The 130437-nt window shown below is 45.5% G+C and overlaps 7 protein-coding genes across 7 annotated transcripts; 1 reads left to right on the top strand and 6 right to left on the bottom strand.

Annotated features, from left to right (window-relative positions):
- The first annotated feature begins 4367 nt into the window (after positions 1-4367).
- Positions 4368-10580, top strand: LOC115077449 (extracellular calcium-sensing receptor-like). Its single transcript, XM_029579741.1, has 5 exons — positions 4368-4667; positions 5841-6671; positions 7492-7719; positions 9442-9565; positions 9661-10580. The coding sequence occupies exons 1-5, from the start codon at positions 4368-4370 to the stop codon at positions 10578-10580; spliced, it is 2403 nt and encodes an 800-aa protein (XP_029435601.1).
- A 5542-nt stretch (positions 10581-16122) lies between these two features.
- On the bottom strand, positions 16123-25551 carry LOC115078731. Its single transcript, XM_029581722.1, has 7 exons — positions 25469-25551; positions 24309-24692; positions 22941-23315; positions 22005-22400; positions 21364-21438; positions 19368-19500; positions 16123-18807 (listed from the first exon to the last, which is right to left on the bottom strand). The coding sequence occupies exons 1-7, from the start codon at positions 25509-25511 to the stop codon at positions 18795-18797; spliced, it is 1419 nt and encodes a 472-aa protein (XP_029437582.1). The 5' UTR covers positions 25512-25551; the 3' UTR covers positions 16123-18794.
- A 4462-nt stretch (positions 25552-30013) lies between these two features.
- LOC115077448 (extracellular calcium-sensing receptor-like) lies at positions 30014-40702 on the bottom strand. The gene is made up of 6 exons (XM_029579740.1): positions 40479-40702; positions 39351-39642; positions 35198-36034; positions 34622-34849; positions 32002-32125; positions 30014-30942 (listed from the first exon to the last, which is right to left on the bottom strand). Exons 1-6 carry the CDS (start codon positions 40700-40702, stop codon positions 30014-30016), a joined length of 2634 nt encoding a protein of 877 aa, XP_029435600.1.
- Positions 40703-46090: 5388 nt separating this feature from the next.
- On the bottom strand, positions 46091-56990 carry LOC115077447 (extracellular calcium-sensing receptor-like). Its single transcript, XM_029579739.1, has 6 exons — positions 56776-56990; positions 52392-53034; positions 50105-50941; positions 49607-49747; positions 47401-47524; positions 46091-47016 (listed from the first exon to the last, which is right to left on the bottom strand). The coding sequence occupies exons 1-6, from the start codon at positions 56988-56990 to the stop codon at positions 46091-46093; spliced, it is 2886 nt and encodes a 961-aa protein (XP_029435599.1).
- Positions 56991-57091: 101 nt separating this feature from the next.
- Positions 57092-69835, bottom strand: LOC115077446 (extracellular calcium-sensing receptor-like). Its single transcript, XM_029579738.1, has 7 exons — positions 69627-69835; positions 68429-68720; positions 66408-67235; positions 65819-66046; positions 61707-61830; positions 60429-61339; positions 57092-57181 (listed from the first exon to the last, which is right to left on the bottom strand). The coding sequence occupies exons 1-7, from the start codon at positions 69833-69835 to the stop codon at positions 57092-57094; spliced, it is 2682 nt and encodes an 893-aa protein (XP_029435598.1).
- An 8030-nt stretch (positions 69836-77865) lies between these two features.
- Positions 77866-90319, bottom strand: LOC115077445 (extracellular calcium-sensing receptor-like). The gene is made up of 6 exons (XM_029579737.1): positions 90096-90319; positions 84597-84888; positions 82942-83778; positions 82052-82192; positions 79109-79232; positions 77866-78791 (listed from the first exon to the last, which is right to left on the bottom strand). The coding sequence occupies exons 1-6, from the start codon at positions 90317-90319 to the stop codon at positions 77866-77868; spliced, it is 2544 nt and encodes an 847-aa protein (XP_029435597.1).
- Positions 90320-95440: 5121 nt separating this feature from the next.
- LOC115077444 (extracellular calcium-sensing receptor-like) lies at positions 95441-101697 on the bottom strand. Its single transcript, XM_029579735.1, has 6 exons — positions 101495-101697; positions 100104-100395; positions 99022-99864; positions 97923-98150; positions 96887-97010; positions 95441-96366 (listed from the first exon to the last, which is right to left on the bottom strand). The coding sequence occupies exons 1-6, from the start codon at positions 101695-101697 to the stop codon at positions 95441-95443; spliced, it is 2616 nt and encodes an 871-aa protein (XP_029435595.1).
- Positions 101698-130437: the final 28740 nt, after the last annotated feature.

The following is a 130437-nucleotide window of genomic DNA, read 5'->3' as shown; positions in this document are numbered from 1 at the left end:
TGGCCACTGACTCGGGGGAAGAAGAGCTCAGGAGGAAAGAGGGAACCAGAACCTCTGGCTTTCAGTCCCCTGGATGCTCCTGGCTGAGGCGCATCAGAGGTTCCCAACACCCCGCTCGTCCGGCTCTATCTGAGGGATGGCCCACGAAGGTGCCTAACACCTCGGGGAGCGTCTCATCAAATTTGTGCCTTCCTTCTTTCTCTTCTCCTATTTCTTTCTTTCTATCTTTATTTATTTATTTATTTATTTTGTCATTCTGCAGGTTTGCACCTCTGCTGTCTACTGGAGACAGAGAAATACTAAGGGAGGGACCGCAGGTGGCGCTCTTGCTTAGGTAGCAGCGCCTCAAAGTTTTTGTTCTCTGTCTCCATCTACTGGCAGGGATGCAAAACCCACTGTTTTGGACTGATCTAGGGATGTGAAGGGGAACCTACAGACATGTTGCCTCTCCCAGCTTCTCTCCGTGAGTCCCTCTCGCGGCTCACAAAGTCACCTTTATAATTTCGAAGGAAGTGACCCTCCCAGCAGGGATGGGCCATGCCAGTCACTCTCCACTAATTCCACTGCCACTGCTATGCTCTGGTAAATATTTTGCGGGCTGTACTTACATTTTACCATTTTTAATTTTTATGTGTATTTATCTTATTTATTTATCAGCCCAGAGCAAGTTACAATAAAATACATCTCTATCACATTAAGGTTATTACAAATAAAGGATTAAACTCTTTGTCAAGCTTATATTTTCAGTTCTGGGGCCACCAGCTGTTGTTGGGCCGATTACGTTTTGCATCTGGACCCTATCAGTGCAATCCATTGCTCAAATCTGTAGAAATACCTTAAATAATGGACTTTGAATGAGGTGCTTGGGATGAAATATGTATTGCACATGACTCCCAATAAAAGTATTTCTAGAGATCGCTAGAGACCCTTACGGAGCACTCAGTCCTTCAACAGAGTCAGTGCTGTTCCATGATATGTTCAGGAAAACTGAATACTTCTGCAAAAAAAAAACATATGAAAATTTCATAAGGATCAATATTCAAACTGGTAACTCTTCCCATTTTAAAATTTGGTTCATTGAACCGGCTTAATCTGTGCAGTTAAAAATCTCAAGCCATGCAAAATTTAGCTGAGTGAAAAAAGGGTATGGGTTGGATGTGCTGCTGGGGCAGACTTTCAGATTTAGACCTAGATCCATCAAAATGCTATAAATATCGCGGAAGTAGCATCCGTGATAAAAAAAAAAAAAAAGGGGGGGGGGGGCGTGGTTAGGGTAATTTTCCTGGTACTGCATCGCATCTTCGTTTACCTTTCACCACTCCAAATCACATAAATCTTCACCGATGGCAACGGGTGCTGTTTGTACCTATGACTGTGCATGTAAAACAGCCCCCCAAAACCTACCCCACCCCCCCAAATCTCACCCCAAGTTCATAATGCCCCCTCTTCCAGTGATATAAAACGTTGACTTGGATGTGAGCTTCCACAGAGGTTCTTTCCCTATCCCTCTCTCCCCCTCCCTCTCCCCTCCTGAACCGGTTTAACCACAGAAAAAAGGTGTAGTTATTTCCTGCCTAGCTGAGTGTTACTCTATCCAAGCGACCCTCATTTCCATTTACTCCTCCCACTCGAATACTAATTTTAAATTTGCATGCGCATTTGGCCATATGGTATTTATTGCGCGCGTTACGGCGTTATTGTAGGCTTTAAGGCCCTAACGCAATTTGATAAATGACCCCCTTAGATGGCTAGCGTGATGCTCACTGCTGATTGGCTTAATTTAGCTGGATAACCCAGTCCATGCACCTTGCAGGCATAAATTTATCCGTTCAAATTTTGAGCGGTTAGACTTAGCTGGGTATTCAGCTGCACCATGAGCCAGGTAAGGATGGCTGAGATATCTGGGTAAAGATAACCGGGTGAGCTTGCCCGGTTCTCTTACCCTGTCAGAGGGTTTTTGAATAGTAACCCCGTCATGACTATTACCCAGAGTCTGCTCAGATTTCCAAAGCTCTTCCGCTGGAGATCTGCTAGAAATTGACTGGAGACCTGCGGGTTTTTTCTGGAAACTTGGAGTTTTTTAGATGGACTGAGAAGGGCTGAACGCATCAGAAAGTTCTCCAGTTTCACCCTAAGAGCTGCAAAGCTGACTTACATCCCAGGGGAGTTCATGGATCAAGAAAACCTGCCTTAGCAAAAGGCACTAGGCAGCTCTGTAAATTTTAAGAGAACCGACTCCAGCGCATGAAATGCATCAGTGGGATTGGTTCTGTGTGACCTGGCAATTCCCGAATGCTGTAACATCTGTAGACCACTCTGATGCATTCTTTCCCCAAACTAATTTCCCCTTCCAAATTGAATTTAATAAGATAATGCAACAGCTCCCAGGAGCAGCTGCACCTTCCTTCTCACATTAATACTCAAAAGCTCTAATCAGCCGTCTTCCGGGAATGCTCTTTTATACATACAGACATATATATATATCTATCTACAGATAAAAGTCACCCAGTTTTAATAGGAGCAGAGGGGAGGCTCGGAGATTTAGTCGGGAGGAATCTTATAAATAGGGCAGACAGCGCACTGTGACTGGACACCGGCAAAACATCCCCTGCCACCTGGATCTGCCACGAAATCCACTGTCACGTTAATACCAGGATAACGTTAAAGTCAGGGGCACAGCAAGGGTGCTGTAAGGTTAAGGCCTGAATACAACCAGATCAGTTTCAGCAGAATTTAAGACTGAAAGCTCTTTGACTGCATCATGCCTAATATGAGGGTGTTTTAAGATTAACCCTAATTAAGGGTTAATTTACAAATGAGAAGTGGTTTATTTCTAATGTTACGTTAAGACTATCTGCATTTTACTAGCGCCATTAAACAGGTTATATTAAGGGTACAGGCAGTATAATATAAGACTGCCAGTTTATTTTCAAGTTAATATTGGGGTAAAAATTCAGTTTTTTATCAAGTTAGCCCAAGCTATAGTGATCTGATCTCTAGGTCATTTTAAGATTGTGAAGGCTTTATTTTCAGCTCAATACCAGTTTTTCAAAGGTGCATTATTTTGAGGTTGGCTCAAAGCTTAACACGGTATCTGCTTTCACTGTATTTCCTATAAGGGAATGGAGTGAATGAGGATACATCTTGCCCAATCATAGGGCACTTTTCTGGTTTAGCCGATGTTCGTTCCGGTGTAATCAGTTTAATCGGTAGGATCAGGTAAGCACTGGAGACTTTCTGTAGTCCTGGAACCGTGGTCAAAGCGTTTCTCCATGCCATGACTTTAAAGAGCTGCATAGGAGTTTTCTTGTGTTGGAAGGTGGCATTGTGGTCGCAGGTGTCCACCCTAATGCCAGCTTTCCCCTTCCTGGGTATGAAGGATGGGTGCTGGCTCCGTAGACCCTTGGAGTTTGGCTACTCGATACCTGGGGATATCCTGATCGGTGGGATTTTCCCAGTCCATCTCAGCACATTCTACCATGAGTCTCCTTTCCTCCCTCTCTCAGTGGGTCCCTCCCCAATTGTCTGCCACACGTAAGGCAATATTTTAATTATCAGTTAGCTTTTAGGCTGAATCTGTTGTCTCGTTTTGCTATGTACTGGTGCATGACCTCGTCCCACACTATATGCAGATAACGTTAGTTACCTGAGCCCTCCCGCTTGGGTGACCAGTTGACTCCATGTCATCAGGGCCAGGACATGTCAGTTAGAAGTTTTTGCCACCTTTATGTCAATGGTTGGATCTTGTTGACCTGCAGTCAAGATGGTCACCCTCTCTGGTTTATTCCTATTCTTGATTTACTCAATTGGTGACTCTATGATTGGAAATGGGTGAGAGAAAATGTCAAAGGTATGTGCGTACGATGGTGCATTGCAACCTGGGACTGGAAAATGAGAAAACCAGCTGAGATAGCATTCAACCATCCTAAGCAACTACTAAAAACTTGTAACATAAATACTTACATTCAATTTTAAACAGGAATTGGACTGCATTGCTGGCAGGGTTAAGTTGCACGGGCGGAGCTGTGTGTGCATGTGTGTGGTGGGTGGGGGAAGGGGGTGGTGTCTTAGTACTGGAATAGCAGGGGCTGCCGCGGGCAGGATTAAGGTGCCTAGGCAGAGGTGTGTGGGGGTGGGAAGGATTCTGGAGGATAGAAGTGAAATGCATTTGCAGAGCTATATGAGGAGGCATAGTTCAAGAGGAAGGAATGATGCAGGTGGCTTGCTGAAGACAGGATTAAAGTACAATGGAAAAACTGCATGCTTTCCTACTATCAAGGTCTTTCTTGAAATGTGACATTAATGATATGTGTGTTTCTTTAAATAATTATTTTAGAAATATTGGCTGTGAGGCATCAGCTCTGAACATGTCTTCCAGGTTTGCTTTCCAGAATTACCAGTGGATGCAGAGTATGAGTTTTGCCATTGAGGAGATTAACAGAAATCCAAATCTCTTACCCAACATCACTCTAGGGTTTTGGATCTATGATTCATGCTTACTCCTGCAGCGAGCCCTGGAGGGGACCCTGTGGATGCTGACAGGACAGGAGGAGGCTGTCCCGAACTACAGGTGCCGTAAGAATCAGCTGGCCGCCGTGGTGGGGGATGCGGGATCTCTCAGTTCCATCCCCATGGCTCGATTGTTGGGTTTATTCAGATTCCCACAGGTAGGCCCTGGAGAACAGATGACCTTCCAGTGATATAACAGCAATGATGACTGCTGAGCATAATTGGTGGGTGGAAGGGAAAGACCTAGAGGGAACCACCACCAGAAGATGTACAATTCAGATTCCCTGAAAAGAAAGGAAACTATATCATCCTATGAACATTCAGAAGCAAGGCAGTCTTTCCACATTTGGAGCTTGTTATCCACTGTAATTTATTGATCTGGTTGAATGTGCTCCTAAATATCAAAATAACTGTACTGTAATTAGATGATTCAGTGACAAATGTAGTTTTTACCTTGAGAATGACCAGAATCTTCGACTCATCAGAAAGATAGGACTGAAGAGATCATAGGTTATTGAGAATCATGGCAAGGCATAGCTGGAAGGGAACTCAAGAAGTCATGTAGAGCCACAGAAATATAGGACCTGGAAGTGATCTCAAGAGATTATCAAGTATCATATTAGTGATAGGGCTATAAGGGGCTTCTATAAGTCATTTAGAGAATCACAGAGAGAAAGGGCCAGAAGGGACTGCAAGAGGTCATCTACAATGAATGGAAAGATAAGGGTTGGAAGGATTCTCATGGGGTCATCTAGAATCATGGAAGAATAGGGCTGGAAGCACAGATAAAGGAACAAAGTTGCACCATGACCGACTGACATTCAACAGAGTTTATAAATTCTTTTGGGTCAGCGCAGTAGTACGTTAAGATTCATGCAAACCCATAACAGAGGAGCAGCGATATTTAAGGCCTGGTTTACTATGGCCATTTTTCCTATTCTGTGTGTATGAGAATAAAACTGCATAAATCTCGCCCTTTTGCCCTCATGTGGGGTGTTCTCAGAATTATTTTAACTTTCATCAGCTGCTTGTTGTGTTGCCTGCATCATTTCCTGGTTCATTTCTGAAGTAAAGAGAAGCCCAGGAATTAAGCAGCTAGCAGCTTTTGACTCGGGATATTATCTGAATGCAGTACTGAATAATTAATCACACAGATCTGAGTCATTCACAGATTATTCAGCTAAACAAGTTCTGTCAAAACAGCTATCTGTATTTGAATGATATAGAAAGGGATTCATGACTTTCAGTTCTCTACAAATTCAAGTAAGTTCTTAAAATCCTTGCAACCAATGTGTATGTGAACGCTAACAATGTTTTCATTCATTTCATAGATCAGTTATTTTTCCACAAGTCCATTGCTGAGTGATCACATCCAGTTTCCATCCTTTTTACGGACCGTTCCTAGTGATGCCTTCCAGTCCCTGGGGCTGGCCCAGCTAGTGATATACTTTGGATGGACCTGGGTTGGGCTTTTAGCTTTGGGCAGTGATTATGGCCAGCAAGGGATGCAGAAGGTCAAAGAAGAGATTATCAGGTCTGGAGCTTGTGTTGCCTTCTTAGAGAACATCCTCATAAACCAAGCAGAAAGAAATGCAGTTCACATTGTCCGCGTAATTAGAAACTCAACGGCCAATGTCATTATAGTCTTCTCCGGTGACTCAGAGCTGGTTCCTGTCATGGATGAGATGCTGAGGCAGAATGTGACGGGGAAGATCTGGATAGCCAGTGAGGCTTGGTCCACATCTTCTGTTCTATCTCAGCAGAAATACTCGAGAATCCTCTCTGGCACCATCGGGTTCGCACTCCACAGTGGAGAGATGCCGGGCTTTAAGGAGTTCCTCATCAGCACTCATCCTGCGAGGACTCCAGAGGATATATTTCTCAGGGAATTCTGGGAAGAAGCCTTTGGCTGCAAGTGGCCAGAGCAGGAAGCCTTCTTGAGGTCCTGGGATAACAGAACTAAGCTGTGCATGGGAACTGAGGATATGGAGAGTCTCCAGAATATTTACACAGATGTCACCAACCTAATGGTCACCTACAACGTCTACAACTCAGTTTATGCCATTGCTTATGCCCTTCAGGGACTGAGTTATTGTCTGCAAGTAAGAGGCCCCTTTTTGCGGGAGAGCTGTGCAGATGTTGCCAATTTGCAACCCTGGCAAGTAAGAACTGATGTTTCTTATTGATACATTTGGGATCTGATGCATAAAGGCTTTCTCCTATTCTGTGACAATGGGAAAAGACCTTACAGGTTTACTGCAAAAAATGAGTATCAGACATCATAAGATGGGCTTCCTCATTATCAGTGGGAAGCATGGAATGGGCTTATTGATGGGAAGAATTTTATTTTAGGGTTAGGAGAGGCAAGTGCGATACTATACCTCATATGTCATCTTTCTCCTCTCTTCACTCTCTGCCTCTATGTACCTAGATGTCTCTCGTCAGTTTCTGTCTGTCTCTCTCTTTCTCCTTTATGTGTCTCCTTGTCATAGAAACATAAAACAAGGTAGCATGTTTAGTGTAGACTACTTTGATGATCTACTAGAAAGGCCATTTAGTAAGTATTTAAACAAAACTAAAATGAATCTAAAACCTATGGCCCATCTACTAGTCTGCCCATCCAGACCTCCTGCTCAGCTTTACAATCCCTTCCTCTCCCTCAGAGATCCCCTGTGCTTGTTCCTCACGTCATTGATTTCTGATACTGTCTTTGTCTCACCGCTTCCACGGGGAGAATGCTCTGTATCATCTCTCTTTTTCAGTCAAATTTTCTTTCCATCATTTAATGTTTCTATTTCCTACTTTCTCTTTCTGCTTCATTCTTTTCTCTTCTTCCTCTCATCTCTTTTTCTCTCATTCTCTCTTTTTCCATTTCTTCCTCTTCATTCTTTAAATGTCAGATGAACTTGATCATCGCCAGCTGCACCATAGAGTAGAAAAGGAAGCCTCACGTTAACACTCTTCCCTCCTACCTTCCTCCAGCTTCTGCATTATATCAAGAATGTCCATTTTCAAAATAAAGTTGGCAAAGAGATTTTTTTCGATGGGGATGGAAATTCTCCAGCTCATTATGACATCGTAAACTGGCAGCGGGGAGCCGAGGGCACCATCAGACACGTGAAGGTGGGCAGCTACGACTCCAGTGCCCCTCCAAGGCAGCGCCTTGTCATCAACATTAGCGCCATCGTGTGGGCTTCAGGGGATGCACAGGTATGACGAGGCCCTTGGTGAGGATCTTTCTATTCAGATGCAGTTTGCTTCTAATGGCTTGCAGCCGTCTGCAGGAAATTCTCAAAACATAGACCCGCAGATCAAGGAGAAACAGTTATTTGGCCTAGATGTGAATTTATCAGGCAGGTATACAGGTAGAGATCTCTTTACAGATCCTGTGAAAATGAGATTTTTTTTCTAAAATAAGAAAAGTCACATTTTGGGAGCTCCTTCAGGGACAACCTGTGGGACAGGGATCGTTACTTGGGATGTGATAGGGTATGCATTTTCTCTTTTTGGAATGAGGGAATCAGGTTTGCTGGGGTTTTGGTAGTTTAATATATTGTGGGTTGGGTATTTCTGGATTTATGTCCAATGACTATTGCTTGTTTTCGGTTTTATAATATAGGGTTGGCCTACGCCACAGTGAGAATGGGGAACGGGATTATTTTGTACAAAAGGGACTATTTTGTATTGATTATTGTATTTTTTATCTGTGATATAAACCATTTTGGATTCATATTTGTGAACTGAAGTATTATAAAGATGTAAAATATGATGTAATTATATTTTACCCAGTGAGCAATATGTACAATTCAAGTTTATCCAAGGAGGATAATCCATCCAAAGATAATTTGTTGAACAGCACAATTTTGCCTAATGACCATTTTTATCCAATGGTTAAAATTAATGAAATGGCATTTCTTCCAAGGCACAGTTGTTCAAATAGGTACAATTCATTCATGGACAATTGGTCCAATGACATGTCATGCAAGGAGAACAATTCATCCAGTGAGGGCAATTAGTCCAATGATATTTTGTCCAGTGGATAATTCCTTCAGTGCTAAACATGTCCAATTCGTACAATTTCTCGATGGAATTGAGGAGTAGCCCTAGTGGCTAGTGCAGCATGAGGGAAGCCAGGGTTCAAATCCTGCTTCTCCAACTTATGTTCCTTGTGAACATGAGCAAGTTATTTTGCCCCCATTGTTCCAGATACCAACTCTGTGTAAACCCTCTTTGCGGCAGGGACATTCCTATTATGCCTGAAGAGTAACAGATTTGGAAAAGCAAGTAATACAATCCAAATAAACTATGGTTTTACCCTGTTCACTCTTATCCTAGTTCACTCCCCTGTTTTAATGTAATTGCATTCTTACATGCCTGTTATTGTTATTTTATCCAATGGACAATGCATCCAAAGTGGATTTGTTCAATGGGCAGAATGTGTTTAATAACATTTCATCTAATAAGCAATTTATCCAAGACTGCTTCATCAAATTGATAACATTTGTTCATTGATATTTTACCAATTGGGCACGTTCTCTTTCATTCAATGGCATGATTGTTTTTCATTAAATACAAATAATTTGGTAATTTTTTTCTCTCTGTTGGAGGATTTGCTTAACCAAAAGTGACATTTGGATAATTTGTCCCATTGGCCAAATTCTATCCATTGGCTCATCTGTCACCAGATTATGCGACACAAACCCACAAGCATGCAATATAATTAAAGTCTAGTTATGCAGGTGCCTTGAAGGCAGAGCACATATCCTCATAATACCACAAGCTGCACGGTTCTCTAAATCTGGATGCTCATCACAAAGATTCTTTTTTTTTTTATAAAGCTGATCATTGGAAGGCCTGAGCTCAAATCCCTCATTTCTTATAGAAGATGACTAATCACAGTAGCTGTCATGAATCACTGCTTCTTTTCTCCAGGTCCCACCCTCGGCATGTTCCCCCAGCTGCCCTTCTGGTTATAGGAGAGCTATTAGAGAAGGTGTGCCTATATGCTGCTTCCAGTGTGTTCTGTGTCCCCCTGGGGAGGTCTCTAACCAGACAGGTAAGTGCATGAATAGTATCGCTGATCCGTTAGTGTCTGAAGCATATGCTGTAACTAGAGGGCTCGGTAAAGAACTTGCTAATTTCATCTTTCAGATTCTGCGGAATGTTCCAAGTGCCCATGGGATCACTGGCCCAATGCCAAACAAGATCAATGTATCCCCAGGACCATAGAGTTTCTCTCCTATGAAGAGCCCTTGGGGGCCATCTTGGCAGCAACCAGCATTATTTTTTGTTTGATTCCCCTTGTCTTCCTGGGACTCTTCATCTATTACAGGAACACGCCCATAGTCAAAGCCAACAACCGCAGTCTCAGCTATCTCCTGCTCCTGGCCCTTACTCTCTGTTTCTTCTGCTCACTGACTTTTATTGGTTACCCCAGCCCAGGGAAATGCCTCATCAGACAAGCTGCATTTGGCATTAGCTTTGCTCTTTGTATATCTTGTGTGTTGGTAAAAACCATTATGGTGGTGGTTGCTTTCAATGCCACCAAACCCAACAGTGTCTTCAGGAGATGCATAGGGCCCGAACTGTCCTATGTAGTCATCAGTACTTCTATCCTGATTCAGGTTCTTGTGTGTGTCTCATGGTTACTTCTCTCCCCTCCTTTCTTAGAATATAACACCCACATACAACCTGGAAAGATAATAGTTGGATGTAATGAGGGATCTCCCATTGCCTTCTGGTGTATGCTAGGCTACCTTGGGCTTCTGGCCACCATCAGTTTTATAGTGGCTTTCCTAGCCAGAAACCTTCCTGACAGTTTCAATGAGGCTAAATTTATCACCTTCAGTATGCTGGCATTCCTCAGCGTGTGGCTGTCCTTTATCCCGGCCTACCTTAGCACCGGTGGCAAATACATGGTTGCTATGGAGATCTTTGCCATCTTGTCTTCCAGCTCTGCCTTGCTATCTTGCATTTTCTTCCCCAAATGTTATGTCATCCTGGTGAGGCCTGAGCTCAACTCAAAGACTAATTTGATGGGGAGGAAGAGAGGTCTCAACAAGAAGAATTAGAAGGTTAGGTAATTAGGACCTCAGCACAGTTTTGTTCATCATTCTAAATAATATCAATTTACATTTGTAACTTTTAGTCCTTTTTATTATATTAAATAAAGCTTGAAACTTTTTGATGAATTTATAGTTGACATCTGGATCACTGGTGTCATGTACCTATGTGATTTCTATTTCTGGACCACATGGATAAATAAGCTATTGTTCACAATGTAGGAAATACTTGAAATAAACATAGCACGAGATTCCATAAAACTAAATTTAGGAATAAGTGAAGAGAAGATATGGAACACTGCCATTTCATGAAATTTTAATAGGCACACTCAGTCCTTCTATAAAGTCCATGATTATTTCTTAGCAGATAAGTTAGGTTATAAGAGTTCCATATTTATTTATTTATTTAAAACCTTTTCCATACTACTCCATTGATCAAAAATCATCCTGAGCAGTATACAATATATCAATCAACACAAAATATCACATAACCATAACTATACAAAACATAACTTCAAACTTAATAACCATAATAACAGACATATCATATAATAAAATTAAAAAGAAAAAAAAAAATATATATATTTAAAAGGCTTGTGTCAGTCGGTCAACAGTCATACTGTCTGTGAAGCCTTATCTCTCACGCTCCCACACACAGAAATGGGCAGGCATAAGCAACCACACATAAGCACACACAAGCTCACACAAGTGCGCACAAGCATGCATGCAAACTCGCACAAGTACACACACAAACTCGCGCTAGGATGCAGAAGCACCCACAAGCTTGCAAAAGTGCACCCAAAAGCTCGCACTTGCGTGCAGGCTTCCACACTCATACGAACACACACACACACACACACACAGGCAGACAAGGCAAATGAACCCAAATAGGCAGACACATACACACACCCCCGCACAGGCCCTCCCCTATACACACACTGGTTACAGGCACACATACACATAGGCTATTATAGACCAGACTACCTGAGCAATGCCGGGCACTTAAAACAAACTAAAACCACAAACAATAACCAATATAAAAAGTCACAGACCTGTGCTTATGCACTCCAGCACTCAACCACTAAGGCCACACCTCCCTAGAGACACCTTCCTCAGGAAAGAGCCAAATTTTCAATAATTCTTCTCTGGTCTAATATCCATCAAAAGTTTATTCCACAGGCTAGGCGCAGCAATGGAAACGTCCTTTGCCCTAGCATGAGCACACTGAGCTACCTTAAAAGATGGAATTTTAAGTAGCGACTGTCTGCATGGTTAAAAGGTGAGGTGGCTATCTTAGACAAAAAAACTTCCTTTAATAATCGGAGGAAGGATCCAACTGAACAAAGTAGGAAAAAAGCATTGGTAAGTTAAATGTAAAACACTGATAAATCAGGCTAAGATAGAATTTGAAAAGAAATTGGCCATAGAGGCAATAACTCACAGTAAAAACTTTTAAAAATATATCTGAAGCAGGAAGCCTGCTGAGACAAATCACGGTGAACCTAGAAGATGTAGTAGGCCAGATTGACAAACTGAAGAGTAGCAAATAACCCAGACCAGATGGTATGCACCTCAGATTCTGAAAGAACTCAAAAGTGAAATTTCAGATCTAATACTAGTAATTTGTAACCTGCCATTAAAATCATCCAATGTACTTGAAGATTGGAAGGTGGTGAATGCAACCCCGATAGTTAAAAAAGGCTCCAGGAGTTATCTGGGAAACTATAGACCAGTGAGCCTGACTTCAGTGGTGGGAAAAATAGTGGAAACTATTTTAAATAACAAAATCACAGAGCATATAGAAAGACATGGTTTAATGGGACACGGCCAGCATGGATTTACCCAAGGGAAGCTTCCTAATTCTGCTACATTTTTTGAAGGGGTTAATAAACCCCTTCTCCTGGGTGGTAAAGATGAGCCAGTAGATGTTGTGTATTTGGATTTCAGAAGGTGTTTGATAAAGTCTCAAGTGAGAGACTCCCAAGAAAATTAATAAGTCATGGGTAGGAGGAGATGTCCTTTTGTGGATTACAAACTGGTTAAAAGACAGGAAACAGAGTAAGATTAAATGGTCTGTTTTCTCAGTGGAGAAAGGTAAACAGTGGAGTGCCTCAGGGATCTGTACTTGGTCTGATGCTTTTTAATATATTTATAAATGATCTGGAAAGGGGTACGATGAGTGAGGTGATCAAATTTGCAGATGACACAAAATTATTCAGAGTTGTTAAATCACAAGCAGATTGTGATAAATTGCTGGAGGACGTTGCAAGGCTGGAAGATTGGGCATCTAAATGGCAGATGAAATTTAACATGGATAAGTGCAAGGTGATGCATTTGCGGATGACATAATTTTGTGTCATCCGCAAATTTGATCACCTCACTTCTTGTATTCCTTTCCAGATCATTTATAAGTATATTAAAAAGCAGATCCCTGAGGCACTCCACTGATTACCTTTTTCCACTGTGAAAACAGACCATTTAATCCCACTCTCTGTTTTCTGTGAATGTGAGTCGGATATTTACTCTTTCAAATAATACAAGGACAATTTATTTATTTATTTGTTTTTATATACTGACGTTCGTGGGTACATCACATCGGTTTACGATAAATGAAATTTAAGATTCAATAACAAAAAAATCAAAGTATCACCAGGGAGAACTCCATGAAATTAGCAAGTAGCACATTTAAAACAAATTAGAGAAAAATATTTTTCATTCAGCGCACAATTAAGCTCTGGAATTCGTTGCCGGAGGATATGTTAAAGGAAGTTGGCATTGCTGGGCTTAAAAAAGGTTTGGACAAGTTCCTGGAGGAGATGTCCATAAACTGCCAATAATCAAGTTGTCTTAGGGAATAGGCACTGCTTATTAATGGGATCTATTTGATTTTTGGGTACTCGCCACGTACTTGTATCCTGGATTGGCCTCTGTTGGAGACAGGATGCTGGGCTTGATGGAGCCTCAGTCTGACCCAGTGTGGCAACTTCTTATTTTACTGTGTTAAGATTTTACATTTCGTTGTGTGCAGAACCACTCAAGTTTATTAAGCAGATATAGTGGCCCATTACCTCTCATCACTCTGCATACCAATCACAAGCTTTTTAAATTGTGCCCAAACTGAGATGGGAAGTCAGTGTAACGTCATAAGCATCCATCTGGATGATATTCGTCTATGATGCCCCAACACCACCTGAGCATATCAGGATCATTTGAGTTGTGGTCATGGTCGCCTTGAGATTGCTGTTCATTAGCTGGAGATGGGAGTGTGTGTGGAGGGAGGAGGGGGAAGGAATAATGTGTATCAGATTTTTCTCTTCCATTCCTCTGAATCTCTACTTTTTCCCTTTTCCCCCTGCTGCTCACCATCACCACTTCTTCCCCTCCCATGGATGACCCCTGCATGTTCCCCTTCCTCTCTCCCTGACCCCAGCACTCTCTTTGCTCTCATCCCCTTGTGTCACAGCTCCCTGACTTGTGTACCCATCACTCTACCCTCAGCTGAGTGAGTCCAAGTCCTGGAATCACAGCTGCAGACTGAGCTGTGTCTGTTGCAGGCCCTCTCCAGTTTTTCCCCCATATTCTGCCTGCAGTTGTCTGCTCCATAATTATTGCCCCTTTCCTTTTCAACCCTTACAGACTTACTGGGGAAGGGAAGTAGCTGGAGCTGTTAAACAGAGAGGCTCCGAGATTATTTTTAGTGTTTCCTGGGGCAATTGATGCAAATTCCCTGAGTCTCAGGATGAAATCAGGAGAGTTCACTACATTTTGAATAAGGTGTAGCCTACATGTAAGCCTCTGCGAGAGGCCCATACATAGGCCATGAGTAATAGAAACATAGAAATGATGGCAGAAAAGGACCAAATGGTCCCTCCAGTCTGCCCAGCAAGCTTATGGTAGCACCAGATGTGCTATACAGGTCTCCCCCCAAAAGGTATCATCAGGGGCTGGCAACTGCTGTGCCATACAAGTTACCCCCATACTTAGTTTCCCAAACTGTTAAAGTCAGGGCCCTTGTTGCTTGCTGTCTGAGTCCAAGTTTCCCGTTACTTCCTGCTGTTGAAGCAGAGAGCAATGTTGGAGTTGCATCAACAGCATAAAGACCTATTGGTTAAGGGTAGTAACAGCTGTATCAGCAAGTTATCCCCATGCTTGTTTGTTTTCCCAAACCATAAAATTCAATGTCCTTGTTGGTTGCTGCCTGAATCTAATTCCCCTTTTCCCTCTGCTGTTGAAGCAGAGAGCAATATTGGAGTTGCATCAACAGTATCAAGGCTTATTGGTTAAGGGTCGTAACCCCCACACCAGCAAGTTACCCCCATGTACTCTTTTCTTCATTTCCATCATCTAGCCTTTAGGGACCCACAGTGTTTATCCCATGCCCCTTTGAAATCCTTCACCACCTCCTCTGGAAGAGCATTCCAGGCATCCACCACCCTCTCTGTGAAGAAACATTTCCTGACATTGGTCCCTGGAGTTTCATTTCATGACCCCTAGTTCTATTGATTTCTTTCCAACGGAGAAGATTTGTCAAATGTGCATCATTAAAACCTTTCAGGTATCTGAAGATCTGTATCATATCACCCCTGCGCCTCCTCTCCTCCTTCAACCTCTCCTCATAAATCATTTGATGGAGACCCCCCCCCCCCCCCAACCATTTTTGTCGCCCTTCTCTGGACTGTCTCCATCCTGTCTCTGCCCGTTGTGAGATAGGGTGTTCAGAACTGAGAGTAAACAGTACAGAAATTGCAGGGGGTGCTGCAAGGCAGGATTGAGGTTCATTGGCAGCAATCTTTATGTGTACTGAAACAGCAGGGTGCGGTGCAGGGCAGGGATGACAGAGCTGTGAGGGAGGGGGTCTCAGTCTCAGTATTTTATTAGCAGGGCGCGCTGGCGGGCAGGATCGAGGTGCGCGGGCAGAGCTATGTGCGAGGTCTCAGTTCTGGAATAGCGGGGGGGTGAGGGGGCGTCATGAGGCAGGGTACGACTGAGGTAGGCTGGGAGAGTTAGGAAGGTATGGGTCTCTGTACTAGAATAGCAAGGGTGCCGCAGGGCAGGACTGTGTTTGGCTGTGATTGGAGGTGAGGGGGAGGGCACGAGGTTGGCATCTCCTGGAATATTAGTAACGTGTGGCCTCTGGCTGCTCGTGCATCTCTAGCGTTCACAAATAACAGTAATAATTCAGTCGGCACTTTACAGACAGGTTCTAACATCTACAGGCCTTAATTTCGTTTTTAACTCCCTTAAAACTTCTCTGGCTCTGCAGCATGAAAAATATCTTTCCAGCTCATTATTTGAAAGTGCTCTCCCACCGTGCGTTTCTGTAGCTCGCTAATCACCAGGAGCAATTTCCTGCTCGTTATCTGATTCCCATTTCAGTATTTACTCTCAGTTATGCTTTCTTTCCCCAGGGCCCGGCCCTACACCTGTCACATCCCCTTCTGCACAAAGGAATATGTGCAGGAGCCTTCAGCAATCAGCCCTCAGTTACTTTACCACTGACTGCCTGTGTTTTACCTTGGGGAAGTTACTTTATCACCCCACATCTCCCGACTAATCCCCGGCTCTGTCACTGTGTGTGTGTTATCTCAGAGGAGTCGCTTTACCTCCTAGTGCCTCACGTTTAATCCCCGGCTCTGCCACTGTATGTTTGTTACCTCAGAGGAGTCGCTTTACTTCCTGGTGCCTCACATTTAATCCCCGGCTCTGCCACCAATTGTGCGACCTCAAGGGAGTCACTTTACCTCCTGGTGCCTCATATCTAATCCCCGGCTCTGTCACTGATTGTGTGACCTCAGGGAAATCACTTTACCTCTTGGTGCCTCATTTCTAATCCCCGGCTCTGTCAATGTGTGACCTCACGGAAATCAATTTAACTCCTGGTGCCACACATTTAATCCCCGGCTCTGCTACTGACTCTGTTACATTGGGTGAATCACTTTATATCCCTGGTGCCTAATCCCTGGCTCTGTCACTGTGCATGTGTTAGCTTAGAGGAGTCACTTTACCTCTTAGTGCTTCATGTTTAATCCCCGGCTCTGTCACTGTGTGTGTGTTATCTCAGAGGAGTCACTTTACCTCTTAGTGCTTCATGTTTAATCCCCGGCTCTGTTACATTGGGTGAATCACTTTATATCCCTGGTGCCTAATCCCCGGCTCTGTCACTGTGTGTGTGTTATCTCAGAGGAGTCACTTTACCTCCTAGTGCCTCACATTTAATCCCCGGCTCTGTCACTGACTCTGTTACATTGGGTGAATCACTTTATATCCCTGGTGCCTAATCCCCGGCTCTGTCACTGTGTGTGTGTTATCTCAGATGAGTCGCTTCACCTCCTGGTACCTCAAGTTTAAACTTCGGCTCTGTCACTAATTGTGTGACCTCAGGGGAATCACTTAACTTCCTGGTGCCTCATATCTAATCCCCGGCTCTGACACTGTGTCTGTGTTATCTCAGAGGAGTCACTTTACCTCCTGGTGCCTCAAGTTTAATCCCTGGCTCTGTCACTGACTCTGATACATCAGGGGAATCACTTTATATCCCTTGTGCCTGAGTCTAATCCCCGGCTCTGTCACTGTGTGTGTGTTATCTCAGAGGAGTCACTTTACCTCTTAGTGCTTCATGTTTAATCCCCGGCTCTGTTACATTGGGTGAATCACTTTATATCCCTGGTGCCTAATCCCCGGCTCTGTCACTGACTCTGTTACATTGGGTAATCACTTTATATCCCTGGTGCCTGAGTCTAATCCCCGGCTCTGTCACTGTGTCTGTGTTGTCTCAGCGGAGTCGCTTTACTTCCTAGTGCCTCACGTTTAATCCCCAGCTCTGAGTCTGTTACATCAGGGCAATCACTTTATCTCCCCGCATCTCCCGTCTAATCCCCGGCTCTGTCATTGTGCATGTGTTATCTCAGAGGAGTCGCTTTACCTCTTAGTGCTTCATGGCTAATCCCCGGCTCTGTCACTGACTCTGTTACATTGGGGTAATCACTTTATATCCCTGGTGCTTGAGTCTAATCCCCGGCTCTGTCACTGACTATGTGAGTAGACCCTGGGTCAATCACTTCATCTCCCTGTGCCTTAGGTCTAATCCCCGGCTCTGTCACCGACTGTGTCCGCCACCTTGGGGGCGAGTTACTTTATTTCTCTGCGCCTCACGTCTGGCCCCCCAGCTCTATCAGCGACTCCCTGTGCGTGTGAACTCGGAGCAAGTCACTTTATCTCTGTGGGCCGGACCTCTAATCCCCCAGCCCTACTGATGACTCAGACCGATTCTTTGCAATCATCCTTTGGTGGCTTTTGTGACCGCGTGATCCAGCTGTCGCCGCGAGGCACGCAGGAGGAACAAGCAAAGGAAGAGGCCTGCAAGTCTTTATCGCGTGCCTGCCCGAGGCACCACTCGGGCCTGCAAATGCCTCTCCCCGGCGCGCCCGTCTTCTGCGCAGTCTCTCCCAGCCGCGGCCGGCGGCTTCCGGGCGGCCCCCCCCCCTGGAAGTTCCACCGCCGAGCCCGGCTGCCTCTCTCCCTCCGGCGCGCCTGCGCTCTCTGGGCGGTCTGTTAATGGCGGCAAGACCTGTGTTAATTTGTTATTGGCAGATTGGGGAGGGATAGGCCGTGGCTGGCATCAGGCACAATGGAGAGATCATTTATTTTCTTTCCTTACTTTTACTGTCTCTGATTCCCTCTGTTCATTTTGTAGGTGCAACATCTCTCTTCCCTACAGCCTTTTTACCTTCGATATATCTCTTATCTATCCGTCTCCCCTTTTCTCCTTCTGTTTTTTTTTTCTTCATTGTCCTTCTCCCTTTCTCTACCTCTACATCTCTTAGTCTTTCTTCTTGCTCCTTTCTTCTCTCTATTTTTCCCCACCCTCCTATGATCACTGATCTTTCCCACATGGGGACTAGGGATGTTTAAGCCTCTACCTGGTACATCTAAGAGCTTTTCTCAACAAGTGTGAATTTTTCCCATTCTGTGCCTACAGAAATAGTCTCTTTCCTCCCTCCTCGGCCTGCAGGGGGCGTTACTGTCTTATATGGCGCAGTTCTTCGTGTTATAAAGAGTCAGGGGTGCGCAAGGATTCCAAGGGAGGGAGGAAAAAGACGTACAGGATTCTGAGCCACAGGAAGGGTTTTTCGGCTGTGGGCGAGGCAGGGGTTCGAGAGAGCGCTGCAAAAGCCGGGCCTTCCGGTTCCTCTTCTCAGGGGGGGGGCGAGGGAGGATGGGTTTTCAGCCCAGGATCCTGCAGAGAAAAGAGGAATTATTCTGCTTAAAACCAGGGCGATTTACGGGGGGGAGAAATCTAAACCTCGCTCCCCCTCCCAGGCAGCGCTCCTGCGGACGTCGTCGCGCTGTGCCGGCCGGGTCGCCCGCGCCCCCAGACGCCGATTCTCCGCTTACCCGCACGCTTCTGAACTCACGCCCGGGGGCTCGCCCACCACTTCAGTCCCGAGACCGTCGGCTCACGCGCTCGCTCTCTCAGTCACACCGTCGTTAGCGCACGTGCGCTGCCATTCGCGCGCTAACCAGGGTTTGCCACCTCACCCCGGGTCAAGCCAGCAGCCTGATCCAGTCCCGGTTTTGCCCCATTGCATGGTTATGGACCTGTAAGTCTGATTTTTTTTTTTTTCTCCCCAAAACCGGGGCTGGATCAGGCTGCTCGGCCGAGCCAGGGTGAGGTGGCAGAATCTGTCACTAACAAACGCAGTCATGAGCTCACTCACGGGCATTATCTCACACGGACACGGGCTATTAGTGCTCTGTAAATGCAGGGAGGGGGAGGACCCTGCTGTGGCACCTCACCATTGGCGGAAGAACAGCTGGAAGACAGGAATGGCCACGAGCTGGAAGAGCAGAGGATCGTTCAGCAGGCCCCGGGGGGCAGTCGTCCAAACGGGCCCGAGCTTGCTGCCGTTGGCGTGCAGGAAAGGCACATCTGCGGGGGGGGGGAGAGCAGAGGAAGGTTATCGGCCAAATGGAGCGGAGCCTGGCGTAAGGGCAGGCGGCAGCGGAGCGGCATGGAGGGGCCAACGTGGAGGGCCAGGCCTTCTTCCGAGGGTTGGCGACAGTGCGCGTAGGCCCTCCCACTCATTTTACTTCCATACCCAGTCACCCGAGGCTGAGGAACGGGGACCCAGAGGGCAAGCCCACCTGAGGACATCCCGTGGATGGCAGGTAAAGGGAAAGAAGTGAAGGGAAAGCCAGAGATCAACTGGTACCTAGAAACAAATCGTGCCGAGATTAGATGGTCCTTCTGGTCCTAAGTTTCTAGATATTACTGATCAACCAAGCTGAGGAGGACTCGCATCAGCACGTAGAGTGGACCTCTCCAGACGAGTATGCAGTTTCCACACGTACTCTTTATGTTTTACATTTTTATACCTCCTTACGTCACAAACGTGAGCCCAAGGCAGTTTACATTACAGATTAAAAAAAAATACAATAATCATTAAAAAGTGATCCCTAACACGTAGAACAGCCCCATCTTCCTCCCCCCCCCCCCCAACTTCCCGCCCTAACTCGTCACTTGGGAACAGGTCTCCCTGTAATACGAAGCTAGAGAACATAATTGACATTACAAATAAAGCCACAAAAGACCCATCCCACACCCTCCCAACTAAATGCCAAAATGCAATACATCAAACTACTGGGAACTCCCTTAGACTTAACCCCTCATTGCCAAGAACAGAATAGGCAATGCATTCTCTAGACCATTCCCAGTGTCATTCTCCGCTCTACCCTGAAGGAACTCAAAAAAGGGTGGACCCCTCTCCTTTGATTCACCACTGGAGAGTCGAGCTACCCTCCAGTGGCAGACCTTCAGTGATAGTCTGCCGTGGATGATGTCACCAAGGGGGAGGAGCCACCAGTGAGGTCCAGGTCTAGAATGGCATTGGGCAAGACAAGCACGGCAAGGACCAGGTGTAAAAAAAAAAGGTCTTATCTCTCCTGCAGCCCCAGTGCGTTGCAGGTTCCAGAAACTCAGGGATTTTTCTCTGGGCCTGGTCCTTGCTAGCTGTCCCAGCAGAGAATGTGATGGTGGCTATGGACTGTAATAGCCCGTCTGGCCCGTGCCCAATTTGACTCCTGCTGCAACACTGCAGGAGCCATTAGCTCTCTGGCTTTCCATTCTCTTCTTCGCCACTGGGGAACTGTGTCTGTGCTTAAACCCAGGCTTTCTGGGATCCGGATACTGGTGTTTGTCTCCAGCCCCCCTCGCCCGGGAGGCTGATCCCTGCATCCACCACCCTTTGCATGAAGAAATATTTTCTGGTGTTTCTCCCCCCTGTCAACCCCCTGGTGCTTCAACCTCTGACCTCATGTCCTAGAGCATTCCTTCCTCTGAAAACAGTTTGGTCCTTGTGCCTAATTTAGATCTCTGAGGTATCTGAATGCCTCTATTGCATCCCCCCTGCCTTTCCTTTCCTCTAGGGCACACTACATATTTCGTTTCTTAAGTCTCGTGTTAACCCCTGCGCCAGTTTTGCTGACCTTTTGCAGGAACACCTCCAGCCGGTCTCTGTCCAGTTTTGGACACCGCATTCTAGAAGAAGTCTTGCCAACCACCCTCACAGGGGGTATTATTGACACCTTTTTTGCTGCTTGCCGCTTATGTCTCTCCCTATGCACCCCAGCATCCCCCTGGCTTGTTGCACTCTTTTACTGTCCTGAGATCGTTACATAGAAATCACCCCTCGGTCTCTCTCGTGACTGCTGAACACTGCGCTGATGTCTGTCTCATGTGGCCCACAGCTTAGTTTAAGAAAAAGAGGATATTTTTTTTTCCCCCCAGACTCACCAGCTGGATCCTTCTCGTGAAGTCCTTCCGTTGTGGGTTGTGGCTCTCTGGTCACTTCTGGTTCTGGGTATGGTTCTGCCAAATAAGAAAGAGAGAGAGAGAGAGAGAAAGAGAGAGATGAGGGGCGAGATACCAGGTTCATGCTGCAAAGCAGTGGGCAAGACCAGAAGAAGAGCCAGTGTGTAGCCTTACTCTACTGCTTCCCTTGTGGGGAACCCAAGGCTCAGAGGGTTGCACGAGTCACACTTCCTACTGTCTGGTCTATCCTAGTTGAGATGGGGTGGGGGGGGGGGGGGAGGCAGGGGTAAAGGCTGGAATTTACCACCCATGAGTGCTCACCCCCAGCTCTGTCGTTGGCGCTCTGGATGTGTGACTTCGAGCCCTGTGCCTTAGGTCTCTCATCCCTGCCTCCGACGCCCTCCCCGTGTGACTTTGGAGACATCACTTGATCTCTCCGTGCCTCGGTTCTAATCCCTGGGTCCGTCACCGAACCCTTCCTGAGGGACCTTGGGTTGAGTCACTTTTACCACCTTCTCCTCCTCCAGCCACTCATACGTGGGACGACTTTGCTACCAGCAAATAACCAAAGAACAACCCCCTTGGGAATGAAGAAAAGATGAACCACATGCCCCCTCCGATACCGTGCACCGTGAGCCTGGTCCCCTGCTGGGTCTCTGTGACGAAGATCCTCCTCTCTCCACAGAATCTGAAGGCCACCAGGCAGAAGTACGTCTTGCTGTCCTGCTGGCTCACGTCGCTGACCCACAGGGTAGTGATTCCTTTCTTCCCTGGGGCTTCGATTAGGTGTGTCCTCCCTTTGTACAGGTGGTGGATGAGCTCGGGGTTGGGGTGGTAGAGGTAGTCCCCCCAGATATGTCTGGCCCTCCAGTAGACCCCGATCCACATGGGGTCCGTCTCTCTGTGGTCCCCGTGGTAGGTGAAAGTGCAGGTGAGGTTGATCGACTCCCCCAGGAGGGCCGACATCTCCGCGGGCTGGGTCACGAAGTAGCCAGGCATCTGCACCCGTCCCGTGAAAACTTGCAAACAAAATAAAGGGGGGGGGGGGGGGGAAACAAAACAAAACAACAAAGAAAATGTAAGACAAGGAACCGGGGTGGCAGCAGCAAAGAGAGCTCCAGCGAAGCCTGAATTGACTCCCAGGGCCGCTAGGGCCTACGGCTAGCATGGCAGAATGTAGGGCTATCGCATTTCCCGCCCCCCAATCTTGCCCCAGACCTTGGAAGGTGCCCCTCCCGCCGCCTCCTCTCCTCGGCTCCAGCAGCGATCCTCAGAGCGCGGTGAGTGTGGAGACTTAAGTCGGTGCTCAGAAGCCGCGCAACCTCTGGGCTTCCTTTCTGGGGGGGGGGGGGGGGGCAGAACCTGCGAGATCGAAGCTTATTCCCCCCCATACTCGCTGTGCTTTGAGGACTGCGGCCGGATTCGAGATCCTGGAGGCGCCGCGCATATCTTGGAGTTTTGCGCGGGGGGGAGGGGGGGGGGCGGCGTGTGACAACGGCGCTGGAATGAGCGCGAGGAGGCGGCGGCCGACCAAATCCTCCCTCCCCCCCCCCCCTTACCCCCGACCTGCAGGCGTGTTCCGAATCGGTTCTGCCAGACGCTGAGGGAGCCGTTCCTGGACCACATCTGCACGCGGCAGCAGTACTTCTTGCTGTCCAGGGCCTGGAGGTCATCGATGCGGATGGAGCCGGACTGCTCCCCCCGGGGGTCCCCCACCAGCGAGATGCGGTCCGCGTAGAAGGGCAGGACGAAGTTCTCCATGTGGTTGTAGATGAACTCTCCGCAGAAGTCCTCCTCGCCGGCTCTCCAGAGGACGTTGACCTCCAACACGGGCTCCAGCTCCGGGGGGTAAGAGAAGCTGCACGAGATGGTCACCGAATCCCCCTCTAAAGGCAGCAGCACGTCCGGCTGGTACACCTGGAACTCTGAGGAATCTGACAGAAGGAGAGACAGGTGAAGGGGCGCTGCTGTGTTTTATGCACACACTGCCCCACAGGACCAGGCACACAGGATAGGCAAGCGGGCAAAGCTACGTGATGTTACTGAGGTAGGGGCTATAGGGCTCCTGGCGCTGGCCGGGCCCACTGCTTCGTTCCTGGCCCTGGGCGTGCCTAACGCAGGACCTGCAACACGGGCAGCGGCAACGCAAGCTCCCCTTCCCCTATCCCCAACAACAAACACACACACACACGCACACACACAGCCCTGTTACAGAACAGGAGCAGCACAGGCAGCAGCAGCGCCAGTTTCTAAACCCCTCTCCCCCTCCCAAGACACACACAGCCCCACCGAGGAACAGGGACAGCACAGGCAACACGCACACCCAAACGCACGCATAACCCTGGTGCAGCACGCATGCACACACACCCTGTCCTGCCATGGAACAGCGTGGGCAGCAGCACTAGGGTTGTCAGCTGGCCCCCAGATTTTCAGGACGGGCTGATCCGTAGATTTGGTGCCCTTATTGATTGCCCTGCGAAAAACAAAGACTACAAGTTCACGCAGGCTGTGGGCTAAAAGCCAGGACTGGATCAGCCTGTCCTGAAAATCTGGAGCCAGTTAGTAACCCTAAGCAGCACTGTCAGCTACACTCACACACACACACATATGCATTGCTCTCCTACAATGCCACGCACACACATGTGCTGCTCTCTTATATTTACACACACACACACGCACTGCTCTCCTGCAATGCCACGCACACACATGTGCTGGTCTTTTATATTTTCAAACACACACACACGCACTGCTCTCCTACAATGCCACGCACACACATGTGCTGGTCTTTTATATTTTCAAACACACACACACGCACTGCTCTCCTACAATGCCACGCACACACATGTGCTGGTCTTTTATATTTTCAAACACACACACACGCACTGCTCTCCTACAATGCCACACACACACACATGCTGCTCTCCTACCTTGCACCCTGAGCTCAGTCCCTCCTCCGCTCTTCCACACCCTCTCCATCCTCTGGCGGGTGACGATCCCCACACTGCAGCAGTACCGGTCATGGTCGGCCAGGGTCACCTGGGGTATGTAGAGGACGGCTGATTGTCTCCCCGCAGCCTCCCTGATCGTTGGTCCGCGCCCTCCCTGGCTCCTGTTGCTAGAGTTGCTGCTTTGGCTGTAGATATAATTATTGCAGGTCTGGCCCCTGCTGAACCTCCAGGAAACCTTCGTCTCCAGGTTAGGGTTCAGGTCCTTGGAGTAGGTGAACTGACAGGGGAGGGCCACGTTCTCCCCCTCACTGACATGGATCTGTTCCGGCTGATCCACGCAAATCTCCTGAGCGCTGACACGGCCTACAGAGAAAGGATGAGAAAACCTAAAGTTATATGGTGTAGCTTGTGTACGGGGGGGGGGGAGCGAGCATTTTATCCTGAATATAAAGTTGCATGGCTTAACTTGAATATTAGGGACAGTGAAGGGAACAGGCATTTTACCCTTAGTACATAAGTTTCCTTAGCTGGAAGACCTGAATCTGATATTCATGATTTGCTTGCATGGCTACACGTGAACTTTTTCATCGTCCAAAATCTCACAAAACTGAGAAAATAATTTGTTAAAGGAATAAAGGGTTGAAGCACCCTCTCCCCGCTCCTCCCTTCTCCAGTGTTAATTCTCTCATCTGCTGTCAGCGCACATGGATCCCACCTTCACCCTGATGTCCTCGGTAGACAGGTCACAGTATAAGAGAGATGACCAACTGCCCCGAGTCCAGCGGCTTCCTGTCCAGATCGCACAGTCGCATCTGTGCTTGTGACACGGGGGGGGGGGGGCGGTATGATTACCGCTCCAAGCTCCAAGTCAGGCGGAGCCGGCCCTGGCTTTGCCCCGTGGCGCCGGGCCCGGCCCCCGCTTTTCTTCAGGAAATCTGGAGCTGGTGGGTAAACCCCAAGCAAAGCTAAGGCACTTAATAAAGGGATGTCCTTAGTACACAGGGGATGGATTAGATTTACCGTGACTTTAGTGCGAGGACACGTTTCCCTCCCCCCCCTCCTTTCCCGCCCGTCGCTTAAAACCAAGAGGAGGATATTACGGTAGCTCCCCCCCCCCCCCCGTAAGAGACATTACATACCCCAGCCGAGCAGCAGCAGGAGCAGCGAGACCGCGGGGAGCATGGCGGCGGGCTTCTCGTTCCCCCTCTCCCTGATCCGTTGAAATACCACACACACCCCCCCCGCACACCCCCCACCACCACCCCCTCCACTTCTCCCAGCCTCGGCGAAGGAGAGCGCCGGATCCTGCAGCTCCCTCGGCTTTCCGGGCTGTGTCTTGTGACCCGAGACTCTCAAGCAACAATGTGCTGCGTTATTAAAATATAAAAAAAAAAAAGAAAGAAAATCAGGAGAAAAGTCGATACAGTGATAACCGTCACCCTCCACCCCCCCCTCCCTCTCTCCCTCCACGGAAAATAAAGCAATGGTTTTGTCTTTTTCTCTAACAAATGTATCATGTTGGCAAAGTCCTTGAGAAATGTTTCCAGAAACGTGCAGATGAGGAAGGGGGGGTGTGTGTGTGTGTGTGTGTGTGTGTGTTGGTTTTGCCACCTCATTCAGGTCCAGTCCTGCTTTTTCCCATCTCCCGCCCTCCGCCGTGGCATGCAGGGAGATGTAGTTCCTGCATTTCACAGGGCAATGACATTGGACGTGCAGCTCCTCCGTGTGTGCAATGGTGGTGGGGGTGGGGTGGGGACAAATCCACGCCTATTTTAGGTAGGCCGCAGTCTGATGCTTACCTGGTGGTGGCACCAGAGCAGAACATCCAAACTTCCATCCCTATAAGAAGAGACCAATCTAAAACTAAAATTCAACGTAAACCAGTGTGACGTGCCTGTAACTAAAAATTGAAATACAGTGCACGTGGAAGAAATCATATATCCAATTGTAAAACATAATTCGGAGGAGGCAGAGCAAACTATCCAGTGCCCACTGGCTGGCAAAAACGTCCACCCAGCCAGTAGGCACCGCGAGGCAGCGCTCTGCTCGGAGGCGGGAGAGCGCCAATGCCCGGAACAGGTCCTCGCGGACCATGGGTACCTCCCCGACCAGTCGTCGCCCTCTGGTCTTGTAGACGGCCATTTTTGCAAGAGCCAGGAGGAGGTTGATGAGGACATCCCTTGCTCTATGAGCTGGGCTCCGGGACATGGTGCCCTCAAAAATAAACATGGGGGGGGGGGGGGGGAGAAATGGAGCCAGAACTGCGGGAGCACGTTTTTAAGGAAAATGAAAGGGGCTGCAGTCTGGCACAGAAGAAAACTGCATGGAATACAGATTCTGTCGTCCCACAAAAGGGACAGGAAGGTGAGGAATCCGTGAAGCGGGCTAAAAACGTGACCATGCTGAGAGCACCATGCAAGATTCTCCAGCCCAGGGATATGCTGGGAAGAGAAGGATAGCATTGAGGTTGCTATGGTTTCAAGGTGCAAAGGTTGTAGGACCCTCCTTTTCCTGGCCTAGGAAGAGAGAAAGAGCAATAAGGGCAAAGGGATGTCCGTCCCCTAGGCCAAGGAGAAGATAAAGAGTCTGTGAGTGCAGACTTGTGTCTCCAAGTCAGGACAGGTTTGAGAGGGTGGGATGGGGGATCCTCTTCATAACTGTTTGCTGGCAGCCACCGATTCCCCCTGACGTTAACAAAAGGCACCGATCCCCCCCACAGAAATTCAACAACTGTCGAGCAAGACAGAGAAATTTATATGCAAGCTCATAAACATATAGGGGAAAGGGGAGAGGAGGTAAGTTAAATAATAATTAGAAAATAGAGAGAGAGAGAGAAGGAGAGAGAGGGACAAACTGAATGGGCTTGGGAGGACCTGGGTTTAGGCCCCTGGTTGGGTCATTTGCTTTCTGGGCCAGCTGGGGATGGTGGTGCTGCAGAGGCAGTGTTCGAACCCCTCTGGTGGGGGGAGAGTCCCAGGCGTTGCTCAACGGTGACTCCTAGTGGCCGGAATTAGAATGTATGTTTGCCGGGTTCTGGAAGGAAGTTTGTGCCCCCCCCCCCCCCAGTTGAGGGCTGTTATTGCGATGGCTGGGTTGAATTGGGAAGGGCAATATATATGAGGAGGCAAAACAGCCGGGTAAGTGCCAGTGAAGCTTCGGGGTGCTATAGCCAAACAGAAGTCAGTTTTAATTGAGCTGGAAACCCAAAAGAAAAAAGAAAAAAAACTGCTGGGCAAAAGAGTGAGGAAACGGTTTTTAGTCAATAAGCAGGTCTGAATTAGACATGATCTGTGGGTGACATCATCTGGCAGCACTGAAAGGACTTCTTTCTCCAAGCTAGTAGAGCTTTGAGCTCTATTGAGCATGTGCAGGAGTTCTCATGTGGCCGTTGTCTCGAGTGGCTCCTCAGTGTCTTTTTTTTGTCTGAGCACAGCCCAGACATGTACTCAGTCTCTCCAGTCCTACAGTAAGTAAAAACTTAAAAGTGAAATAGTTAGGGAATGAATGGAATAATAAATAACCTTTGTATTCAGTGCCCCAGACTGTATCAGCGTTATCAGTATAATAACTTACCTGGCCTTTCCAGAGACACTTGATTAATTGGTTGGTACATGCTAAGATGTTTCAAGCTGGTGATTAGTTTGTTGGTCCATCAATTTATATTGAGGAGAGAAAATTCATTTAGAAGGGTACATTCATAGCAAATGTTTAAATTAATTTGTGTTTTCAGCTTAGTGGAACAATCCACACCTCTCCCCCCCCAACAAAACAAAAAACAACCCTAAGTGTTTTCTCATGGGAGATTACTCATTTGTAGATGATTCACTCACGTTAATGCAATTAATTCTTGCTCCAGAAGGTCAAGAAAAAGGAAAAACTCTCTAATCAATTAAGTTTCCACCTTTAGGGGATTGCCCATGGCAGATAAATCACCCAAGGGGTATTTCAGCTAGCTGCAGGGGATTTTCTTAACATCTGCTTCTTCCTAATGCAGTAACATGGGGCCAGACATGCTAAGAATTTTTTTTCCCATAGAAACAAAATAGGGTTGGGGGGAATAAAACCCCTTTAGTACAACATCATCATTGTTTATTTATATCACGCTTTTCAGCCACAGAGCATTGCACATAGAATTGCCAACAAAAGTGTAGAATAATGCTTGTAGAGTAAGACGTACAGAATAGTTGACAGTAGTTAATTAGATCTAGCCGAGGCAAGATGTGTCATACAAATAGAGATGCAAGAAGAGATAACCTGTCACACATACTGCATCTAAACAGCCGGTCGGTTACAATGGTTAAATAACTTTTGCTGAGGTAAGGCGCATCAGCGGACCCGTGCAGTGGTGCAATATGTATATATATATATAGTTGAATAGGTATGGTTAGAGCAGCGGGCGACGACCCAGGAAGACCAGCATTCAGATCCCGCTGTCACTCCTTGTGACCTTGGGCAAGCCACTTTACCCTCCGTTGCCTCAGGTACAAAATTAGATTGCAAACCCTGTGGAGTACCTGAATGTAATCTGCTCTGATGTACATTTTGAAGTGCCGAAAAGCAGAATATAAAAATCTCCAAATAAATAAATAAATACAGTATTTAGTAGGGTTTGTGTCCCTAGCTGGGATACAGGACATAAATAGTACCAATCTGCGTGCACAATGGAATATCATCTTTAATAGACATCATGTCCCTAGTTGGGATACAGAGTCCCTGATGAGCCCTTAAAAACATAGTAGATTACATTAGCTCATTAATTAATGAGTAGATGATGGAAGATAAAGACCAGTTGGCCTGCCCAGCCCGCCCCATTCTATTCCTCTTTACCTCTCACCTGCTGGACTTTAATGCTAAGAGATGCCAAGATGCCACTGAACCAAAAAAAATAAATAAATATATATATATATATATTATTTTTTTTTCCCTTGTTGCTGCTTGTATTACCCGATTACCAATGACATTAAACAAGTCATGAATTCCCACTGGTTTTAACCACAGCTGACTTAATACTAGTGAAATGTAATAAAAGCAATTGGAATGCCCTTTTGTAACTATGAATCTCATGGTGTTTTACGACTTATCGTTCACTTAGCAGTAACTTCTCAGGCCTCCCACTTCCTCTCCCCCTCTGAGCAGGAATGCATCACACCATCTCCGGTTGCTTCTTTACTGAGAATGATACATTGGAAAAAAAAATAAATTTGGAGCTTGTGTAATTGGGCACAAGAGATTTGTGGTGCTACACTAAACTGGCAGGACAGTCATAAAATGAATCTGTGTTCTTAAAGGTATTTCTACGGCAGAAATAACTATGTTATGGGGAAGCTGATGGGAGGCTTATAATGTCACATCTGTGTTATGGAAGCTGTGTCTAACAAAATGGCTTTTTTTTGTTGGGTAGTGTTCTAGGAAAACTTTATGGGGAAACATTGCACAACAGAAAGTTTAAAAATATCCGAGGAAAATTTGGTTAACACAAGCCTTGAGCTGTTTGACATGACCCCGTACTCATTTTTCCTTATAATATGAGAAATGCAGACTGGGAACTTTATTGAGGTCATTACATTTAAAGCACTGATGGAATTATAATTACAATGTGTTCTTAGTTGGTGAGAGATGGCCCTCATGACTTACAATGTAAAGAAAAAAACAAAATGACCGTAAATTCTTGCTCTTGGCAGATTCTAAATGGCCTTTATTTTCTTGCTCTTCCCAGATGCTTTCCCTAATAGGTGCTCCCGAGTGTTCATGTCAGGTCTCAGTAACATGATGTAACACTTGGGGAAAAAAATACAAACAAGGATTCCTGCACTGGAAGAGATGATCCCAAAGACCTCCACAGCAACCATGTACTTCCCCTGAGTGCTCAGATAGCCCGGGATGAAGGAGAGCCAGACGCTCAGGAACACAAGCATGCTAAACGTGATCCATTTGGCCTCATTGAAGCTGTCGGGCAACTTACGTGCAAGGAACGCCAATAGGAAGCAGACACATACTAAAAGTCCCATATATCCCAGCATGCACCAGAATGCAACAACTGAGCATTTATTGCACTGCAATATGATAATTCCAGTTTTCAATTTAATATTCTTTTCTGGGAAGGGAGGGCAAAGCAGCAGCCAAGTGGCACAGATGAGAACCTGAAGTAGTGTAGAAGCAAAAACTGTCACAATAGGCACCTGGGGTCCCAACCAGCCTCTTAAGTTACTATTGGGCTTGGTGGCATTGAAGGCAATGACCACTATGATGGTTTTGGCCAACACACAAGAGACACAGAGAACAAAGATGACACCAAAGGCTGGCTGGCGAAGCAAGCAGGTCATTGGGCGAGGAACTCCAATGAAGAGCAGGGAACAAAGAAAACTCATTAACAAGACCCCCAGGAGAAGAAAAGAGAGCTCTCGGTTATTGGCTTTGGCGATGGGAGTATCTCGGTACTTGATGAAGATGCACAATATGGCAGCCGTGGTGATGGAAAAGAAAGAGGCAGCAGTAGCAAGCGTGGCACCCAGTGGCTCCTGATAGGAGAGAAATTCTATTGTCTTTAGGACACATTCACTTCTTCTCTCATTGGGCCATTGGTCGCTTGGACATGGCCAACAGTTGACAGAATCTGTAAGAGGCAATGGCTACTTGTGAGGACATAGGTTTGAGAGCTATCAGGTATTTTCTACGTGTAATGCAACAAGTTACACAACCATCTTTCTTAACATTGGTGAGAGTAATTTAAAATTTTCCCACAGAACTCGCAAGTACTCTGCAAGTGGGGAATGCTAGTACTTTGGTACTTGTGTACTGTGCACCTATTTTGAAGCAGGAACAGAAATTCCAAATTGAAATCTCCGTACTTCCTTTCACTCCCATGATGCAACTCTCCCCTTCTTCAAGTGGGAAAAACATGCAGGCTGTGAAATGATGTGCATATTGGGGGAGGAGGGAAAGGCATAGAGATTTGGAATGTTGCCCAATACAACTGGAAGGTATGGCTAGATGAGAGTCAAGTTCTTCGCTGTTCTCATGGTGGCTTAATGCTTGGGTCAGGCCTTCTTTTAACAACAGTGCAGAGCATTTGTTCGCCTATGATTTGCTGAAATACAGAATCCGCAGAAAATGCAGCTGCATCACTTGATTAAGCAGTCATATCAGTGACTCGTTTCCAACTTATTTGTGGCCTCTTCCCAGTCAACATAGAACTAGGACATGAACTCCTGATTCTTCTTGGGTTTCAGCTCAGTGGCAGGGGTGGGATGGGGGATGTAAATAATTAGTGCAGTTTAGAGGAATGCAGTCTTCACAGTTCAAGGCAGGTCTGATGGGTGGTTATAGAGATAATGGGAAAGGAAATGTGTATCTGGGCTAAAGTAGATAGGGTTCACCTACCAGCTCAGTTAGGGGAGCTGTTCCTTTTGCTTAAGTAGCGGAGTCCCATTTCGAACTGGAAGGTTACAGGTTTAAATCCTAAGGCTCCCACAATGAGAGACACATCATGATTGATCTAGTTTCTAAGCATCCACGATTCCTAGATAGCCCACAACCTTTTTGACATTATTGTAAGAATCCTGAATCTTCATGTTTCACATTCTCATGTTTGAAGGGTCTTGTGTTTCTCTGTTTTTGGACAACCTCAACATGAAGGCCACCACTGAATGGAAAGAGTACTTGTGTTGCCTACCTGTTGTGTTAGAAATCTCCCCTTCAGTACATGGGAGGCAGTCGAAGCAGCAGCCTGGCTTTCCCTTCTGAGCCACCTTTCTGTATCCAGAGGGGCAGTTCTCACTGCACATAGATTGTGGGACCTAGAGGGGCAAAAAGAGAAGGACATTTTGGTGGGGTTTTTTTTTGGCGTGGCAGTTTACCTCTGGTCCTTGGACTTCCAGTTCAACTGGAATCAGTCTCCAATGGGCTACAGTGCTATGATCTTTATTTGCAGCTGTCCAGGGTTTTTCCTTATTTTATTGTCCCCTCTCTCTAATTACCTAGCTGAGTTATTGCAGTGACAAATCGCAGCTGATTGGGGGGGGGGGGGGGGGGTGACACAGCATGGCTCCTTCTGGAGCCCTGTAACCTCGGGCTCTAAGTCCAGCCACGAGGTATCAATATTACACAATGACTGTGACTCCTTCCCTTCTCCAAGGGTTCTGAAACTGCCACTGTAGCATCCCCAGCTCTGGCCAAGCAGCCTGGTCAGGGAATCAAATTCAGGTCCTCTGCATGGCAGCGCTTACCACGAGGTCAGCTCTGTGGAAAATTCCTTCTAAAATTCGAATCTTTCTCTTCAGAAGTGCAGTCATTGAAATAGAAAATAATTAGGCACCGTTCATGTTGCCAAAAATGAAGCTGGTGCTCGTAGGTTTCCTGTGCTACAGTGATATCCTCTTGTTCTGGCTGTGTATTACCATATCACTCTCTTCCCAAGTTCACGTAGTAAATAGGAGGGGTGGGTGCTGCTAATGTATGGTGAGGTGAAGTGAATTGAAGTGGGGCGGTTACCGTTGGGGGGGGGGGGGGGCACTGAAGCAATCCCGGTGGTCACAGGTGGCATCAGTCCACCAGGCCGGATGGGCGCAGACGTGGGCAGGGGCAGGTCTTCAGGTACTCTAGAATCTAAAGAAGGCCAAACCAAAACGCACTCTTTCCTTTTAATCTAATTTGGGTAGGGAAGCAGATCAGGTGGCCCCGTGCTTTTATCACAGAGCCATGAGAAGATCATTCCAAGCTTCTACCACTAAAAGCTCTAGTCCTGCTTCTACCACTCCTCATGTAACCTCCATGGACTCTCTCTCTCTCTCCTTTTTCACCTAATCTTTCTTTAATTGTGCTGTAAACTACCCTGCTTGGAACCTCCTACTAACTCTTTGCCTGACAGAAGTTAGGACTAAATAGTTTTCCAAATGGAAAAATGTCATTAGTGGAATAACACAGGATCGGTACTGGGACCTGTGCTGTTTAACGTATTTATAAATGATACGGAAAAGAGAATGACTAGTGGGGCGATCAAATTTTCAGATGGCACAAAGTCATTAAAAGTTGTTCAAACAGCAATGGATTTGCAAGGTGCTGCAGAGGGACCTTATGAGAGTAGGAGACTGGGTAATTGAATAGCAGATGAACTTTAATGCATAAGAATGAAAAGTGATGTACATAGGGAAAAATACGCAATGGGAATCACCAGCCAGGAAAAGGACCTTAGAGTCCTTGTGGACAATACATTAAAATCCTCAGCTCAGTGTGTGGTGGTGGTGGTGGTCAAAAAAGCAAACAGAATGTTACAAATGGAGAATAAAATGGAAAATATCATATTGTATCTGTATCAAGCCATCGTGTGACTACGCTTTGAGTACCGTGTGCAGTTCTGGTCACCCCATCTAAAAAAAACAAACAAAACAAAACATAGTGGAATTTGAAAAGGTGCGGAGAAGGGCAGCAGAAATGATAAAGGGAATAGAACAGCTCTCCTGCGGTGAGGGGCTATGCAGGCCAGGGCTCTTCAGCTCGGAATTGATGACTGAGAGGGAGAATGAAGGAATTGGTATAAAATCATGAGTGAGGTGGAATAGGTAATAAAGGACAATTATTTACCCTTTCAAAAGAAATACTCAAACAAGGAGACATTCCATAAAACCAGCAACCAAGAGATTTAAAACCAATCATAGAAAATCATTTTTCAATCAGCGCACAAACAAGCCGTGGACTCTGTTGCCAGAGGGCGTGGTTGAGATGACTAGCATAACGGCGGATTTAAAAGAGGTTTGGACACGTTCCTGGAGGAAAACTCTATAACATATTATTCGGCAAGTAGATTAAAGAAAGTCATTGCTATCCCTGGGAATGAGTAACTGGAAAAAAAGATCTGCTTTATGGACTGACCACTGTTGGAGACAGGATGCCGGGCTCAAAAGAAATTGGTCTGACCCAGCATGGCATTTCTTATGTTCTTATGAGTGGCAGAGAGACTATTTGGTGCTGCATACACTAATGGTCCATTTTGTAAATAACTCATGTACTTAAAATATAGCTTTCAAAGTACAGCCAGAGAGGGACCCTGGGTACAGAGAAGAGAATCCATGGTGAAGCAAATGGTCCTCTGCTAATTGATAAAAATAGTTTAAGTTAAGTCTTATGTTTGACAATGGAAGGAATTAACATCTCCTTCCCCAGTGGTGGTTAGACTGTTAATTCCTGGATGCTTTGGTTATGATTTACACATTGGCAGAATGCACTGAGACCTAAAGGTTAAGTGATTAGATCGAGGTCATGATTTTTCTTGATTGGTGAGTACTGAAGGTTTATACCAGTGTGCGGTGGGTGTGCCATTGGATGGCGCTGATATTGATGAACAGCTCCTGCCCTTTGGACACTCTTAGGTCGAAGCTTCCTACTTTCTTGTACTGAATGGCACCGTCGGGTTGCTGTTGCCAGTTGATGATGTCGTACACCGCAGGGGGATTGCCACCAGTGTCGAAGTACATTTCCTCCCCAATCTTGTTCCTGAAGCGTACCTTCTTCATGTAGTGCAGGAGCTTTGGGGGGAGTTACATGGAGAGAAAAGCATAAATTACCCCCAGGAGATGTTTTAGTAATCTGTGGGCATGTAGACAAAGAATCCCTTAAAAGAGCTATTGGATAACCAAAGAGATAAAAGGAGAGACAAGGACAGACATAAAAATGAGATGATTGTAAGTGAAAGAAGGAGAGAAAAATTGTGGGACAAAGATTTAGAGGGGGAAAAAGAGTGATAAAGAGCCAGCAATAAAGAGAAAATGTGAGGGAGGCAAAGGGAGAGAGGGTGTGAGTGACAGAGCTCGGATTTAGAACTGAGGTCCATGGAGATTCAACTATTTTAAAATGAACTTATTTCTGCATCTCACCTGCCATGGTTTGTGATGCCTTATGTTGGCGCAAGTCCTGTTGGTGAAGGGTCCTTCCCCCGGCACACAGGACAGCATGTCCCTCAGGGCGTGTGCCACAGAGTAAACTGCATTGTAGACGTTGTAGGTGCTTCTCAGGCTAATCACTTCAGATTCACTTAGTTTGTCCAGGATCTCATCTCCAGTACAGAATCTGGTAGTTTCTCCGAGCTTTCCTTCGGCTGTTGTCAGATTGGTTTTGGGGCCGGGCCACTGACATTCGAAGATGGCCTCCCAGGATTCTTTAACTAACGTGTCATTTGGAGCAGAAGATGGCTTGAAATTGTAGATAAACCCTTCGATCCCTCTTATCTTACCTTCAGTGACTGCAAAGCCAATGGTACCTCTCAGGAGGTTGGAGAGCTCTTTAGTGGATATACCAGAAGAAGTTGCCCAGGACTCACTGGCGATCCACACTTTGCCGCTGATGTTTTGCCTGGAAAGCTCCTGCATCACTGGGATTACAAAGGGGTCAGAAGAGAAGACCAGGATGACATTGGCGGAGGATCTTCTGACCACCTCAACGATACGGTCGATTATCACACTTGATGGTACCAGCGGGAATGTTTCATGGAAAGCGACACAGACGCCTCGCTTCTGGAGCTCCTCTTTCAAGATCTGGGAGCCTAGGGTGCCATAGTCATCTTCGGTAGACAGGACCCCCACCCAGGTCCATCCGAGGTGTGTGACCAGCTGGGCCTGCCCCAGGGCTTGAATGACATCACTTGGGATGGTCCGGAAGAAAGATGGAAACTGGAACTTATCGCTCAGCAGGGGACTGGAGGATAAATAACTGATCTGCAAAAAAGCAGTCACCATGAAGACAATTTTTAAATTAATTTAAGTAAAATAGTGTTTAACCCACAAAAATATCCCTTTAGATAACTGTCTGCATGATGTGCAGTTTAACTTACTGAAATCCTGCCTGTTCACACGTAAGTTTACCTGCATTGTGCAGAGGCATGTAACTTTGAGCTGACCGCGGTTCCTATGCCGCAGTCAGCCTTCATGTACCCCGATGCTGCATGCTGAAGCCGCTGGGATCCCAACGCTATCAACACGCTGCTGCTGTCTGCGCCATGCCCCTACTTAGACGTGAGCGGCTCAGCCCATCTTTAATAGGCACCACAGCAGGAAACCTGAGATGGCGCCTCCCAATAACATCAAACCCTCCCGGCCATTCAAACACTAGCTGGACTCCCAGATTCTTGCCTCAGCAACAGGTCCTCCCGCTGTGCAGCGCGTGTTGCGGCTTTCTTGTGCATACCTCTGCCTTTGTCTTGCCTTACTCTTGTTCTTTCCTCGCTGTGCCCTGGTCCTCGCCTTGTCCATGCCTTGCCTGTCTCCCTGTCCTGTCTGGTTCGCCCTGTCTTGTCTCGTCTCTGGTACCTTGTTTGTTTTGGCTTGTTTCTCTGGTACTGGCTCTGCTATGGACCTGGACTTCTTTCTTGCCTGCCGCCGAGTATTGACCTCTGCTATGGACCCAGACCACTCTCTTGCCTGCCGCCTGTTACTGACCTTCACTACAAACCCCGACTACTCTTTGATTGCTCCCTGCCCTGACCCTCTGCCTGGACCCAGTTAATGTTGGCTCTCTACCAGCCCTGATCTCAGCCCGTAATGGGACTCTCTTTCTCTGGCTGCCCATAAGGAACTTTCACCTAAGACTTGCCGGCCCCTGGAACCCAAAGGCGCAACCTGTGGGGAATGAAGCTCCTGCTCATTCCCCATCGAGGCATGTCCGCCAGCTTACTGGGCTGCAACAACCAGGCCACAACCCAAGGGTTCACAACTATGGCAAAGCATTCTGGAGGCTGGAGTTAGAGAGGGGTTTGAACTTGTGCGCAAACTTTGGGATTTTCAAATGTAGACACGTAAATTTTCCCGAAATATTGCCATTTGCATAATAGCAGGCGTAACTGTGTGGGTATGTTTGGTGTGATAATTTTAAAAGCAGACGTATGCGTGTAAGTCCACTTTGAAAAATGATTTAACTTATTTGCCCTTTGGTTGCCTAATTTAGGTGAGCTAAAGGGACAGCTCTGTGCCAATCGAGAAACAACATTACACAGAGGAATGCGGCTGAGCTATGACCTTTGAGGAAATGTATCTCAGAAGTAGAATATTTCTGGTCCAGAAGCAGTAGCTCTATCTGTCAGCTGGCGGGAGGCCATCTTGTTGGTTATAAAAGCTCCATAGCCCTTGCTCAGTTGTAACATTGATACATAGGACACGGCAGCAGATAAAGATCAGAAAGGCCCGTTCAGTCTGCCCAGCAAGATATATAGGGTTGTAATTGCTGCTCCATGCAGGTTATTCCCATGCAGAAAGGTGACACCAAAACGACCACCTATTCTCTCTGTCCTTCGTTTCTTCCTCCAGCCACTAGGGATCCTCTGCGTTTATCCCATACCTTTTTTTAATTCTGCTCCTGTTCTTGCAAACTGCTACCTCTCACCACTAGAGGGGGCTCTTGTGAAATGTTCTCTTGCACGAGTCATCAGTCTTCACCTGTATCTGGCTATAACATCATGGAGGTACCCCTGTCTTTGCAAAGCCCAGATAATTCAAGAAAGAAATGTATACTCTGTTGTTTTTATTATTCTTTTAGATAAAGAGTCTTGAGACAAAGAGGCGATAATAGTTGGGAATAAAGTCCATGCTAGTAAATTAATCTACAGTAGGTTCATCAGGAACAGCCTGAGCTAGCCTTGCATTTTCTCCCGCTGAATGGTACTTTCCGTGTCTTTTTTGAAGGAATTCAGGAACTGTAAGTCCCGAAGATGCAGTGATGGAAAACCTGATGGCCTGGAGCATAATCTGCAATGAGGTCACTTTTGAGAAAAGATCTAAAACCAGTACCATGTGGAATGCAAAGGGTGTTAAGTTGAGGAGAATGTTTACTTACTTATTTTATTTATTTAGACATTTTATGTACTGTCATTCCATTTATAGATCACAACGGTTTACAAATTGGCATTCATAATTGTAACTCAACGAACAGACAGTAGGGATTGGTTACAGTGGTGGTATGCAGAGGCAGGCATTTATCTATTGGGTCAGAAATTTCTAGTCCATATTAACACTGATCTAGTCCTCCTTGCTTATGTGGTTCTTTGTAATCTGATTTTTTAAAGTTAAAATGTATCTGTTTTTGAATAGCCATGTTTTTAATTCACATTTAAATCTCTTTCTGTCTGGTAAAATCCGTAATGTCTCAGGCAGAGCATTCCAGAGCTTTGGACCCGCTATGGAAAACATCCAATCTCTTATTTGCATCAGATGTGTGCTCCGTATTGTGGGAATAGTCAGTAGTCCTTTAATTTGAGATCTTAGTGTTTGCTGAGGATTGTAAGGTTGTAGTGTCACTCCTAACAAGCAGGTGTATTTGGAATGAATGATGATGAATATTAGCGTTAATACTTTATAGTAGATTCTGGATTGTACTGGTAACTAATGCAGTGATACCTGCGATGGTGTACTGTGATCATATTCCTAGATCTTAGTAATAGCCTTGCTGGAGCATTTTGCAATAGCTGTAGTGGTTTTAAGTGACTTGCTGGAAGACCTAGCAGTAGGGATTTAGAGTGGTCAAGGTTTGAGAAAATTAAAGATTGCAGGACAGTACGGAAGTCTGTGAGAGTTAATAGTGGTTTTAATTGATGTAGAATATGCAACTTGGCGTAACCCGTCTTAATTAATTTACTGATGTGCATTTTCATTGTGAGGTTCTCATCTAGCTGTACCACTAAATCCCGTACTTGATTTGAGGGATTCATTTGAAAATTTCCCAGGTGTAGGGCAGGTGGTTTATCTGTTGATGAGTTTCTTCTCAGCCAGATGATTTCAGTCTTTTTAGGGTTTAATGTCAATTTGAGTTGCGATAGTTCTTGTTGTATAGCTTTCACATAGGTTGAGACCATCGAAGCTGTGTTTTCAAAAGATCTAGAGAGTGGTATCTAAAATTGTAAGTTGTCAGCAAATAAGAAGAAAGTTATTGCTAGATTCGACAGTAATTTGTATGTTTCTTTTTCAGCAGCAGCTGCTAGAGGAGGCCACCACAGCCCGTGACAATGCTCGTACGAACCTTGCTTCTCAGTGGAATGGCTCTTACCTGGGGGTATCTGTAGAGCCCCAACAGCCTGGCCACGGAAATGGAAGTGGTAGACCGAGACTCTCCAACAACGGCTGCCAGCAGGCCCTGGCTCTGGCACTGGTAGTTCAGGACAGGCCTGTCCTTTCCTGTCAGCATCCACACTGTGCCCCACAGGGCTCTCATTAAAGACACGCAGCTGTCGTAGAGCTGGAAACCTAGCGTGACGTTGGGGAGGAAGGTCTTGTCTTGGTTGATGTCCTCAATGGTGAACATCAAGACCATGGCCAAACTGAAAGTCCTGAGGCTGAATCTGAAGAGAAACATAACAAAGGAAGGTGGCAGACTGAGAAGGTGTAGCAAAACAGTAGTTTTCCCGTAAATATTATCGTTTGTCATTTAAAACTTCTTGTACTGGAAAGCAGGTGGCAGTGTTCCACAGACACCAGCAGCGGGCGCTAAAGGGCCCGCTGCCACTGCTGTGGAATCTGGAAAAAGGTTTTGGTTAGAAACTGTCTGTAAGAAGTGACGGTTGGTTGGCAGCTGCTGGAAGCGAGAGAGAGAGAGAGAGAGAGAGAGAGAGAGAGAGAAAGAGACTGCCAAAGTTACAGGAATTGCCACTGTTTAAATTAGAGCAGTGCTTAGTCTGCGGTTCAGTTCAATAGGAAGTAAACGATGCCATGTCATCCCTTTTCTTTTTCCCTGCTTGCTGTAAGGCAGATTTTTGCTTTATCTCTTTCGGGTACTGTTCCTCCTTGTTTATAATAAGCTCATTGGTTTATTACCTGCTGTGCTTGAGACTGATGTGAAATTCCAGATAAGCGAGAAGCTGCGAGATCCCAGAGTTCTGCTTGCGTGATCTGCGTGCACTTCTCTGGGACCCCACGTTTGTGGGGTCAGTGCCTCCAGAAAAATCCTCCTAAGGAGATCCGTATTCAGCATGGGAGGGGGAAGAGGGCTGGTAGATGGCAGGAAGATAGGTAGAGAGAGAAGGGGATATGGAGAGAGAGAGAGAGAGAGACAGATGGGGACAAAGAGAGAATGAGGAGGTAGAACTTAGATGGCTTATGTCCTTTCCCCCAAGCAAAAGATGAGTTTGGTAGACATTACTTTAAAAAAAAATAAAATGATATTAAATGTATGACTTACGTTTGGCAGAGGATTGGCTCGGGACTCTCCATAAAATTAATTTTGGGCTCCCTCCAGTTGAGATGCACCGGCAGCAGACCCCCTATCATGATATCTCCATCCTGCCTGTTGCTCAGCTCCCCTTGGCCGGGGAGGGTGCAGCCCCCGGTGGCGGTGGAGGCGCGGGAGAGGAGAGAGAGCAGCGGCGGCAGCAGCAGCAGGAGCACCAGCGCGGGCAGCGCCATGGCGAGGAACAGCTCCCGGCGCTCACTGAGGGGGAAACAGCAGCAGGCAGGATTAATGGAAACTTTCACCGAAGGGGGGAGGAAACTCCTCATTCTGGCGCTTTAGGGGGGGCGATGGGAAGTGATTCTCACGGGGAGAAGGGGTCGGGATGCGGCAGCCCCCACCACGGGATCCTTCACGCCAAGGGCAAGAAGGCTCCGGCTCACTTTGTCAGTGTTGGGTTGGGTCCCCCCTGAATCAGCGGCGGTGCTCACACCCAGACAACCTCAGTGTCTGGGGAAGGGAGGGGGAATAGCTCGTAATGGTAAAATATTTATTTTTGGATAACAGTTTTAGATTAATACACTTCAAAATGGTTTACAACAAAAAAAAAATGTATCTGAAGCTTTTCTGGAGGTCTGGTGAGGCAAACTCAGAAATATTGGAGGGAAGGAGGGGCACGAAGCACGTCAAATCTTTTTTTTTTTAAATAACACTAAGGGTCAGCTAACAAGTTGTAGGTGAGGACCTTTTTATTGGACTAACTTAATACATCTGTGACTGCTAACTTTTGAGATTTAGCCTCTCTTCATCAGGTCAGTGAAAAAACAGGGCCGCTGCACTGGGGTTTAAAAATACTTCAGAGTCATCCGGGCATGAGTTTGCACGTAAAGGAAACATTTTCCCTCGGAATTAGCAGAGAAGGATGATATTCTAACACCGCTTTAAAACGTTTCTTTTAAATGCCTTCAAAACTTCCAGGAACATTAATTACATCTTGAACTCCGAAACCAATCAGAAATAATGAAGAAATGAAACCGGGCACACGGCGCCGGGGGGGGGGCCCGGGTTTCCAAGCCATTCATGCGCGTAAAATATGTTTTCGTGCCCGGGGCTCAGCGTGTGTAAAATCACGCACGCGGCACACTTTAAGCCCATGCTTTTCTGCGCCCCCAGCAGTGGGCATGCAGGATGGGGGAGCGGGGGGACTCACGCGCGTAACCGAGCGCTCTGAAAAGTATTTGGGTCCGGCCACACAGATGATGCCTGCGATAGAGCGGGCGTCAGCAGGCGCGGGTGAGTTTGTGCGCCTACCTGGCCACTCGACGTGGGGATTTTCAAAGCAAACTCACGCGCGTGGGTTCGCTTTGAAAATGTGTGTGTGTGTGTGGGGGGGTGGGGACACACGGCCTGTGCGAAATTGGTACCCACGGACTTTATCTCGATGCGCTCAGTCATAAAATTATCCCTCCCCCCCGCCCCCCCCCACCAGTAGCAGGCTTTCATATAATTACGACCCTAGGCTGATTGCATTGGCTCCCCTATTAAAAAGAGAATCCAATGCAAGCTGATGCCTTTGATGCCCAGATTTATCCGCTATGATTCCGGCTCTTGGGTCAGCGCCCTTCCGAGGTTTCTGAAGGAAAGAAATCGTTGGACGCACCCCCCCCCCCCCTCCGTAAAATACGCTCACCCGCACATTACGAGGACACGAGCCTTAACTGTGCTGGGTCCCCCTCCTCTGGAACTCTTTTCCGGCTCTGCTCCTTCTTTAAAGGAACACCCAACCAGGTGATGCCTACCTAAACCTCTATACTCTGCTATTTAAGCTTTATCTTCAGAGAGTCTGTGTTGTGCGGCAGTTGCGGCGTCAGCAAATGATTTTTTTGCATGTTCCTGTACTCGTGTGGTATTATTATGTCAAGAAGACTTTTATGTATCCTCTATTAATTTTATGGATGCAATACAAGCTTTCTAAGCCCCCTCAAACTTTTTTGTGACACATGCAACTAATACATTTTAATAAATTCAAATGCCTACATTCTTCCCTGGGACCAAGAACTAGCACTGGAGGAGTGTCAAAGGGCAAGGCCCCTTCCCCCCCAGGACCTGACAAAAGTGAGAAAAGTGAGCTGCGCACACAGCGCGGCGAAGATCGGCGCTGATTTCCTGAGCTGTTCTCTCACCGCTCTGCTCGTCTCCTGGAGCTGCTCCCTTATGGGGCTGGAGGCGCGGGATCCTTTACCTTCTGACACCCCAGGACCTGCGACAGGGCTGCAATTGTGACTGCACCCCCCCTCGTCTTCCCCTTGCATTTAAATCATTCCTAACTCTCCCCCATCCCCAACCATCTGACCGCCAGCAAACTCCCTCTGCAGAGAGTTGTAATTGTGTCTAATGTCATCAGCGTGCTCTCATCGGAGCGCGAGTGTCATCATTATACAATTATGATTTTAAACGTTTTTAATTTGCTTGGGAAAGTTTCTGAAAGAGATGGGATTACTAGCAAAGGCTGCCTGATAGGGCAGGCAGGTGCTGGGCAGTTTCTCCTGTACCTCCTGCAAAATCTTCTCTCCCAAACACAGACAGACATTCAAATGCAGTCAAAAGAAATAGATTCACACTTTCAAATACTCACAGAAACCCAGATCCACACAAACACAACCATGCACTTTCAAATACACAAGATGATGTGACATCTTCCAAGGCCAAGGATGGACACCGGAAACAAGTGAGGCGCTCCGGTGCCCTACAATCCACGGTACTGCTTCCGGGTGCGTACACTGCAAGAGTCTGTGATTCACTTAAAATAAAACTGCACTGCAAAGCAACCTTCATTTTCTACACAATTAATGTTTTTAAAGTGTAGGCAGTATACACAGCCCTGTACATTTACAGAGCAAAGGTTATTATTTATAAAGCGCCATTCATGTACACAGGACCGTACAGCTATTGGCATCAACACAGGGAGTCATGTAACGACCCCATCACTGAGCTGGAAGCAGTTCATGCTATTATAGCTCCAGGTGTGGGACTTCTCCAACCTCAAGAGTCTTCTTCCACTCTCCTTCCCACCCTCTCCCCCTCCCTTTGTCTCTGGTATAGTTTCTCATTCCTAGGTACTGAGGTCCATATTCAAAAGGATTTAGCCAGATAACCTCAGGGATTAATTATGTGTCCGTCCCCCCGTCCCCCCCCCGACTAGGTAAGTTTTAGCTGGGTAAATGATTACGAGGCTGGAATTAGCTGGATTAAAAAAAAAGGGTCAGTGTGGATGCATTCTGGGGCTTCAGCTTAGCCGTGTACGTCTGGCCATGGTGGAGAGCAGGTCTAACGTTCTCCGGGTACGTGTGTGCCTGCATAACTTTAAACTTAGCCAGCTGTATCGAACACAGAGCTGGTCAAGTTAAAACAAAACCAAACAAAAACACTAGCAGGCCAATAGGCTGATCCCCCTCCCGCCCTAATACTATTTAAGACAAGTCAGAACCTAGTGCCTGATTTTCCCCCCTCCCTCGATTAAGATAAAACAACTTGCAGGCCATAAGCAGCTTAAATTTATGCCCTGCCCCCAGATATTAAATTCAAAGGTCCGGCTCCAGGCCCTACCCCGCCTTCCCACATCACACGTAATCACTAACCCCACTTTCTCGCCCCACCCAGAAACCCCCGCCAAAAATCCCAAAGGCCAACCCGGGAACACGTAGAGTCTAACCAGGCTCCCGCTGGCCTCCAGCATTGCTTTGACAACAATGGGAGACTGAGCTATGAGGTCGACGTTAAAAAGCCTCGTTGGAGCAAAAAAACAAAACAAAAAACAATGCCCACGCAAGCAACGCGAATTACAAAAGCAGCGAAGTAAGTGCGTAGACACCCGTGCGTGCGTTAAAAACGAGAAGGTGAAAAAGGGTGGAGCATGGACGTTCTAGGGAAGGGGCCCAAGAGTTACACACTTACCTCTGTATTTTAAAACCGGAGACCGTGGCGCGCATCGGCTCGTTATCCGCATGACTCTACTGCTGGCTCCAGTTGAGGAGCAAGTCTGGAGATCTCGGCTTTTAGGGCTTGCAGGACAGGGTGAGCGGTCTGGAACAAGTGTGTGGGGGTGGGTGGCGTGCAGGATGAGGAACTGGAGGGGTCTTGAGGGCCTCGGAATTAATCGGCCAAACCGGTCGACTGACTGGGAAAACCGGGCTGTCCCTCGCATGGGCGCGTTTCAAAATCCGCCTACCTGCGGAGGTAAAAGCTGGCAAAGCCCTAGGAAAGATGCGTGGGGTACGTTTCCTCCAGCACTCTCTTCAGGTTAGGCGCATCCTTATGCAGGGGAAGGTGCATTATAAAACATACGCGCGGAAGCGCAGGCACGATTTATAACTGTAGCGTTTCTCCGCTCGCACGCCGATACGCACGCGTAAGGGCACGTGCGTGCTCGCTCATTTTAAAATTGCCTCTAGTTCAAACTGCCAGGCCTCCTGTTTATTTTAGTACAATTTATAAACCCCTTTCCCAATTTAAAGTAAATCATCCAAAGCAATGTACAACAATATAATGCAAACACCCTAAAACAATAAAGCTAATCCATTCTCGTCAACCTACATAAAATTATAATACAGTGTAGCTAAATAAAATGGTTACAGAGACCTTTAGTAGTTCAGGTCATTAAGCATAAGCATGAGCCAGGTCTTCAGTTTCTTTCGAAATTTCATGAAAGTTCATTGAAAATGTTCTCCTCACTATTCTGTTATTCAACTACTAAGAAAAAATGTTTACTGTTCACAATACTCTACTATTCCCAACTACCATGTTAACTCCATTTGATTGTATGCTAATTGCATATTTTGTATGCTAATTGCATATTTTGTAAACCGTTATGATGGCTCTACCGAATAACGGTATATAAAACTCTACAAATAAATAAATGAAATCATGTTCCTCTCTGATCAATCACCAAAGGTAAATCATTCCAAAATGTAGGAAAAACCATTGAGAAAGCTCTATTCTGAAGCCTGACGTAGCAAAAAGCTTTACCTGATGGTAACTTTAATGGGCATTGTTGCTGGGATCTCTGTAACCTACTCCATGTTGTCCATGACAGCTGATACTTCAAATGCGGTGGGCATTTCCCCTTCAGTATCTTAGAAGGCTAGAGCTAGCATCTTAAACTCGCATCGAGACTTGATGGGGAGCCAAAATGATTTTTTTTTTTTTTAAAGTGGAGCTGCAGAATCATGCTTTGAACCACCCATCGCTACCCTTGCTGCTATATTTTGAATGGCCTGCATGCCAAGAAGCCTGCCAGGAAGCTGACACATGCCAAGGGTCCCATGTATCCCAGCGTGCACCAGAAAGCAACTTCCGAACATTCATTTCACTGCCAGATGTTAATGCCTGTCTCATCATGTTCTTCCCTGGGAAGGGAGGGCCCGGCAGTGGTCAGGTGACACAGATAAGGACCTGCCCCTAATGAGGAATGAGGGTATTATTGTTTCAATCAGGAATAGACTGAAGAGTAACTTAACTTAGAACCTAGTTGAAAAATCATTAATTTTGATATAAGGTTTTAGTAGGCATTGCATACTCAAAAGTATAGTTGACTATATTTTCAACAGAGAAAGCCATAGTTGTTTCTAAATAGCCTTTATCTTCCTATTCCTGGTCATTTTTCCTAAGAGCTGTTCCCTGGTGTTCATTTCAGGTCTCAGAACCATGATGTAACACTTGGGGAAAAATATACAAACAAGGATTCCTGCACTGGAAGAGATGATCCCAAAGACCTCCACAGCGACCATGTATTTTCCCTGGGTGCTCAGATAGCCTGGGATGAAGGACATCCAGACACTCAGGAACACAAGCATGCTAAATGTGATCCATTTGGCTTCATTGAAGCTGTCAGGCAACTTGCGTGCAAGGAAGGCCACCAGGAAGCTGACACATGCCAAGAACCCCATGTATCCCAGCATGCACCAGAATGCAACATCTGAACATTCATTGCACTGCCATATGATAATGCCAGTCTTCAGTTTCATGTTTTTCTCTGGAAAGGGAGGGCAAAGCAGCAACCAGGTGACACAAATGAGGACCTGAATAAGTGTGGAAGCAGAAACTATCACAATAGGTAACCAGAGTCCGAGCCAACCTCTTAAGTTACTATTTGGTTTGGTGGCACTGAAGGCAATGACCACCATAATGGTCTTGGCCAAGAGACAAGAAACACAGAGGACAAAGATAACACCAAATGCAGTTTGACGTATCAAGCAGGTTGTTGGTTGAGGTTCTCCAATGAAGAGCAGAGAACAAAGAAAACTCATCACTAGAGCCCCCAGGAGTAGGAAAGAGAATGCCCGGTTGTTAGCTTTGGCTATGGGCGTATCACCGTATTTGATGAAGATGCATAATACAGTAACCGTGGTGATGGAGGAGAAAGAGGCAGTGGCAGTGAGAGTGCCCCCTAGAGGCTCTTGATAGGAGAGGAATTCTATTCTCTTTGGGGAACATTCATTTCTTCTCGAGTTGGGCCAGTAATCATTTGGACATAGCCAACAAATCGCGGAATCTGAAAGAGGAATCACATTGTTTTTTTTTAAAATAAGCATAGAAAACCCCTCTATACTCCTCCAATAATAAATGTATTCTTGGGATGGAGAATTTCTATGGGGCAATATTAGCTAATTCTCCATATTGGGAGGGGAAACTAACATTAGAATTCTTGGTTGCATGAGATTTTGGTCCCTGGCTCAGGGAACTGGTCCACAAGTCCAGTTAAGCTCTGATCCAAAGCCTTTGATGTTCTAGAATCTTTTTTTATTGCATTGAGGATATCGGTGAATCATCTGCCTTCATCCTCTTGCACTTTCTATAGCATTATACTGAGTTATTTCGTATGTATTTTTTTTTCAGTTTTGATATCAATTACCCTTTCTTCGATGCCAGATTGTACCTGTCATGTTGGAGATCTCCCCTTCGGCACACGGGAGGCAGTCGAAGCAACAGAGGGGCTGTCCTTTCTGAGCTGCCTTCCGGTAACCAGGGGGGCAGCTCTCAGTGCACAAAGAGTGCGGAACCTGAGGGGGCAAAGAAGAAGCGATCTTTTGGAATTGTAATTGAATATTTTTAATATTTAATTTACTATATTTGATATACTGCTTTTTCTCAACAATCAAAAATATCTTAGATATATCATAGATATACATATTTCACATAAAATTTCCTCTGACAGATTAAAACGTACGATATAAAGGTGCAATCCTAACACCCAACTACACTAATTGATGCAGGACATAATGTTAAAAACTCTTCTCTCTACCCAGTTCCCTCTCTGACTGTGTAAAGGTTGCTATTGCTTAAGTCAGGGACCACATTACAATGTATCGAGCACAACAAGGGCCCAGGGTGTGTGTGTGTGTCCCTTGGAGCTCCTTGACATAACAATCAAGTCCCCAGCATTTGCAGGCATAACGGTATTCAGCAGGCTTAAACGCCATCATTTTTAGCACACAAGGAGCCCCTTCAGTCATGGATCTCCACCCTCTACCAAAATCAGAAAAACCTTCCACCCAACAGGTACCAGGTGTTTTCCCAGCTAGCAGACTACCTCACCTCAGTGACAATTGCAGGCCATAAAATATAAATAGTAAGTTACAAACAAGAAAGTGAACTGGAAACCACTAAAAGCCAGACTCATATGTAGTGCAATATCACCATTCCTTATTAAACCAAATCAAGAAATATAAATGAATTGTAATGGTAAAGAAACCATATTAATAAAAATAATATTTCAAACAGAAGACAAATAGAACATCTAATAATTAAGAAGAATAAGGATAAAATAAACTTTAAACATTCCCCCCAAAATCGATCAAATATTTCAAAACAGCAGACATATCAAACACCCAATTAAAACTAATAAGGATAAAAAAATCCCCTCTCTCCATATCTGGAAACCTTTTGTTTTCAGTCACCCTGAGATTGTAGAGGATTAGTAGGGGGAAGGAAAGGAGACTTCCTGCTTTCTGTCTCATATACATACATGTTCATTCACTCACACACTCATGCACCCTTCTACCCTCTCTTCTAATCCCACCCTCTCACTCACCTTCAGTCATTCACCCCTCCCCTTCTCCCCTTCTGTCACTCACCCTCTCCTTCCCACTTATTGATGTCCCTTCCATTTCAGTCACTCACCATCCTCACCCCTTTCCCTCTCTGTACCTTCCCATATTACTCCCCACTCCTCTCCTAGCAGCTTGGGACCTCTCTTCACTGGCAGAGGGTAAGAACTCTGCCAGCGCACCATTGCATGAAGTCTCTCCTTACTGGCGGATGGTGGGTATCCCGCCAGCATGCCATCTCATGGGGGCCTCTCCTTGCTGGTGGGGGGATGGAAACCCTGCCAGCACACTGTCACACGGGGTCTTTCCTCGCTTGTGAGGGATGTGAACCCTGCCGGTGCATCATTAAACTGTACCGTCACGTGTTTGTATATGTTGCCTCCTTCCATTACTCCGATGCTCCCACCTGCCTGCTCGACTGTCCAGCTTCATCAAGGGTGACAATTTGACCTTTGATGACAACGTTGGATACTCGGGCAGGCAGGTCGGCGCATCGGCAGGCTGCACATAATGCAGAGTTTCTAAGTGATAGGTGGGCTGGAATAAAAACATTGAGAGGCTGGATTTGGCCCATGGACCATAGTTTGCTCACCACTGGCTAAAGTATTTTCTCATTTAAAAAGAAGTGAGGAATACAAGTTATTTCAAAATGGACCATTAGCATACGCAGCTCTAAGTGGTCTCTTATTCTAACAGGCAAAGACTTAATAAGGGGCCTCATGCAAGGGAGATTATAACTCAACAGAAGAAAAATTAGGTAAGTGAGAGGGAACAGTAAGACTCAGCAAAGCGCAATGAGGCTGCCTGACGAGTGGTAGAGGCAGGACTGGAACGCCTGGATGCTAGGACAAAGATAATAGGAGTATTGGACATGGAGCCTCCAAAAGGTTAAATAATTAGATAGGGGTCATGATTTTTTTTGACTGATACAGTGCAGCAAGTTTGTACCTCTCTGCGTTGGGTGTGCCATTGTATGGCGTTGATGTTGACGGAGAGCTCCTGCCCTTTGGGTGCCCTGAGGTCGAATCTTCCCACCTTAACATACTGGATGGCACCGTCGGGTTGCTGGTGCCAGTTGATGATGTCGTACGCGGCGGGGGGATTTCCATTTATGTCGAAGTACATCTCCTCCCCCATCTTGTTCCAGAATTGCACCTTCCTCATGTAGTGCAGGAGCTGTGGTGGGGGACGGTGCATGGAGAGAAAAGCAGAAATTATGCTCCCAGGAGATGAGTTAGTAATCTGTCGGCGCCTAGATAAAGAATCCCTTGATAACACCATTTGGTTACCAAAAGAGATACAGGGAGGGAAAAGGACAAAAGGAAAGTGACATGAGTAAAAACAAAATACAGCAAAAATATAAAAAAGTGGGACAAAGACTTAGAGGGTCACAAAGGGAGATAAAGATCCAGCAGTAAAGAGACAAAGTGATAGAAAGAAAGAGAGGAGGAGTGTGTGTGTGTGTGTGGGGTGGGGGGAATGGCAGATCTAGGGATTAGAACTGAGGCACATAGAAATTTAACTGCATCTCACCTGCCACGGTTCGTGACTCCTTATGTTGGCGCAAGTCTTGTTGGTGAAGGGTCCTTCCCCCGGCACACAGGACAGCATGTCCCTCAGGGCGTGTGCCACAGAGTAAACTGCATTGTAGATACTGTAGCCGATTCTCGGGCTACTCACTTCAGAGTCCATTAGTTTGTCCAGGCTCTCTGCTCCAGTACAGAATCTGGTAGCTTCCTCGAGTTTTCCTTCAGCTGTTGTCAGATTGGTTTGGGGGTTGGGCCACTGACACCTGAAGATCACCTCCCAGGACTGTAGAACCAATGGGTCATTTGGTGCAGAAGATGGCTTGAAATTGTGAAGAAATTCTTGAATACCGTTTATCTTGCCTTCAGTGAATGCAAAGCCAATGGTACCCCTCAGTAGGTTGGAGAGCTCTATAGTTATGACACCAGAGGTCACTGACCAGGACTCACTGGCAATCCACACTTTGCCACTTATGTTTTGCCTGGAAAATGCCTGCATCACTGGGAGTACAAAGGGTTCAGAAGAGAAGACCAGGATGACACTGGCTGAGGATCTTCTGACCACCTCAACGATACGGTTGATTTTCACACTTGATGGTACCAGTGGGATTTTTTCATGGAAAGCGACACAGACGCCTCGCTTCTGGAGCTCCTCTTTCAAGATCTGGGAGCCCAGGGTGCCATAGTCATCTTCGGTAGACAGGACCCCCACCCAGGTCCATCCGAGGTGTGTGACCAGCTGGGCCTGCCCCAGGGCTTGAATGACATCACTTGGGAGGGTCCGGAAGAAAGATGGAAACTGGAACTTATCGCTCAGCAGGGGACTGGAGGATAAATAACTGATCTAGAAAAGAAGCAGTCACCGTGAGGACAAATCTCAAATGAATATCAGTAAAAGAGTGTTTATCCCACAGAAATGTCCCTTTACATAATTTCCTGCCCAATATGTGAATTAGTTTACTGAAATCCTACCTGTTCGCACACAGTTTACCTGCACTGAGCAGAGGTTTTTTTGGGAGTGGAGATGGGGTGGGGTTTGGACTTGTGCGCACATGTTTGGATTTTCAAATATAAGCTTGTAAATTTTCCTGAAATACTGCCACGCACATAATAGCAAGGTGAAATTGCACACCGCTTAGCCTGGCATGATCATTTTCAAAACAGACATATGGGCAGAAGTCTACTTTAAAAATTGGTCTAAATTATTTGCGTTTTGGCTGCCTAATTTAGGTGGGCCATTATACCCTAATTGTCAGCTAAGGAGGAGTAAACCCTGTTGTTCTGCCATAGTTATGTCTGGCCCTTTTCTGTGCCAATGGAAAAAGCACATTACACAGAGGAACACTACTGAGCCACGTCCTTGTGAGGAAATATGTCTCAGTTCGGACTGGACCTAGAAAGTGTCTGGTTCAGAAGCATCACCTCTATTGATCAGCCAATGGGAGGCCATCTTATTGGTTAAACTTATAGAAGCTCCATGACTTTTGCTTGGTTATGACATAGAAATATCATAAGTGACGGGAGATAAACACCCAAAAAGGCCCATGCAGTTTGCCTAGTAACATATTTAGGGTTGTAACTGCCGCTCCTTGCAGGTAAACCTCCAGGCCTTCTGTTTAGGGTTGTAACTGCGGCTCCATGCAGGTTATCCCCATGCAGAATATTACATCTGTTATCTGTTTTTCATTGCATTCATCCAGCCATTATGGATCCTCTCTGTTCATTCCATGCCCTTTTGAATTCCGCTCTCTGTTCTTCTAAACTGCTGCTTCTCAACACTATAGGAGCCTTATGAAATGCTCCCTTTCATGAGGCATCAGGTTTATCTGTGTCAGGTCATAACATCGTAGAGATACCCCTGTCGTTGTTGAGCCTAACTGATTCAAGAAAGAAATGTATACTTTGTGGGGTTGTTTTTTTTCAGATAAAGAGATAAGAAGCAAAAACTGTTCGGAATAAACTCTCAGCCAGTAAATTAATCTGCAGAGCTACCTAATGCCTGAATTAGCATTCGGATTTTCTCCCACTGCATGGTGCGACTTGTTTTTACAATTTCTCTTTGCGCAACGCAGGAACTATAAGTCCCGTAGATGCAGTGGTGGAAAAACTGATGAGCCTAATCTGCAATTATGTCATTGTAGAGGAAAGAGCTAAAACTGATTGCATGTGGATTACAGAGGTTACTCATTTCAGGAGAACATATGTAACCTTTTCAGTAGCAGCTGCTAGAGAGGTCAACAGCTGCCCATGACACTACTTGTATGAATCTTGATTCTTAGTGGAACGGCTTTTACCTGGGGGTATCTGTAGAGCCCCAACAGCCTGGCCATAGAAATGGAGGAGGTGGACCAAGACTCTCCAACAATGGCTGACAGTAGGCCCTGGTTCTGGCACTGGTAGTTCAGAACAGGCCTGTCCTTGCCTGTCAGCATCCACACTGTGCCCCACAGGGCTCTCATTAAAGACACGCAACTGTCGTAGAGCTGGAAACCTAGCGTGATATTGGGGAGGAAGGTCTTGTCTTGGTTGATGTCCTCAATGGTGAAGATCATGGCCATGGCCCAACTGTAAATCCTAAGGCTGAATCTGAAGAGAGAAATAACAAAGGAAGGTGGCATAGGAGAGAAGTTGTGTAAAGCATTTATCTCACTGTAAATATTATTGTCATTTAGAACATCTTCTTCCCCGTTAAAAGCAAAACATTTTGGGATAACGATGGACAGAAATTGTCCTAAATGTAGGTCTTTGGAGGGTACACCGGTGCATTGTTTATGGTCCTGTCCAGTGATACAACAGCTTTGGAGGAAGGTTTTTGCATCTATTTCTTCCTGGACAGATGATATGGTTTTCCCTAAGCGCTGCTGTGGGGTTGCTGGATATATTGGATGATTACAACGTGTCTGATAAATATCTGTTATCATTTGTGAGGAAATCTTGCTATATGGTAAAAAAAAAAAAAAGTATTATGTTGCAATGGTTGACTGCAGGACCCCCCCCCCCCCCCCACAGACATTGGAGCTGTGGCTCAGTCAAATGCATAACCTTTAGACAATGACGAATTGTGCTTAAAAGTACAGTAAAATGTAGGCAACAGTTTCTGACTGCTCGACTTCTCAGTATGATCATTAACTCTTTAAAGATATGAACCTGTACATTTATTTCAGTGGGGAACATTTTTTCGGAGGGGTGGGGTGGGTTTTCTTCTTCAGGGTATACCACGTGCTTACATTGTATACTTGGGCTGAATGAGCCCGCGCGATTGCTTTGTTTCAAGATGGAACCAAGCAAAACTCGTTTGCGCATAAATTATGCACGTTTGCCTTGTGAAATACATGAAAAGATTTTTCCATAAAAATAGAAGGACTAGGGGCCACTCCATGAAGTTAGCAAGTAAACTCACAAACAGAAGAAAATTCTTTTTTCAATCAGCGCGTGGTTAAGTTCTGTAATTCATCGCCAGTGTTGCGATCCCGGTCACTAGACTAGCGACCGGGTTCTTACCTGCTGCCTTGGGAGAGGGGACCTTTTAACGGTCCAACCACGGGCAGCTCCGGCCCCGCCCCCTTTGGTGATGTCAGACGCCAGCGACTACTTAAGGCCGGCGTCTGCCCTGTGGAGGTTGCTTAGCAACGAAGTTACTCAGTGTTTGAGTGTTTTGTGCTGTTACTGCTGTTTCTGTTCTGCTGTTCCAGTTCCTGTTGATCCTGATTCTGCTGATCCAGATCCTGCTGATCCTGACCTTAATCCTGGTCTTGCCGCTCCTGATCCTGATCCTGCTGTTCCAGATCCCGCTCCGCTTCAGGATTTGTTTCTGTTGTTTCTGTTCTGCTGTTTCTGTTCTGCTGATCCAGATCCTGCTGATCCTGACCTTAATCCTGGTCTTGCCGCTCCTGATCCTGATCCTGCTGTTCCAGATCCCGCTCCGCTTCAGGATTTGTTTCTGTTGTTTCTGTTCTGCTGTTCCAGTTCCTGCTTATCCTGAATCTGCTGATCCAGATCCTGCTGATCCTGACCTTAATCCTGGTCTTGCCGCTCCTGATCCTGATCCTGATCCTGCTGTTCCAGATCCCACTCCACTTCAGGATTTCTCTCGGTTAGTTCTTTGGTTTCTGACTTTGGCTCTATCACTGATTCTCTGTGTCTGCCACCTGCCTCGCCCCTTGGCTTGTCTTCTCGTCTCGTCTCGTTCCTTCTCCTAAGTCCCAGCGGTTTGGGTCCTCACGAGTTCCTCTCGGGGGGATCTTGGGCTTCCAGGGTGAAGACTTCACTTTCATCTCTGTCTTGGTTCCGCTTCCCGGCCTGTGCCATCTCCAAGGAATTCGCTCTTCCCATCTGCGCACTCCGCCAGGCCGGCCCAAGCGTCCACCGTTCTGTCCGCATCAGCCAGAGGATGTGGTTATGGCATTTAGGGGTAGATTTTTAAAAAATACGCCCGCACGTATATTTGTTCGCTGACTAGGCGCAAACAAATGTACGCCGGATTTTAATAGAAATCGGAGCAGCCTCGGAGGGAACTTTCCTTCCACCCCCCCCCCCCCGCACCTTTCCCTCCCTTCCCCTACCTAACCCACCCCCCAGCCTTATCTAAACCCCTCCCTACCTTTGTTAGAAAAGTTATGCCTGCCTGAGGCAGGCGTAACTCGCGCGCGATTCCCCGGCCCGGGAGTGGTTTCGGAGGCCTTGGCCACGCCCCCGAAATGCCCCAGGCCGAACCACGCCCACGGCCCCGCCCCCGGATGGCACGCCACCGCGTCACGGTCCCGACGCCCCCCCCCCCCAGGAAAGCCCCGGGACTTACGCGCGTCCTGGGGCTTGCGCGCACCGCCGAGCCTATTCAACATAGGCTCGACGCACGCAGGGGGAGCTTGGGGCAGGTTTTCGGGGGGGGGGGGGGGTGCGCGCGTATCTTACGCGCCCACCCCTTTGAAAATCTGCCCCTTAGTGTAGCTGGGTTTAAAAAAGGTTTGGATAAGTTCCTAGAGGAGAAGCCCATAAACTGCTATTCATCAATAAGGAATGGTAGCTTGGGATCTATTTAGTGTTTGGGGACTTGCCAGGTACTTGTGACTTGGATTGGCCACTGTTGGACTCAGGATGTTGGGCTTGATGGACCCTCGGTCTGACCCAGTATGGCATTTCTTATGTTCTTCTGTTGGACAGCAGGTGACAATGTTCCTCAGAAGGGCCAGCTGATGATATCATTGTGGCTTCTGTGGAGTCTGGAAGAAGTGTCATTTAGAAATTGCCTTTAGGGAACGGCATTATCAGCTGCTGGAAGCAAGAGAGAGGGACATCAAACTGGAATTGTACTGCCAAAGTTACCAGAACAGTCTCTGTTTAAGCTGGAGCAGTGCTTAACCTGGAGCTAAGTTCAATAGAAAGATTTTTGTGTTATCTTTTTTTCGTCCACTGTTCCTCCTTGATAATAATAATCACATTATTTATTTATTTAGTGGGTTTTTTTTTTTTTTTTTTTATACCGGCATTCATGATACAGATCATATCATGTCGGTTTACAGGTAACCAGGGTTTTAATATAGTGCAGAGAAATAAAAAGTTACAATGAAACGGGGGTGAAATAACTGGGGGGAAGAGGAAAAACACAGCAGGGAGTAACTTGTTAACCATAGCAGTTATTTACAGTGCGATTGACATTAGTTTATTACCGCTGTACTTGAGACTGATTTCATATCCCAGATAAGTGAGAAGCTGGGTCATGCCAGTGTTCTGCACGCGTGGTCTGTGCGCACCTCTCTGGGAACTGTGGGACCCCCCACGTTTTTGGACTCACGGTGTCCCCTGAAAAATCCTCATGGAATAGCTTTTTTTGGACAGGGTAATTGTCTGAAATCAAGCTGGACCCCCCCCAGCTGGTGGGTGGTTGGTTGCCAGGACACGGCACACACACGCAGACGTAAATGAGAAGTATGCAGTGCCCGCTGGGACCCCCAGGCAGCCATGGGCTCAAGCCACGGTGGGTGTTAAGGGGAGTGCAAAGATGTTATGCGGCAGGAGGACGGAGGGGAGATTTCAGTTAGATATTAGGAAGGACCTTTTCCGGCTGCGACAGAGATCAAGTGGTTAAGGGCTGCACACAACCTACCCAGGGAGGCGGCAGGCTCGCCGTCACTGGACGGCCCTTAAAAGCAGGTTAGGAACACATCTGTCTGTGAGGGGTTAGGCGCGGTAGATGTTGCCCGGAGGCAGAAAATGGCCAAGTTGAACTCTCGAGGTCCTTTCCTTCCCATCTTCCTGCGATGCTCTGTGACACAGGCACCAGAATAGAGTGGGCCTCAGGAGCCATGGCCTGATCGGAGTCACCTGGGGGGGGGGGGGGGCGGCCAGGGGGGGGGGGGGGGCCAGGTCAGGCAGAAAGCCAGCACCTGTTCAGCAGCAACAACAGCAGGAGGAGAGCAGTGGTGCATGGAAGGGGAAAGGGGTGGTAGAGGGGAGGGAGACAGAGAGAGAGAGAGAGAGAGAGAGGATGAGGGGCAGGTGAAGAGAGAGGTAGCGAGAGCAGGAGGAGGGGGGTGAGGGGGGCAGAGACAGACCGGTAGGGAACGGGGAGGAGGCAGAACTTGTTTGACTCCACCCCCATCCTCCAAACCAAAAAGATTTTCCGCCGCTCAGGCTGGAGATGCGCTTAGGAGTCTGATAAATGTGATGTGCCCGACTCACCTTTGGCAGAGGATGGGCTGGGGGCTCTCCGCGAAAGTCATTTTGGGCTCCCTCCAGTTGAGATGCACCGGCAGCAGTGCCCCAATCAGGATGTCTCCTTCCCGCCTGTTGCTCAGCTCCCCTTGGCCGGGGAGGGCACAGCCCCCGGTGGCGGTGGAGGCGGGGGAGAGGAGAGAGGGCGGCAGCAGCAGGAGCACCAGCGCGGGCAGCGCCATGGCGAGGAACAGCTCCCGGCGCTCACTGAGGGGGAAACAGCAGCAGACAGGATTAATGGAAACTTTCACCGAAGGGGGGAGAAAACTCCTCATTCTGGAGCTTAGGAGGGCGAGGGCAATCGATTCTTAGAAGGAGAAGAGGTCTGGATGTAGTATCTGGCCAGACGACCTTGACCCCTGAGGGTCTCACGCTATCAGAAGCCATAAAAAAAAAAAAAAAAAAAAGAAAGCTCTCCTGGAGGTCTAGGGAGGCAAAATCAGTAATAGCATGGGGAAGGAAGGGGCCTGAAGCAAACAGAAAAGTTAACCAAGCAGGGCACGTTGCACCGTGGGCCTGAGTTTCCAAGACATTCACGCAGGTAAAATGTGGTCTCTCTGCCTGGGGCCCAGCGTGCGTAAAATTACGCACATAGTCTGCTCTCCCTCAAATACTTTTCCGTGCCCCGGCGATGGGCATTCCGGGGGGGGGGGGGGGGGGGGGAGGGGAAGCGGGGAGGCTGAACGAGCATCATTTTGGGTTTTAAAAAGAATTTGCCCGAGTTCAGCCACCACAGATGATGCCCTGCGCTAGAGCGGGAGGCAGGGCGCGCGCGCGCGGGGGTGGCTTTGTGCACTTACCCGGGCACTTAACGTGGGAAGTTTTCAAAGCAAACCTAATGCGCATACGTTCGCTCTGAAAATCAGGGGTAAGGCCTGCGCGTGAACGGTTACCCGCAGGACTTGGTCACAACGGCACACGCTTAAAAATTTTACTCTTGTCCTGGGACCAAGAACCTGAGCGGCTTCCAGTTCAAGGGTCGCAGCGCTAGAGGAAGGTCAAAGAGCAAGGCACCCCCCTCCTCTCCCCTGCCCCACGCCAGGTCCTTCCAAAAGCGAGGAAAGCGAGCTACACACGCACTCGGCGCGGGGAGGACCGGCACTGATTTCCATGAGCTGTTCTCTCACCGTTCTGCTCGTCTCCTGCGGCCGCTCCATGGTGGGGACTGGAGGTGCGGGATCCTCACCCTGTGAGGCCCCCAGGACCTGCGACAGGGCTGCGACTGTGACTGCACCCTCCCACCCCGACTACCCCTTGTATTTATACCATCCCCAAGTCTCCCCCCCTCCCCGTCCCCAAACATCTGACCGCAGGCAGGGCTCCCTCTGCAGAGAGTTGTAATTGTGTCTAATGTCATCAGCGTGCTCTCATCGGAGCCAGAGTGTCATTATTCAGTTCTGGCTTTAAACGTTTTTAATTTGCTTGGATAATTTTCGGAGAGAGGGGGGGATAATTATTAGCAAAGGCTGAGGTCTGTCACGGGGCAGGGAGGTGCGGTGCAGTTTCTCTTGCACCTCCTGCGAAACCTTCTCTCCCAAACACATCGAGGCATGCAAAAGTGCACAAAAGAAATGTATTCATACTTTCAAATCCACACACACATAGACACAACCATACACTTTCAAACAGACACGCTGCAAGGCGATGTGACATCTCCCAAGGCCAGGAATGACAAAAGAGAGGCAACTCCTGTACCCTCCAATCCGGGGTAGAAGCTCCGGGAGTTTGTAGTGACAGAGCCTGAGATTCATTCAAATAAAACGACATTTCACAGTAACTTTTATTTTCTGTACGATTATCGATATTTATAAAGTTTCATCAGTGTACACAGCACTGTACAGCTATAGAGCAATGGTTCCACATAAAGCGCTATCCATGTGCATAGCATTGTACAATTACATTGGAATGAATGCAGGGAGCCATGAAACATCCCATCACAGGGCTGGAAGCAATTCGTGCTGTTATAGCTCCATAGGTGATAGGTGAAGGTCTCCTCCGGCCTTTAGTAGTCTTCTTCCAATCTGCTTCCCACTCCCTCTTGCATTCCATCTCCCTTGAGCTCCTGTCATCTCTCCCTCTCTCCCTCCCTTTGTCTCTGGCTTTCTTCCTCATTCATAAGGATTTGTCTGGCTAAATTCAGGATTTCGCTGGATAAACTCGGGGATTAACCCGCTGACTAGGTAAAGGTTTAAATGGGTAACTCAGTGGAGGGACATTCCAGGGCTTTGGCCTTAGCTGATTAAGTCTGGTTGTGGTGGAGAGCAGGTCAAAGGTTCTCTGGATACACGTACCCGGATAACTTTAGCCGGCTATATTCTACATACAGGTGGTCAAATTACAAAAAATAAAAAACCCCAAAACAAAAACACTAGCAGGCCAATCGGCCCGATCCCCACCCGTCACCAACATCATTAAAGAAAATCAGTCCGAGTCCATATCCACCACCACCCCCCCCCCCCCCCAAAATAAAAATAAAATAACTTACAGGCCATAGTGGCCCAAGGCATCCCCTTCCCCCAGATATTAAAACCAAAGGCTTGGCTCCGGGCCTTCTCCAACACCCCACCCGGAATCTCTACCCCCTCCCCATCCTCTTTCACCACATGGAACATCCCAGAGCCCCAAAGGCTGAGCCAGGAGCTCCTGGTGGCTTCCAACATTGCTGTGAGAAGAACAGTAAAGCGTACCATGTGCTGAAGGGAGCGTGGTTAGCTTCTACAATGCTCCTGGCTCAGCCTCGGGGTTTTTTGAGGGTTCCAGGAGGGGAGGGAGGTGGAAGGGGAACTGGAGCTGGACCTTTGATTTTTAATATCTGATTGGAGGAACCTTGGGACACTGTTGTCTGAAAACGTTTTTTGGGGGTCTGTGGGAAGGGGAGGTTGATTGCCATACCTGGACATTTTTTCAATGAAGATGGGATGGGGGTTCGGCCTATTAGAGACACAGTTTTTTTTTTAACTGACTATATGTTGAATATACAGAAGATGGCTAACTTTAACATTGTCTGAGTAAAGTTACCTGGATATCTTTAACTGAATACATTCAGCAGGAGACTTGTCCTACTTGATAGCTGACTAAAAGTATCCAGGTAATTTTATCTGCTCAACCTTGCTGCTTGCTTCTTGTTGAAAACTATCGGGCAACTTGCATGCAAAGAAGGCTACCAGGAAGCTGAAACATGCCAAGAGTCCCATGTATCCCAGCATGCACTGCCATATGATAATAGCAGTCTCCAGTTTCATGTTCTTCTCTGGGAAGGGAGGACAAAGAAGCAGCCAGGTGACACAGATGAGGACCCAAACCTAAGTATTCATAAAAAAATATATACCCATAGTTATGAATTATTATTCCACTCAAGAAAATGGCTCACAGATGCATTCAACCCAATAAATAGACTGAAGTGTAACCTAGTATAGACCCTAGTTGAAAGGGTCTATACTAGGTTACAAGGAACCTAGAATAGACCCTTATATTGAAACCTTATATTGAAATTACCTTATATTGAAATTACTAGGAAGTAATTTCAATATAAGGTTTTAGCAGGCATTGATTACTCAAAATACAATTAACTAAATATATTTTTGACAGAAAATTTACAGTTGTTTCTAAATAGCCTTTACCGTCCTATTCTTGGTCATTTTTCCTAAGAGCTGTTCCCTGGTATTCATTTCAGGTCTCAGTACCATGATGTAACACTTGGGCAAAAAGAAACAAACAAGGATTCCTGCACTGGAAGAGATGATCCCAAATACTTCCACAGCGACCGTGTATTTCCCCTGGGTGCTTAGATAGCCTGGGATGAAGGACAGCCAGACGCTGAGGAACATGAGCATGCTAAACGTGATCCATTTGGCCTCATTGAAGCTGTCAGGCAACTTGCGTGCAAGGAAGGCCACCAGGAAGCTGACACATGCCAAGAACCCCATGTATCCCAGCATGCACCAGAATGCAACATCTGAGCATTCATTGCACTGCCATATGATAATGCCAGTCTTCAATTTCATATTCTTCTCTGAGAAGGGAGGACAAAGAAGCAGCCATGTGACACAGATGAGAACTTGAAGAAGTGTGGAAGCAGAAACTATGACAATAGGCACCCGGGGCCCCAGCCACCCTCTCAAGTTACTGTTGGGTTTGGTGGCATTGAAGGCGATGACAACCATTATGGTCTTGGCCAAAACACAAGAGACACAGAGGACAAAGATAATGCCAAATGCAGGTTGGCGTATCAAGCAGGTTGTTGGTCGAGGTTCTCCAATGAAGAGCAGGGAACAAAGAAAACTCATCAATAGAGCCCCCAGGAGAAGGAAAGAGAATGCCTGGTTGTTGGCTTTGGCAATAGGCGTACGATGGTATTTGATGAAGATACACAATACAGTAGCCGTGGTGACAGAGGAAAAAGAGGCAGCAGTGGCAAGAATGCCCCCTAGGTGCTCTTGATAGGTGAGGAATTCTATTTTCTTTGGGTCACATTCATTTCTTCTCAAGTTGGGCCAGTGATCGTTTGGACATGGCCAACAAATCGTAGAATCTGGAAGAGGAATAGCATTGTTTTGTTATACAAAAATACAAAACTGTACTCCTCTGATAATGAATTTATTCTTGGGTTGGAGATTTTCTATGGGGTAACAACTAATTCTCCATATTGAGAGTGATAAAAATCACTAAAATTCTTGGTTGTACCAGAATTGGGTCCATGACTTAGTGAACTTGTTCACTAGTCTAGGACAGCTCTGATCCAAAGTACTGATCTTCTGGAATTGTTTATATTGCATTGAGGGTATCGGTCAATCATCCTCGCTCATCCTCTTGCATTTGTTATAGCCTTTTACCGAGTTATTTTGGATGTATTCTTTCAGTTTTCACATCAATTATGCTTTCCCCAAGGCAAGTTATACCTGTCATGTTGGAAATCTCCCCTTCGGCACACAGGAGGCAGTCAAAACAACAGAGGGGCCGTCCTGTCTGAACTGCCCTCCGGTAACCGGGAGAGCAGCTCTCACTGCAGAAAGAGCGAGGGACCTGACGGGGGAAAGAAAGAATGATTCTTTGGGATTGTAACTGAATAGTTCAAATGTTTAGTTTAGTTTATTTGACATATCACTTTTCATCAACAATCACGAAGGTTTACATATCAAAAAACAGATATACATATTTCACAATAGTATGCTTGACAAATGAAAACATACAACATAGAGGTATAATCCTAACAACTAAAAACATTAGTTAATGCAGATCATGATATTAAAAACCTTAAAATAAAGAATTTTGATAACAGTAGCAATGTCACCATAAAATTTCTATCTAACAATTAATGGCCACCTTAAAATCTATGTTTTAATCCCTTTTCTAAATTTCAGATAATTACATTCTGAGCACATACCAAAGGAAGGGATAACTAAAAGTGGAATGCCTTGTCATCTCTAATCTAATTTCTGAAGGAGCAGGAATCCTTTAAAAGTCCTGTTGGTATCAACACAATGGTCTGGGCTGTTGTTGGTGGTGGTGGTAGTGCTGCTGGGGGTCAGGAGATCAGAGAGATTTATAACCCTTATATACAGATTGAAATACAAAGCATACATTTTTGAATTTTATCCTACAAAGAGCAGGCAGTCAATTTAATTTTTGTAGTCATGATCTTGTCTTTTTAGCACAAAGATCAGTTTTTAGCTGTATTTTGCAGCAACTGATGCCTCTTTCAGGCGCTCCAGCGGGGCGCACTGTTAACCCAGACAGGTTTTTTTGACGCGCTAGCTTTACCCCTTATTCAGTAAGGGGTAATAGCGCATTGAAAATGCGCGTCCAACCCCCCCAAAACTAATAGCGCCCGCAACATGCAAATGCATGTTGATGGCCCTATTAGTTATTCCCGCACATTTTACTTTCAGAAATTAGCGCTTACCCAAAGGCTGGCATTAATTTCTGCCGGCACCGGGAAAGTGTACAGAAAAGCAGTAAAAACTGCTTTTCTGTACACCCTCCAACTTAATATCATGGCAATATTAGGTCGGAGGTCCCAAAGTAAAAAATAATTAAAAAATTTAAAAAATAAAAATTTAAAATCAGCCCGCAGCTTGCAGGTTGAAAACCGGTCGCTCAATTTTGCCAGCGTCCGGTTTCCGAGCCCGTGGCTGTCAGCGGGTTTGAGAACCGACGCCGGCAAAATTGAGCGTCGGCTGTCAATCCCGCTGACAGCCGCCGCTCCTGTCAAAAAAGAGGCGCTAGGGAAGCGCTAGTATCCCTAGCACCTCTTTTTACCACGGGCCCTCATTTAAATACTGAATCGCGCGCACAGGAGAGTGGCCTATGTGCTCACCCACTCTCCCGCGACTTTTACTGAATCGGCCTGTTTATTAGGCAACTAACAGACCCTGATGCAAGGCATTGCCTCCATTACATGCAAATCTATCTCATACTTATTCATTGTGGATATCTTGAAAGCAAAACCTGTTTGTGGCTCTTGACTGGATTTGGCCACCCCCTGATCTAGGCATAGAAGCTTATTCCTCTTGCTTACCCAAAATGTTTCTGATTTTGGGGGATTCATCTTTAGTTTATGAGTGAGCAACCAATGATAGATTTGTTCAATATTGCTTGAATTTTCCTACTTCCTCAGATTAATCAGGGTCAATATAGGTTACCATCTGTCACGGTTTCGCCTGCTGTGCAGTATCTCCATGTCAAGTTCATCCTGCTGCATGGTCTTCCCTACATCAGGGCTCCTCAGTGGGCCCTGCCCACTGCCTTGCCCGTTACCTCCTCTCTATTCACCTATCTCAGTCCTATTTAACCCAGCCTACCCAATACCTCAGTGCTCTTCTTTGAGTCACCTTGGCTCTCTGACCTGGCCAGCCTTACCTTGTACCTATGCCTTGCCTGTTTTGCCATCCCAGAACTTACTTTGCTTTGTGGCCTCAGGGCCTTCTACTCCTCATCTTGTGCCCTCCAGGCCTCTTTCTTGCCTAGCAACCTCTGGGCCCCTGCCTTGCGGCCTTCGGGCCTTCTGTATTCTTTGTCCTGTTTTGTCAATATCCTGTTCATGTCTTGTCCTTGTATTGTCCAGCCCTTGTCCTGCTCTGCTCCTGTCAGGTCTCTGCTCAGCCCAGATCATTCTTTGTCTCTTCCCCCAAGTCATGCCCATGCTCTCAGTCCAACCAATATTATATCAGTTCCAGTCCAGCCTATCCTACACAGTCTCCAGCCCTGTCCATCTTGCACCATTTCCAGCCTAGCCTTTCATTGCACCAGTTTCAGTTCAGCTTGTCCTTTATCAGCTCCAGCCCAGCCAGTTTTGCATCACTTTCATCCCAGCTTGCATTGTACTAGTTCCAGTCCAGTCTGTCCTGCATCAGTTCCAGTTCAGCCTGCCTTTAACCAAGTCCAGTCCAGCTCAAACTGTATTTATTCAGTTCCAGTGTGTCTCTAATCCTTTCTGGGCCCCAGACTCTAGCCAGTGCCATGATGTTCAGCAAGAGACAAGACCTGCCAGCCCCCAGAACCCAAGGGCTCAACCTGCAGGGGCTGGCTAGGCAGAAGATTAGCATTGGTCCAGCCTGGCGGTCCTGCATTGCTTCTGTCGGGCTGCACCTGGACTCCAGACTGCAGCCCCATGACACAATCTGGATATCATCTGCAAATAGGAAAATTCTGTACCCAAGATATTGAATAACTGTTGCTAGAGGAGCCAGATGTAAATTGAACAATAACGGTGGTAGTACTGAGCCCTGTGGAACTCCACATAACAATGGTTTAGGTTCAGACAGTTTGGATTCCCAATTTCTTTGGTAAGAGTAGTTGAACAAAAAAAGGCTTAAACCATGCTAAGACAACCCCATTGAGCCCATTCTCAGAAAGTCATTGAAGCAATTGGTAGCCAATAGTGTCAAAAACTGCACTCGTATCAATAAAGACAATGAGCCCATCTTTTCCTCCATCTGATTTAATTCTAAGTTCTTTAGTTTAAGCCACCAAAGTTGACGTAATACTATGACCTTGCTGAAAGCCAGATTGTCTTGGGTGAAAGGCATTTGCCTGGTCCAAGAAATGTAGTTATCCTGCCACCACGTTTTCAATGAACTTAATAAAAGGAAGTTCTGAAACTATGCAATAATGATTTATGTAAATAGGGTTCAGAGATTCCTTCATTAGAAGAGGATGCACCCTGGCTTGTTTTAGTGAGGGAACAACATACACCTGTACTACTTTCACCACAAAAGCTAAAAATTTGAGAGACCCAGTTGTGTATTTTTATGAATTTTGTGGGCATGCAATCTAATGATGAGGTGCTCGAGATCATGGTACTCAAAATTTGATCCACACCAATCGACAAGGTTATATTAAATGAAGTTAGCTCAAAAGGTCAGATACAATACCATTGCCAGATGATATATGGCTTAACTTAATCGTAATAAATCAAAGACCTGTTATATAGATGTCAATTTGAAATCTGAGTGTACACTCAGATTTCAAATTGACATCTATATAACATCTATATAACAGGTCTTTGATTTATTTAGATTTAGTTACATGTTATATTGTTCAGGGTCTCATTATTAGTGTATTAACTTAATCGTATAAATTAGTGGAGGACAATTTGCTTCGCCTTGGATTTTCTCTTCTCCACCTCAGTCCCTCTTTGAATGTGTGTTGGTTATTTTAATATTGTTTAAGTACTTTGTCATTTAAAAAGAAGTGAGGAATAGGAGTTATTCACAAACTGGGCCAGTAGTGTACCTTGCACCAAGTGGTCTCTTATTTTGCCAGGCAAAGGATTAATAAGGGGCCCTGTGCAAGGACCTTATAATCTAACTGAAGAAAAATTAGGGAAGCAAGAGAGAATAAGACACAGCAAAGTCCATTGAAGTTGCGTGTTGAGTGGTAGAAGGAGGACGTGAATGCCTAGATGCTGGGCGAAGATGATGGGAGTACTGGACATGTAGGCTCTAAAAGGTTAAATAATTAGATAGGGGTTGTGATTCTTTTGACTGGTGAGGTCCAGCAAAGTTTGTACCTCTCTGCGTTGGGTGTGCCATTGTATGGCACTGATGTTGACGGAGAGCTCTTGCCCTTTGGGTGCCCTGAGGTCAAAACTTCCCACTTTCATATACTCAATGGCACCGTCGGGTTGCTGGTGCCAGTTGATGATATCATACGCAGCGGGGGGATTTCCGTCAGTGTCGAAATACATCTCCTCCCCCAGCTTGTTCCTGAAGCGCACCTTCTTCATATAGTGCAGGAGCTGCTGGGGGGGGGGGGATTAAAGCATAAATTATCCTTATGAGATGTTTCACTAATCTGAGGGCTACTTATAAAGAATCCCTTAACAGAGCCGTTTGGTTAGCAAATGTGACATAAGGAAGGGAAAGACAGAAGTGAAACAAGAATACTGAAAGTGAAATAAAGAGAGAAAAATTGTGAGACAAAGACTTAGAGGGGGACAAAGGGAGATAAAGAGCCACAAGTAAAGAGACAAAGTGATATGAAGAGAGGGAGGTGTGGGGGGGGGGGGGGGGAGAGTGTGTGTGGCAGAACTGGGGTTAGAACAGAGGCCCATAGAAATGTAACTGTAACAGTGAAATGAACTTATTTCTGCATCTCACCTGCCACGGTTCATGACTCTTTATGTTGGCGCAAGTCCCGTTGGTGAAGGGTCCTTCTTCCGGCACACAGGACAGCATGTCCCTCAGGGCATATGCCACAGAGTAAACTGCATTGTAGATACTGTAGCCGATTCTCGGGCTAATCATTTCAGAGTCCATAAGTTTGTCCAGGCTCTCTGCTCCAGTACAGAGTCTGGTAGCTTCCTCGAGTTTTTGTTCGACTGTTGTCAGATTGGTTTTGGGGTTGGGCCACTGACACTCAAAGATGGCCTCCCAGGATTGTGTAACCAATGGACTGTTTGGAGCAGAAGATGGCTTGAAATTGTGAAGAAACTCTTGTACCCCTCTTATCTTACCTTCAGTGACTGCAAAGCCAATGGTACCCCTCAGGAGGTTGGAGAGCTCTTTAGTGGAGATACCAGAAGAGGTTGCCCAGGACTCGCTGGCGATCCACACTTTGCCGCTGATGTTTTGCCTGGAAAGCTCCTGCATCACTGGGAGTACAAAGGGGTCAGAAGAGAAGACCAGGATGACATTGGCTGAGGATCTTCTGACCACCTCAACGATACGGTTGATTTTCACACTTGATGGTACCAGCGGGAATGTTTCATGGAAAGCGACACAGACGCCTCGCTTCTGGAGCTCCTCTTTCAAGATCTGGGAGCCCAGGGTGCCATAGTCATCTTCGGTAGACAGGACCCCCACCCAGGTCCATCCGAGGTGTGTGACCAGCTGGGCCTGCCCCAGGGCTTGAATGACATCACTTGGGAGGGTCCGGAAGAAAGATGGAAACTGGAACTTATCGCTCAGCAGGGGACTGGAGGATAACTGATCTAGAAAAGAAGCAGTCACCATGAGGACAAATCTCAAAGAAATTTCAGTAAGAGAGTGTTTTGTGCGTAGAAATGTCCTTTTACATAATTACCTGTCTGATGTACTGGTAACCTTACACATACATTTCATGTTTGCACATCCGTGCACCTGCACTGAATAGGAGTGAAATTGGAGGGGTGTTTAAACTTGTTCTCATACTTTTGGATTTTCAAAAGTTATATATATCAATTTTCCCAAAAACTTTCCACACATATAATAGCAGGTGTTATTTTGAGTGGGTAAATTTGGTTTTAATTTTTCAAATATGACACAGACGCGCAAGTCCGCTTTCAAAATTGAAGAAGCTTATTTGCTTTTTGCTGCCTAATTTAGATGGTCTGTGATAAAACTAGCCTGTAAATGTCAGATGAAGAGGATAAAACTCTGTTTTCCTCCTTAAGTTATGATAGCTGGCCCTATTCTGTGACAATGTAGAAACCACGTTTACTTGGAAGAACACTTCTGAAGTATGATATTCTGAGGAAATGTGTCTTAGCCCAGACCAGAACTGGCAAGCCTCTGGTCTAGAAGCAGCAGCTCTATGAATCAGCAAGTAGGAGGCTGTCATATTGGTTAAATTTACTCTTCCTTAGCCTAAAGTTGCTGCCTCTCACCACTAGAGGGATTCTTGATGAAATGCTCCCTTGCATGAAGAGGGATCAGTGTTTATCTGTATCCGGTCTTACCGCATGGAGCTATCTGTCTTTTCAACCCCAACTGATTCAAGAAAATAATGTATACTATGTCAGTTTTGTTATTATTTTAAATAAAGAATCTTGAGAACGGAGGCGATAACAGTTGGGAATCATGTCTCAGCCAGAAAGTTAATTTGCGGTAGGTTCACCAGGAATAGCCTGAGGTGGTGCTGGTTTTTCTCTCACTGAATGGCGGGACTTGAATTTTCCACCCCTCTTTCAGAAATGCAGAAACTACAAGCCCTGTAGATGCAGTGGTGCAAAACCCGATGGCTGGCCTCTAGTCTGCAAGTGATGTCACTTTTGAGAAAAGAGTCTAATACCAATAGTGTATGGAATGCAGGGGTTGTTTGAGGAGAATATGCTACTTTCTCAGCAGCGCTGCTTCAGAAGTCATTCGCTGCGGATGACAATGCTCATGCAAACTTCATTTCTCAGTGGAATGTCTTTTACCTGGGGGTATCTGTAGAGCCCCAACAGCCTGGCCACAGAAATGGATGTGGTGGACCGGGACTCTCCGATGATGGCCACCAGTGGGGCCTGCCTCTGGAACTGGTAGTTCAGGACAGGCCTGTCCTTTCTTGTCAGCATCCACACGGTGCCCCACAGGGCTCTCATTAGAGACACGCAGCTGTCGTAGAGCAGGAAGCCTAGCGTGACATTGGGGAGGAAGGTCTTGTCTTGGTTGATGTCCTCAATGGCAAAGATCATGAACATGGCCCAACTGTATGTTCTGAGGCCGAATCTAAAAAGAAACATAACAACGGAAGGCAGTATAGGGAGAATTAAGCTTTCAGGTGGGCATATAATGAGGGCAGTCAGTTGTGCTCCATCTCCAGTGAGAAGACGTAATGAACCTAAATTACAGCAAGGGAGATTTAGGTTAGATATTAGGAAGAACTTTGCAGCTATGATAGTGGTCAAGTACTGGAGCAATTTACTCAGGGAGGTGACAGAATCCCTGTTACCGGAGGGCTGAAGCAAACTAGCCACACAACTGTCTTGGAAGGGTTAGGTATAGTAGATTCCACCTGGAGGCAGAAAATGGACAAGATGACCTCCTGAGGTCCTTTCCAGTCCTATGTTGTTTGTTAAGCAAATAAATTAGCTGTAATATCAGTAGAGATCATAGGCATCAGAAAGGGGTTGGCCATAGAAGCCATGGCCCGACCATTATCAGGCCCTTCCCACAGAATCTCTACAGGAGATCCAGGGCTGAATTGGGCAGCAGGAGGGGGAGAACAGCGGTGCATCTGCTGTGACCCCCCCTCTGCAGGTCTGGGCCCGACTACTGTACAGCTGCGCATTTCAAAGCAGCTGTCAGGCCAAGCAGTAGAGAGGAGAGCTCAAGGCGATCCCACTTTCCTCCTCTTGCAACTGATTATCGTGGGAGGGGGAAGGTAGAGGGGAGAGAGGGTGAGGAGAAGGTTGGAAAAGAGAGAGAGGGAGTGAAAGTAGGGGAAGAGAGAGAGAGAACGCGAGGTGGCAGGTGGGTTTGTGGGGGTCAAGGGGACAGAGAGAGGGGGAGGAGGTGGATCTTAGTTGTTCCCTACCAAATTAAAAAGGTGTTCTGCTGCTCAGCTTAGAGATGTATTTAGGAGTCTGGTAGATAACATTCATTTAAAGTGATGATATTAAGTGCTTGACTTACGTTTGGCAGAGGATGGGCTGGGGACTCTCCACGAAAGTCATTTTGGGCTCCCTCCAGTTGAGATGCACCGGCACCAGTCCCCCAATCATGATATCTCCATCCCGCCTGTTGCTCACCTGCTCTTGACTGGGGAGAGCACAGCCCCCGGTGGCGGTCGTGGCGCGGAAGGGGAAAGAGGGCAGCAGGAGCACCAGCGCAGGCAGCGCCATTCTGGGGAACAGCTCCTGGCGCCACTTACTGAAGGAACAGCAGCAAACAGGATTAATGGAAGCTTTTAGTGAAGGGGAAAAAAAATCCTTATTCTGGTGCAAGGGTGATTGGAACTGAATCTTACAAGGAGGAGTGGTCTGGATGCGGCATCCCACTGGATGACCTTGAAATGAAGATGAAAACAGGCAAAAAAATTCAAAGGGGCATGGGATTAACACTGTGGATCCCTAAAGGCTAGAGGATGGGAATGAAGAAAAGAGTGCATGGGGCTAACTTGCTGGCGTGACAGTTACCACCCTTCACCAATAAGCCTTGATTACTTGATGCAACTGCAACATTGCTCTCAGCTTCAATTTCAGAGGGGAAAAGGGAATTGGATTCAGAGCCCTGATTTTTACACTCTGGGAAACTGATAAGCAAGGGGATAAAATGCACGGAGTGGCAGTTGCTACCCTTAACGTAAGGTATGGGGTTTACTGCCCTTAACCAATAAGCTTTGATTCCTTTAATTCAACTGCAACATCGCTCTCCGCTTTGATAGCGGGGGTGGGGGTGGAAAGAGGTATTGGATTCAGATTATGTCGGCTGCTGGCAGGCCTCAGAGTACACTACAAATTGTATGCAGATGACATACAGTTTTTCTTTCCTCTCAAAACATCCTGGAGTTTAACTGAACAATTCATCTCGCTATGTCTCTCCACTATCCATGACTGGCTTAATCATAGCGAACTTGCCTTAAATGTCACCAAAACTGAATTCATGATTCTTTCTCGATTTCCTTCTTCTCATATTCCTGAGAAAATTGTTTTCAGAAATCAAAATATTCCATATCTGAAATATGGTCAACCCAGTCTGTAATCTTGGTATTCTCATTGATTCCTCATTCTCTATGTATAATCACATTGTCTTTAACAAAATTGTCTTTCTTCAAACTACGTTTACTAAGGCACTTGAAACCACAATTGGATCTTCCTGGCTTTAGAACAATCCTTTAATCTCTTCTCTTCTCTAGTCTCGACTATTGGAATTCCCTTTCCACTGGTCTCCCTGCCTACATAATTCACCCATTACAAATTATACAAAATTTTGCAACCCGCCTGTTGACAGGTACTTCTGTTTGTAATAATATTACTTCTGTTTTACAAACGCTTCATCGGTTACCAATTACATACCGTGCTCAGAATAAACACGCCATTACCAACCATACCATCTGAACAACAATCTATCACCATAGATTGCAGCTACGTTAAAAATCTGTTCTTCTATCAGATCTCTATGATATTCTAACCGCGGATTACTGGACGTTCCCGCTCAAAGATTAGTTCACTTGGAGGAAACCAGAGAGCGCGCTTTCTCTATGCTGGATTCCCGTTATGGAGCTGCCTTCCATTTAAATAAGAACAATCTCATAGCCAAAATTCTTTAGAAAAGCTCTCAAAATATACTTATTTCAAAAGGCATATTCCTCATGAAAGCATCTGGTACATCTTGATCCCTGAGTCCTCCAGAGCCTCTGAAGTAGCTCATGTTGATTGGATTTAAGTCTGTTTTATTTTAATGTCTATTTTGTTTAATTTTATCATGTGTATTGTTTTGTAGTGAGCCCTGAATGTAGGAAGTCCATTAACTGCTATTAATCAAGTTGACTTAGGGAATGGCCTCTGCTATTACTGGCATCAGTAGCATGGGATCTTCTTGGTGTTTAGGTACTTGCCAGGTTCTTGTGGTCTGGATTGGCCTCTGTTGGAAACAGGATGCTGGGCTTGATGGACCCTGGGTCTGACCCAGTATGGCAATTTCTTATGTTCTTAAGGGTGGGTAACAAATAGTAAAAAATAAATAAATAAACAAATTGACAACCAACATGGACCCTGACTTTTACGAACTAGAGTTCTCATACACAGACATAAGGATGGACCAGTTTGGTCCTTTTCTGCCACCATTACTATGTTACTATGACATCAAATACAAGAAGACAGCAGCTCAATTCACCAATGTAGGGTTGACCCTGCCTCCTCGCCCCCCCCCCCCCCCCCCCCCCCATGAATCAGTGATGATGCTTACTCCTAGACACCAGAGAGTCAGAAACCAAAAAATAATGTGCTTCTGTGGAGGCCTAGTGAGGTAAAATCAGAAATATTGAAAGGAAGGGGGCACGAAGTAAACGGAATCTTTCTATTTTTTATTTAAATAAAATTAAGAGTCAACAAACAAGTTGTAGGTGAGACCTATTTATTCTAGTAGCTTAATACTTCTGTGACTGCTAACTTTCGAGAGTTATGCTCTCTTCATCAGGTCAGTGAAAAAACCTCGCCGCTACACTGTGGTTAAATAGTACAGAGTCATCCGGGTGTTAGGCTGCCTGCATAGAAAGGAAATATTTTCTCTTAGAAGGAACAGATATTCTACACACAGCCTTTACATTTTTCTTTTAAATGGATTCAAAGCTTCCAGAAATGTTTCATCTTGAACTCGGAAACCAAAGCAGAAATAAGAAAGGAACCTTAACAGGCTGCCCTATAATTCCGATCCTAGGTTGATTGCATTGGCTCCCCTAGTAAAAAGAGAATCCCACACAAGCTGATGCCTTTGATGCCCAGATTTATCCGCTATGATTCTGGCTGTTGGGTCAGTGCCCTTCCGGGAGTTCTACAAACCCTCTTGTCCATTACGTTCTGAAGGAAAGAAATCGTTGGACGCGCCCCCCCTCCATCTCACCCGCACATTACGAGGGCACGAGCCTTTCCTATGGTGGGTCCCCTCCTCTGGAACTCTTTTCCGGCTCTGCTCCTTCTTTAAAGGAACACCCAACCAGGTGATGCCTATTATACACTAAAATGTTGATTTTAAAAGCCCTATGTGTGCCAAAGCCGGGAGATATGCACGTGTCTTGGGCCGGCGCACGTTGGTGCTGATTTTAAAAAGCAAGCAAGTACGTGCACATTTCAAAGGGTACGCCCACAAATCAAAAAGGGGCGGGGCATGGGCATTCTGATACACACGCCTACATGTACGCCCAGGCGACTGCTTGAAAGTTACCGTCTATGTGGCTATTTAAGCTTTATCTTCAGAGAGTCTGTGTTGTGCGGCAGATGTGGCGTCAGCAAATGGCCTTTTTGCATGTTCCTGTACTTGTGTGGTATTATTATGTCAAGAAAACTTTTATGTATCGTCTATTAATTTTATGGATGCAATACAACCTTTATAAGCCGCCTCAAACCTTTTTGTGACACATGCAACTAATACATTTTAATAAATTCAAATGCCTACATTCTTCTCTGGGACCAAGAACTAGCACTGGAGAAGTGTCAAAGGGCAAGGCCCCTCCCCCCCCAGGACCTGACAAAAGTGAGAAACGTGAGCTGCGCACACAGCGCGGCGAAGATCGGCGCTGATTTCATGATCTGTTCTCTCACCGCTCTGCTCGTCTCCTGGAGCTGCTCCTTTATGGGGCTGGAGGCGCGGGATCCTTTACCTTCTGACACCCCAGGACCTGCGACAGGGCTGCAATTGTGACTGCACACCCCCCCTCGTCTTCCCCTTGCATTTATACCATTCCTAACTCTCCCCCATCCCCAACCATCTGACCGCCAGCAAACTCCCTCTGCAGAGAGTTGTAATTGTGTCTAATGTCATCAGCGTGCTCTCATCGGAGCGCGAGTGTCATCATTATACAATTATGATTTTAAACGTTTTTAATTTGCTTGGGAAAGTTTCTGAAAGAGAGAGGATAATTAGCAAAGGTTGAGGGTTTGTCATAGGGCGGGCAGGCAGGTAGGTATGCTGCAGTTTTTCTCTCTAATTCCTGCAAAACCTTCTCTCCCAAACACAAAGAGACATTCAACAGCTCACAAAATAAATATATTCACATTTTCAAATGCAGACAGAGAAACACAGATCCACTCATTCACAACCATACATTTTCAAAAACATATGCTCCAGGATGATGTGAAATCGTGCAAAGCCAGAGACGGGCACCGGTAACAAGTGCGGCATTCCTACCATATAATCCCCTGTAGAAGTTCTGGGTGTTTGTATGACAGAGCCTGAGATTCCCTTAAATAAAAAAAACTGTATTGCAGAGTAACTTTTATTTTCTGCAAAATTAGGGGCAGATTTTAAAACCTGCGCACGGGCGCAGGTTTGTTCGCGTAACCCGGCATCAACAAATCTACACCCGATTTTATAACATGCGCACGCAGCCGCGCGCATGTTATAAAATCCAGGGTCGCCGCGTGCAAGGGGGTGCACAATTGTGCAGCTTGTGCGGCCTAGGAGGGAATTTCCTTCTGCCCCCCTGCATCTTCCCCTCCTTTCCCCTACCTAATCCGCCCCCCAGCCCTACATAGAATCCCCCCATACCTTTGTTGAAGAAGTTACGCACGCCGGCCGACGGCTGTCCCGCGATTCCGGGCACAGCGGCAAATGGATGCTGTGCCTGGAGGCTCAGGCCCCGCCCCGCCCCACCCCGCCCCCCGGACCTCCCCGGTCCGCCCCCGCCCTGCCCCTTTTTGCAAGCCCTGGGATATACGCGCGTCCCGGGACTTGCACGCGCCGCCGAGCCTATGTAAAATAGGCTCGGCGCGCGCAGGGTTTGTTTTTTAAGGGTAATGCGTGTAATCCTTTTAAAATCCGCCCCTTAATTTTTTTAAATGTAGTCAGTGTACACATCACTGTACAGTCACAGAGGAATGGTTATTTTTTTTTTTTATAAAGAACCATTCATGTACACAGCACAATGCAGTTATTGGAATGAACACAGGGAGTCATGTAACGACCCCATCACCGGGCTGGAAGCAATTCGTGCTTATTATAGCTCCATAGGTGAAGAACTTCTCCAACATTAATAGTCTTTTTCCTCGTTCCTTCCCACTCTCTCTCGCTTTTCATCTCTCTTGAACACCTTTCATCCTCTCTCTCTCCCTTTGTCTCCGACATTATTTCTCATTCATAGGTACCGAGGTCCACGTTCAAAAGGATTTGTGCAGCTAAGTTTATTTATTTAGTTTGAAATATAAGCCACTACAGGCTTCAGTCTTAGTGGCCAATAAATAGCAAAATATTACTAACACGCACAATAAAACTGATAAGAACAATACAAATGAACAATAAAATACCAAACATATCTATAAAAACATAAAACTAAGATATAAACACGATAAAATAAAATCAGCATCAACATCTTTAAAAAAAAAAAGTTAAAATAGAAAACAGTGGAATGAACAGAAACCTCCCTCAAGTAAAATTTACCAAAAGTCTGTTTAAATAAAAATGTCCTTAGGACAGCTTTGCAAGTTTTTGTACAACCTATTGACCTGAGTTCTAAAGGGAGGGTGTTCCAAAAAGTAGATGTCATGATAGAAAAAGCATGTTCCCTGGTTTCACATAGCCTTGCCAGTCTAAAAGAGGGCACATCAAGCAGCACAATCTGCGAAGATCTCAAAGTTTTTGCTGGGATTTATGCCTGCATTGTTGTTGCCCAAGGTAAAAAAATCAGTGGCCAAGAGTTCATGCGTTAACATAGCCATCTTCATAATTAATTCTTCACTGAACTGGAAAACAGTGGAGGTTTGCAAGGACAGATGATTGGTTTAACTATGGCCGGTGATTAGCCATGCCGCAGAATTCTGCAGCAATTGCAGGGGCTTGATTGAAGAAAGTGGAAGCCCAATATACAATAATTTGCAATAATCTATAGCAGTCAACAGAAAAGCTTGAACCACTGCTCAAAATTTACTAGGGAATAGAAGTGGCTTAAGGTCTCTTAACAGCCGCAATTTATAAAATCCAGCTCGAACCACTGATCTGATTTGGGGAGTCAAATTAAAATCAATAATTACTCCTAAACTTCGAGCTTTTGATAAAATCGGTATAGTAGCATCATCAATTTAAATGCTAGATGGAATTTCGGTTGTACTATTACGCTGAATTACAACAATTTCAGTTTTAGCAAGATTTAAGGTGAGCTTATTATCGTTATTAAGCCATTGCTTAATACCGTTCATACAAAATGAAATTTGGGCAGAAATATCTGGCCGTAATCTAGCTAATGTAAGATAAAACCTAACATCATCAGCATAGATTCAATAGCTGGAGCACAGAGTTGATAGCAATTGACAGACTGGGGATAAATGTTAAAATGTAAAGCCAACAAGGCAGATCCCTGGGGAATGCCTGAGTGCATAGGGAACCAATCAGAGCAAGATCCATCAACAATCATTTTTTGCAGCCTAGTAGTTAGGTAGGATTTCAACCATTGTCAAAGAGTGCTTGAAAACCAATCTTCTTCAGCCTGTATAGCAGACTCTTGTGATCAACGACATTGAATGCTGATGGTATGTCAAGTATAACTAGTACGTATCCAGAGCAAGTGTTCAAACCTCTCTTAATAGAATCACATAGGGAGAGTCATAGGGTTGCGGTACATAAGGATCTTCAAAACCCAAATTGAAATTGATTGAGGATTTCGTGTTTCTCAATAAACTCTGCCAATTGTTTAAGCACCACAGATTCAGTTAATTTAGTAACAAATCCTATAGACAAAATAGGCCTATAATTGGCCATTATGGAAGTGTCAAGATTTGGCTTTTTTAGTAATGGGCGCACTGATGCTAGGATTTAGCCGGATAAACTCGGGTATTAAATATTCCCCTCCTCACACTGGGTAAGTCATTAACCAGCTAGAACTTAGCTATATATAAAATGGTCTGTGTGGGTGCATTTTGAGGCTTCAGCTTAGTTGAGTACATCTGGTCATGGTGGAGATCAGATCTAAAGCTCTCAGAGTACGTGTACCTGGATAACTTTAAACTTAGCCAGCTATATTGAACACAGAGCTGGTTAAGTTAAAAAAACAAAAATAATAGCAGGTCAATAAGTTGATCCCCACCCACCTCCAACATCATTTATAAAAAGTCAGGACATAGTACCTGCGTTTTACTCCCCTTTTCCCACAAAAAATATAAAACAAGCAGGCCAAAGCAGCTCGAAATTCTGCCCCCTCTAGATGTTAAATTCAAAAGCCTGGATCCAGGCCCCACCCCACCCCACCCAGAATCCCTAATTTCATCCTCTTGCCCCAAGCAGATACCCCCAAATCCCAAAGGCTAATCTGGGAACGTGGTAGAGTCTAACCATGCTCCAGGCATTGCACTGATAACTACAATGGTGCTGTACTATTACTACTACTGCTATTACTAAACATTTCTATAGCGCTACACGACATACACAACGCTGTACAAACACAAAAAGACAGTTCCTACTCAATAGAGCAATGCTGGATGCCAAAGGGAGTATAGTTAGATTCTGGAACACTCCCAGCTCAGCCCTGGGGGTTTTGGGGGTTCCAGATGGGAAGAGAGAAAGAAGAGGTCTGGAGCCACACCCTTGCTTTTAATATCTGGTGTGTGTGTGTGTGTGTGTGTGTGTGTGTGGTGGTTTGCAAGGGATGGTTGAGAGTTTGGGTGCCATACACTGACATTATTTTTTTTTTCACTTAACAGACAATATATGTTGAATATACAACAGATGGTTAAGTCTAGCATTGGTAAAATTAACCAAATATATTCAACAGGTGACTTGTCCCATTGAATATTTAACTAAAAGTATCCAGGTAACTTTGCCCAGATATTTTTGATGCTCGCCTCTAGTTCAAACTGCCAGGCAACTTGCATGCAAATAAGGTTTCCAAGAAGCTGACACATGCTAGGAGTCCCATATATGCCAGCATATACAATTAAACAACATCTGAGTATTCATTGCACTGCCATATGATAGTGCTGGTCTCCAGTTGCATGTTCTTCTCGAGAAGGGAGGGGAGAGCAGAGCTGCAGTCAAGTGACAGAGATGGAGACCTAAAACCAAGTATTTATAAAAATACCCAAAGGAATGAATTATTGTCCAGATCAGGAAGTGTAACAATTTAGAACTTAGTTGAAAAGTCAGTAATATTCATATAAGGTTTTAGTAGGCATTGATTACTCAAAAGTATAGTTGACTATATTTTCAACAGGGAAAGCCACAGTTGTTTCTAAATAGCCTTTATCTTCCTATTCTTGGTCATTTTTCCTAAGAGCTGTTCCCTGGTGTTCATTTCAGGTCTCAGAACCATGATGTAACACTTGGGGAAAAATATACAAACAAGGATTCCTGCACTGGAAGAGATGATCCCAAAGACCTCCACAGCGACCGTGTATTTTCCCTGGGTGCTCAGATAGCCTGGGATGAAGGACAGCCAGACGCTCAGGAACACAAGCATGCTAAATGTAATCCATTTGGCTTCATTGAAACTGTCAGGCAACTTGCGTGCAAGGAAGGCCATCAGGAAGCTAACACAAGCCAAGAATCCCATGTATCCCAGCATGCACCAGAAAGCAACATCAGAACATTCATTACACTGCCATATGATAGTGCCAGTTTTCAGTTTCATGTTCTTCTCTGGGAAGGGAGGGCAAAGTAGCAACCAGGTGACACAGATAAAGATCTGAAGAAGTGTAGAAGCAGAAACTATTGCAATAGGCACCCGGACTCCGAGCCACCCTCTTAAGTTACTATTAGGTTTGGTTGCATTAAAGGCTATGATCACCATGGTGGTCTTGGCCAACACACAAGAGACACAGAAGATGAAGATAATGCCAAAGGCCGGTTGGCGTGTCAAGCATGTTGTTGGTCGAGGTTCTCCTATAAAGAGCAGAGAACAAAGAAAACTCATCACTAGAGCCCCCAGGAGAAGGAAAGAGAACTCCCGGTTGTTCGCTTTTGCGATGGGTGTATCACGATATTTGATGAAGATGCATAATACAGTAGCCGTGGTGATTGAAGAGAAAATGGCAGCAGTGGTGAGAGTACCACCCAAGGGCTCTTGATAGGTGAGGAATTCTGTTCTCATTGGGGTACATTCATTTCTTCTTGAGTTGGGCCAATGGTCGATTGGACATAGCCAACAAATTGAGGAATCTGGAAGAGGAATCACATTGTTGGGTTTCTTTTATATAAACATAGAAAACTCTCTGTACTCTTCTGATAATTTATTCTTGGGATGGAGAATATCTATGGGGTAACAATTAATTCTTGATTGCATGAGCGTTGGGTCCATGACTTAGGGAACTGGTTCACAAGTCCATTTAAGTTCTTATTCAAAGCATTTGATGTTCTAGAATCTTTTGTATCTCATAGAGGATTTCAGTCAATCATCTGCTTACATCCTCCTGCATTTGCTATAGGCTTATACTGAGTTATTTTGTATGTATTCTTTCTTCAATGCCATATTGTACCTGTCATGTTGGAAATCTCCCCTTCGGCACAAAGGAGGCAGTCGAAGCAACAGAGAGGCTGTCCTTTCTGCGCTGCCTTCCGGTACCCGGGGGAGCAGCTCTCACTGCACAAAGATCGCGGAACCTGATGGGGGAAAGAAGGAGTGATATTTTGGAATTGTAACTGAATATTTTTAATATTTAATTTATTATATTTGACATACTACTTTCCCTTAACAATCAAATGGTTTACATATCAAAAAACAGATATATATAGTTCACATATTATTATCCTATGACATATCAAAACATACAATGCAAAAGTATAATCCTAATATTAGTTAATGCAGATTATAATGTTAAAAGTATTAACATAAAATAAATGTAATCATAAAATTTCTACCTAACAAATAAAGTCTTGCCAAAAAAGCCATGTCTTAACCCCTTTTCTAAATTTCAAATAATTACTTTCTGAACAAATTTCCAATGGGAGGGCAATAAAAGGAAAGGATACATTTGGATGCAGTGTCCTGTAATCTCTAATCTGAATTCTGAAGGAGAAGGAATACTTAAAAGGTACTGTTGGCATCAACACAACACTCTGGATGATTGGTAGGGGATGAGGAGATAAGAGAAATATATAGATTCATCCCTGTATACAAATCGAAATACAAGGCATAAAACTGAATTTTTTATCCTACAAAGAATCGGCAGCCAATGCAATTATTCCAGCAAAGGGGTAATTAGATTTTAGCACAAAGATCAGTTTAACTGCTTATTTTGCAATAACTGAAGATGTTTTACATAGGTAACCAGGAGACCCTACTAAAGGACACTGCAGTAGACCAGCAGAGTCAAGACAAGAGAATGAACCAATAGTTGTAAATAGTATAATTAAGCTCTGGGATTCATTGCCAGAGGATGCGGTTATGCTAGTTAATGTAACTGAGTTTAAAAAAATTTGGATGAAGTTCTTATGATTGAAACCCAGCCTGAGCTGAAAGTGCCCCTCTTACAGTAGTAGATATATATAGTGTCATATTATCTCTCCCTCTCTCTCTCTCTCTCTCTCATATATGGCAGTTCAGCAGTCTCGAAGACTCCTCCGGTTCTTCATCCTGTAATATAGCCACTTGACCCCTAAAACTCGAGATCTCCAGACTTGCAGTAAAGTTATGCGGATAACACGCTGATGCGCGCCTTGGACAGCTTTTCTAAAATTCAGAGCTACGCATGTTACTCTTGGCCTCGCCCCTTTTCCGCTCCCTTGCTCTAGACGTGTGTACTTCGCATCTTTTTAAAATTCGTATTGCTTGTGCACAGCCCACATATGTGTGTATGGGGTCCCTTTTGTGTGATTAACATTTTAAAAATCTACCTGTGAGACAATATGTTGGTACCTGCCATATATGGGGTAGTTTTGAGAGGTTTTTTCCTCCTGCTTACCGAAAGGGCTTCTGATTTTTGGGGGTTAACTTTTAGTTTATGAATGAGCAGCCAATCTATTCTATAATTTTCCTACTTTCTCAGGGCAATCAGGGTCAATAGAGATTACCACTTGAATTACATCTGCAAATAGGAAACATCTGTACCCAAAATAATGAATAACTGTTGCTTGCTAGAGTGGCCAGCTATAAACTGAATAATAAAGATGCTAATACTGAGCCCTGTGGGACTGTATATAACAACAGTCTAGGTTCAAACAGTTTGGATCCCCAACATATTTGGGTAAGAGCAATTGAACAAAGAAGATTTAAACCCCATCAAATGCAATCTCAGTAAAAGTCGTTTGAATAAAGAATTGGTGGTCAATGGGGCGAAAAATTGCACTCATTTATTTATTTATTTACATGACACCTATGGCAAAGTTCTAGGCTGCACTAACTTACTTAAAATCAAAAACACACATCATCACAAACAAGGAAGCAAAAGAAGTCAAATAAACTCATATCAATAAAGACAATTAACCCATTTTTACTTCCATAAGATTTAGTTATAATTTCACTAGTTAAAGCCATCAAAGCTAACTCAATATTATGAGGTTGTTGAAATCCAGATTGTCTTGGGTGGAAGGTATTCATGTAGTCCAAGAAATTTAGCTGTTCTGCGACTTCCTTGTCAATGGCGTTAATAATAAATGGAAGTTATGAAACTGGTTGATAGTGATTTATATTGACAGGGTCCCGAGGTTCCTTCTTTAGAAGAGGATGTGCCTTAGTTTGCTTAAATGAGGGTGCAGCAGATTGCTGTGCAAAGCTTGAGTTCACCATAGATGCTAAATATTTAGCCAACTTTCATTTTATTTTAAATGAATTTTGTAGGCATAGGATCTAACAAGGAACTGCTCGAGACCATGGTTTGCAAAGTTTGATCCAAATCATATTAAATGAAGAAAGTTTGCTCATCAGGAGAGATATAATATCATTGCCAGATGACATATGACTCAAATTAATCTCATATCAATTAGCAAAGGACCAGTCGCTTAACCTTGGGTTGTCTCCTCTCCACTCAGGTCGCTCTCTGACTGTGCTACTATTGCTTAAGTACTTTCTCAGTTAAAAACAAGTGAGGATGAGGAATATGAGTTATTGGCCACTAGTGAATGCAGCATCAAGTGGTCTCTTATTCTCCCAGGATTAATTTGGGACTCTGTACCAAGGACTTTAAGGACTTTATAATCTAATTTAAAAAAATTAGATTACGTTGAGTAAGACACAGTCTAATGAGATTGCACGAAGAGTGGTTGAAGCAAAAAACTTGAATGCCTGGATGCTGGGATGAAAATAATGGGAGTACTGGACATGCAGCCTCTAAAAGGTTAAATAATTAGATAGGGGTCGTAATTTTTTTGACTGATACAGTGCAGCAAGTTTGTACCTCTCTGCGTTGGGTGTGCCATTGTATGGTGTTGATGTTGACAGAGAGCTCCTGTCCTTTGGGTGCCCTGAGGTCGAAGCTTCCCACCTTAACATACTGGATGGCACCGTCGGGTTGCTGGTGCCAGTTGATGATGTCGTACACAGCGGGGAGATTTCCATTTATATCGAAGTATATCTCCTCCCCCATCTTGTTCCAGAAGTGCACTTTCCTCATGTAGTGCAGGAGCTGTGGTGGAGGACGATTCATGGAGAGAAAAGCAGAAATTACTCCTAGGAGATGAGTTAGTAATCTGTCGGCGCCTAGATAAAGAATCCCTTGATAACATCATTTAATAACCAAAAGAGATATAGGGAGGGAAAAGGACAAAAGTAAAATGACATAACTCAAAGTGAAATAAAGAGAAATAAATTTTGAGACAAAGACTTAGAGAGGTACAAAGGGAGATAAAAACCCAGAAGTAAAAAGACAAAGTGATAAAAAGAAAGAGAGATAAGTGGGTGGGTAGGAGGGGGGTGAATGACAGAGCTGGTGATTCGAACTGAGGCTCATGGAGATTTATCTGTAACTATGACTTGAACTAGGGATGTGCAATTGTTTTTCCCAAATTCGGAATGGTTTGGGAGAACTGAAAAATGATTGAATTTTTTCCAAAATTTTGGAAAAAAAATCATTTTTGCTTTAGTGCGCACTAATGGGAGTTAGTGCGCGCTAAGTCCCATTAGTGAGTGCTAACTTCTGATAGTGTGCACTAATTCTGCCACGTTAGCATGCACTATCGGAGTTAGTTTACACTAACGGGAGTTAGTGTGAACTAACTCCTATTAATGCGCACTAAAGCGAAAATTGGGGCCCCCGAAAAAAAAACCCCGAACCGCGGGAAAAACCAAATTCCCACGGGGGGCCCTGAAACGAAGCCCGACACGAAATTTGTTCCCGAAGCACATCTCTAACTTGAACTTATTTCTGCATCTCACCTGCCATGGTTCATGACTCCTTATGTTGGCGCAAGTCCCGTTGGTGAAGGGTCCTTCCTCCGGCACACAGGACAGCATGTCCCTCAGGGCGTGTGCCACAGAGTAAACTGCATTGTAAATGTTGTAGCCGATTCTCAGGCTAATCACTTCAGAGCCCGTTAGTTTGTCCAGGCTCTCTGCTCCAGTACAGAATCTGGTAGCTTCCCTGAGGTTTCCTTCGGCTGTTGTCAGATTGGTTTTGAGGTTGGGCCACTGACACTCGAAGAGCGCCTCCCAAGATTCTTTAACTAACGGGTCATTTGGAGCAGAAGATGGCTTGAAATTGTGAATAAATTCTTCGAACCCTGTTAGCTTACTTTCAGGGACCGTAAAACCAATGGTACCCCTCAGGAGGTTGGAGAGCTCTTTAGCTATGTCACCAGAGGATATGGACCAGGACTCGCTAGCGATCCACACTTTGCTGCTGATGTTTTCCCTGGAAAGCTCATGCATCACTGGGAGTACAAAGGATTCAAAAGAAAAGACCAAGATGACATTGGCTGAGGATCTTCTGACCACCTCAACGATACGGTTGATTTTCACACTTGATGGTACCAGTGGGATTGTTTCATGGAAAGCGACACAGACGCCTCGCTTCTGGAGCTCCTCTTTCAAGATCTGGGAGCCCAGGGTGCCATAGTCATCTTTGGTAGACAGGACCCCCACCCAGGTCCATCCGAGGTGTGTGACCAGCTGGGCCTGCCCCAGGGCTTGAATGACATCACTTGGGAGGGTCCGGAAGAAAGATGGAAACTGGAACTTATCGCTCAGCAGGGGACTGGAGGATAAATAACTGATCTAGAAAAGAAGCAGCCAACATGACTGCAAATTTCAAACGAATATTAGTAAAAAAGGCTTTACCCCACAGAAATGTCCCTTTACTTAATTGCCTGCCCGATGTGTGAGTTAATTTACTGAAATCCTGCCTGTTCACACATAGTTTTCCTGCATCGAGCAGAGGCATTCTTGCAGGTGGTATTGAGTTGGGGTTTGGTCTTGTGTGCACATGTTTGGAGTTTTAAATATTTGCATGTAAATTTTCCTGAAATATTGCCACGCACACAATAGCAAGGTGTAATTGCACAGTGGTAAGATTGGTGTGATCATTTTCAAAACAGATGTATGCGCACAAGTCCACTTTGAAAATTGGTGTGAATTGTTTGCCTTTTGGCTGCCTATTTTAGATGGGCTGTTATAAAATTATCCTAAAAGAAATGTATTCACTGTTGATTTTGGTTATGATTTTAAATAAAGTATCTTGAGACAGGAATAAAATCTCAGCTAGTAAGTTCATTTGCAGTAGGATTACCAGGAGCAGCCTGAGATAGTTTTGGATTTTCTCTGACTGTATGGTGGGGGCTTTCATTTTCTGACCCTCTGAGGAAAGCAGGAACTACATGTCTCATAGATGCACTGGTGGAAAACCTGATGGCCTGGAGCCTAATCTGCAGTGATCTAACTTTTGAGAAAAGAACTAAAATCAATAGTTTGTACAATACAGAGGTTGTTAATTTGAGGAGAACACGTTACTTTTTCAGCAGCTGCTGCTAGAGGAGTCAACCACTGCCCATAACAATACTTTTTTGAACCTTGCTTTAGAGTGGTACGGCTCTTACCTGGGGGTATCTGTAGAGCCCCAACAGCCTGGCCATGGAAATGGAAATGGTAGACTGAGACTCTCCGACAATGGCTGCCAGCAGGACCTGGCTCTGGCACTGGTAGTTCAGGACAGGCCTGTCCTTGCCTGTCAGCATCCACACTGTTCCCCACAGGGATCTCATTAAAGACACACAGCTGTCATAGAGCTGAAAACCTAGTGTGACATTTTGGAGGAAGGTCTTTTCTTGGTTGATGTCCTCAATGGCAAAAATAATGACCATGGCCCAAGGGAAGGCCTTGGGGATGAATCTGAAAAGAAACATAACAAAGGAAGGTGGAATGGTGATAATTAAGTTTCCAGGTGGGCATATGATGAGGGCAGTCAGTTGTGCTTCATCCCCACTGAGGAATCCACAAAAGTGGCATTCTAAGACTCAAAGGAGTCATGGAGCAAAGTGTGGAGAAATAGCAGAAATATTTAACAAATACTTCAGGACAGTTTTTACTAAGAAAGATAATGGAGAAAGACTGTTGCTGGTTGGCAAGGGTTTGGATGGTGGAGGGGTGGTGATCTGGGTTCAGACTGCACATACTGGCATTCTGCCTGGAGGCTTGAACCAGGGGCTAATCTCATTGGGATCCACCTGAAGGGCTTGCATAATATAAATACACATACATGCATATTCTGAGTCGATATACTGTGGTTCCAGGTAGTTAATAGCAAGTTTATTTGATCAATCACTAAGTTATAAAATGACATAGCAGAAAATATGTATTGCAGATAATAGCAACTACTATAGAGGATACAGAGCTTATGTTCCTGATTGCTGTTGAAAACAAAAACCCAAACAATCAGTCTGCTTTGCCACTTCTGAACATCTGAAGTCTGTATGGCTCTGATTACTTACAGCTTTTTGCACTCTTCAGTTCAAACCTCACTGTCTCTCCCTCTGCCAGTTATATCCTTTCTATCTGCATACATGAAACTATGTTATGAGAAATACATGCAGTGTTTTCCAAAACACAGTCCAGGCTTTCTCTTAACTCCCCCGATTCTGAACACCTGGTGTTTACTACTTATTTTCTCACAGTAGTTATGATGTGTGTCTGCATGAGAACTCTGAATCCATTAAGGCCTAAATGCATTCTCAGCTAGAGTAGTCAGACTCAGGATATGTAATTTCATTATTGGTAGATACATCCGCATTTATAGGAGAGAGTGTTTGGGTGGACCAGCAAAACTGAAAGTTGACAAGGCCATGAGATACATCCCAGGATACTAAGGTAGCTCCAAGAAGGGCTGATGGGTCCACAGAAAGACCTGTTCAATAGATCCTTGGAAACTGGAGTAGTGTTGCAGTATTGGAGAAGGGCAATTGTGGTCCTATTTCACAAAAGTGGTAGCAGGGAGGAGGCAGGAAACTACAGGCTGCTTAGCCTTACCTTCGCTGTGGGAAAATTAATGCTGAGACTGTTAAAGGAAAGGATATTGATCTTTCTAGAATACAGTGGGTTACAGAATCTGAGACAATATGATTTTAGCAGAGGAAGGTCTTGTCAGATAAATCTGATTGATTTTTTTGTTTGGGTGATTAGAGAATTAGATCAAGGAAGAGCACGCGATGTGGTTTAATTGGATTTCAACAAAGCTTTTGATACGGTCCCATGTAGGAGGCTCATGAATAAAATGAGAAGCCTAGGTGTGGGTCCCAAGGTGGCAGAATGGATTTTGGCTGGCTGACAGAGCAGTAAATGGATCCTACTCTGAAGAGAGAAGAGTGATAAGTGGAGTTCCTCAAGGATTGGTTCTGGCACAGGTTCTGTTCAATAACTTTGTGAGCAATATTTTGGAAGTAAAGTTTGTCTTTTTGCAGATGACACTAACATCTGCAACAGAGTGGACATACCTGAAGGAGTAGAAAGAATGTGAAGTGATCTAGGAAAGTTTGAGGAATGGTTGAAGGTTTGGAAGCTGGAATTCGATGCCAAAAAGTACCACAATCTGAAAGAGTTGTATGGGATGTGCGGGGCAAAAAGACTGATGTGGACGGATTGGGAGAGCGACCTTGTGGTGATAGTGTCTGATGATCTAAAGGTGGCAAAGCAATATAACAATGAGATAGCAAAGGCCAGAAGGATGCTGGGCTGGAAAAATAGAGGTGATAATGCCCTCTAATGTAGTTGGATTTTCAGAAAGTGTTTGACAAAATATTTAATTAGAGATTATTGAGGAAACTAAAAAGTCATGGGATAGGAGGCAATGTTCTGTTGTGGATTGAGAACTGGTTAAAAGATAGAAAACAGAGAGTAGGGCTAAATTTATTTATTTATTTATTTATTGCTTTTATATACCGACATTCGATCGAGATATTACATCGGTTTACAGATAACTAAACAAATAAGACATAATCTGCTTATTTTACATTGTAACATGGTAACTGATAAGAACGAACATTTGACTAAACATATGACTAAATAAATAAGGCACGATCTGCTTATTTACATTGTAGCATGGTAACTGATAACGAGGAGGAGAAAAGGTCAGTTTTCTCAATGGAGAAAATTGTGGAGTGCCCCAGGGATCTGTACTGGGACCACTGCTGTTTAACACATTTATAAATGAACTAGAGTTGGGAACTATGAGTGAGGTGATCACATTTACTGATGATACAAAATTATTCAAATTTGTTAAATCACAGTAGGATTGGGAGACTGGGTATTCAAATGGCAGATGAAATTTAATGTCGACAAGTGCAAGGTGATGCATGCAGGGAAAACCAACCCAAATTATAGTTACACAATGCAAGGTTTATATATTTATTAAAAATATTTATCTTTTGCCTATGGCAATTAAATGTGCTAGGCGAATTACAACATGTAGTCACCACCCAGGAAAAGGATCTAGGCATCAACATAGATAATATGTTGAAATCTTCTGCTCAGTGTGCAGCAGCAACCAAGAAAGCAAACAGAATGGTCGGGATTATTAGGAAAGGACTGGAGAATAAAACAGAGAATATCATAATTAATGCCTCTGTATCGCTCAATGGTGCGACCTCGTCTTGAGTATTGTGTGCAGTTCTGGTCTCTACATCTCAAGAAAGATATGGCAGCATTAGAAAAGGTACAGAGAAGGGCGACCAGAATGAAAAAGGGGATGGAACAATTCCCCTTTGAAGAAAGGCTAAAGAGGTTAGGACTTCATCTTGGAGGGGAGATATGAATGGAGTGAAACAGATAAATGCAAATTTGATGTTTACCATTTCAAAAAGTACAAAGACAAGGGGACATGCATAATTAAACTCTGGAATTCATTGCCAGAGGTTTGTAGAATAGTGAATTGCATATATCGTGCACACGTGTCACTAGTACTATGAAGCACTATGATAACTAAACTTACTTGAGAATTAGCCAGCAGAGATGACATCATTCCTGAGACAACGGAACTAACTTGGTCTTATTCTCTGCTACTGATAACAAGAGGCTTCTGCCCATAGTAAGAGCACGCACACACATGCTAAAATTTATTGATTGGCTATTAAGGTAAGGGGTGTGGATTATGCAGATATCTGGTATTGGCGGACCCAAACCCTTATAAGGCTGAGCAAGCACGTCAGATCTTTGAGCAAGCTTAGAATTATATTCCACTTGTTTTGTGTTGCTTCTCCATGGAGGAACTACGCTTTCCTCCATTAATAAACCTTTTAAACTATTTGAAGCTGGCATTCATTGAGTTAATTAGTCAGAGGTTACCACTTTTAACAGGTTGTAGTAAAAGCTGTTTCTGTAGCTGGGTTTAAAAGAGGTTTGGATAAATTCCTGGAAGAAAAATCCATAAACCATTATTAAGGTGTACGTGAGGGTATCCATTGCTTATTCCTGGGACAAGCAGCATGGAATCTATCAACCTTTTGGGATCCAGCCAGGTACTTGTGACCTGGATTGACCTTGATGGACCTTTTAGTTTGACCGAGTATGGCAAATCTTATATATTTATTTGTGACCCAATAAAAGTCCTTAGTGAGTCACTGTGTTCAGTTGTGAAGACCATATCTCAAAAACATAAGGACAGAACGTATGCGATCCAGATAAAGGCAACCAAAATGGTGTGGGGTCTGCATGGAAAGGCTTAGGTGACGGAAAGGCATGGCAATCGAGCCTTTTCCAGTGGAAAGAAAGCTGTAGAACTAGGGGCCACAATATGAGGCTCCAAGGGGGTAGACTCAGGACCAACGTCAGGAAATATTTGTTCACAGAAAGGGTGGTGGATGTATGAAATAACCTCCTGGAAGAGGTGGTGGTGATGCAATTCAAAAGGGCATGGGACAAATGCAGACGATCCCTACTGGCTAGACAAAAGAAATGAAGAAAAGAGGTGATTTCTTTCACACCTAAAGTTAGCATTTCTGCAAGGGGGTAACCTGCATGGAGAGGCAGTCACTACCCTTAACAGAACTCATGGGGGTAACCTGCATGGAGAGGCACTCACTACCCTTAGCAGAACTCATGGGGGTAACCTGCATGGAGTGGCAGTCACTACCCTTAACAGCAGGCATGGGGGTAACCTGCATGGAGTGGCAGTCACTACCCTTAACAGCAGGCATGGGGGTAACCTGCATGGAGAGGCAGTCACTACCCTTAGCAGAACTCATGGGGGTAACCTGCATGGAGCGGCAGTCACTACCCTTAACAGAACACATGGGGGTAACCTGCACGGTGTAGCAATTAATTACTACCCTAAAAAAAAAACTTGTTGGGCAGATTGAATGGAGCATTTTGATTTTTATCTTCCGTCATTTAATATGTTACTGGGAAACTACAGCAGGGGAGATGTAGGTTAGACAATAGGAAAGAACTTTCCAGCTGTGACAGTTATCAAATGCTGGGAAAAAGTAACCCAGGGCGGTGTCAGAAACCCTGTCACTGGTCGGCTTTAGAAGCAGGTTAAAGACGCATCTGTCTGGGACAGGGCAGGTGCTGCAGGTGTGGCTCCTCAGGGTTCCTTCCGGCCCCTATGCTTTTTGTTACCTCCCGACTTCGCTGTGACATGGCCGGGGATCACGGCCGTCGGAATGGGGGGGGGGGGGGGGGGGGGGGGGGGGGTGTGAGCCAGAGGGGGCCACGGCTCAACCACAGTCAGGCTCTTTCCACAAAACCCGCCATGGGAGAGCCGGGGCCCGGGCCAGGCAGGCAGCAGCTGTTCAGTAGCAGGAGGAGGAGGAGGAGGAGAGCAGCGGCGCCTCGGACGTCCCATTCGCTTTTGCAGCCCTGGGCCGGATGGCTGCTTTGAAGCTCATGGCGATCTCCGTGCGGTTCAAAGCGGCCGTCGGGGCCAGAGGAGGAGGAGGAGGAGGGGAACGAGGTCCGAGGCGCCGCAGGGCAGGGGGAGGGAGAGAGAGGGAGCAGACAGAGCTCGCTTGGCTTGCCCCCCACTACCCCCCAAACCAATAAAGCAATCCTGTGCCCCTGCTAGGGATGTGCTTAGGAGTCTGATAAATGTGATGCGCACGACTTACCTTTCGCAGAGGATGGGCTGGGGGCTCTCCACGAAAGTCATTTTGGGCTCCCTCCAGTTGAAATGCATTGGCAGCAGTGCCCCAATCAGGATGTCTCCTTCCCGCCTGTTGCTCAGCTCCCCTTGGCCGGGGAGGGCGCAGCCCCCGGTGGCGGTGGAGGCGCGGGAGAGGAGAGAGAGCAGCAGCAGCAGCAGCAGCAGGAGCACCAGCGCGGGCAGCGCCATGGCGAGGAACAGCTCCCGGCGCTCACTGAGGGGGAAACAGCAGCAGACAGGATTAATGGAAACTTTCACCGAAGGGGGGAGGAAACTCCTCATTCTGGCGCTTAGGGGGCAAAGGGGAGTGATTCTCACGGGGAGAAGGGGTCGGGATGCGGCAGCCCCCACCACGGGATCCTTGACGCCAAGGACAAGAAGGCTGCAGCTCTCTTTTTGCCGGGCTGGGGTGGACCTCTCTGGATCAGCTGTGGTGCTGAATGTCTGGGAGAGGGAGAGGGGAATGTATTCGAAAGTATCAGAAACCCAAAAAAAAAAAAAGTGGGGTCTGGGGAGGCAGAATCAGAAACACTGGAGGGAAGGAGGGGGGCGCGTGAAGCAAATTCCATCCTTTTTTTTTTTTTTTAATTAAATATTTTCTCTCAGAATGAACGGAGAAGAACCACGCCCTTTGCACAGCTTTCTTTTAAATGCCTTCGGATCCGCCAGAAATGTTACACCTCGAGCTCGGAAACCAAAGAGAAACCTTGCACTGTGGGCCTGCGTTTCCAGGCCGCGGATGCAGATAAAATGCGGTTCCATGCCTGGGGCTGACTGTGCATAAAACGTAAACACACGTAACCCGCCTTTGTGCAGGGGGTGATAGGCGTTCCGGGAACTTGCTTGCATGACGTTTCTATTTCGGAATGCGTTGGCCCGAGTTCAGCCAGTCACAGCTTGCGATAGAGCGGGCGAGTTAGCCCATCTACCTGGCCACTGGACGTGGGACTTCCCAAAGCAAACTCCTGTGCACGGGTTCACTTTGAAAACGCAGGGTGAGGCTTTGCGTGCAAACGGTAGGCACGGGCTTTAGCGCAGCGCACACGGTTATAAAATGGGATGTCTAAATTCCTGCCTGGGACCACGGACCTGAGAGGCTCCCAGTTCAAGGTTGCAGCGCTGGAGGAATGTCAAAAAGACCGCCCCCCCCCCCCCAGGACCTGACAAAAGTGAGGAAAGTGAGATACACACACACACACACACACACATACACACACACACACACACACACACAGCGCGGCGAAGATCTGCACTGATTTCCTGAGCTGTTCTCTCACCGCTCTGCTCGTCTCCTGGAGCTGCTCCTTTATGGGGCTGGAGGCGCGGGTTCCTTTACCTTCTGACACCCCAGGACCTGCGACAGGGCTGCAATTGTGACTGCACACCCCCCCTCGTCTTCCCCTTGCATTTATACCATCCCTAACTCTCCCCTATCCCCAAATCTCCACTTGCCAGCGAACTCCCTCTGCAGAGATTTGTAATTGTGTCTCATTTCATCAGCGTGCTCTCATAGGTCCCAAAGTCTTTTTATTCAATTATGGTTTATAAGGTGTTTTTGTTTTTTTTATTTGATTGGAAAAGTTTCTGAAAGAGAGGGGGTAATTAGCAAAGGCTGAGGGTTTGTCACAGGGCAGGCAGGTGCAGTGCAAATTTAATTCATCACTCCCAAACACAGACAGACATGCAACGGCGCACGCACAAATGTACTCACCCTTCCAAATCCATCACTCCCAAACACAGACAGACATGCAACGAAGTACACACAAATGTACTCACCCTTCCAAATCCATCACTCCCAAACACAGACAGACATGCAATGGCGCACGCACAAATGTATTCACCCTTCCAAATCCATCACTCCCAAACACAGACAGACATGCAACAGCGCACGCACAAATGTATTCACCCTTCCAAATCCATCACTCCCAAACACAGACAGACATGCAACGGCGCACGCACAAATGTATTCACCCTTCCAAATCCATCACTCCCAAACACAGACGGACATGCAACGAAGTACACACAAATGTACTCACCCTTCCAAATCCATCACTCCCAAATGTATTCACCCTTCCAAATCCATCACTCCCAAACACAGACGGACATGCAACGAAGTACACACAAATGTACTCACCCTTCCAAATCCATCACTCCCAAATGTATTCACCCTTCCAAATCCATCACTCCCAAACACAGACAGACATGCAATGGAGCACACACAAATGTACTCACCCTTCCAAATCCATCACTCCCAAATGTATTCACCCTTCCAAATCCATCACTCCCAAACACAGACAGACATGCAATGGAGCACACACAAATGTATTCACCCTTCCAAATCCATCACTCCCAAATGTATTCACCCTTCCAAATCCATCACTCCCAAACACAGACAGACATGCAATGGAGCACACACAAATGCATTCACCCTTCCAAATCCATCACTCCCAAACACAGACAGACATGCAATGGTGCACGCACAAATGCATTCACCCTTCCAAATCCATCACTCCCAAACACAGACAGACATGCAACGGCGCACGCACAAATGCATTCACCCTTCCAAATCCATCACTCCCAAACACAGACAGACATGCAATGGAGCACACACAAATGTACTCACCCTTCCAAATCCATCACTCCCAAATGTATTCACCCTTCCAAATCCATCACTCCCAAACACAGACAGACATGCAATGGAGCACACACAAATGTATTCACCCTTCCAAATCCATCACTCCCAAATGTATTCACCCTTCCAAATCCATCACTCCCAAACACAGACAGACATGCAATGGAGCACACACAAATGCATTCACCCTTCCAAATCCATCACTCCCAAACACAGACAGACATGCAATGGTGCACGCACAAATGCATTCACCCTTCCAAATCCATCACTCCCAAACACAGACAGACATGCAACGGCGCACGCACAAATGCATTCACCCTTCCAAATCCATCACTCCCAAACACAGACAGACATGCAACGGTGCACCACAAATGCATTCACCCTTCCAAATCCATCACTCCCAAACACAGACGGACATGCAACGGCGCATGCACAAATGCATTCACCCTTCCAAATCTATCACTCCCAAACACAGAGAGATATGCAACGGCGCACGCACAAATGCATTCACCCTTCCAAATCCACACGCACAAACACAGCCGTACGCTTTGAAGCGCGCACATGCTCCATCCGGGATGACCTGACATCTTCCAAGGTCAGGGAAGGGCGTTGGCCTGTACTCTTCCATCCAAGGTAGCGTTCCAGGTGTGTGTACTGGAAGAGCCTGCGATTCGCTCAAAGAAAACTACATTTCACCGTGCCATTCATTTTCTGTACAGTTATTGTTGCTTATCTAACCCCCCACCCCGGTGTGCCTGTTCTGCACGGGCGGGGCAGAAAAGTACCTGTAGGCTCTTTGGGACAGGAACCCCGACCAGCTCTTTTCAGTGCCCCTTTCCCCGGGGTGAGGATCTCTTTATTTCTTCTTTCTGGATCCCTGACGGGAGGGATACCCTCGAAGCAAGCAGCTCTCCCTTGCTTCAAAACAGGAAGGAAGGGGACAGCCGAAATCTTCCTCCTCCTCCTCCTCCTGTATCTTGAATTCAAAGTTTTGCTCCCCCCCCCCCCCAACAGAATTTAACCCCGGAGTCCCTCCCTGCCGCAGGTCACTGACACCTCCTTTCCTGGTGGAGGGTATGCAGGGCAGGTCTTCCCCAACCTGCACAGCCCCAGACACCAGGGCCCTCCCATGCCCTGAGCCCAGGTGGTGTGCGGGCTCTCACAAGGCTCCTACCACTTAAGAACCTTAAACACGAAAAACAGACCCAGAGGGGAAAAAGGTGACCAGCCAGTGAGCGGACTGGAGAGGGTGAACCCTACCGAACCGGAGGATCTCCCAGGGCTCAAGGGTGATGTAACCGAAGAGTCCGTCACATTTATAAAGTGTCGGCAGCGTACACGGCACAGTACATTTATAGAGCAACGATTACATAGAAAGCATCATACATCCATATGCACAGCACTGTGCAATTATATTGGAATCTTTATCTTTATTAAAACGTCTTCGTCGCTAATGCCATAGCTCCAAGCGATGTACAAAAAAAACCCAAAAACATAATGCAATTTAAACAACTTACCCTGAAAAAAACTATATCGGGATTGAATACAGGGAATCATGTAAAATCTCATCACTGGGCTGAAAGCAGTTCCTGCTATTAAAGGTCAATAGGTGAAGGATTTCTCCATTCTTAGCAGACTTTTTCCTATCTATTTCCCATCCTCTCTCGCTGTCCTTTTCCCCTCCTTTGCCTCTGGCATCCTCTCTCTCTCATAGGTGCCGAGGTGCATAATGAAAAGGATTTCTCCAGCTAAGTTTGGGACCTTTAGCTGGACAAAACCTGGAGGTTAAATATCTCCCCCTGCTGACCAGCTAGGTTTTAGCCAGGGAAGTGTAAAGAGCGGGTCTGACGTTATCTGGGGTAACTTTAAATATTGCTGACCTGGTGGAGGGGGGTGGGGGCCTTGCATCGCCATGGTACCCCCGCCATGCCCGGCACTATCATTTCAGCGTTACGGAGCCCTCCTGCTGTTCTTTCGCCTTGTGCCCTGCATTCTCTGAAGGTCAGCCCTGGCTTTACACGTAGCCAGCTATATTCTCTCTCTCTATATATATGGCTGGTTAAGTTAAAAAAAAAACAAACACCCCCCCCCCCGCCTCAAAACTTGAAACACGTTGTAGGCCAAAGCATCCTGAGGGCCCCTCCCCCCAATATTAAAATCGAAGGCCAGATTCTGGGGCCCCCTTCCTGCCCCATCCATAATCCCCCCCAAACCCTCAAGGCCAAGCCCGGGGGGGGGGGGGGGGGAACCCTCAGTCAAGTATAATCTGCTCTATGCACTGCCAATTTATTAATTTGGGGTGGAGAGGGAGGGGTTTGGCCTACTGGCCTGTCAGTTTTTTTTTTGTTTTACTTAACTGGCTATATGTTAAATATAGCTGCTAAAGTTTAAAATTATTGAATAAAGTTACTCGGACAACTTTAACTGAATTTAGCTATAGATAGCTGAGTAACTACTCAGATAGCTTTGTCGCTCACTGGCTTACTGAATATGGACCTAGTCAGGAAAATGGTTCACAGAAGCACGCAAACCAATTGGTAGATTGAAGTGTAATGCAGTTTAGAAACCTAGTTCAAAGGTCAGTTATTAATTTCCAGTGTACGGTTTTAATAAGCATGGATTACTCAGAAATATTGTCGACTAAAGATAACTCTGAACAGAAAATTCTACAATAGTTTCTAAATGGCCTTTACCTTCCTTGTCTTGGTCCCTTTCCCTAAGAGCTGTTCTCGGGTGTTCATTTCAGGTTTCAATATCATGATGTAACACTTGGGGAAAAATATACAAACTAGAATCCCTGCACTGGAAGAGATGATCCCAAAGACTTCCACAGCGACCGTGTACTTCCCTTGGGTGCTTACATAGCCTGGGATGAAGGACAGCCAGACACTCAGGAACACAAGCATGCTAAACGTGATCCATTTGGCCTCATTGAAACTGTCAGGCAACTTACGTGCAAGGAAGGCTACCAGGAAGCTGACACATGCCAAGAACCCCATGTATCCCAGCATGCACCAGAAAGCAACATCTGAACATTCATTGCACTGCCATATGATAATACCAGTCTTTAGTTTCATGTTCTTCTCTACAAAGGGAGGGCAGAGAAGCAGCCATGTGACACAGAAGAAAGCCTGAAAAAGTGTGGAAGCAGAAACTATCACAATAGGCACCCGGGGCCCCAGCCACTCTCTCAGGTTACTGTTGGGTTTGGTGGCATTGAAGGCGATGACAACCATTATGGTCTTGGCCAATACACAAGAGACACAGAGGACGAAGATAACACCAAAGGCAGGTTGGCGTATCAAGCATGTTGTTGGCCGAGGTTCTCCAATGAAGAGTAAAGAACAAAGAAAACTCATCAACAGAGCCCCTAGGAGAAGGAAAGAGAACTCCCGGTTGTTGGCTTTAACAATGGGGGTATCTCGGTATTTGATGAAGAAGCACAGTACAGTAGCTGTGATGACAGAAGAGAAAGAGGCAGCAGCGGTAAGAGTTCCCCCAAGAGGATCTTGATAGGTGAGGAATTCTATTCTTTTTGGGGCACATTCACTTCTTTGCCAGTTGGGCCAGTGGTCGATTGGACACGGACAACAAATTGTGGAATCTGGAAGAGGAATCAAATTGTAAATGTAGAGAGAGTCATTTTATAATTTCTCACATAGCAGTAAAACCTGCTGTACAATGTACACACAGACTATACCAAGTGTTTTAACTGGCCAGATATGTACAGGATTGTTAATGCACAAACTTACAAATGCTCCAAGCAGGGTATAACTTGTGTGTAGTTAACTTGTACTTTTGGAAATAGGAAAGTCTATCTCCATCCCTTCTCCACCCTTCGGAACAACTACTCCCAGTGCACGTAAAAGTATGCATGAAACTGGTCTATGAACATACTTTTATATGCACTAGCTCCTGATTGATTTTCAAAGCACCACTTACATGCACAAAACAAGTTTTTATGCATGTAAGTCCTTTTGAAAATCAGGCCCCCATAAAATTCTGTACTCTTAGAATGAATTTATCTGTGGGATGGAGAATTTCCATGGCATAACAGCTAATTCTCCAAACTGAGAGGGGTAAAAACCATTAGAATTCTTGGGTGCATGCAAGCTGGGTGGGACCTGTTGTGTTGGAAATCTCCCCCTCGGCACACAGGAGACAGTCAAAGCAACAGAGGGGCTGTCCTTCCTGAACCGCCTTCCGGTACCCAGGGGAGCAGCTCTCACTGCATAAAGAGCGCGGGACCTGAGGGGCGAGAAGAAGAAAAGGTCCTTTGGAATTGTAACTGAATATTTCAAATATAGTTCATCAGGTCAAGATATCATAAGCTTTGAGGGTATCATGGAATAAAGTTGATTAAAGCTTTTATTTGTGATCTGTGTCTACTGGTTGCACTAATATTTCGTGACTGCGTGCACACGCCATACTATACCATCTTTGAGAAGTGAGAGGTACTGGCCCAACCCTAGACTTGACAACTATCCAATGGCTGGAGTCCACACTGAGAATTGTCAACCTATATTGACTTGACTCATTGGATCTGAGTGTAAACAAGAGCCAAGAATCAGATCGAGGTCTCAGACCATCAGAGGAGAAGTAAACTGTGGGGCAGGCCAGGAATTCAACCATTTAAAGCTAGTTAAATTTGAAAGCACATAATGCTAGTTTAAGGTATTGGTTTATTTGTGCTTTAGATAAAGTCAACAATCCTTTCTTTTCAAGGTACTTGGCTTGCTGGTAAGAGCTTATTGCTGAGGGGGAAATGACTCATATTATGAAACATTTTCAGCAGTGACAGAAATTAACAATTAGCAGTGATGTATTTTAAGGCATAAATTATCTTCAATCTCTTTTTTTTTTTTGGCTGTCAGTTTCCTCCTGCTCCTTTGGTCTCTGAGCTCAGTTGAGATCAGCCTTTACTGGTATTTTGGTGTCATGAGCCTTTAATTTACAAGTATCCAGGATTTTGCCTCTCCCTTTGAATCTCTTCCCTCTGGCGTAGCCAGGTTCACAGAGCGTTATCCACACTGTGTGCTCCCTTGGCCTGGCTGCTAGGTGTGACTGTTGGGTGACGGCTTGGGATCCTTCCCCTCCCAAAGGTTGTGAATGGCTGCCTCGGGTCAAACCCCATATCACTACTTTGCATGGGCGTGGTACCTCGGCACGTTGCGTGTTCCACCAGATGGCACTGATGTTTATGGACAGCTGCCGCCCTGTGGGTGCCCGGGAGTCAAAGCTTCCCACCTTGACATAATGGAGGGTACCGTCAAGCTGTGGTTGCCAGTTGACGATGTCATACACGGCGGGAGGGTTGCCGCCACTGTCATAGTAGATTTCCTCCCCTAGTTTGTTCCTGAAGTGCACCTTCCTCATGTAGTGCAGGAGCTGGAAAACATTTTTTTTTAAATCTATAGCAGGTTTCCATATAAATGGGCAGATTTCAACTTCAACAGTCTACAGTTAAACTTGCAAAAAAAAAAAAAAAAGGATAATACATAAAAAGTTACTCCACTGGTATGAATCAGTGGATTTGATACTTTTGTCTTTTGGAACTTCTAGAGAGAGGAGGAGATGGGCAATTTTTTAAACTGCCTGCATTGGCACAAAGCCTACTCATACTTTTTTCTCATGGGCTTCGCAACAATTTTCATACGGAAAAGTACACATAAATTTTCTCTTTGAAAATTGCTGCAGGTAAAAAGCACTTGCAGTCGCTTGCACCAGCATTTTTTTTTTTGCAGGTAGAGTCTTGCTTGAAAAATCTGTGTGTAGGTTTGAAAATGTCATCCACGTGTGCACTTTACCTCCCTCTCTACCTAAACACAGCCCACGTCTTCCTTGATGCTGCAAAAAGCATGTGCATCGCAGAACACGGCACACGTTTTCAGCCTTACTGAGGGCGAGCCATTTTCAGATGGGGACAGCGGAAGAGTATTTGACACACTAGGCGGACCTTCAGTCATGCATTCCTCACTCCAAACGTACCTGTTGGCGGCAGCTTCATCCCAACACTCCCAACAATATTGGTTTTCCCCCTCTGGGCTTTGTGTTGGTGGAATTTTGCCGTTCCCAAAATTTTGGCACTCTAGGCAACCACCTAGTTTGCCTAATGGAAGCACTGGCCCTACGACTAATGCAGGTAAAAGGCTCCAAAAATTGCCCTTTTAAGGTTTTGCTCAATGTAGGGAAAATGGAGTGGAACCTTTATTTGAAATATTTCCTTTTTCGGGGCATGAAAACCTGTTTTGCTGCTTACCTGCCATGGCTTGAAATCCCGGATGTCAGCGCATGTCCTGTTGGTGAAGGGCCCTTCTTCTGTCACGCAGGATATCATGTTCTCTAAGGCATGTGCCACAGAATAAATTGCGTTATAGACATTGTAACTGATCCTATTGTCGTACTCAATGGAAGTTTGGCTTTTAAATTCCTCTAGCTTTTCATTCCCCGTGCACAAGTCTCTGGTGGTATTGAATGCGCTAGCAGCTTGTGTAGGAGAATCCTCATGATTTTTCCACTGGCACCTGAAAGCTTCTTCCCAAAATGACTTAATGAATATATCCCTGGGAGAAGAGAAAGGGTGTAGGTTAAGCAGGAAATCCCTGAAACCACGTATGTCACCTTCGTGGACAGTTAAGCCAATAGTGCCACTTAGCATAATAGAAAGTTCCTTGGTGGAAACTGTAGGAGAGGTTGACCAAGCTTCTGTTGCAATCCATACCTTCCCAATGATGTGATGATTGGCAAGATCCTCCATTACTGGTAACACGTAATGGTCAGAAGAAAAGACAATGATCACATTGGCAGAGGATCTTTTAACCATTTCAATGATGTGGTAGATTTTCCCTCTTACTGGTGGCACTGGAAATGTTGCGTGAAATGCCACACAGGCTCCCAATGCCTGTAGCTCCTTTTTTAGCAGCTGGGAGCCAAATTCCCCATAGTCATCCTCGCTAGATACCAGCCCCACCCAAATCCAGCCAAAGTGCACCACCAGTTGCGCCAGCCCACGGACCTGGACATTATCACTTGGAATGGTGCGGAAAAAGGATGGAAACTGGATCTTGTCATTCAGGAGGGGACTAGAGGAAAAGTAGCTGACCTGGAAGGCAGAAGCAGTTACTTAGCTCAAGAGACAAAACTTATGATAAATATTTAAAATGGCATCCTTTCTAGAATTTCTCAAAATAGCTGCTTTGTTAAGACATTTAATACACTGGACTCGGATATTAGAAATCTGAAAATTCTTGTAAGGATTTTGCTGCTTTTTCTTTGCAGTTTATGGTAAGTACATTGTATTCCTCTAAAGGAAATACTTCTCATGTGAAAATGAACTCTTACCTGAGGATATCTGTAAAGCCCCAACAATCTGGCCATGGAAATGGAGGTAGTAGATCGTGATTCGCCAATGACACCTGCCAGCGGTGCCCGACTCTGGCACTGATAGTTGAGGATGGACTTGTTCTGTCCATTCACCATCCGGGCAGTGCCTTGTAGAGCTCTGCCCATGGAAAAGCAGGTGTCATAGATCAGGAAACCCAAGGAGATGTTGGGAAGGAGGGCTTGGTCTTGGTTAATCTCATTGATGGCGAACACCATGGCTTGCACCCAACCATAGGCCCTGACACTGAACCTGGAAAGAAATTCAAAATTTTTATTTATTTATTTTTATATACTGGCATTCGAACTGAGATATCACATCGGTTTACAAAAAAATAAAAGCTGCTGTTTACAATGGTTTCACAGTAGAAAATAGAAAGAAGAATTGTGGAAGATGATGGAACAATTGCCCTATGAGGAAAGGCTAAAGAGGTTAGGGATCTTCAGCTTGGAGAGGATGTGGCTGAGGGGAGTTATGATAGAGGTCTATAAACTAATGAGCAAAATGAATGGGTGAATGCATATCGGCTATTACTCTTTCAAAAATTTCGAAGACTAGGGGACATGCAATGAATTACTAGGTGATACATTTAAAAGAAATAGAAGAAAATATTTATTTGTTTAACACATAATTAAGAACATAAGAACATAAGAAATTGCCATGCTGGGTCAGACTAAGGGTCCATCAAGCCCAGCATCCTGTTTCCAACAGAGGCCAAAACCAGGCCACAAGAACCTGGCAATTACCCAGCTCTAGGATTCATTGCCAGAGGATGTGGTGAAAGCTATTAGTGTAGCTGGGTTTGAGGAAGGTTTGGATAAGTTCCTGGAGGAAAAGTCCATAAGCCATTATTAAGGTGGACATGGGGAAGTCCATTGCTTATCACTGGGATAAGCGGCATGGAATTTATTTACCTTTTGGGATCCTGCCAGGTACTTGTGCCCTGGATTGGTCACTTTTAGAAACAGGATACTGGGCCTGATGGACCTTTGGTCTGACCCATTGTGGCAAATCGTATATGCTTATGTAAGAATGGTTTTCTGGAAGGTGATATGGTAATGTGAGTAACTATGCTGAAATGGATCAGAATGCCATGCTTGTGGCGCTGTTTATCATGATGGAGGTTTTGATCTGGATTCCTATGGGTCCTCTGAAACACACCATAGCCTCTGTTCTGCTGTTGAGTTGATAAATGGGAGAGAAGAAAGCACTTTCCCGAATAATACTGGGACCTGCATGACCACCAGTTGACATCAAAGAGAAGCCGGATGCATTCACCCAGTCTTGTGCCGGGGGTTTTTGAGCATCACACACAGAGGACACCGTGTGGCGGAGAAATAATGAGGCTTACGTGTGGCAGAGGACAGGCTGCTCAGCTGAAGGCCATTCAGGCATGTGCCAGTCGAAGTTCACCGGGAAAATCCCACCGATCAGGATGTCCCCATCCTGCCTGAAACCCGCTTCCTCTTGACCTCGCAGGGTGCAGCCCAGGGCATCGGCCGAGTTGACAGGGAAGGGAATCATTAGCAGGACCACCAGCCTGGCCAGAATCATGGCTGGGGGGTGGTGGATTTCTCACTGGAATCGCTGAGGGGATCGCTGGTCAACAGGAGGAATCAGCTGCCGTACAAGGAAAAATAGGTCTGAAATGTTTATAAGCAATGCTTAATTTGCACTGTGTTAACATGGTGGACTCCCTCCGCCCTCCGAAGATCTTGATCCACTGCTGAACCTCATCCTGTCCTTACTGCCTTCTCTTCCTGGTCGCCTCCTCCTCCTACCCCGGGTGCTCTCTCTTGCTCGCCCTGTGTGGGTTTTCTTCTTCTGTGATTCTTGCTTGCCTCTCCGTGCCTATCCTCTGCCCCGCACAGGACGATGACCTGGCACCTGATTTTTCTGCATTACTCTTCTATATCACCGTTTACCCTCCCTGTACGTCTCTCCCCTTCGATGTCTCTGCTCTTCTCTCTCCCAGGGCCCGTATCAGGCACTCCAGAGCCCGGGAGTAGACCCAGTCGGTGCCAGGCACCCTGAAGCTCTGTCTCAGTGCCATCACTCAGCTTTGCCCAGAGGGACCCTTCCCCTAAAGCCAGCCCTGCTATCTCCCCTCCCTCCCTGTGTCCCTCCGCACTTTTTCCTCGTCTCCCTTTCTCTGTGTGCCTCTGTTCTTAATCTGTCCTCTCCCTTCTTCTCTCTGCCCTCTCTCCTGTGTCTCTCTGCGCTCTTCCCTCCCTCCTCTTTTTGTCTCTGATTTTCTCCATCCACTCCCTATGTCTTTCTCCCTTGTAAGTCTCTCTCTGCTCTCCTCCCCCTCCCTCCCAGCCCCTGTATATCTCTTCCATGTGTCTCTGCTCTTCTTTCTCTTCCCTGCATGTCTCTTTTGTTCTTTGCCTTCATCCTTCCTGCACATCTCTCTTTTGTCCCTTCTCTTGGTGTCTCTTTTCTAGCCCCCACCCCCTGTTTCCCAGGCTCTCCACCTGCCTCCCTGCCTTGGCGTTTTCCAGCCAGCGTTTATAAGGAGGCACTAAGACAGACCTCCCCTGCCCAGAATTCCCCTCTCCCCCCCATGACCAGCACCCTCTTCTCTTTTTTTTCCCCTCCCCATGCCTAGCAGACCATGGATCCCCCCCCCCCCTCACCCCCCGTCTCTCCCTACCCACAGCCTCTCTCCTCCTCCTCCTCCTACCGATGCTGGCTCTCCGGCACACAGTGAGAGTTTAGCCAGCGTCCCCCTCCTTCTTCTCCGGCAGAGGCCCCCTCCTTCTTCTCTCCGGCAGAGGGCCCCCTCCCTCTTCTCTCCGGCACAGGCCCCCTCCCTCTTCTCTCCGGCACAGGCTCGCTGTCACACACTCCTCCCCCAGGCTCCTGGCTTGGATGGAGGGAGGCTGGCAAGAACAGTCCTTCCTGCACGCAGCGGGAGCGGACAGCAACTTCTAACCCGCCTCACCTGGGGGGGTGGGGGAGGGTTGTGACGAACATTGGGCAAAACCGCAGGCGCACACCGCCTGGACCCGTCTCGCTGTCCCGTTACGGTGCATCTGGGAGAAGACCAGGAGGGCACGTGGCGCCCCAGGCGGCTGCCTGCGTGGCCTCGTGGAAAAACCCCGTTCCTGACTGCAAGCAAACGATGGGAGGCCGGCCTTTCCCCGTCCTGGGATTGTAGGGCAGGCGTGCCCCGGACGGCCAGACGGCTACCGATGCCCTCTCTGCAGCGCACTTATTGACACGCGAATGCCACGTATGGCGATAGAGGAGCCTGATGCGTGAGGGTCTGAAGCCGGGTTTCACTGGGAAGTGTGACCGGGACCCGCCCTTTGGCTTGGTGGGGAGCGTTGCCCTGCAGAAGGCCGGGGCTAGATTCCCAGGCCTGGCTTCTGTTCTCGAGGGTCCCCCAGGGGGGGAGGGGGGGAGGGGGGGTCTGAGGAGGCGGCGTTTGCAGCCCCTGAGGTAGAGAGAGAGTCCCAGTCATTTGGATAGATTTGAGGGGCCCATGGTCACAGGAAGGAGTCCGGGGGCGGTGGGGTCCCCCCCACCCGAGGGTGCTCGCTGCGGTGTGACTGGTTGAGAGTGAATTGTGAGGGGGAACATGAATGAAGGCTCATGGGGGACCGGGTACCAGCCCTGGCTCCGACCGAGCAAAGGAGCAGGAGGCAGCTGCCAGACGGGGAAAAAAAAAATCCCCATGCTTCTTTCTCTCTCTTATCCTCTCCCATGTCGTTTTCCCTTGTTCTCTGTCTGTCCAGTGTCCACCTGTTTTTTTTCTGTCTCTTCCTGCTCGCTCATTCTGTATCTCTCTCATAGACGCTCACATACACACACACACACACTTTCTCTATCCTTCGCTCGACATATACGTGCGCTTATATATTATTAGGCTGTGAATACCGGCAGTGGAAGAAAATATATTAAAAGGCACGTGCCACGAGCTGGAAGCTACAGAAATAGCCGCATGTGTTTCACTTCCTTACCTTTAGCACATCACTTCTCCAGATTTGTCCTCCCCATCTCCACTCTACAGCGTCCGGAGGTCCGACTCTTCCCTCTGACAACCGCAATAACTTACCCTCCTGTCCCCCTGGCTTCTCCCCACATTTATACCGTTTCCCTGCCCCTCCTGTGATTGCCAACGAGCTCCCTCCGGACAGGATTATAATTATCTCTCATTTCCGTAACGCGCTGTCAGTTCTTTAATGACGTTTGTGTTTTTCTCAGTTGCTGTATTCTGAGTGTCCATGAACGGCGGGGGGGGGGGGGGGGGGGAGAGAGAGAGAGCGCAGGCAGGCAGGCACCTTGAGCGCACCTCAGTCCTGCCCTACAACACCCCCTTTCCTGTTCCAGTGCTCAGTCCGTCCCATGCATGCTCCGCTCCGCCGGTGCACTTCAGTCCTAACCCGCAGCACTCCCTGCTAGCCCTTTACCGAGTACCTCCCCCACGCACCTTATTCCTGGGCCACAGCTTCCTGCTGTAACAGTACCGAGCCCTCCCCAAAACCGTGCCGGGGCACCTCACTCCTGCCGTGAAGCACCCCCCTGTTATTCTAGTACTGAGATCTCCATGCGCATGCAGACACATCACTCAGTCCTGAAGTGGAGGAGTAGCCGAATGGTTAGAGCAAGAGGGGGGGGGGGGGGTGGGTGCTACGACCCAGGGAAACCAGCTTTCAAATCCCACTGTTGCTCCTTGTGACCTTGGGCAAGTCACCTCAGGTACAAAATCAGATTGCAAGGGAAATACCTCTAGTACCTGAACGTAACCTGCTCTGATGCACACTTTGAAGTGCCGAAAAGCGGAATATAAAAAAAAAAATCTAAATAAATAAATATAGCAGATCGTCATCTTAAGTGCACAGAGCTGCACACCCAGCCTTGCACCTTAATCCTGCCCTTCCAGTACATAACAGTATCCATTTTGCCAGTGCAACTCCAAGGAACAATATGTCTTCACAGGAAGGGTGGTGGATGCATGGAAGGCCCTCCCGGAAGACGTGGTGAAGGCAAGATGGGGTAATGGAATTCAAAAGGGCGGGGGGGTGGGGGCAAACACAGAGGATCCCTGTTGGCTAGAGGACAGGAAATGGGGTCACTTTTCTATTACACCTAAAAGTTTACATTTTTGCTTGGGGGTGGCCTGCACGGAGCGGCAGTTGCTACTACCAGGCTAGATGGACCGTTTTGATCTTTATCTGCCATCATTCACAATGGACCTGATATTCATGGCTATTTATCCAGATAAGTGATGACCTATGCAGCTAAGTGGCAGCCGCTAACTATCTGGCTATGTTCAGTGGTCGTCAGTTAGCCAGATGAGTTCTGAGTTATTAATAGTACATATGAAGAATTTGCTAAATTCAGAGCCAAACATTATATCAATCATATGGATCCTAACCTCAGTACTGTGTGTGATAAATAAATATATATGTGCTACGACCCAGGGAAACCAGCATTCAAATCCCACTGTTGCTCCTTGTGACCTTGGGCAAGTCACCTCAGGTACAAAATCAGATTGCAAGGGAAATACCTCTAGTACCTGAACGTAACCTGCTCTGATGCACACTTTGAAGTGCCGAAAAGCGGAATATAAAAAAAAAAATCTAAATAAATAAATATAGCAGATCGTCATCTTAAGTGCACAGAGCTGCACACCCAGCCTTGCACCTTAATCCTGCCCTTCCAGTACATAACAGTATCCATTTTGCCAGTGCAACTCCAAGGAACAATATGTCTTCACAGGAAGGGTGGTGGATGCATGGAAGGCCCTCCCGGAAGACGTGGTGAAGGCAAGATGGGGTAATGGAATTCAAAAGGGCGGGGGGTGGGGGCAAACACAGAGGATCCCTGTTGGCTAGAGGACAGGAAATGGGGTCACTTTTCTATTACACCTAAAAGTTTACATTTTTGCTTGGGGGTGGCCTGCACGGAGCGGCAGTTGCTACTACCAGGCTAGATGGACCGTTTTGATCTTTATCTGCCATCATTCACAATGGACCTGATATTCATGGCTATTTATCCAGATAAGTGATGACCTATGCAGCTAAGTGGCAGCCGCTAACTATCTGGCTATGTTCAGTGGTCGTCAGTTAGCCAGATGAGTTCTGAGTTATTAATAGTACATATGAAGAATTTGCTAAATTCAGAGCCAAACATTATATCAATCATATGGATCCTAACCTCAGTACTGTGTGTGATAAATAAATATATATGTGCGTGTGTGTGTATGTATGTATATATATATATATATATATATATACATATACACAGTTCAGTGTATGCACTGCCACATATACATTTCTTGTAAGACCATGTATGTCCATAGCAATATTTATCCGTCTATGGGGGTTATTTTCCAAGCTGCATTATGAGCTTTTCGCATGCGTTAAGGCGTTTATCGCATGCGAAAAGCACCATAACGGATGGTGCGATGCCAATTTTGAAAAGGGGTGGAGTTTGGGGCGGGATATCTGGCCAACTTGTGAAGCCATATCGCACAGTTTTAACGCGGCTAATAACGACATCTCTTTCATTTGCGTTAAGCTGTGCGATATGGATTTATCGCACTGTGCGATGTTTCCACACATAGCATTGCTGGTCTTTTAAGCTACCTACCACCACACGAGGGAGGGAGCTTGATGGACTCTCTATATGGGTAACATCAAGCTAGGTTGAGAGAATATTGCACAAATGTCATCTCTGGGTGAGTTTCCTCATTCTGAAGGTCATCAAATCTTCACAAGAGTTTACTGTTCCTTTTGTACATCTCACTCTGAATGTCAAAGTGGACCCTAACCCCTACACTAATACCTAAATCTCTCCTTGAGTTAACTAGGTGGGTCTCATATAGAGGTATAAATACCTAACTACTAGAACAACCTTATAGCTAGGTGTTCTCTCTCTCTCTCTCTCTCCCTCCCTCCCTCCCTCTCTCTCTCCAAACAACACAAAAGAGACAGTCCCTATTCATTAGAGCTTACAGTTTAATCAAGACAAACATACAGAGCAAAAGAGGCTTGGGAAGTTTCAAATAGTAAAACAACACTTAAAATTAGTTAGTTAATGAGGCTGAAAGCAGACAATCAGGCTTAATATTTAAAAGCAGCATAAAAAAGGTGGGCTTTTAGATGGAATTTAAACAAGGAGAGAGACACACACCGGCTCAGGAAGTCTATTCCAAGCACATGGTGCAGCCAGTTGGAAAGCCTCTTATCCAGGTCTTCAAAATGGGGCAGGAGTGATCCCCAATGCTCCTGCCCTACTGATCAGGATATCAAAATGGCACGGGCTGGCTCTGAGGCAGGCTGGTACTATTTTAAAATTCCAACCTGGCAGGGCAGGAGCGTTTGAGCATCACTCCTGTCCCATTTGGACTTTAAATACCAATGACAGGGGTAAAAGGAAATCCCTGTGAGGAGGAGGGGTGGAGGAGGTGGAAGCTGGGAACTAGAATGTTTTTAATTTCTGTGGCGGGGGCAGAGAGTGACAGGGAGCCCAATCGGGAAATCAAAACAAAACATGAGCAAAATTTCGTTCACTTGCCTTTTGTTCTACTTTCCAAATGAAATGAAAAGAAACCAGAAATTTTGTTAAAATTTCACATTTTGTTTCAAGAGGAGGCAACAACATAAACTGTGCTATGGATTTTAGAGTATTCTGTCACAGCTTCGTTTCAGTTGGCAGGTCAGTATTCGGTTTTGGACTTATCGCTTCCCCTGGATATCATGGAAGGGAGCCACCTGCCATTTTTTTAGTGTGCTCTGCTGTCTTCCTCCCCACTGGATTTACTACGGCAGTTTTAAGCAGCCTGTTTGACTTGCATTTAGGTTTTGGGGCCACTGAGCATAGCAATTAGAAAAGATGCAGGCAGCCATATAGGCCTCAAATTGGAGCCTTAAAACAAATTGTTAACACAAATGTCATAGGATTGTATGGTAGGAGTAGAGGAGCCCCTATCTCAGGAGACCCTTGTGCTTTGCTAGGATCACCTGACTTAATTTATTTTTTTATTTTCCTTTTTGCAGGAGCTAATTTAGTGATTTTATAGAAGACAGAGACTCAATAGTTTCTTATCGCAAGATGCAAGGCAGAAGGTGGAAGTTAAATGCCAGGTTTCTAGATGAGCATTTCAGAGATTGTTTATTTTGTTTTACTTCATGTTCTGAAGGCCCCCATCTAGAAAAGGATAAGGACAGAGCAGAGGCAATCTAGAGAAGGACCAATGAAAGGACGAAGGCTCTTAGCCATGAGAATTATGAGGAGAGACTTATGGACATAAATGTGAGTGCATGAGATGAGAGATGACAGAAAGGGGAATATGATAGAGACAGTCACACATCACAAAGGAATACTGTAGATAATGCACAAGAGACAAGCACTTTTCACTGGTAAAGAAGTTCTAGAAGAAGACTTGAGAACATGAAACTGAATCAGAATAAACTCAGGAACTATTTCTTCAACAAAAGGGTGGTGGATGCATGAAACAGTTTCCCAAGAAAGGCATTAGAGAGACGAAAGACACGAGCTTCGGTGGCATGGACATGAAGGGGGTCAAGCTGAAGGTCAAGTAGGTAAGGAATATGGGCAATCTAGTTGAACCTTGCAGATATTATCTGTTATGATTCTTTAACTGTATGACAGTTTTAATCTAGTATGCAAAAGGAAGAAGGCTTATGAGGAATTGCCATGTCTGTATGTGTGTGTCCGTGTATCTCTTCCAAATAAATTGTGTGTGGTGTTATATTCCCATCGGATTTTCAAGACATATCAGGGGAAATCAAGAAGATCCTGAAAGGTGTGGTTTTTTTTTTCAGGAACTGTATACTGAATACTCAAAGAGGAGAGTGCATGAGTCTTGCTTGGACTTCACTAGTTCTACATGGAACTTCTAGTTTTTTGAACGCGTAGGAAAGACATGTTGTACATATATACCTATTCATTTTTACACACCCATTAATTTATTTCAACCACATGCAGATGCATTTGATCAAGGGATTTAGGTCCCCAATTGTGTGCAATGATGAGGGGATATATCAACACTGGAAAAGGAACCAACTGTTCTGTTGTTATTCCTTCCTGAACAGAAACTTAATCCTCCACCCAGCATCAGGATGAGAAATGTTTGATTGCTAAGTTAAAATAACACTCATAGAAAAAGGATGAAAGTGAGGTTAGAGGAATCCATGATTTCTAGGTTGCCTTAATCTTGTTCCTGTCCCCTTTTCGTAAGAGTTGCTCCCTGGTGTTCATTTCAGGTCTCAGTAAGATGATGTAACACTTGGGGAAAAAAATACAAATGAGAATCCCTGCACTGGATGAAATAATGCCAAAAACCTCCATAGCGACTGTGTACTTCCCCTGAGTGCTCAGATACCCGGGGATGAAGGACAGCCAGACGCTCAGGAACACAAGCATGCTAAATGTGATCCATTTGGCCTCATTGAAGCTGTCAGGCAACTTGCGTGCAAAGAAGGCCATCAGGAAACTTATACATGCCATGAGACCCATGTATCCCAGCATGCACCAGAACGCAACATCTGAGCATTCATTGCACTGCCATATGATAGTGCCAGTCTTCAGTTTCATGTTCTTCTCTGGGAAGGGAGGGCAGATCAGCAGCCAGGTGGCACAGATGAGAACTTGAAGAAGTGTGGAAGCAGAAACTATTACAATGGGCACCCAGGGACCCAACCACCCCCTCAAATTACTATTGGGTTTGGTAGCATTGAAGGCGATAACCACCATGATAGTTTTAGCCAGAACACAAGATACACAGAGGACAAAGATGATGCCAAAGGCAGGTTGGCGTATCAAGCATGTCACTGACTGAGTCTCTCCAATGAAGAGCAAAGAACAGAGAAAACTCATCACCAGAGCACCCAGGAGAAGGAAGGAGAGCTCCCGATTATTGGCTTTGGCGATGGGTGTATCTCGGTATTTAATAAATGTGTATAAAATTAGAATAGCTATGATGGCCAATAGAATTGCAACAGCAGAGAGTGTGGCCCCTAAGGGTTCATGATAGGAGAGGAATTCTATTCTCTTTAACACACATTCACTTCTTCTCTCGTTGGGCCACTGGTTGCTTGGACACAGCCAACAATTACTGGAATCTGAAACAGAAATCAAAGTTTTGTGTTGCACAAGGAAGAAAATAATGCTTGATGCCCTTCTGTAGTTTAATATTGGAAGAAAGCAGCTTACTTTTCAGTGCCTTCGCGTTCCTAGGGTTGTGCTTAATTAACCATGCGCTGACCTTATAGTATATAAATGCTGTAGAATCATTTTAGTACTTGCTTTTTGATTTATCAAACAAGTTTATCTGATCATAAATTTAACTGGTGAGGCCCACCCCTCATCCAAGGCTTTAACATAAGTACGCTCACACTTCTTGCAGAAAAACTAGTATGCCTTTTGCCAAGTTCTTTAAAAGCATTCGATATTATTAGGATGCTAAACAATGAAAAGTTTTACAGGGTTTTTATAAATAATATATGGCAAGAGGTTTTTGGTCTTTTCCCCTTACAAAGGAACATGTCCCAGCGAGGCCCTTCTGGTCTGCAGAGTCTACCGATCATCCAATGTAAGTGCCCTCTTCTAACCAAGCAATAAATGCTCTAATTATAATTCCTCTCTTACCAATTAATGTGGACTTACATTATTATTAAACAGTCCCTCTTCTTTAACAAATGCTTGGGCCCCCAGCACAAAAACTCTATGAGCACACATCTGACATAATATTGTGTCATTATTCCATTATTTCCAACATTCATTTCTAGTTATTCAGCCACTGCTTAGAATAGAGCATCTGAGGAATACCAGTTCACAGTTGTACACAGTTGTTGGGAAAAATGTCTTAGCAAGGATCAGAACAGGTTTCTTTCAGGTTTAAAGCTGAGGGCTCCATTGGGCAACAGAGAAAGAGGTTTCCCAATTATACCACAGACCATGCAACCTATATTGATGTGATTATATTCAATTATACATATATACCCGTCATATTGGAAATCTCTCCCTCAGCACATGGGATGCAGTCGAAACAGCAGAGGGGCTGTCCCTTCTGAGCTGCTTTCCGGTACCCGGGAGGGCAGCTCTCACTGCACATGGATCGGGGGACCTGGGGAAGGGAGGGAGAAAGGAGAGTCTTGTTCATAGGGCATGGAGAGCTAGTTGGTAACTATCTATGCTAGGCTACAACCATTTATGACCAAGGTCTAAAACTCTAGTGAAAAGAACTTTCTATATGTACTCAAACCGAAGGTTGGCCTTGCTGGGCCAATACCATATATATATATATTTTTTTTAGTCTTTATAATTTTCAAAAATAACATTACCAAGCACACACATGCTTGACAGTAAATAGCATGGATAATGAATTATTACATTGACGAAGGAAAATACAAGGAGCAACACCCTATAGCAAATCCCCAAAAAGGAGAATGAGGATAAACTTGAGGGATACAATATAATAAAAAAATTTATTTATTTATTTATTTTTATTTTTACTATACCGACATTCTTGTAGAGATACAAATCATACCGGTTTACAATTAACATCAATTTCGCCATAAGGCGGTACAGAGAACGTTAGAGAATCAAAAAATTAACAGGAAATGTAATACTCTGGTCTCAACATAGAATGATAAAAACAGGGGAGGATATATAAACATGTTAGATACTAAGCTCATCCAAAACAAGCGAACTTGAAATTTTCATGTTGTTAGCAGAACGTAAAGAAGAGTTGTATGTAAGGTGAGTTATCATGAAACTCGGTATAACAAAAACAATAAATAAAATAAAAAATAAAAATAAAATGTCATGAAAGGCTTGGCTAAATAGCCATGTTTTTAGTCTCTTTTTGAAGACAGCTGGGCAGGATGCTTGTCTAAGGTCGTGGGGAAGTTACATATTACAAATTAGTTACATAATAATTCACTGACAGAAATACAAAATACAAAAAACCCCCAAACTGCTAATGAAACAGGTTCAGGAGTAGAAGAAGGAACTATAGCAGTCCTACTATCTAAAAGAGTCTTCGGTTGGCTGGGCTCAAAGAAAATAGACTAGAGGCAGCTTGGGTACCTTGGTGTGTTGCATGTTCCATTGGATGGCACTGAAGTTTATGTGTAGCTCCTGCCCATCATTGGTCATGGAGTCGAATCTGCCCACTTTCACATAGCGGACAGTGCCATCATGCTGTGTCTGCCAGTTGATGATGTCATACAGAGCAGGAGGGTTTCCACCACTGTCAAAGTAAATCTCTTCCCCCATCTTGCTCCTGAAGTGCACCTTCTTCAGGTAGTAGAGGAGCTGCAAAAAACCAAGAGGATAGACCAGATGATAGGTTACTCACTACACTCAGCAGCTTTTGAGATCATTGCAGTTTTTGACATGCATAGGTTTGGGAAGAAGGACCCGATTTTGGTCCCATTTGGATGAATGGCAATGCAGAAACCTGAGTGGAGAATGATTCAGGGGGGGATGAGAGGAAGCTCAAGGAATGCTACAGAAGAGCAAGGAAAGAGACTGGAGGCACATGGCTGCAGAGAATGAGAACCAGGGCAAAATGACAAATGGAATTGCTGCTATAGGATTTAAATTCTGTTCTAGATTTGCAACATCAAACATTTTGAGCTCTGGCAGGAAGGGAGCCAAGATAGAGAAAGTATAATTAATTTAGAGAATACCAAACTTTTTCTGGATTCTCCTAGCTCTGGTTTCTTTTCAGACTGCTAACTGATTCATCATTTGAAAAATAACCACACAGAAGACAACAACTTGCATTATTGTTTTCATATGAGATTTGTTTGGTTTGCAGTCAAAAAGCTAATGAAGTTGGGGGTATGGATCCAATGCCTGGGTGCACAGCTTCCTGCTCAATAAACTTGCTACTTTAGGAAATAAATAATTGATAAACTGACATAAAGACAAAACTGTGCTGCTTACCTGCCAAGGCTTAATATCCCTTATAGCTGCACAGCTGTTGTTCGTGAACGGCCCTTCCCCAGGAGCACAGGAATGCATGTCCTTCAGGGCATGAGCCACAGCGTATACCGCTTTGTAAACATTGTAGCTGAGTCGCTGGTCATATTCATCTGAATTCTGGGCTTTGAACTTTTCTAGCTTCTCTGCACCTGTGCACAAGGCTCTGGTTTGACTGAGTTCATTGTTGACCTTCACCAAGTTAGTTTCATTGTTGGACCACTGACAACCAAAGACTGTTTCCCATAACAGCTTAACATATATGTCATTTAGAGATATGGAAGGATGGATATTGAGGAGGAACTCTTTGAAACCTGGCATATCACCTTCATGGATAGAAAGCCCAATGGTGCCATTCAACATAATGGCAATCTCTTTGGTTGCAAATTCAGAGATTGTCCAATATTTGCAGGAAATCCACACCTTCCTGATATTATGGTAGGAAAGCTCTTTCATGATTGGGGCCATGATGAAGTAAGTGGAAAGGACCAGGATGATGTTGGCTGATGATTTCCTGATCAACTCAACAATGTGGTTCATTTTAACATCTGAAAGAACCACAGGGAGAACCTCATGGAAAGCAATACATATTCCAAATTTGAAGAATTCCTCTTTCAGAATCTGAGAACTGAAAGTGCCGTAGTCATCCCCACTGGACAGAAGCCCTACCCAGGTCCATCCGAAGTGCTGCACCAATCGGGCAAGTCCACGGGTTTCAACATCATCACTAGAGAGCATCCGGAAGAAAGATGGCAATAGGAATTTGTCACTGAGAAAGGAATTGGATGATCCATAACTAATCTAGAAGAGTAGAAGGTTTAGTCAACAAGGCATGACTCTACAACTCACAAGATACCTGAATTTTTTCCTTTTCAGAAGCAATAAAATACAATGCTTAAAACAAGAGCATTATACTAGACAGTTACCACAAAGAATTAACTTGCTTGCTTCTTGGTTCTCTACTGGTCTTATTCCTAGTTTCCTCTCCCACCATACCTCTTGTAGATTACAGCCTTCCCCAAATGTTGTCAATGATGGCAACAAAGGACCAAATGGTGCATTCCATGTAAGCAGTGATTCTTTGGAAAAAAGGACTTTTATTGAATCTTGCCCAACTCTGGCCAAGTTTCGCCAGAGTATACACACATATTCGTTTCGCCATGAGTATATACACATATACATTTTATAATATTTATTTATGTCTGTACACACACATGTCAATTTATATTTGGAAGTATTTAATTTTTTATGTGTTTGTACGTTTTTATGGTTTGTATTTATTTATTATAATTTATATTTATTTATTTATTTCATTTATATGTTTTATTTCATTTGTTATTACACATATTTATGTATGTGTGTTTTTATATTTGTTTACAATAGCCCCTGAGGCAGCTCCTAGAAGAGCAAAACTCGGCCAGAGTCAGGCAAGATTCAATAAAAGTTCTTTTTCCTGATCCATCTCTTCGTGTTCATTGCTGCTAGCCACCTTGGATTGGCTTCCGCTTTGTTTCTTGGGACCAGCAGTGATTCTTTTCCATACTGCTAAGGATATATCTAGGGTCCTTCTTTTCAGTTTATGCCAATTTTCATTGATAAATTCCCGGGTTTTTGCAAAGGTGAAAATCAGTTGAGAACTATAACTGTAAGCCCATGATGCTTTCCAGAACTCCTCCCCTAGAAGGTTGACAGTAGGGCATACACAAGAACTGGGTCCAGACTGCAAATGCAGCAAAAAAAAAAAGTTGCAGCCTGACTGCATGCCCACACTACAGAAGAATGAAGGAAGATGCTGGTGGAGGAAACTGGATCTACTGTTAATGCTGGAGCTTCACCGGAGGATGGAGACCAGTTCTGCTGCTGCAGCTGCTGGAGAGGGAAACTGTAGTAAGCTCTGGAGCTGCTCTGGAATGAGGTCCAGAGTTGCCATTGGGAAGAAAGGCCCAAAGCTGCCAGTGAAGCTGCTGCCAAGTAGAGAGGCAGAGGAACTGTGGCTTTCTAGGAGAAGGAGAGAAGACAGAAGCGTGCACTGCGGGGCGGGGGGGGGGGGGGGGGGAACAAAAGAAGGGAGATGCCGGTGGAAGAGGAAAGGAAGAAGTAAGAGACTGGGTGAGGCTGAGATACTGGGGAGACAAGGGAGAAAAGTGGAAAGAAGAAGGTAGATGTTGGAAGAGGGGAAGGATTGAGGGAAGATGGGAAAGAAGAGGAGAAATGCTAGGAGAAGATGTCATTAAAATTTTTCATCTAACCCTGTTAATAATTTTGAAGGTCATGTGGCCCATGGATTCTGATCTGCTTAGTATTTTTTGTTTACTACCCAGAACAATGATGTCATTTTTTGAATTCTGATTTTCTCCCCTTTTTGTTCTTCTTGTAATAAACTCATGGGAAACATAAAATAAAATCTGAAAATAAAGATTCCTAGATATAATATATCCCAGCTGCCAGCTGTAAAGCATGACCACCACTCATAAGCTATTACTCCTGTGATGCCCTTCTGGTCTCACTATACTTTATTGTGGAGAATGCTCCAGTAATGTGAGGTTCCCACCATTAGCTAAGAGAGCCAGGGTGGTCCATCCCATAAAGGATGGCTCAGTCGGAGTAGGACGTTTAAGGGTGACTGGGAGATGTTAAGAGGAGCTGGGGAGACTGGAAGATTGAGAGAGAGTGGGGAGAGGCAGCATAGGATCTGGGCTCTGCTTCAGGGCTCCCCAGTGATCCATGGGAGATGGGGGTGTCCCTTTGGAATTCAGAAGGGAGAACCAACCCTTAGGAAAAAGGAGAGTATTTTCTCCTTGTCAACTAAGCCATCTATGACTATGAGTAACTGTGGAAACATGTAAAGGATTCTCTAACTTTCTTGGGGAGACTGAAAGGCATTTTTAAGAGAGTTAGTGGATTCCAGTTGAAGTGTGACTTGAACAGCATAAGAACTCTATCTGCAGATGTGATTTTGATAACCGGAATAACTCTCTTTTGGTTTTTTTTTTGCTCTGAGATTGTTTTTTGATTTTTGTACCTGCTTAACTTTTGAATTCTTTGAGTAAAACTAATTCTTCTTTTTGGAACCCATCTGTCTAAAGCAAACTGTTCCCTACGAAACCCCTCTGCAATATCACTTATAAAGCTATTAAACCTGACTAGCCCCAGGAGAGATCCTGAGCTCTGCACTGATAGCCAGGCCTGGTGTGTCCTATTAGGCAAACTAGATGGTCGCCTAGGGCGCCAACCATTAGGGGGCAGTAAAGAGCAGCCATGTGGGGCCATGAGCGGATCCTATCCCGCTCGCGGCCGAGAGAAGTAGAGATTTGGCGGGCTGTGAGTGGCACCCATCCTGCTCGCAGATGAGAAAAGCAAACACTCAGTGAGCCATGAGCAGTGCCTCAGTGAATGAGGTCAGGATGTGGTGTCGGGGGGGCATTTGCAAGGCAGAAGGTTAGCCTAGGGTGGCTAACACCCTTGCACCAGCCCTGCTGATAGCCCCTTTTTCTTTGCGTGGACTCCATTTACTACTATCCTCTGTTGCCTACCACTCAAGCAGGTTATAACCAGGGCCAGTGCTTCCACTAGGCAAAGTGTTATAACTTCTTCTGTTGTGCAACCTCCTTGTACCCTGATTTGGACTACTATGATGCCTTCCCACCTGCAGAGGCCTCCAGTGAGCTCAGCTCAGAGCTATCCAAGTTTTCTCCTCAATGGCCTCCTTAATCAGCCTGTCTTTCAACTTCCACTCCACCAGAAGTCCTCAGTGAGCTTGGCCTCCAGCCTTGCCAAGCTCCTCCTAACTGCTTGCACCCTCCTGCCCTATGTAATCCAACCCTGCCATAGTATCCTTGCCTCAACATGGAGTCACCTTTGACTTTTTGACCTGGTTGCTATTCCTTGCCTTGTGGCCTCCAGGACTTATTTTATTTATTTAAAATTAATTTATAACAAATGCAACAAATAAGGTTTGTCTCATTTTGGATGGCCCCCTGAATGAAACAAATCACCCTTATTTGTTGTTTTGCACATTCATTTTAAACAAATGCACATCCCTACTGTCTATGTACTGCACGTGTGACCAAGGTGTGGTATTCTGGTAGCGTGTAGTTTCTGTGTAGGGATCAATAACAGCTTGGCTTGTACTGTTTCCCTAATATGAAGTGTATTGGTGTTTCAGGGCCTTGTATAATATTTGTAGTACATAAGAACATAAGACTTGCCATACTGTGTTAGACCAAAGATCTATCAAGACCAGTATCCTGTTTCCAACAGTGACCAAGCCAGGTCACAAGTACCTGGCAAGATCCCAAGAGGTAGATAGATGCCAAGCTGCTTATCCCAGGGGTGAGCAGTGGATTTCTGCAACTCTATCTTAATAAAGGTTAATGGACTTTTCCTCCAGGAACTTATCCAAACCGTTCTTAAATGCAGCTATACTAATAGGGGTGGATTTTAAGAGCCCTGCTCGCGTAAATCCGCCCGGATTTACGCGAGCAGGGCTTGCACGCCGGTGCACCTATTTTACATAGGCCTGCCGGCGCGCGCAGAGCCCCGGGACTCGCGTAAGTCCCGGGGTTTTCCGAGGGGGGCGTGTCGGGGGCGTGTCGGGGCGGGGCCGATAGGCGCGGCGTTTTTGGGGCGTGTCGGCGGCGTTTCGGGGGCGGGCCCGGGGGCGTGGTTTCGGCCCGGGGCGGTCCGGGGGCGGCCCGGGGCGGTCCGGGGCGGTCCGGGGCGGTCTGGGGGCGTGGCCGCGCCCTCCGGAACCGCCCCTGGGTTGCGTCTAGGCATGCCAGCGGCCCGCTGGCGCGCGGGGATTTACTTCTCCCTCTGGGAGGCGTAAATCCCCCAACAAAGGTAGGGGGGGGGTTTAGACAGGGCCGGGGGGGTGGGTTAGGTAGAGGAAGGGAGGGGAAGGTGAGGGGAGGGCGTTAGCGAATTCCCTCCGAGGCCGCTCCGATTTCGGAGCGGCCTCGGAGGGAACGGAGGTAGGCTGCGCGGCTCGGCGCGCGCCGGCTACACGAAATCGGTAGCCTTGCGCGCGCCGATCCAGGATTTTAGCAGATACGCGTGGCTCCGCGCATATCTACTAAAATCCAGCGTACTTTTGTTTGCGCCTGATGCGCCTACAAAAGTACGCGAGGGCGCCCTGTATGAAAATCTACCCCAGTGCTTTTATCACATCCTCTGGCAATGAATTCCAGAGCTTAATTATGCATTGAGAAAAAAATATTTTCTCTTTGTACTTTTTGAAAGAGGAAATAAATGATTAATGTTTCCTCATTCCATTCCACTCATTATTTTATATTTATAGACCTCTATCATATTTCCTCTCTGCTGTCTCTTCTCCAAGCTGAAGAGTCCTAATCTTTTGAGCCACAATGGAGTGATACAGAGGCATTATGATATTCTCTATTTATTCTCTATTTCTTTCCTAATAATTCTTAGCATTCTATTTGCTTTCTAGGCCACTGCCACATACTGAGCAGAGGATTTCAACATCCTTGATGATGCCTAGATCCTTTTCCTGGGTGGTGACTCCAAATGTGGAATCTTGCATTTTGTAGCTATAATTTGGGTTACTCTTCCCTTAAGTGCATCATTTTTAATTTGTCCACATTAAATTTCTTTTGCCATTTGCATGCCAAGTTTCCCAGTTATGCAATCTCCTCTTGCAATTTCTCACAATCCTCTTGTGATTTAACTTTGAATCATTTTGTGTCATTGGCAAATTTGATCACCTCACTTGTTGTTCCCATTTCCAGGTCATTTATAAATATATTAAAAAGCATCGGTCTCAGAACAGATCCCTTGGACATGCCACTATTCACCTTTTTCGATTGGGAAAATCTACCATTTAGACCTACTCTGCATTTTCTATCTTTTTTACCAGTTGGCAATCCACACTAGGACACTGCCCACTATCCCATGACTTTTTAATTTCCTAAGAAGTCTCTCATGAGGGACTTTGCCAAATGCTTTCTGGAAATCCAGATCCACTATATCAACTGCCTCACCTTGATCCACATTTATTTATGTCCTCGAAAAAATGTAGCAAATTTGTGAGGCAAGACTTCTCTTGGCTAAATTCATGTTGGCTTTGCCCCAATAAACTACGCTTGCCTTTTCTTTCATAGGTAAGGGAATTACTGTTTAAGTACTGGCACTGCCACTTATTACTATTTTGGTATGGGAGGTGTATTATATTGTAATTCGAATTGAGATTACTCATGGTTTTCTGAGCACCAAGTCCACACCCAGCAATAGGCCTAATACCACTGTTTTTGCTTTTTTGCAGAGTTTTCTGGTTGGCACACAGCAGTACCTGTTAATATGGTATGAGTGATATTTTTAACTCAGAAGACTGAACTTTGAATGTTGTTTTTGTGTAAAATATGTTATTATAAAATGCATACATTTTAATTAGGTGTGGGGTGGGCTGGGGGTGTAGGCAGCGTGGAGGTTGAGGAGGGAGAGGCACAAGGCTATAAGGTTTGTCTAGGGTACCTAATACTAGGGATGTGAATCGTGTCCTCGATCGTCTTAACGATCGATTTCGGCTGGGAGGGGGAGGGAATCGTATTGTTGACGTTTGGGGGGGTAAAATATCGTGAAAAATCGTTAAAAATCGTATAAAAATCGAAAAACCGGCACATTAAAACCCCCTAAAACCCACCCCCGACCCTTTAAATTAAATCCCCCACCCTCCCGAACCCCCCCCCAAATAACTTAAATAACCTGCGGGTCCAGCGGCGGTCCGGAACGGCAGCGGTCCGGAACGGGCTCCTGCTCCTGAATCTTGTCGTCTTCAGCCGGCGCCATTTTCCAAAATGGCGCCGAAAAATGGCGGCGGCCATAGACGAAAAGATTGGACGGCAGGAGGTCCTTCCGGACCCCCGCTGGACTTTTGGCAAGTCTCGTGGGGGTCAGGAGGCCCCCCACAAGCTGGCCAAAAGTTCCTGGAGGTCCAGCGGGGGTCAGGGAGCGATTTCCCGCCGCGAATCGTTTTCGTACGGAAAATGGCGCCGGCAGGAGATCGACTGCAGGAGGTCGTTCAGCGAGGCGCCGGAACCCTCGCTGAACGACTCCTGCAGTCGATCTCCTGCCGGCGCCATTTTCCGTACGAAAACGATTCGCGGCGGGAAATCGCTCCCTGACCCCCGCTGGACCTCCAGGAACTTTTGGCCAGCTTGTGGGGGGCCTCCTGACCCCCATGAGACTTGCCAAAAGTCCAGCGGGGGTCCGGAAGGACCTCCTGCCGTCCAATCTTTTTCGTCTATGGCCGCCGCCATTTTTCGGCGCCATTTTGGAAAATGGCGCCGGCTGAAGACGACAAGATTCAGGAGCAGGAGCCCGTTCCGGACCGCTGCCGTTCCGGACCGCCGCTGGACCCGCAGGTTATTTAAGTTATTGGGGGGGGGTTCGGGAGGGTGGGGGATTTAATTTAAAGGGTCGGGGGTGGGTTTTAGGGGGTTTTAGTGTGCCGGCTCACGATTCTAACGATTTATAACGATAAATCGTTAGAATCTGTATTGTATTGTGTTCCATAACGGTTTAAGACGATATTAAAATTATCGGACGATAATTTTAATCGTCCTAAAACGATTCACATCCCTACCTAATACCCTTACACCGACCCTGGTTATAACCCATTCAAAAGCCATAGCACTCTTCTCGGTTCCCCCAGCTCCAGCTCCATCCAATGCTGCTCTGTTTATTGATTAGCCTACCATGCGGGATACTTTCTGAAGGAATGAAGAGGATGACTGGCACTTGCAACCCAGGAGTTTTTCTGACTTCTAGGTTAATACTCTAGACAGTAAACCACCAAATCTTTGTGTCCTAGTTTCAGTTTATTGTATTTGATATAGTCCCTGTTTTGGACGGACGGCTGCTATAAGGGAAATATCTCATAAAGTGGGATGCTTTGTGGATTTTGATCAGCCATAATGAAGATTACAGAAAATGTTGACTGGTGCATAAACATTTGGTCTCTATGCCTCAGAGATGTGGGTGTATAATTTAGATATGAAGGAGCCCAGCTCTTACCTGTGGGTGTTGGTAAAGCCCCAATAGCCTTGCCATGGGGACAGATGTCATTGAGTTTACCTCTCCGATGAAAGCCACTGGTGGAGGCCGCCTCTGGCAGTGGTAGTTCAAGATGGGCTTCTCATGCCCTGTCAGTGTCCACAGGGTGCCTCGCAGTGCTCTCTTGGTCTCAAAACAGGTATCATAATTCCAATAGCCCAAGGTGAGATTCGGGAGGAAGTTCTGGTCCTGGTTGATCTCATGGATGGCAAATGCCATGGCTTGCAACCAACCGTAGGTCCGGACGCTGAATCTAAAGAAAGAGCAGAGAGAAAGAAGGAATACACAGGATGAACCTTTCAACTAACAAAAATTTTTGAAGGGTATGGTTTTGTTTTTTTTTGCCAAAATGCTCTGTAATAATGATAGAAAGGAAAGCATTTAACTTTGAACTATTCTTCTTCTGGGTTTTTTTTTTTTGGGGGGGTGCAAGGCGATTGGAAATTTGCGTGCACTGTTGACAGTGCGTGCTGGTCGTTTCTCCTTAGTGCATGTTGTCAGGCTGTTGCACTTTCTACTGGCATGTAGTGAGCACTGCCTTCATCCCACGCCCACCTGGAAACGCCCTAACCTTTGGTTTCCCTAACTAGGAAGTAGTGCACTATTTAACTGGGGAGGTACAGTGCAGAAATTAGTGAAGAGAGGTTTGGGTTTTACTCCCCCATGTGGGAGCTGCAGATGGTGTATCCATCCAGACTCCAGGACTCCAGACATCCAGACTCCAGGACTCCAGATTAGTCCTGGAGCCCTTTTTAAAAACTGGCATCACATTGGCCAACCTCCAGTCTTCTAGCACAGTGGATGATTTTAATGGTAGGTTACAGTTTGCTTCTAACAAGTCTGCAATTTCATATTTGATTTATTTTAGAACTCTGGGGTGAATACCATCTGGGCCTAGTGATTTGTTAAGCTTTAGTTTATCTAGCTGCTTTATTACATCTTCCGGATTCACAGTTATTTGCTGCAGTTCCTCTGAATCATCATCTTCAAAGATGGTTACCCAGGTAGGTCTTTCTATCCTTCTCTCTGTCTCTCTCTGATTTGTCCCCTTTCTTTCCATTGTTCACTTTTAGATATGTTTCACATGAGTGAAATGAGGATGTGTCTGTCTGCATGTGTGAGTACCCATGCATGCTGTACACTCTTACTGAAGGGGCTACATACATATATATATATCCTATGTCAGGAAAAGAAAGATACAGGGCAAGAGTAGGAGGATCTGTGGAAGTCCGAGCTGCAGTTCCTGCTGCTGCCACTGCCAAAGAGTGGAAGGAGGAACGGGAGTCAATGTCACTGGGAGAGCTGGAGAAATAGTGGCAGTTCATGCTGCTGCTGCTGCAAATCTCTGCCAATGCTGCTGTCTCTGTGGTGAGGGAGGGGAGGCAGGATAGGTGAGTGACAGGAAATGCACCTCCATGGAATGCAGGTTGCATGCACTTTTCCACTTATTTCTCATTCCTTATCTCTCTCATTCTCTTCCCCTCTGTCAGACTTTGTCTGCCTTTCTCTTTATCTCTCTGTTTGTGTATTTCTCTTTTTTCAGTTCTTGCTCCCCCATTACATCCTGATGATTTCAGGTTTTTGCCTATTACTTTACCATTTTAAACTCATCTCCTAGCTGCATCAGCGCAGAGAGCCCGTTAACCATAGTCCTGCTTCTTACCTGTAGCAGGTTGCGGGTTGCCTAAGCTTGGTGAAATCATTCTTCTCGTCTGTCGAGAAAACATTCACCGGAATTATGCCTCCTACATCAATGTCCCCCTGTTGTCTAAACCCCGACTCCTCTGGAATCTGGAGCGCACACATCCGGGCTCCAGCAGAGTGCAGTGGAGTGGGCAGAACCAATAGAACTGCCAACCTGGACAGCAGCATGGCGGCGTGCCGAACGGAGCTCACTGAGGAAACATTAACAGAAAAACAGGAAATGCTGGAGGAAAAGAAGTGTCCATGAAAAGTCAAAACACCAGCCCCTGCTTCAATTCTGCTTATTTGGATTATACCAGTCCTGGCTTTTGTGGCTTCTCACTCAAGTGTTACTTTGGGAATTGTCGGGCTCTGTTGGCAACCTGAACTTAGAAGTTTGCATCAGCAGGACTGAGGTGATCATCAGCACCTGGATCCAAATCCAAAGGAGAGGTGGAGCCAGTCCTGGTATTCTCCCCATTTCTTCTATGTACTTGTACTTTCATCTTGCATAGAGAGACTGGAACCAGAAGACTGCCTCAGCCTGTTCCTCGTGGCATAGAGCCATCTGACCAGGTTAAGCAGGATGCACAGAGACAAGGGCAGGAATTAAAATCAGACGTCAAAGCAAGTGACTAGGAAAGACTTGATAAACAGAGAGGAATTATAGAGAAGAAGAAGGGGGTGCCCTATGATATGAAAACCAGGGAAGCCAGGGTTCAGATCCCACTGATACTCCTTGAGAACTTGGGCAAGTCACTTTAGGCCCTTTGTACTAAACATTATCCTCATAGACATTAAATGGGAGAAACCCTTTAGTACATAGACTCCTATGTCTCCCATTGCCTCTGGTACTCACTAAGGGAGTCATTTACTAAGCATTTTTCCCATAGATACAGAATGAGAGAAAAATCTTTAGCAGTCAATATTCAAAATTAAAGTTTTAAATGTCTACAAAATCATGAAAGGATTTGAACAAGTTAACGTAAATCCATTATTTACTCTCGCAGATAATAGAAGGGCTAGGGGGCACTCCATGAAGTTAGCAAGTAGCTCATTTAAAAGAAATTGAAGAAAATTATTTTTCACTTAGCATATAGTTAATCTCTGGAATTCATTGCTAGAGGATGTGGTTACAGAAGATAGAGTAGTTGGGTTTAAAAAAAGTTTGTATAAGTTCCTAGAGGAAAAATCCATAAACTGCTATTAGTTAATAAGCAATAGTAGCCTGAGATTTATTTAATGTTTGGGTACTTGTCAGGTACTTGTGACTTGGATTGTCCATTATTGGAAACAAGACTTGCCATACTGGGTCAGACCAAGTATCCTATGTTATTATGTAATTAGATGGCTAACTTGGAGTTAGATGGACAACTTGTATAACATTGAGTTAGATAACTTATGAGTTAGATGGATAACTTGTAAGTTAGATGGTTAACATGCAATTTAAGTTAATAAGACCCTATGATTGTAAGCTCATTAGAGATGGGCTAAATTTTATTTTTATTATTATTATTATGTAGAAATAGAAAGAAGCAAACACAACACCTACCCCTCTGTATGTGAAACCATGAGGGGAAGGTCCAAAATAATACAAATGTCTTTTTAACGTGATGTCAAGGAAAAAAAACAAACCATCAGCGTAGGAGCCGAGAACATTTGTAGTAGAGTTAACATGCTGATCTACCAGCGCTGGCAGCTTTTAGAGTATAATTTTACAAGCACCGAGTCAAGGATCAATTTTAGAACCGTCATTTGTGTGCATAAAATCAGGTTTTATGTGCATACATGGCTTTTCAAACGACCCCCCCCCCTCCAAAAGTGCACCTTCTGCAAAATCCTTCATGAGTCACCAAAACGTGACAGAAAAATGTAAAAGAATGTTAACACCTGGCAGTAGTTGTTTCTGAAGCCTTTCACGTCCAGTATTAGGGGTTCATCTTTTCACTATGACAGCTACAGCCTGTCTGTGAATACGAAATGTGTACAGGTCAGAACCGGTCTTCAACGGGGCTTTACTGCTGTCGCCTCCGTGCCAAAATGGTCGCCATCAGGTGATAATGCCCTCCTCACCGCACTGTCAGCGATGGGATTCAGACAACAAATCAATAAACCCACCCACAAAGCAGGCCACACGCTCGATCTACTCTTTACAAACACTGGTATTTCTCTTACAAAACAACCAAATTGCAAAAAAGTCCCATGGTCAGATCACTCTCTAATCTCCACCAGCTTTTCCTTACCTCGATCAGACTCCAAACTCAACTCAAGACCCTCTTTCCTATACAGAAAACCTTGCAACTCGGAACATCTAAGTAAAGCTCTAACCTCGGATCTACCACTCATTGAAGTATCTACCCCTAACGCTGCCCTCCAATCCTGGTCCAAAATAACAAAATCTATAGCAAACACTCTCTGCCCACTGACAACCAAAACAAGGTCTGCTAATACATCCAAACGACATCCCTGGTATAATGATGAACTACGAAAACTCAAACAATTACTTCGGCAAAAAGAAAGAAAATGGCGCAAAGCCCCTTCACCAGCCTCACTCTCTGATTACAAACGATCACTCCATCTTTACAAAAGTACCACGTTGAAAATCAAAAGAGACTACTATGCCCGAAAGGTTAATCATCTCAGCTTTGACTCAAAAGCTCTATTCGCCTTTGTTTCCAGCCTCACTAAACCTATCACGCCAGATATACCACCCGAACAAGCCCAGACTAAAGCAGACGAATTGGCTCTTCATTTTAACAAAAAAATATCGGATCTCCTTAATCAGCTGATTCCAAACACTACGTCTCCAGATAACACATATCTTCCCCAAAATAAAGACATCCAGCTTAATGCCTTTGAACCCATCACAATCACAGAGATACAAAATGTATTAAAAAGAATGAAACCGTCATCACACCCATTTGATCAAATCCCTACCAAAATGCTTCTTCTTATCCCAGACACAATAGCAAAAACCCTAGCAGATATTATAAACTGCTCCTTATCACATGGCATCTACCCAGATGACCTAAAAACTGCCTCAATCAAGCCACTGCTAAAAAAACCAAATCTAAATGCATGTGATCCCAACAACTTCCGCCCTATTTCCAACCTACCATTTATAGCTAAAATCATGGAAAAACTGGTAAACACCCAACTATCCAACTACCTAGAGGACCACAGTATTCTGTCCCCAAACCAATATGGTTTTCGCAAAGCCGCAAGCACCGAAACGCTACTAATTTCACTCATGGACTACCTACTCTCTGGTATTGATAAAGGCCAAGCATATTTACTAAACCTCCTTGACTTCTCGGCGGCCTTTGACACCGTCAACCACGCCCTTCTTCTAAAACAGCTGGCAAACATTGGTTTAACAGGTGCCACACTAAACTGGTTCTAAACATTTCTAGAAAACAGAGGATACAGAGTCAAAATTCATAATAAAGAATCCCAATACCACCCTTCTAATAGAGGAGTGCCGCAAGGATCATCACTTTCACCCACCCTTTTCAATGTCTACCTGCTACCACTCTGCCAACTACTTACAAAATTAAGCCTGAAACATTTCCTTTTTGCAGACGACGTACAGATCGTAATCCCTATAAAGAATCAATCTCAAAAACAATGGAATACTGGGACAGTTGCCTATTAGAAATTAAAACTTCTCCTCAACAGTCTAAACCTTGTACTCAATGCTTCGAAAACAGAATTCCTGCTCATATCACCAGAAAACAATAACACACTTCCTAAACCACCCACACTCCTTCAAACAACCCACGTAAGAGACTTAGGAGCCATCCTAGACAATCGTCTCATCCTCAAAACATTCATTAACCAAACCACCAAAGATTGCTTCTACAAATTACATATCCTGAAAAGAATAAAACCGCTGTTTCACACTCAGGACTTCAGAACAATCTTGCAAGCAATAATCTTTTCCAAACTAGATTATTGCAACTCATTACTATTAGGCCTCCCAGCTTCTTACACCAAACCTTTACAAATGGTTCAGAACTCTGCAGCCAGAGTCCTTACAAATTCCAGGAAAATTGACCACATTTCACCTATTCTCAAAAACCTCCATTGGCTTCCGATCCACTATAGAATCATGTACAAAACCATTAACATCATTTACAAAACTATCAACCAACACACGCAACTCGACCTACAAATACCACTTAAAAAATTCACCTCCGCCAGGCCTATCAGGGAACACTACAAAGAGTCACTCCAAATTCCAAATTCCAAAGGCCAAAACCTACCAACATAAATCCTTGAGTCTCAGAGCCTTCTCATCAGCAGGTCCAGCTCTCTGGAACTCGATCCCACCTGATTTGAGACAAGAGCCATGCTCTTTAACATTTAGGAAAAGACTAAAAACTTGGCTTTTCAAAAAAGCATTTCCAAGCCTTGAATAAAACCTCCTCTCACTAGCACTAACTCGTATGCAATAATGGAATGTAAACAGGAATCAACCAACCTCAAACCCTCTCTCACTAATTCCTGCTGAATATTTATCATACTATTACCATTCACAACTGTGTCATATTTATTCATTGATTACCTATGTACCGTTTCATAGTCTTATTTTTTCACTTGCTATTCTAATGTATTAATAGGCTGAAATGTAAATATTGTGCTGTTCAATTTCTCCCCTTCCATCCCAAGTTTATTTTCCTTGTTTTTTGTAACTTTCCCTCTCCCTTTTTCTGATTCACTGTATTTAAAGTTCAAGGTTCTTATTGAAAATATTGTTTTTTACGTTACGTTATGCTTTACACTCCTTGTTATTTGTAAACCGGGTTGATGTGATGCCTATCATGAAACTCGGAATAACAAAAACAATAAATAAATAAATAAATAAATAAATAAAGTTTTGGTGAGCGCGGAAGGAGTTTTCGAAGAGTAAACCAATTTGATAACCCTAAAGCTAACATTCTTGGCACCTGTGTTGATGGGTTTTATTTTTTTTTTGGGTGTTGCTTAAAATAAAAAGTGGTTAATTTTTATATACTCCACTCCTGATTTCACTCATGAAAATAATACCTCTGCAAACATAATTCTTTATTTGTCCGTCCGGAAGCAGCCGTGAATAACTCTGCAAGCTTTACACTTTTCAGGTGAGGCGGGACATCCCTGACAACATGCAAAGTAGGGTCTTAGAGACTCAGTTCATTTCAAATTATATTTATTTGTTTTTTTACCCCCTTATTTCAGCCACAATGACTTAGGCGTCCCGCCAAAATAAATAAGAACATTGCTTTGTTTGAAGCGAATGTGGCAAAAAGTTGGACTGAAGTTTCAGATCCCTAAAATTTAAAAAGAGTGCATGTGGGCCAGTTTTCGGAGATGGAATGCGAGGATTGAATTTACTGCAACCTTTGAAAGCGGGAGAATCCCCCCGCAGGCAGAAAGTATGTGTCGGGGGGGGGGGGGGGGGAGAAGAATGTAGAATGAAAAGTTGTACAAAAAGCAGCGAGGGCGGGACCCTCGTCACTGACTTATTTTTTTATAAATATGTTTTCAATCTACCCCTCTCGGTGCAGTGCTCTGTGACCCTTTTTACACAGCTCTACTCTCGTACTGTTCTTTTTTCCGTGCAATTTTTTTCCCCTTTCCTGAAGCTGAAGGAGGTAGCGTCTTTGGGATTAAAGAGGAATTATTTCAGTGCAAGCAAGTTGACATTTGTGGGATGTTTTGTAATAAATTGTGTATTATTTCTACATCCATGTCTTAAATCTACTCGCATATAGCTTTTGCATATATAGGATCGCATATAGGATTGCTCCCAATACCTCATTTGTATGGCACTATATTTACTGGATGTATGCGGTGTTGTACAGGTACAGTCTCTGCTCCGTGGAGCTTACAGTCTAGTCAAGACAGGACAAACCAGAGTCCTCTCTACAGGAAATTTATATATTTCGGAATAGTGGTTGAACTCAGAAAGACTAACATTAGGAAGGGCCGGAGTTTAAGATTTAAAAGCAGCCTGAGAAAGGTGAGTTTTTAGGCTGGACCTGACGCGCTGACCCAGGGAGCCTGTCCCAGGTGTACTGTATGGCACAGCAAAGAGGAAAGCACAGAGTCGGGAGTCAGCGGCAGAGGAGAGGGGCACAGATAGGAGCGACTTGCCTGAGGAATGGAGTTTATGAGGAAGGGCGTAGGGAGGCGGAAGGGAACCCCCAACGTCTTTGTATCCCAGCTCCAGATTAGAGCTGCAACTCTTGCTTTCCCCATTCTCCTTCCGTCTGAGTAAAAATGTGGGTGAGCTACACTACATTAGAGAAACAGTCACAAAATCAAAATGTGTTCAGCTGGGCATAACGCATTTCTTTCAGGCTTTAGCACCCGGGCATTGGACCTGGGACCCCCTCGCCCCTTCAGACTGAAATACGTTGAACATTTTAGAATGAAAAGTTGTCGTACCTTCATGGAATTCTCTTTCCCCTTGGAGATGTTCCTGTGCCGGAGCTGGAGGTGCCACCCTTCCCTGAGACTCCCCAGGACCTGAGAGTGCACTGCAGCACTGAAAGCTTCCCCCCCCCTACACCTCTGCCCAGCTTCTTCCTGTATTTATACTGTTTGTGCCTGCCAGAGAACTCCCTCCAGACAGAGTTATAATTACCGTTCATTTCTTTATCGCGCTATCTTAGAATCAAAAATGTAATTATTTAATTAAGTTTTATGCTGTTTTTATTGAAGGTGCAGGTGAAAGCAAAGGGGATTGTTAAGAATGGCCAAGGCCTGCTATAGGTGAGGCACAATATCCCCAAATCTTTAGCACAACTATTACCCACCCCCCATCCCAAAGATGCAAGTATATACACATAGCTCTGTCCATGCACCTCTATCCTGCCCTGCGGCACACGCTCCATTTTTTATCGCCTGTCAGTGAGTCAGCACACTCATTCCTAAGACATAAATATTCATGAACTCGTAGCATTCTTGTCAGTGAAATCGGTAAGTTCATTTTATTTGAGTTTGACTTGGTCTTTCCAGTGAACGAGTGAAACGAAATGGTGCCGTGGTACTGAAACGCACACAATCCACAGTGCTGAAAGCAGAGCTGTGTGTGCCAGATGTGAGTCTTAGCAGGCTGCAATACATTTGTTAAAGGACCAACAATAATAAAAAAAATAGATGAAGTGGTTACCGCACAGGTTTCCTTCTTCAGAAATTCCTTATCCTTCAGATCCAATCCAGCCACTAGAACTGCGTCGCAGACCATGAGAAATGATCCCTAAGGTGATTTATTTTCTGAACTTTCAATATTTCACTTAGTGGCTTTTCTGGCCTATCAACTAATATCAGAGCTGGGATCTTGTGCCACAGTCTCCTGTTTGCAAGCATCTGGGAATTTTTTTTCTCTTGTTTCATATCCCCTCCCAAATTATTTCAGTGCTGCGACAGACCTCAGTCGGGACCCAGGCACTGGGTCTCCTTCTGGGATCTTGCAATCATGGGTCCTACATCTGGCTCACTAGTCATCACTATTGCATGATGACTGGGTCTCCCTCTCCCCCATAAGCTGTGCATACTGCCCCCACAGCAGTTCCAGGCCCA

The sequence above is a fragment of the Rhinatrema bivittatum genome, chromosome 16, assembly GCF_901001135.1.
Source record: "Rhinatrema bivittatum chromosome 16, aRhiBiv1.1, whole genome shotgun sequence".
Classification (NCBI taxonomy): domain Eukaryota; kingdom Metazoa; phylum Chordata; class Amphibia; order Gymnophiona; family Rhinatrematidae; genus Rhinatrema; species Rhinatrema bivittatum.
Note: the sequence above shows the minus strand (reverse complement) of the source record. Positions and strands in the feature narration are given on the sequence as shown.

Coding starts and splice junctions, on each gene's coding strand:
- LOC115077449 (XM_029579741.1), top strand. CDS start 4,368: ATGTCTTCCAGGTTTGCTTTCCAGAATTACCAGTGGATGCAGAGTATG. Junction 6,672..7,491: donor CCAATTTGCAACCCTGGCAA/GTAAGAACTGAT, acceptor ACCTTCCTCCAG/CTTCTGCATTATATCAAGAA. Junction 9,566..9,660: donor GGAGGTCTCTAACCAGACAG/GTAAGTGCATGA, acceptor TTCATCTTTCAG/ATTCTGCGGAATGTTCCAAG.
- LOC115078731 (XM_029581722.1), bottom strand. CDS start 25,511: ATGCTCCCCGCGGTCTCGCTGCTCCTGCTGCTGCTCGGCTGGG. Junction 24,693..25,468: donor CCTGCTGCTGCTCGGCTGGG/GTATGTAATGTC, acceptor CTTTCTCTGTAG/GCCGTGTCAGCGCTCAGGAG. Junction 23,316..24,308: donor GACTGAGCTCAGGGTGCAAG/GTAGGAGAGCAG, acceptor TCCTTCTGTCAG/ATTCCTCAGAGTTCCAGGTG.
- LOC115077448 (XM_029579740.1), bottom strand. CDS start 40,702: ATGGCGCTGCCCGCGCTGGTGCTCCTGCTGCTGCTGCCGCCGCTGCTC. Junction 39,643..40,478: donor GAGCCAATCCTCTGCCAAAC/GTAAGTCATACA, acceptor GTTTCTCTTCAG/ATTCAGCCTCAGGACTTTCA. Junction 30,943..32,001: donor GGAGATTTCTAACACAACAG/GTAGGCAACACA, acceptor TGCCTCTTACAG/ATTCTGTCAACTGTTGGCCA.
- LOC115077447 (XM_029579739.1), bottom strand. CDS start 56,990: ATGGCGCTGCCCGCGCTGGTGCTCCTGCTGCTGCCGCCCTCTCTCCTC. Junction 47,525..49,606: donor GTGCCATCCAGTATGTTAAG/GTGGGAAGATTC, acceptor TTGCCCCCTCAG/GTTCCGCACTCTTTGTGCAC. Junction 47,017..47,400: donor GGAGATCTCCAACATGACAG/GTACAATCTGGC, acceptor TTCCTCTTTCAG/ATTCCGCGATTTGTTGGCTA.
- LOC115077446 (XM_029579738.1), bottom strand. CDS start 69,835: ATGGCGCTGCCTGCGCTGGTGCTCCTGCTGCCCTCTTTCCCCTTCCGC. Junction 68,721..69,626: donor CAGCCCATCCTCTGCCAAAC/GTAAGTCAAGCA, acceptor GTTTCTTTTTAG/ATTCGGCCTCAGAACATACA. Junction 57,182..60,428: donor AAATGACCAAGAATAGGACG/GTAAAGGCTATT, acceptor GGCTTCTGATAG/CGTGAGACCCTCAGGGGTCA.
- LOC115077445 (XM_029579737.1), bottom strand. CDS start 90,319: ATGGCGCTGCCCGCGCTGGTGCTCCTGCTGCTGCTGCTGCTGCTGCTC. Junction 83,779..84,596: donor GGCTCTACAGATACCCCCAG/GTAAGAGCCGTA, acceptor CTTCTTTTCTAG/ATCAGTTATTTATCCTCCAG. Junction 82,193..82,941: donor GGAGTCATGAACCATGGCAG/GTGAGATGCAGA, acceptor CCTCCACCACAG/CTCCTGCACTACATGAGGAA.
- LOC115077444 (XM_029579735.1), bottom strand. CDS start 101,697: ATGATTCTGGCCAGGCTGGTGGTCCTGCTAATGATTCCCTTCCCTGTC. Junction 100,396..101,494: donor CAGCCTGTCCTCTGCCACAC/GTAAGCCTCATT, acceptor ATTTCTTTCCAG/GTTCAGTGTCAGGGCCTATG. Junction 98,151..99,021: donor GGGATTTCAAGCCATGGCAG/GTAAGCAGCAAA, acceptor AATGTTTTCCAG/CTCCTGCACTACATGAGGAA.